General features: G+C 40.8%; 2 protein-coding genes across 2 annotated transcripts; both read left to right on the top strand.

Moving 5' to 3' along the window:
* Positions 1-29,621: 29,621 nt before the first annotated feature.
* LOC133385088 (cilia- and flagella-associated protein 47-like) lies at positions 29,622-130,118 on the top strand. Its single transcript, XM_061627396.1, has 9 exons — positions 29,622-29,696; positions 50,404-50,496; positions 66,151-66,310; positions 76,119-76,216; positions 85,515-85,667; positions 103,124-103,295; positions 105,261-105,422; positions 126,600-126,768; positions 129,816-130,118. Exons 2-9 carry the CDS (start codon positions 50,418-50,420, stop codon positions 130,011-130,013), a joined length of 1,191 nt encoding a protein of 396 aa, XP_061483380.1. The 5' UTR covers positions 29,622-29,696; positions 50,404-50,417; the 3' UTR covers positions 130,014-130,118.
* On the top strand, positions 121,190-121,761 carry LOC133385861 (ADP-ribose glycohydrolase OARD1-like). Its single transcript, XM_061629447.1, has one exon. It carries the CDS (start codon positions 121,292-121,294, stop codon positions 121,742-121,744), a length of 453 nt encoding a protein of 150 aa, XP_061485431.1. The 5' UTR covers positions 121,190-121,291; the 3' UTR covers positions 121,745-121,761.
* Positions 130,119-144,179: the final 14,061 nt, after the last annotated feature.

Below are 144,179 nucleotides of genomic sequence, written 5' to 3'. Positions count from 1 at the left end.
TTGTACATCCTTTTTGGTGACAGGTTGGCCCCAGTCCAATATGCAGCTTACTTTCCCTGGGTCCATCTCCACGCCTTCCGCTGAGATTCGATATCCAAGGAAGTCTAGAGACTTGAGGTCAAATCCACATTTCTCTAATTTAGCATACAGGTGATTTTCTCTCAGTCTCTTCAACACCGTCTTCACATGCTGGTCGTGGTCTTCTTGGTTCTTTGAGAACACCAGGATATCATCTAAGTAACAGATTACATACGTGTCCAACAAGTCTCTAAACACGTCGTTCATGAATTTTTGAAAAATTCCTGGACTTCCACAAAGCCCAAACGGCATGACCAGGTATTCATACTGTCCGTAAGCGGTCAAGAATCCTGTTTTCCATTCATCTCCCTCCTTCATTCTGATCAGATTGTACGCTCCTCTCAAATCCAACTTCGTGAAGATTTTTGCAGAGCGCAGTCAGTCCAGCAACTCTGAGATCAGGGGCAGCGGGTAGCTGTTGGGGATGGTGATCTGGTTCAATGCGCGATAGTCGTTACAGGGTCTGAGTTCCCCCCCCTTCTTTTTCACAAACAATAGTGGCGCTCCAGCAGGGGATTGTGAGGGGCGTATGAATCCTCGCCTCAGGTTTTTATCCAGGAATTCCTTCAGGGCCTCCCTCTCATTCTCTGTGAGAGAGTAGATTCTCCCTGATGGGATGCTGGCTCCTGGCACTAGATCAATCGCACAGTCGTAAGGGCGGTGGGGGGGTAAAGTCTCTGCCTCTTTTTCATCAAACACATCTTTGAATTCTTCATACTTTGGCGGCAGGGTCACTTGCTCGATCTCTTGCACTGCCCCCGCTAAGGTGTTCTTGATTCCTTCAGGTTGACAGTTCTCCTGGCAATACTGTGAGGTGAACCACACCACCGCCTCCTTCCAACTTATTTTGGGTTCATGCTTTGCTAGCTAGGGCATTCCCAGAATCACCTCAAAGTTCGAGAGATCTGACACGTATAGCGAAATGAACTCTTTGTGCCCAGGGATTTGAAGTTTCACTTCCTCCGTGGCTTGTGTCACCCCTCCTGACTTCAGGGGTCTCCCATCGATAGTCTCCACAGCTAGGGGAGCGTCCAGTTTCCACCGGGAAATTCCATGACGCTTGACTAACTTTGCATCAATAAAATTTGTGGAGGCTCCACTGTCAATTAAGGCAGTGGAATTAAACACCACTCCTCTGGAAGTTGTAATCCGAATAGGCAAGACCAACACCCCCTTTGAGGGAGGTTGGATCGTTGGGGGGCCTTTATACAACGCTGCCCCCAGTCCACCGGCCTGCACGTGGACTGGGTGTTCTAGTTTCCCGACGGCTCGGCTTTCCCCCCTTTCAGTCCACAGTCTCTGGCCACATGGCCCGGCTTTGAACAATAAAAGCATAAACGTTCTCGACGTCGTCTTTCCTTTTCTTCTTCTGACAATCTTGGCCTAGCCCCTCCCTGTCCCTCAGTTGCATTACCTGCCATCCCTGCAGAGGGAAGGGTCTTGCTGCGGGATGCCGAGGCTGAGTATCTCGGGACCTCCTGCTTCCTTTCCAGGCGCCCTCCTTCCATCCGGTGATCTATCTGTAGCCATAGCCGGATGAGCCCTGGTAGGTCAGTGGGGGGGAGGTCCTGGCCAACTCATCCAGGATTTCAGCATTTAATCCACTCCGGTACATAAACATCAGGGCGGCGTCATTGTAACCAGTTTCCTGGGACAGAATTTTAAAAGCGTTAGTGTACTCGGAAACAGTCCCTTTAGCTTGCTTCAGAGCGCCTAGTTGCTGCGCTACTGTTTCAGCTCTTTGCAGGTCTTGGAACATCTCCGTCATCTCCTGTATAAATCCTCTGTACCTTCTTAAGACAGTATCCTTTCTCACGAGATATGGAGTCACCCATTTTGCAGCTTCTCCCTCCAGGAGGCTAATCACGAAGGCGACTTTAGCCCCATCGTCTGGAAATTCCGTGTGCCTGACATGCAGATATAACTCAAATTGAGCCACGAAAGTTGCCAACTGATCACTTTGTCCCGCGTATTTTGAGGGCAATCCAATGGGAACCTTTACTACGGCAGCTGGAGGGGCTGTTTGCATCTGGTCTATCGTGGCCTTCAAGGTTTGATTATCCGTCTTCAGCGCCTTGACTGCTGCTAGCAGGGCTTGAACATCCATCTGCAAATCAGCTACCTTAGTCCTCAAGAGTTTCACTTCTTCCGTCTCAGAAGTGGGGTTCATCCCCCCCGCTGCTCCCTTTGACATCTTGTCCCAGTCAAGTGAAGAGAGCGTTGAGGGTGATTTAGGTGGCTCTGTCAAGCTGTCAGGCCCAGGATGTGACTCAGGAACCAGACCAGCGGTTGTAGTTAATTCGTGTTTTATTAGGGTAATGTCCAAACAAAGACTGCGTTTTCTCATGAAGCAATACAGGGATACAGGTCCTGCGGCATTGGGAGAAAGTTGACAGAGCAAGGGACTTCTTCCCGCCTGTTCTTTAAGAAGGGGCCAAACGGGCGCGCAATCTTTCACTCCTCCTTAACTGCCCCTCAGGTACTGCCCACCTTCCCCCCTTCTCTCCTGTCTTTTCAGCTGTCTGCGTGTGCGCGGTGAGGGGGGAAGCATCACCCCCTCCTCTTCTGAAGTTTCCGATTCCAGGATGGGGGATAGGGGAGGGGCTGATGGTAAACTGCCTCCCCGCTTTTCTGCTGTGAGCAGCCCTCCCTCTTCCCCCTCTTGCTCTGAGCCTGAAAGAGGGGGAGGCGTGAGAATGTCCAGGGAGGGCTCAGGCTCCCCGTTTCTAAGCGACCTTATCACTGGCAGTTCCTCTGTTTCGTCTTCGCTCCAAAGGGGGGAAGTTCCTCCCCCTTCCCTCTGCCATCCATCCGAATACTCTTCTCCCAACTCTCCGGGATCCAGCTCCCCGGGATTGGGACCCCAGCTCTGCCTTCCGACAGCGACAGAGTTCCACGGTTCACAAACATCTATCCTCCCTACCTTCCAATTTGCTGTGTTGTTCACACATGTTTGCGTTTATTAGTATCGCTGTTTCCTTGTGGCCCCGCCCCCCAATATAAATGTTAATTCCCTCTGGAACATCACTAATCAAGAAGGGGAGGGGTTTCTGTCAATTTCATGCTAAGCCAGGAGACAGTGGGTGGTGCAACTGACACCAAATTACTTTTTTTCTGTTGGCAGTTTCATTTCCACTAGACAAAGCCCTTTTTTGTGAAGAAGGAATGAAACGTTTATAGTGTGCAGTGTGTATATTTTTGTGTTTGTGTGTGTGTGCACGCACACAACCTCTTTGTGAATGCGATGGCTGCATCCCAGGTGCAATGTGTTAGATGAGGGGGTCGGGTCGACCCCCCCTCTCCTTCCCCTCCAGAAAACCATGCAGGGCCATCCTGGCACATCCCTTGCCAAGTCCTGCTCTCTGGCCAGCAGGACTGCCGCTGCCACTGCCACCACCTCGAAGGGAAGGGGAGGGGAGGAGGGTTGCTTGCCCACCCACGCCCCAAGCACCAGCCCTAAATACCTGCCTGGTCTCTCCTCCACAAACTGGTGCTGTGCGAAGTGGCTCCTCCTCCTCCCCCCCCACAGAGAGAGGCACAGGGGCAGTGTAGCACCCTTTCTCTTCCCTCGCTGCCCCCACCCGGCTCGTAAAGTAAAATAGTGAGTAAACAGAGTGCATAGCTGGTTTAAATGACTGAGGGAAGGAACTTGCTGGGGGGAAAGTGGGGGGAAAGGAAGGCTAGAGCGACCGGAAGTTTGTTTGTCAGCAGCAGGAAACAAAATGACACCCATAGGCAGTGCAAGGGGCGGTGTAAGGGAGGATCTAAAAAACAGCGAAGAAAAGCTAATGCATGGCAGGTGCAGATTTTCAAAGCAAATTCAGGTTTTTAGCACATTGATTTAATCCGGATTTAATGGCAATAGCAGCTGAATGCACTCGCGTTGGCAAAAACGTCATGTAAACTGTCCAAATTTAAAGGATCTGCAAAAAGCACCAGATCCACAATATACCGGCATCTGATCAGGCCCTCAGTAATGCTTTCCCAATCCTGTTTAAAAACACACACACATTTAGAAGGCAGTAAATGTGTGGGAAACTCACATTAGAAGGCACAACAAAAGGTTTTAGTCCTATGCTTGCTCTCATGAGTAAGCCTCACAGAATACAGCGGAGGGTTACTTACTTCTGAATAAAATGGAGAGGATTGTGTTAGTAACCAGCAGTGCTTGGAAAGTTCATTTTAAAAAGGAACAAAATAGTTCAGGCTTATTCCCTGGTATGCAGAAAGAATCTCCCTGACTTGGAGCAGTGTATTCAAGTATGATGGATAATAGTCATTGGCTAAAGATTTCCAGAGTTTCTTTTAAAAAAATAAAAGCAATCCTGGAAACTGTAAGCTGCTATTGCTCAGAGAAACAGATATGGCAGGTGGGAAAAACAAGAAGCCAAAGAGTTAGAAAAAAGGAGGCTTTCACACCATATGATCAGTTCTAAATACTGTAGCAGGAAGTTCCCCAAGTTCTTCCAGGATTCCACTTGTTGCAAGGACTCAGACATTCATGCAGGTGGTCTCTAAGTTTCTTGGTTTTTACAAAAGCAGGGATTTGCTCAACAAAATATTCCTTCTTTTGATCAACCATATCTACACAGGTCCTGCCTCCTTACTGAAAGTGAAATTGGGGCTGGAAATGTGCAACAATCCCATACATGCCCTGCTAACTGGATTGCCAGGATATCTGTATTTTCAGCTATCCTCCTGCTCTCTTCTATACCCTTGTACCCCATTGTGAAAGACAGTTCTGGGCTCAGAAAGAAAATAAACATCTGGCCCTCTTAAAAGTACAGCTAAGCTTTTTGTTTTAATTAAAATAATTATAAATTCTTGCTGTTATCGCTAATGGGAGTCAATTATCTTGCATAAGCCCATATCAAATAATTCAGATACTTTAAATAAATAAAAATAAGTTTTAAATGTCCAGTCCAGCCCAGTCCATTCTTGGGACAGTTTACCTCAATGAATCTTCTGTCTCTCCCACCCTGCTGAGGGGATAGCTGCCCTCCCTAAGCCACTCCTACTAGAATTTATTATTATTACCCCTGGAGACAGAGGTGGGGCAGTAGCAATTATTGTGATTGGCTGTGCTATCCAAAGATGATTGGCCGGAACAAAAGATGGACAGAAACAGGTCCAGAGTGTATCTAAATGTGAGGTACAGTATTGAATGTGAAAGTAAGGAAAAGAGAAAGGACTGGGCCAGAGCTTGGAAAAGTGTCTTTTTTAAACTACAACTCCCATCAGCCCCAGCCAGCATGGCCACTGGATGGGGCTGATGGGAGTTGTAGTTCAAACAAGTAACTTTTCCAAGGTCTGGACTGGGCTATAGGTTTGGGGTTTTAGGGTGGGCAGTGCCCTACCTCCCCTTAGTGAGGGGCCTCCACTGTGTAGCTAGATCTATCCATCTTGTATTAATGCATCTCCCTCCCCTGAACAGAGCACAAGGGAAGCCACAACAAGGACAAAGTACAAAATTATATCAATTAAAATAAATACAAAGCTAAAATATTTATAAAGTAACAGTCATTAATAACAGTTCACGCATTGCTGTTCAGAGCGAACATTACCAAATCAGACTGAATAGGACTGTATAAACAGAAACTTCTTTAGTTGGCTTCTAAATCCAAACAACGAAGTGCACAGATACAACTCCAGGAGTATATTGTTCCAGAATTGAGAGCTTGCTATGGAAAAGGCCCATCTTCAAGTCTTTTCACAATGAATCCTTGTAAAAAGGGAAATTTGCAACTGGGTGGTAATTATCCAGTACCTCTGAGCCCAGGGATTAGTAACTTTGTCCCAGATTGGTACAGTGTTCTTGTTTCTGGGTGGCACTTAACCAGTCCAATGCGCAAAACATCTCTGGTGGTGGAAAAATAAGTATTTGCCGCCATCATCTTCCCATGGTAGCCACAATTATGCACTCTGTGTTTGGTCATGTTCACTATGGGAGTTGTGCTACCTGTGCTCCAACTGTCATCTGGCTTGTTTCATAGCTCAGGAAAACTAGGGAGCATTTTGAGCTCCACCAGAACAGAGAGTGCCCTCAGGAGCAATCACATCTACAGCCCTTCTCAACTCACCATTCCGTAGCAATATCATGGCTTCAGTGGGAGCACCTGCCTTGCCAACTGGACATTTCCTAAAAGCAGTCAGGAATTCTTCAGATTCTGTAAGTCTCTGGGGGTCGACCATCTTAATGGGCCTCCATTATTTCAAGGGGAGGGATTTGTAACAAGTCGTCCAAATCTCACCAGGAAGTGATCCGTCCATGATAACCAGGTGACAGTCTCGTGCACATACTCCAATAATGGGAGCACTCCCAATTCACCCTATGGTGAAAAGTAGATGAAGGATATGATTCAATACATGTGTTAAGTTGCATATATGATTATTAGTCTTGAAAAAAAGAGCTACATTTATTATTAATTGTTAGCTATCAATTTTTTAAAAATTGAACAGTCATCAGTGACATTGTAATACTTTACACTGTTCAACATTTTAAAATTGTTGTATGAATTCTATTCATTGCCTATTTCTGGTATTTAAATATTGATATAGCTATAGCTTGAGGAGAATGAATTCAGTGGTTAAGTGAATATTTTGTCTGCTTAAGGTCCCAGTCGATTCAAGTTGATTAGTTAAAATATTTCAGATAGCAGGTGTAGGAAATAAAGATGCAAGAAAGCCACTGCTAGTGGGGTTAAAAGTATTGTTCAATGACCGATGTAAAGACATCTCTTTATATTCTTATATTACTTTTCAAATACACAAAATCTTAGCAGATTAGTCAGTAGTACCAGAATCAATCCAATACTTAATTATTTAATAACATGGCTTTTTGTGCTTGTTACAGATGGGTTCGTCAGTATATCCCTCTGGTTAATCCTACATATGAAATTCTGGAACTGCGATCTTTGAACAGCAATCCAGCCCATTTTTCTATGACGATAGACCCCAGAACTCCTGTAAGTTCTGTAGAAGAACAAAATGATTGTATCATCATATGAGAGAGTGCCATGCAGTAATGTAACTATTGCGGAAAATGTATTGTAGTGGCCTTTTATATTAAAGGCAAGAAAACTGTATAATCCAATTCAACAGAGCGTATTCAGATTGAATTCTGAAGGTTTTTTAAACAATAAATAGCAGCCTAGACAGAATGTGATAATCTGATGTTGAGCGAGCATGCACTAGGCAGTTATTTTGAATAGTCAAGGCAGAAGCCCGAGAACAGCACAAACATTGGCAAGAAGCAAAGATATCTCAGTGGAGCAATCTTACCCATAGGACTGTGTAACTGATACTTGGTACTTCACACATGTTTATTATCGGCTTTGGATCTTCTGACATTCAGGAGATCACCTGTTTTTGTTCTGTTTTTCATTGACAACAATAATATGTTTTAAAAAACAGCAGGATTCTACAGCTTTCTTAAAAATGTAATATAGTACAAAATGTACAATAAAGTATTGGAGCAGAGAGAAGAATGAATTCCAGGGATGCTAGAAATGAAAAGGCTTTCATCACAGTGAATCATAATGAGAATAATCTAGGTGTTGCCTCTTTATGGAAAGATGTTTTTACTTTTGGAAACCAAGAACAATCCCCCCCCAAAGCGCTCAAGGTTATATTTAAAGGAAAGATGCCCACATAGTGGATTTCCTGAATAAAGAAAACTGCAATCATGACAGTAGAATAGATTTTGTCACTGAAAGTCTTATCTGTTTGTAAGTCACAATTTCATGAATTGAACAGTATTTTGGGTCTCTTGTTGCCATAGCAATGGGATCCAACCTGCTTAAAAGATAATAAGACTAGTATGAATCCAACAGCCTTTAAAAAACAATTGGATTAAAAACCTTTCACACTAAATATAGATGATTTTTTTTTATGTTTGGTTCTACAATATTGTACCATGAATAATGATGACATATAAACATCTGATAATGAATTGGACAAGCTGAATGGAGGGAAACAATCTTTTATTGTCCTCAGCAGTTTGTGATTCAAGCAGTTTGTGAAGTCAAAATTCATTATCATTAACTCTAATCCATCTCTAGGTTAATGATCTGACCATAATACGAATGAACCTGTTAGAGCTCTTCCAGAATCTTTCTACAGTAAATAATATAATGAATCAAGATTATAGACTTGGGCTACTTGCACAAATACTGGTTTGTGAAATGATTAGGAACAGAAAGCAGCCAGCTTTTGCTTATTTTATAATTAGATGGTTAAAATACTTTAGACTGAAAATACTGAATATAATAAATGAACACTCTGTCTTCTTTTCTCAGCTTGTGTGATTGGAAAATATTAAGTACTTTAAGGAAAAATTAGGAGTCTTTATTTTCATTTTTCAAAAGTGACAACATTTTTTTTAAAGAGAGGCAAAAGACTGGGGAACTCTGCAATTCAAAACATAGGTTTGGATCCAGAGTTATAAGCAGCACTCCCCATCTTCGCTCTCAGGATGTGCAACTGCACTCTCAGGATACTCTCACTAAAAGAAGCAGGGAGAGGCAAGTTTTGCCAATTCCTACTTTCCCCTGCAGTTCCTTTTGTCCTCTGAAAAGTTGCTCTGGAGGGCTGGGGAATCCCCACAACAGTGTGGGAGGTGGCACAGGGGGCTGCGGGAGGAAGGGCCAACTCGGTTACAATCACCTCCCCTTCTTCCTCCAGCCCTCCACTGGATCTCAGTTTCTTTTGTGAACAGGCTGAATCCTTCTGTTTGTGGAAGGGACACTCTGGATCCAACCTATTGTATTAAGAGCAGAACTAAACACTATGGAAAATGCTGCCAAAAGTATCTCAGCATCTACTTCTGTCTAAAACATCTGGTGAAACTCACTACGCAATATGTCATTCTTTGGATTTCTCTATTCCTGATGGTGGAAGCCAATGACACCCAGAACAGATTTGTTGTGACAATTTCTTGCAGTAAAACCAACAGAGTCTTGTGGCATTGTAAAGACTTATTGTGGCACAATCTTTAATGGACTAGAGCAGTGGTTCCCAAACTGTGGTCCGTATGCTTCATTCAGGTGGTCTGCAGTGTGTCTATAAAAATCCAATTAAAAATAATACAGCATCTTGCACAGCACATTACAGCAGATAGAAAAAAATCATTAAGTGGATCACCAAGATCCTCAGCAATTTTCAAGTGGTCTGTGGGGAAAAAAGTTGGGGAACCACTGACTCGACACCACTTCATCAGATGCATCTGATCTTACATTTAATGCAATGAGCTCTAGTTGGCAAGTTTATACAACAGTAAAATATTTAATATTAAGTGCCACTGAGTCAGACCATTGGTCCATCTAGCTTGGTATTGCCTACACAGACTGGCAGTGGCTCTCCAGGGTTTCAGACAGGGACTATTTGCTTTATGCTATTAGATCAAATATCCAATGAACAGGGTGTTGAGATGGAGAACTGAATCCCTTCTAGAAATAATCTACCGTGTAGATTCTATATATATTAGGTTCCAGGGTTGAAAGATTTGGACCATGCAGCTGTCTTTGTTAATTATCAGACAATTTGTTTGGGCATTAGTAGTTCTGCTCATTGTCAGACAAAACAAATGATATGCAACAACATTTACTGCCTACAAAGATAGAAACTATACAGTGATTGAAGAATTTCATGGCCTTTCCATGAATGTCTTACTGAAGTTCAGTCAATGAGAAGTAACTTTTGTATATCATTCTCATCATTATATTGTGCTGATTCTTAAAATGCAAGGTCCTTTGCAAATGCATCCAAGTATCTGAAAGGTACAACAAGCTAATTATGTACTTTTATCAGAAAAAATCTATGAAATACCTTTGTAGCATGCAAGCTAGATGTTCACTCTCTGAAGCAAAAGAAGTTCAATTTGCCTATTAAGCTGCTTGCTTTTTCTTAGCTTATATTTAGCAGATTTCTATTATTGTTGTAATGTTAGGATAATATTAAGAAAAAAAATCACATTTTTCAAAATTCAAGACAAAGACCATTCTGTCTATTATTGGGTATTTTACTATTCTATTCCATCAAACTGAACAAATATGCTGGAGTGGACATTTTCTGATTCAGTATGTTTAATGTATAATATATTAAACACTTCATTATAAAATAAGCACAAGCTGGATGTGTTCTGTTACTTATAATTTCACAAATCAGTATTTGCATTCATAGCCCTATGATCTTGATTCATTATATTATTAGCTTACTGCAGATAGATTTTTGAGCTCTAACGGGTTCATACATATTACGGTCAGATCATTAGCAGAGAAATTGATTAAACTTAATGATAATGAATTTTGACTCCTACAGCCTGCATACAAACTGTCCAGGCAGTTTAATATAACCTTCCTGCTTTCAGCTTTTCTAATTCATTACCAGATGCTTAAATGCCACCACTATTCATGGCACATTATCTGTAAAGGCACATTAAAAATAAATTACCTAAATTTACTTCGTGAAAGTGTTCAATCCCAAATGCATTAGTCTTCAGTGCTGGGCATGTGAATTTCAAACTCTACCACTTCTGCCTCTTTCTTAAAGAACTGTGGTTTTGAGCATTTTCAGTAACCAGCCAGCTTTTTTGCTTCAAGAGAACCTTCAAAGTACAGAGGATCTCAATTACTAATTGCAAATGTATGATACCCATCCCTTTATCATTTCTTACAGTTGTGTGTTTGAGGTCCAGTAACAGGTATGCTTCATAGGGCTGCTTTTTAGAAAATATGTTGTTTTAATCAAGTACTGACCTATCACCTTTTGAGTTTCAACTCCTGAATATTTTCTTTCAAAGCTCTTGATATTGCATAGAAGAACATCATTTTAGAGGGACACTTTCTATTCCACAGAAATCAGCCTTTGGGTTTGTATAGTTAACTTTAGCAAAATATCTCAGGAGGTGGATTGAGGCTGCGGAGTTTCTAGGAGTTATATACCTTTTAGCATAAAATCTTAGTTTGCTGGGGTTTGTCATGTCCAAGTTGATCAAGAAACACAGACTGTCATTTAATTGTATATGCCAGTTTAATCTTTGTGTCGTTTTGTGGTTGTGTATTTTTTTCCTTTTGACTGTAACCTGCCCTGAGCTCACTGTCTGAAGGGCAGCATATAAGTCTCCTAAATAAATAAATAAGAAACAGAATGAGGGGGAAAGGGGTGGGGACGGAGTTGATGCATCACAGTGTAAGAAGCCAAGTCCTTAGCAGGAGCCTGAGGGATGCCAGAAATAGATCAGTCAGTACATCACCACCAAGTCCTGGCCAAAAGAGGAAACTGCAGAGTAACACACCTACTGGCAAAGAATCTTCTTGAATAATAAGGTGGAATAGCTTATGTGGTAAGGTCTTAATTCTATCAAAGCTTTGATTTCAGCTTGCTCTCTGGCTTGAATAATAGGGGGACTTTGAGAGTGCTGTCATCCCTGCCATTACCCAGTTGCATTACGTTCCTTCTTTCCTTCTCCACCTCCCACTCACAAAAAAAATAATAAAAAAAATTCTGATAGTTCCCTTGTTGCTTACCTTCCAAGTTTCTTATAGAGTGGTGATTTATTGATGAGAAACATTACTGGATAAAAATGTCCAAAATAAAGCATGCTGCAGAGCTGTGAAACATGTTCTGTGGAATTCTTTATTACTGTAATTTGTTTGCGGCTGTTCTGCCTCTGATCTTGACTTCTTTAATATTAAAAATCTCATTAAAGAAAGCCTGGATTTCAATTTTTCCCTTCAGTTTTAGTGGAAACTAAGAGATTTACAGGATAAGTACAATAATTATGAAATAAAATGCTTAAAAGTGGTGTTCTATGGTACCCTATCTCTATATTATGATGATTCATATAGACTGTAATCCTGTACAGAGTTTCCTGGGAATGTCCCACTGTAAACAGTGGGACTTACTCAGTGCCGGATTTAGACTTGGTGAGGCCCTAAGCCATATAAAGCTTGGAGGCCCTTTGTTAAAACATTACACCATATAGATAGATAGATAGATAGATAGATAGATAGATAGATAGATAGATAGATAGATAGATAGATAGATAGATAGATAGATAGATTCAGTACACATAAAATTTTAAAAGCCCCCCAAAAAAATTCTGAAATTTTTTGAGGCCCCTGCGGAATGTGAGGCCCTAAGCTGTAGCTTGTTTAGTTTATGCCTAAATCCGGCACTGGACTTACTTCTGAACAATAAATACCAATAGAATTGTGTTGTTGGATTTCTCTATATTAACTCTAACGTGTTGTTTTATTTGCCTTATGTAATAAAGAATTTGTCCAGATAATTCATTAAAAACAAATTTATTAATAGAATATATATATATTGTAAACCACACTACAATTTGATAATGAAGGATGCTATATAAATATTTTAAACAAACAAACCTGAAATTCTAGACATTTTGTCTTTATACAGTGCTTTTTACCATGTATTATAGATTCTTAAACAAATATTGGTGTGTTATGTTTCTTTTCAAGTTTCATTAATATTAGTATTTTAAAATTAATCTATTTTATTCAGCCACAGTACTTGAGAAAATAGCTCCCTAAAAACACAGCATACAAAGTCCCATGTCCTAGTGGAGGCCCAGTTCTAGAATATTTCTCACATAACCGACAAATTGCCAGTGCCAGTTGGAATTCTGAGTATTGAAAAAGTAAAGGTAGTAAAACAGAATTAGCCAGTGGTGGTTGGTGGCCTCCAAAATTGGTGGAACTGCTATGAGGTCCCAGAGGACTGGTTTTCCACGGAGGTGTGGAAATGCTATGAGGTCAGGGAGGTCTGGTTTTCTTCCCATCCTCTTGCACTAAAAGATTCTGTGGACGCTTAACATTGTAGTTTTAAAAATAGAACCTAAAAAAACTTGAGAAGTGCCTTACTTTGGTTTAGAAGGGGTTAGCAATGGGCTCTGTTTCTGCAATAATCAGATTTTTCATTGGATTAATTATTATTTTTGATAGTCTCTATTGTTGCGGCAAGAATTTTGAAGTAGCAACTCTTTGCACCTGGTTTCCGATTCATTCCTCTTTATTTGTTTTTTTAAAAAAATTGCTTTGAAATATCCATAGTGTGAGTGATACTTTTATCAATATACTTTCTATGTGAGCTTTCAAATGTTTATTCCCTTTCACTGATGTCAATGAAGTGTTGATTGTAACTGACTGACAGACAGCAGCAGGAGGGAATAAGGTGTTGATTGTAAGCAGTAGGGGGGAATGAGGTGTTGATTATAAGCAGCAGAAGGGAAAACACTGGCTTGATTATCTGCCTTAATCTTTCTGCTCTGCAGTGCACTTGAAAAGGAATGTAAACAGGCAATCATTACAGAGTTCAGAATAAAGATCGATACCAGTGGAGACTTGTGAATAAATAGGGATTATAATATTCATAATTCTCTGCAATGTGTGTGTGTGTGTGTGTGTGTGTGTATGTGTGTGTGTGTGTGTGTGTCAGAGGAGATCAGAAAAATCAAAAGATATTAGAGGAAAAAGGAATTGGATTGTTAACTACCACCAGGGGGCCACACTTAAAAATGCAATGTAAAAAAGGAGAGGATTCCATCCCTAGAAGGGGTCCACAAAAGACAATAAAATTATCGCTAAAAGAAAATGAAATGAAATTTATATATGTATAAATACAATGGTTACAGCATTGGAATAGGATCTGGAAGATCCCCACTCAGCCATGAACAACACTCTTTTAAACACTCTTCTGCCTGCCTACACACACACAGATAACACTGGTGGCCACTCTTTCAAACTACATTTGGTTAGATGCAAAACATCAATCCCTCACCTACACACACAGAGAGTGATCCATGTGGATCCTGCTTTTCCCTCCTTTTCCTCTCCCTCTCCCTCCAACAGCCAGCAAAAGGTTCATCAAGACCAAAGAATACCCCACCCTGTGCCACTCTGGTTTATTCCCTTGCTCCCCGTGCAGCAACATACACCCACCCACCTACTTTGCACAATGGAATACCGAACTGAACTCACACAAAAATTGTGCTGCTGGTTTCAAAGGCTGGCTGCAGGGAAAGAAATGTGCTTCCTGCTGCTTTAGCTTGCTGCTTGCAAAAGCAAATAAATAGCAACACAAACTCAGAGAGGAGCCAGTGCAGATTGCAAATGCATGCATCTGATTGGCTCAGACTGAAATGCATTGGGGAGGCTCTTCATAGTCCTACCCTAATCCTATGGAAGTTCCATAGGAAATAAAATCAAAATGGAGGTCATGGAGCAGGTATGTTTTGGAGGGGGGATGTGTTGGGACTTTGTCCTGTTACTTTTTCTGCAGCCAGCCCCCTCCAATCTGCCACCCCTCCCACTCACTCACACGCACACACACCAGGGTGAAGGAGGAGGTAGGAGGGGAGAGTGCTCCCCAGCCAAACCATTCAGCAGAGGCTTCTGCAAAGCTTCTCTGAAAAGGTGGAGGAGGAAGAGGAGGTACAACACTGTGGGGCAAGAGCCAGGCTGCTGGCAAAAGCCGGCAAAAAAGCTGCTTAATTTGAGGGGGGGCAGAATTAAGCAGATATTTGCCCATCCCAGCCTACAGCCTGTCTCTTGGCCCGCAGTGTGGCTCTTCCTTTTCACTGGGTTAGCACTAGGGTTGCCAGGTCAGAAGCATCCCAAAACCTGAGATTTTAGGGGCGGGCCCGAGTGATGTCATTAAGCATGATACATTAAGCATCAATCACAGTTGCTTGGAGCATACAATTAAAAAAAATATCTGACTGGAAATTAAGCTAGACATCTTAGCTAAAAGATGGAGCCTGGGTGGGGAACATTTAATCTAGCCTACTTGCTTTCGGCAAGAAGGGTTTAAGTGCCTTCAGGCCAGGCCAGTCACCAGAAGGTCACTTTAGGAAGAAAGGAGCCTAGTGTTGTGGAGATGTTAGATCAGAGCATTCGGGAGTAAAGATGGATGCCCCTGAAAGCTGCAATTCTAAACACACGTACCTAAGGGACTAAGCCCCCATAGAACTCAACAGGACTTACTTCTGAGTAGATATAGTTTGGATTGTGCTGTTGGTAAAGCTTGACTAGGGATCCTCTGCAAAGACATCCATATCCAAGCAGGGTTGGCAATCCCCTGCCTGGAATGCCCTGCCCTTATCTTTTAATGTGGCTGCTCCAAACTTCTTTACAGATTTGACCCTTCACTTCAGAAAGAGGTCTGAGAAATGAGTAAGAGAAAGAAGATTCTCTACCCTTTCTGTCTGCATAGATGCCCTCATCCTTCCCCTGCGCCCAGTAGAAGCTCTGGGCCAGGTGGGACACAGTGGCATCTCATAGAGGACACCCTCCCCTTTCATGGGGTGTATGGTTTGTCCTGGCCCAGAGCAGATTTTGAGGTGGGCACCTCCAATTACTTATTTTTCCTGTATGTCTTTTTCTGCTTTGATTTTGTATAGATGCCCTCTTCTGTACCCTCCACCCAGCAGAAGCTCTGGGCCAGGCGGGACGCAGTGGCATCTTGTAGAGGACACCCTCCCCTTTCCTGGGGTATATGATTTGTGCTGCCCCAGAGCAGATTTCAGGGTGGGTACCCCCAGTTACTTATTTTTTTCTGTATGTTTTGGTCTGCTTTGATTTTGCATAGATGCCCTCCTCCATGCCCTGCACCCAGCAGAAGCTCTGGGCCAGGTGGGACGCAGTGGCATCTCATAGAGGACACCCTCCCCTTTCCTGTGGTATATGATTTGTCCTGTCCCACAGCAGATTTTGGGGTGGGCACCCCCAGTTACTTATTTTTTTCTACGTGTTTTGTCCATTTTTATTTTGCATAGATGCACTTCTCTGTGCCCTGCGCCCAGCAGAAGCTCTGGGCCAGGTGGGACGCGGTGGCATCTTGTAGAGGACACCCTCCCCTTTCCTGGGGTATATGATTTGCCCTGTCCTAGAGCAGAGTTTGGGGTGGGCACCCCCAGTTACTTATTTTTTATGATTTTATGACATCATTATGTATGTATGATAATATCAGAAGCCTGATATTTTGATTGCATAAATGTATTGTTATTCTTGATGGGGAGAGTCCCCCGATCACAGTGATATATCATACAGGGTACCCCAACATATATTTTGGGGTTCAGAGACATGTTAAGTTTGGTTTGAAGTTGCTGTAGTTGTCAACTCTTCTTTTTTAGTGTTTTGAACTTTCAAGCAAATAAGGAACTGGGTACTAGGAACCAACTTCAGCGTCGTATCAGTTAAATAGATTAAACAGTCACAGGGGGAGCGGCTGACGTTTTGGTGTATATCTCGGGAACCAGACCACCTAGAAACTTAATATTTTTTTAAATTGAAGCTGGGAGTCTGGAGATTAAGGGGTGCTAGCCGGAGAGCCCCCCAAAAACCGGAGACTCCAGCTGAAAACCGGAGATCTGGTAACTCTAGTTAGCACTCCTGGAGAGGATATTGTTGCAGCCTCTGTTGTATGGGTGTGCCCATAGCAGAGGGGGGAGGTGGCAGATCTGTAGTGGTGCAGCTTGAGTGTGTGTGTTATGTGAGGGAGGGGGCGTGAAGGGACTCTGCATTTGAGAGAAGTTTACATGGGAGAACAGTGGCAAGGAGGGAAAGAATTTACACAGGGGGAGGGTAGAAGGCAGTTGCAACCCCAGGAATGACTCTTTTGACTTCAGATCACCCAGCTTAGGAAGGAATTGGATGTTGTGCTTGCTTCTTGGGTTTTTTCCCCTTCCCAGAGGTGATGGATCAGTTCAGGTTTCAGAAGAGGAGGAGGGGCACATTAGTTGCAAATAGGGTTACCAGGTTCCTGGCCTGAGACTGATCCTGTATCTTTAGGACAAGAGAAAGTCAGCCAAGTGCAGGTGTTCTTGCAACAGTGTAATGGGAAAAACCACAAGGTGGAATTCTCTCTTCCCCCTGCACAACTTTTAAAGATACAGAAGACCTCTTGGAGGCCGGGCCTGGCAACCCTAGTTGCAAAGCATTCTAAAGGGATGAAGAATTATTCCCTTTCTCTTTCTTAAAAAAAGAGGCTTTAGAAGTTTGTGAGATCTTCTTCCCTTTCCCCTCCCATGCATCTGAAAGTATTCCTTTTTTTATTAATTTTTATTCAAATTTTTAAAGACAAAAAACAAAACAAAACAAAAATTATTAAACAATAAAATAAAATGTTGACTTCCAATTTATCGCAGATCAGCTATAAGTCTACAATATATAACAATCCTGTCTCCTAAATTATGTTATAAAATCACTTTCCTCCAGTAGCTATCTTAACTCATCAAATCTCATAAACATTACTTTATTCTTCCCACAAAAAGTCAAAGAGAGATTTCAATTCCTTGAAAGATATATCTTTCAATTTTTCTCCAGATAAACATGTCGACCAATCCATCTCATTCAAATCCACTAGGTCCAATAATTTCAATAGCCATTTTTCCATTATCAATATTAATTCCATCTTCCATCTTCAATAATCCTGTTGTCCAATAATTTCAGTAACCATTCTTCCATTATCGATAATCCTATTAAGTCCAATAATTTCAATAGCCATTCTTCCATTATCAGTATCCCATAATAATCCTGTTATCATAGCCACAGTCCAAATAAACATATAGATTAATCCATCTCTTCAAACCAGTTTGATCCAATGATTTCAATAGCCATTCTTCCAATATCAATATTGATTCCGTCTTCCATCTTCAATAGTCTTGTTCAGTCCAGTATTTTCAGTATCCATTCTTCCATTACCAGTATCCCATATTAATCTTGCTGTCATAGCCATAGTCATATAATAAAAGTCTGATGGGAATCTCCCTCATCACAAATCTTTTCTTGCCATCAATTCTGAATATGTTGCTGAGATATTGTTGTAAAGTCACATCTCTACTCTTCTTTTTTACAAAATGCACTGGCTCATCTCTTAAGAATTTTTCCATTGTCCCATATCTGTAGCCAATTCCATAGATTTTTTCTATGTCAAACTCCATCACATCATTCCAGTCCAAAAAATTATCCAAGACATTGATAACTTTATCTCTGTTATCTTCATTAATTTCTTCAGAGACAACGTTAAGTTCCAAGCAGTAAGCTTTGTTTCTTGTATCCATAGACTCCAGATCTTTTTCCAATTCTACATTTGTTCCAGTCTCCAGAGCCTCTCTCACAGAATCCACTATTTCTTTAAACTCCTGCGTCATTTTGCTAAATTCATTTTTCATCTTCTCTCTACCCTGTCTCAGGGTTTGTTTCGTTATCTCAATCTCATCCATTATTTTCTGAAACATGATTTCTTCCATGGTCTCAGCCCTTTTCCTGATTGCCATTCTTAGAACCACAAAAACAAAAGTTATTTCAGTCACAATTGGGTTAATATTCCAGGCTCGATGAAGTCACAATGTAGACAGTACAGCCTGCCTTATCTCTTATGTTCAGGAATACAAAACAAATTTAGTTCCCAGCTTCAAAAGAGTTAGTGGCGTCGTGAACAAGTAGATTTGTCAAAATGAAATAGACCAAAAAGAAAATAATCCCAAACATATAATGCTCCAAAGTTCATAAATCAAATTTATTTATTTTTTTTCCCTCCTCGAAATAAAAATCCCTCTTCCGTTTATATCTTTAAAATGCACTTCCAGGCCAGCTTTTTGCAATAAAAACTAAGATAGGCTTTTTCAATTTCTTTCCTCCTTAGTTTCGTGAATAAAGGAGAAAATTTTTAACTCACCCAGATCTTTATAGCTGATTCAGTGACAAATCTCTTTTTGCAGCAACGATTTAAACCAAATGAAAAAAAATATATAGAAAGAAGGGTGCTTGCTTGTTTAAGTCTGTTCTTCTTTAAAGAAAAGATAAACGTGTCGTTTATTCAGCTAGAGCGTGAGCGTGATGGACGTCCTCCGGCATTACTGGCTGAACCTTCTCTGATAAATTAATGAGATCCAGTCCTCCCAAACAAAAACAGGCTTTTATGGTTAATCTCTATGTTTCTCCCTTCCCGAGAGAAAATCTTCATCAGTCAAAAAGAATGTTCTGACTGATTTACGCTGAAAAAACTTCTTCTGAGATGAGAGCTTGTCTCGAAAAGCAGGCACGAGCGAAGTCACCCTTCCCGGAAGTCGCATCTGAAAGTATTCCCGACACAAAGCATTATAATTTGCAAACGCAGAAGGAAAATGAGTGCTTCTTGCCTTGGTTTGTTAGGCTGCTATCCAGTACACACTTACCTGGGAGTAAATTCCATTGAATCCAATGGATCTTACTTCTGAGTAGACATGTATTGGATTGCAGCCTTAATCTGCTTCCTTTGGGGAGTGGCTGCTGCTGCCGCCGTGGGAGGAGCAAACGAGGAAGCAATTTTGTCAGCTAGGAAGGCAACAATACCAACATGTTAAAGCTAACTTGGTTTATTTGGAAGTAAGTTTCATTGATCACAGTGGGGCTTCTGAATAAACATACAAATGATTGGGTTGCATGATACTATAGCAGATTTATCTTGATAAAAATAGGTTGTTAATTTCTTTCTTTGGCTGGATTGTATGACAAGATTAGAGATAAGAAGGATAGTTAAAGAATGATAGTTAAATAATTCATATTTGTTAAGATCATTTCATTATTCTAGGTACATAACCTTGGAGTGGAGAAGGCATGGAAGGATCTTTCAACAAATGAGCTTCTAAAACCACAATATGCTTTTATAAAAAAATCCTTGATGCAAATAGGCTTTAAATGGGGAAGGGCTGTAGCTCAGTGGCAGAGCATCTGCTTTCCATGCAGAAGATCCCAGGTTGAATTCCTGGCATCTCCAGATAGGGCTGGAAAAGACTCTTGCCTGAAACCTTGGATTGCTGCTGCCAGTCAGTGTAGACAGTACTAAGCAAGATGGACTCAGTATAAGGTAGTTTCCTGTCTTCCTATCTTATCTTCTGTGAAGTTTGAAAAATCTAAAGGTATTGCCTATTTGCCTAAATACTGCTTGTATCTGTTTGTTTGCTTAAAAGCTTAAGGCTCACATTTGAAATAAGCATGGTCAGTGGACTGTGACCCACTGTATAACATATGCTTGCAAAAGTAAGGATTAACCGTTTGACCTTAGGAAAGAGTAACTATACTATTGATTAAGCAGAGCATAATAAATGATGGGTGTAAAATTAACCAGCTTGTTTTGTAAAGGGTATCAAAATCCCTGTTTTGGGGGGCTCGGGGCTCTCTCATGCCTCACCCCTTGTGTGAAGTGTATGGTTTGCCTTTACTGCAGTAAATAAATAAGGAGCCTTGAACTCGATTTTACCCGCATGTGTGTTATTATTCTCCACCTGGGAGAACTTGTAGCATTTTTGCTACATCTTCCTAGACTTGCTTAACTTCTTTCTTTAATATACTGAGAAAGAGTTGTTTCCAAAAAAATAAAAATAAAAGTTACCTGTAGTAGTATCATCTGACAAAGGCCGGCCGGACTATGAAGTCTGTGACCCAAAAAGCCTATCAGCCATGCAGGGTGGTTTGTCAGAGATTTGATAAAACTCTTATTTGCTGCATATATGAAATTACAGAAATGCAGATTGTGAAGTACTTGCAGGCCACAGTGCTTGGCTGGTGAGTGCTGTTTCAGGCGCGGGGGGGAGAGATGATTATCTTGTGCAGGGCCAGTTCTAAAGGGCAGCCAGGCAGGGCATGGGCCCGAGGGCCCCGCAGGTACAGCAGCCCCTGAGGGGCCCTCTGCTCCCCTTCCGCGATCCGCAGCAGGAGCTGTGGATCACAGGACAGGAGGAGCTTTCTCTACTGTTTTTTGCGGCTGCGTGCACTGCGCGTGCAGGGTTGCCATCAATAAAGATGGCGGCTGAGGTTTCCGTAAGGGACTGAAGCCTCTGCCGTCATCTTGGTTGATGGCAGCAATGCGCGCGCTGCATGCCATCAACCAAGATGGCGGCAGAGGCTTCAGTCCCTTACGGAAACCTCAGCCACCATCTTTATTGATGGCAACCATGCGCAAACAGCAGAGAAAGGTAGGTGAAGCGGGGGGATGGCGGGTGGCTTGGAAGCTCCTGTCTTGCGATCCGCAGCGCGGCTCGTGCCACAGATCATGGAAGGGGAGCGGAGGGGCCCAGGGCAGGCTGATGCCCAAGGGCCCCGGCATTCCTGGAGCCGGCCCTGATCTTGTGTTAGGCCAATGGGTAATTTTGGGACTACAAGAGTATGCAAGGTGGTTGGTTAATCTATGTGTGCTGGTGAATCAAATGGGAAGGGATCCATCCATGAGGACTGAGATGAGAGGGTGAAGCTTCCATACAACAGCATGGGGTTTTTTTTTCTTTATTGCTGTAGCTTTCCAAGTCAATTATGCAGGCCCCAATAGTGTCAGTGGTATAACCTTAGAAGGGGTGGCAGTGGGAGATGTGGCAGGATTCACAAAGGGACCCTGCACATCTCAATTTGCCACTACAATATTGTTCTGGAGGTGCTGAGGGGACCGCTGTCCTCCCTAAGCCACTGCTGCTAGAATTGTACCCCGGAGACAGGGTGGGGCCACAGTAATGATTGTAATTGGCTTTGCTATCCAGAGATGATTAGCCAGAACAGAAGATGGACAGAAACAAGTCCAGAGTGTCTCTACATGTGAGGTACTGTTGAATATGAATGTAAGGAACAGAGAAGAGACTGGGCTGTAGGTTTGGAGGTTTAGGATGATTAGAGTGGGCAGTGCCCCACCTGCCCTTAATAATGGAATTGGCTCTACACCTTTTAATACTGGCTGACACCATGGACTCTTTATTAATACCATTACATTTAGCGTGTTTAAATGGTGCTCTAAAGATTCATTTTCAGTGTCTGTTCCTGTTCTGCAGTTCCTAGCAAGTACTTGAATGGAATGTTTTTTCAATGCCAGCCATTGCAATAATGCAGTGATTTGAAGTGTGTTAGGCTGAAAGGGTGTTTTTAAAACCATTGTCAGTGACTGTCTACATTGTTTGCTATTGTCTTCTAATATGCAATTAATGTCTGGAAAGATTAACCACAAGTATAGTGGCAATTTCAGAAGTGCAGGGTCCCTTCATGTTAGTCACAGCCACGCCCCCTCACAGCCACAGCCACTTCTAAGAGTATACAACCGTCTAAGATTGTAGAATCTAGTCAGGCTAGAAAACTGCTTTCTGCTTCTCATATCACTGTCATCATTTGACTGTCCTTTCTCACTGACAGAGAAATTGCTTGAATTACTGAATTCAGTATCTAGACATTTGTCTCCTGCTACCAAACTGCTTGATGATGTGGATGGGATGCAATCATTAGAATTCACTGTCTCTTCTGCTATTACAGAATTCTCACTCTGCACTTTTTGTCTTGGCTCTTTGAAGTAGGAACTAATAAAGGCTCGCTTGTAATTGACTCTCATTGGGGCCTGCATAACTGACTCAGGAAGCCCTACAGCACTACAGAAAAACACATAGGCTTCCTCCCTCCCACTCTCTTTCTCTGGGGGCTTTTTTTGCTGTTGGGTTAAGACAAAAAAAGCCTGTTTTTCCTAAATGAAGGAATTCACACACTCCAAGCAAGCTAGGCATTCATTTTGCATAGGAATTTGTAAGCTTTTGAACTTTGCCACCTTCTAGCAATCTCACTATGTCACCTCCTCCTCCTTCCACACACACCTTGATTGTTAGAAAAAGAGGGGGTTTAGCACATTCAGGCAGTTTTTTTGTTATCCTTATGCTGTAAGGTAAAGAACTTCCTTTGCTGAGTTCTCTTCTTGGCTGCCATGCTAAGACTCAGAGTAACTGCATTTGGGCAGAACTTATGAGTTGCGGCCCAGGGGTGAAATAAGACACAGACACAATATGCATTGGGTTAAATAACGGGCCACTTTATTAACCAAATCCATATCAGAATAATGAACCTGCAGAGGGGAACATAAGTGCGGGATTATCTTGGTGAGTCAGGCAAAGCCTGCTTGCAGCTATTGGGGCGATTCAACCCCTGCCAGGCAAGGGGGTGCCAATCTGCCAACCTTCTGCCTTGACCACACCCATGTGGTGTGTAGGAAGGCCAACAGGCATCACCGCCTTCCCCCGGTGCCCTGAAACTCCGAGTGGATGAGACCTGTTGGCCCCAAAGGCAACCCGTATCCTGCCCTCGGGCCGTACAACCCTGAGCTGCAGGCCTCCAGAATCGCCTATCACCTCCAAAGGTGCCTAAAGGTGTCACCTAGCTGCCCTTCACCCTTAACCTTTCTGCACTTCCTTGCCATAAAGCGACCAATTAAAATATTAAGTCAAACAGCCAAATCAACCTAATAAACACAGAACAACACCCATGCTAACCCTGAGCACCCTCACCGCTAACCACAGTGTGGAATAGGCAAAAGAAACCCGCCGGCTAAAGGCGCAGGCAAGCCAAAAATTCCTAGTCGGTCCCGAAGCGACCAAAGTAATCACACTGCAGCAGAGGGAAGGTAGGGTGGATGCCAAATAAAGAAGAGGGAGAGGAGGAGCCGGCACGAGCTTAAATAGGCCCGTCCACTCATCCTCTGAGGCACGCCTTGATGACGTCATGCCAGTTCAGGCGCGCCTGCCCTCTTCGTTGATGGCTGCTGGGCTTCACTCCAGGCCGCAAATCTCGCCCCGCGGCCCGGTAAGTAAACTGAGCGCGGAGCAGGGTTTTTAGGAGGAAACCTAAGCATGGAAATTCCTGATCCTAACCTCTGGTGTTGGCTGCACCACACATACATCCTTAGGCAAATTCACTTGTATTTCACCTTACCATGCAACACACACCAATATAACATCAAAAACTGGAACACCATCACACACACACACACACACACTTTTTCTCTCTTTTCCTCTTCCTCCCTTACTCCTGGCTTTAGGCTGGAACAACACCAAACATCTTCCTCCCTCCCCCCTTTTTTGCTGCTGGGTTGAGAATGAGATCCTTGCTAATGCCTTCTCCCACAACAACAGATCTCCTTACAAGCCAATCAGCATGAAAGCTCCTTTCACTCTGATTGGCTCTAATCAGCAGAAAAAGACAAGTAGCCAACATATTCTTCTTTCATGTTGATTGGCTTGTAGCATACTGGAGACATAGGAAACTGCTGGGACCTGGTTCCCAAAAAAGTAAGCAGTCTAAGACCCCCCCCCCCCAGAACCTGGACAATTTTACCTCTCTAGCTAATGTTCTGCTGAGTTTGGAACTTGGCTGCTGATGTGATATTTTTAAAAAATTCCTCCAGGTAGAGCCAGAATGGGGTGGTGAGGGGCGGTAGCGCTATGCCTGGGCAGGCAAGAGACAGACTCAAGAATAGAGTCAGGTGGAACTTGGTTAGTTATCACGGGCAGAATATGTCTGATTAGGGGCAAAGCTAGGATATATGTTAATAAGTCAAAATCAGAGCCTGATTCAGTCAAAGGATGAAGACAATAGCAGCAGCAGCAGTAGTAATTAAAAATATTTGTCAGGCTCATTCCTAAGTTTACTGACTTTTTAAAAAATAAAAGCAGCCATGTTGGTCTTGGAGAAAACAAACTCCAAAATCTGCAGTTGGACAATGCCTTTGTTGGGAACAACCAAAATGTCACAAAATAGTGTGCATGTTTTGAGCTCTTCATAAGTCTTCATTGGGTATGAAGTTCCACAGAACAGGAGATGGGAAAGCAAACAAAACAAAAATGTGCTGGATCTTGAAGCCTGCATTTAGATGTGGTCTGAAAATGGAGATTGCAAACTGAATTACACACACACCATACATTTAAAACACATTCCCTCCTCCCAAGAAGCTTGGGAACAGTAGTTTGTTAAGGGTGCTGAGAATTGTGGGTCTGTGAGGGTTAAACTACAGTTCCTGGGATTCTTTGGAGATGTGTGCTTTAAATGTTTCTTTTAGGAGCTTGTAGGTTTCAAGTTACACACCTAAGATTTTGGGAAGGAGACACAATGGTGATCCTCATTTTTGAAAATACAATGCCTGGCTGTTATTAGGGATGGGCAAATCTGTCAGTTTTGGTGTCTGTCAGTTTCTCATTTTTCCAGTTTTAAGACCAGTTCACCCATTTTCTACATCAGTTTGTGATATATTTTTTAAAGTCTACAGAAATATCTGTATGCATTTTTGTGCACATTTATCTGAACATACACATTTTTGTATGCAATTGTGCCTAATGCCACATTTTAAAAGCTAGTTTCCCTAGCATAAAGGATTTTGGTATGTTATTCTCCACTATTATATATATTTTTCTGCACACTTTCCCCTAAAACACACTTTCTTGAGTGCATGGTTTGGCTGAAGAAGTGCATTGCAAAATTTGGAGAAGTGTGAATTTCAAAGAATAGCTTCTGTTCAGTTTGTGTATTGGTTTGGGAAATGTGAATTAAGTAAGTTCATATTAAAATTCAAAGTAAACAAATTTCTGTCCTATCCCTAGCTGTTACTTAGATCTGTCTCATGTCTTAAGCAAAACACACTGCTTTTATGGTTAGGGAGAGAGCAGATGTGAAGAGAATAGAATCATAGAATAGTAGAGTTGGAAGTGGTCTATAAGGCCATCAAATCCAACCCCCTGCTCAATGCAGAAATCTAACTTAAAGCAGGATTTAAGTTAAATCCAACAGGTGGCTTTCCAGCTGCCTCTTGAATGCCTCCAGTGGTGGAGAGCCCACCACCCCCCTAGGTAATTGGTTCCATTGTTGTACTGCTAATACAGTTAGGAAGTTCCTGCTGTTCAACCAAAATCTGTCTTCCTGTAATTTGAGTCCATTATTTTGTGTCCTGCACTCTGGGATGATTGAGAAGAGATCTGGCCCTCCGCTGTGTGGCAACCTTTCAAGCATTTGAAAAGTGCTATCATATTTCCCCTTAGTCTTCTGTTCTTCTCATGTCTGGTTCTTTCAGTCTCTTCTCATAGTGCTTTGTTTCCAGTCCTCATCAATCATCCTCATTGCCCTCCTCTGAACTTGTTCCAGTTTCTCTGAATCAAAGAGACATGGCTGTCTTTTTATTAGCAAAACTGAAGATTAATTTTTGATGCTGTATTAGAATATCAATCAGAAGTTGCAGCAATATTACGTAGGTGTTTCAGACAGATTTGCTGATGAAATTTGGCACTGTGTTGCAAGTGTACTGAGTAATACACTTTGATTTGGATATTGGTTCCTTGCTTAGAAGCTTCAAACAGTTTTATCTTATCACCATATAATTGGCCCCTTTGCCTATCCCTATGCAGTTGTGAATTAAACCCTGGAGTAAGTAATTTGGAGTAAGTAAATCACAGCATGGTAGTTTCTTTGAGCCCATATGAATGTGTATAACTCTAGACAGAAAACAGAGACAACAGCACATAAACATACTGCACATTGCCCTTTAAAAATTGGTTTCTGGCTTGTTAATTGTGCAGCAATGTAAGGCTTCAAAACATCTCTGTGATGGTGGTGGTGGTAGGAGAAAGATATAGTGGCAGTGTATGACCTGAAAAACTGAAGCCCAGTTTCTTTCATCTATACTTTAAAAACTGCCTCCACTTCTTTCTTTGTGGCTAGTAACACAATGTTTTTCGCTTTTGGGGAATATGCATGCTGTGACTGCCACTAAGCACTGTTTACTGCAGTACACTTTATCAGTCTTAGCAGATCCTGCATGCTGAGAGTGGAGAAGGCATACAGTGGAACACATTAATTATGTAAACATCAACAGTGTCGATACAAGGCAGAAGAAAAGAACTGGCTCTAAAATAAAATTGATTTTTTTTTTTTGCTTTTCCCTTCTCCCCCTCCCCAATGTTTGTGCAGTTGATTGTTGCTCCTCATTCAACAACAGAAGTACCAGTTCAATTTTTTCCTTCTGCCCTAGGAAGAGCAAACCACAATGCAAAAATCACTTTCATATGCTCACAGGTATGGAGGCTCAATTAGATCTGATTAATGAAATGTTATCTAAAATAATAAATAAATAAAATAAATAAATCTAACATTGCAGCATATTCTGATATGGTCCAATGGCAGGCAATGTAAAGCTAGTGGACTGTATCTCACCTGCCAAAGCTTTTACAGTATTTTGAATAAGGTCCCCTGTCTTTCTCCCCGAATGACTAGCCTAGGGATCAGAAACAACATGGGGCTGCACAGGCTGAAGGAAAGTGGTAGTGGGCCTGATAAAAGCTCATGAGCCTTGTGTTTTTTAAAATCTTGTTCAGAAATCTATTGAAATGTTGATACTGGATCCTTCATACATAGATTATTGTCCAACGTTATGTATGCTATAAATATTTTTTATTGAGATATTTGGGGATTAGCTGAGGTTACTAGCTTTTATTGCTTGGTTAATATTCAGGAAGGTATGCCACTGTTCTTTTGAAAAGCTTTGACTTTTTAAAGTACATAGAATTCCCATATGTTAATATGTTTATTACAAAAATGTGCTTGAAAAGAATATATCTAATTTCATTTAAAGGTTTCTAAAAATATTAGCATTTTCCCCTTCTGTATTGTGTTGAATTTTGCAAGGTAAATGAAGATGATTCATCTTCTTAACCAACTATCTCTAAAAAATTCAGTTGGAGGCAAGAGACAGAAGCTAATATTATGACACATGCTCTAATGATAGCATGTAAGGTGCTTGAGTGAAATGTTTGGTTTCTAAAATATATACCTTGTTGGGATGTCTGATTCCCTAACCTAATAGGTAAAAACCTTAAGCTAAGTAGTAGCTACATTGTACGATTCCTTATAATGTCGCAAAACCAGTATTTTTTCCTGCAAGTATATACAGCCTAATCCACAACCAAATTAAGCCAAATTGCTGGATCCACAGCCCAATCCTATACTTCAGTCTTAGGCTGCAGTCTTATGCATACTTACCTGGAAATAAGCCCCACTAAACTCAATGGGACTGCTGAGTACACATGTACAGGATTGCACTGTTAGTATGTTTTAATACCATTGATTTCATTTTAGAATCACCTAATCATCTGAAAATCAAAGGACATGTTTTTAGATTGCTTTGCAAAGTGTGCTCTATATATTCTTCTCCTTAAACATGGAGGGAAAATGGCAAGAAAAACTAAGTGCTAGCATTTTGGGTATATATGGTGTATACTCAAGGATAGGTTAAGAAGATAAAGTGTTGTTATTCTGTCTGAAACCATGATAGCTCATAAAACATTGATCAATAAATTAAAAGTTTTGTTCTTCATTAAATGCCAAAACAATAAAAAAGCAAATAAGTCACAGAAACCTTTCAAATACAAATCGAGGCCTGACACTCAATTTTTGTCAATGTGCCTCTCCTGTCAAATAGTGGAAAGTCTCCATGTTTTCTCAGCCAAACCTTTAATCAATATCTCATTCTTTTACTTGCTGTTTCCAGTCATCTCAGCCTTTTCAATGTTTTGCTTTAACTTTTGTGACTTTCTTTGCTCTTTTCATCCCTAAATTATCTGAAACTTTTGAATTATAAACTGAATTTCTTAAGACAAAAACTATTGCATGATGGTAATACATTAAATATACATCAATACTAGGTTTCCACTATCCCAGTGCCAAGATTATTTGACAAAGGCCTTCAGAGGACTTTTCCACTGTACATATAAGAATTGTGCCAAAATTTTATCCTTAAAAATTGACATTGATTTTCTTCCCTTGATTTCACTGATTAAATGCTTCTGAACTGACACTTTAAGCCGTCTCATAGCTGAGTAGCTGACTAATCTAAAATCAACTAATGACAGCACTTATAGGGCAAGCCTTAACTGTTTCTGATTGTGCCTCATTGCTAAATTGAGAGAAACCTCTACAGGTTATGATTTGCTTAGTTTGTTTCTGGTCTGGAGCTGTGCAAAGAATACTCTGCAATAAGAATTTGAACTCTGGCTGTAATCACTTCATTCTTGTTTTTGATCACTGAAATTAACTTTGTTGGGACAGCACAACCGAAATGCCAGATTGAATATAACAGCTAAGATGTTAACATACTTCTATCACCTAGTTCTCCTGGTAAACCAGCAACATCCCTACGTAATGAAATGAAACTAATAATACTAAGTAAGGTTAGAGTTGAACAGGATCTATTATTAGATTCTGTCAAGTATTCTTTGCTTATATTCTTTTCAGCATCTTCTGTTTAATGTATTGCTAAGAATAATGGGTTGTCTGAAATTCACCTCAAAACTGTTAAGCAGAGCTAGTCAGTGAATTGGCTGAAACAGTCTCTGCCTAATGCTTGATTAATTAACATATTTCCAGTTAAGGGTAGCAGACAAGAGATATTTTTTTAAAAAAACAAGGAATCCAAATAAATTGTATCAGAATTAGTTTGTTATCTATTTAGTGCTGTGAGACAAAGTTCCTCCTTGCATTGATGTCCGAGTTTGTATTGCTGCTCCCTTGTGTGTGTTCCAAAGCCCCTTGACCAGGGCCATCAAGCTTAAAATTTACAGGAATACAAAAAAAGAACAACAAAGTAGTTTCAAATTAAAATGTGAACACTTTTATTCTTTTTGCAGCTTGAGGAATGGGTATTTTTCTTGTCTGGTGTTGGTCTGATTCCTCAGCCAATGGAACCAGCTAGTGTGAGTTCTTGCCTTGGTCACCATTCTTCTATCATCATAAGCTTCAAGAACCCTACATTTGAAGACATAGTGTTAGATGTCTTTTTAACAGGTATAGTAATTTCCTTTTATCATTATGTAATATATGTTGAATGATATCCCTGTTGTTCTGGTGAATTCAGTAGTGAAAAATGTTACATGGGTTTTGACTTCACTTAAACAATAGGGGGTTAAACATTTAGCATATATGTTTGCATGGAAATGTTTGCCAGCCACAAGCAAAGAAGTGTATTTTATTCTTAGCCAGAGAAAGATTTATCTGTATTTACAGTTGGTGAACTAAATTCTCCCTGGGAGGATATTATCACTGGAGCTTACATCTGGTCTTTAGTTGGTAACTTGAAGGATATCAGGAAGGATTTACCCTGCACTACCCAGCTCTAGCCAAAGCTGGGAACTATAAGAAGAGCAAACATACCATGCTGCTTTGGTTGATAGGCCAGAGCTGGTCAGCTAGTACACCATGAAGGTTTCCAGATCAGGTTTGGTTTTCCTTTAAGTAGGATTGCTTCTGGTTATGGACCACTGTTGCCTTTCTTCATCCTTCTTATGTGGCCGTGTCTGGCAACATGTTGGTCCTTATTGGGAGAAATGGTTGAAACAACCATTGCATGTTCAGCTGTTTGTACAAATCCGTGGCACCAATGACAGTTACCCCAACACTAAACCATTCCCATGTGCGGTGATCCTGATAACAATACACACACACACACACCTGGTGTTTTAATTTAAAAACAGACACATACAACATCATTGCTAACCTTGTCATTAATGTCACATGTAGTAATGGTTAGAGTCCCATAGGCTCTCTGCTGCCTGAAAGGCCATATAGGTTATAAGGCGTTCACTGGAGTAAGTGAAGCTCCAGCTCTGTTCTTAGGTCTGACACCACTCTGGTAACACAGAAATCCCCAAATTATGCGGGAAGTCTATGTGACTATTTCCCATTCCTTTGTGATTGCAAAACTCCTTTTTAACTGGAATAGCATTGGAAGGGCCATAATTCAGTGACTCACATGCCACTGGGGTACTGTAATGGACCCAGAGGTTATGCTGGCACTATTACTGTCCATGTACATATATTAAAAGTGATAACTGTTTAACTGTGGTTTGTGTGTGTGTGTGTGTGTATTGCATCCTCCAATTGGCTTAAGTAACTTTCCAAATGGACCCTTTAAAAGTAAGTTGTAGCTAACCCCATAAAGGAATACCATAGGCTAACCTTCCTTAATGGCTGGTTCTTGTCCTGTAATGGAAAGATCTCAACCCTTCAGCTTCAGATGTGTATGTCAGTTTAACAGTTTGTGCATAAATAGTGTATGAATTTGAGCTGAAAATTATCTCTGTTAATATAGTTTTATAAACAATTCAGCAGTAAAATTTCTATGCAGACTAGTGGATAGGGATGGCACAAATGCACACATTTAATATGCTTAATTAAAATGCAACATCAGCTTTTTATTTTGTGTCAGCATCTGCACAATATTTCTGTCTCTTTCTCCAAAGAGGCTGTGAATTCATTCAGCGTTATCTGAAGTTGTGTATAAGGAGATTGTCTTTATACCTCGCCTCAGAAAAAACAAGAGTAATTTCAAATTATGAAGATATTTATGAAGATAGAGAGCTCTTGCATTCCTTGGGACAGCCACCCTAGCCTATCAGGAATAGGCTCTGCAAAGAAGATTTATTTATTTATTTAGATTATTTATTGCCTGATCTTCAGCTGAAGCTCTCAGAGTGGCTTACAAAGATAAAAGCAATAAATACCTGCAATAAAGCACAGCTTCTGACCAAACAAAATTCTACTGCAAAGCACCCATAGACAGATTAAAAACTCTAGACAAAAACAAAGGGTTTCATCTAGTGCCAAAAAGGAAACAAAGACAACCCTAGGCAAGCCTCCTTGAGGAGAGATTCTACCAGCAGGGTATTACCACTGGAAAATGTCCTGGTACCTGCCTCACTTCAAGCAGTGGTGAGACTTTAAATTTTGGACTTAAAAGCAATCAAATAAGAGATTATTTTTATAATATTGTATTAATGAACTTTTGGATAAAATGGCTTTAAGTCAATCATATATTGACAATTGGGGCTCTCCTGTGTACTCTTGGGAGTAAGATGAAAAAAGAATATTAAAAGAAATAACTTACAGACTGCCAGGATTTCTCCTCTTTCATTCCTTCCTTCTGAACATCACATAATTCCAGCTAATGTGTTGGATCCCAAGAAGCATGGCTGGAACCAGGTCACCCATTAGTGCTATTGCATGATTTGGTGTCCAAGCAATAAAGGAAGATGTCAGTTACCAAAGTACCTGGAGCTGCATCACAGTATACAAAGGGATTGTGCACCTGTCTGTACATAGGATGCATGCAGTTTTACATTGAAAAGCAAACCCTAATGATTGGCATGCAAACAGTTCCTTTTGGAAAGCTAGGTTTGGTTTGCAGTGCTTTGCAATGAAGAGTAGGATGAACCCCAGCCATAGAATGACCTTGAATTGTAAAGGGAAACAACATGCACTGTAGCTTGCTTTGTGTTCGAAGGTTGAGGATTTAAACACTTAAAGCTATGAAATTCAGAGGAATGATCTTGTACAAATAATTGTGCAAGGACTTGTGCAAACATAAGCACATCTCTAGATTTCAGTTCCCTTCTCTTGTGTAATACTCACCTATTAAGTTGCAGATAGGCCTTCCAAGCATAGAACAGGCTTTCTGTTTGTGGAAGGGCACCTTTGGACCCAAAGCATAGAGTGATATGATCTTATGGATGGCATAAGAGAAAATGAAAGATCCATGGGTGATATTGGGTCAACTGAAGCTTCTGTCTTCCACCCCACCCACCATAGCCTTGTGCTGGCACAATGTGGTAACTCACTGGCAGGTCCAACTGATCATTCCAAGAAAAAAAAAAGGAAAGGATTTTCTGGAGTAAAGTGTGTTGTAATTTGCTAGATTTTAGTCTTTGTGTTGACCCAGGATGCTTTTAAAATAAGATGTGGAGAAGTGTAACACACATGGTTAGGAAATTTTCAGTAGCTTTATGCGGCACACACATTGACGACCACATATTGGAAAGATGTGTTACTATTACACCATTTCATTCTGCTCCATTTAGAATACTGCATGTTTTGTACTGCTTTATCATTCAAGTCAGTATCTCTTCTGATGTGCACAGCAGCAAAACTATTATAAGAAGCAAACAGAGTCTAAGCACTATGCCAAATGGCATATTTAGAAGTACTACAATATTGGGCTGTTATTTGTAATGCCCTTTCGTAAAACAATTTCCACAGAAATGATACAAGAAGCAAGAGTCTCTCCAATATAATCCCTGCAGAAATCATGTACATAGCTCAACACAATTGAGAAGCTACTTTAAATGGACAATTTTTTCTCAATGTTTTTTTAAATGTACAGACATTACTCTGCTCAATAACACTCTGACTAGTTTTTTAGTATTTGTGTGGCATATTTTGCATCACGCTACAGGTACTATAGTGTTGTAGAGGATGCTAACCATTGTTAAAAAAAATAGCTGTAAGCCTTGTATTTTAAAAAGGTTTAAAAATAGCTTTTCTACTTAGCCTGTGCATTAGATAATGTCAGTCCTACTTCCTACTCATAAGTAAGCTCCACTGAGTTCAGGGGCTTACTCCTAGGTAAGGTATGTATAGGACTGAAGCCTCTCACTCAGAAATATTGCCTTTTATGTAAGCTCTCTTTCAGTTATTTACCCATCTCCCCGATTTTGTGGCTGGGGGAATGCAGTAATTATCAAACTATTGCCTTAATATCCCATGCAAGTAAAGTAATCCTCAAGATTCTACAACAAAGGCTCTTACCATATATGGAACGAGAAAAGCCAGACATCCAAGCTGGATTTAGAAAGGGAAGAGGCACCAGAGATCACATTGCAAACATACGTTGGATAATGGAATGGACCAAGGAATTTCAGAAGGAAATCATCCTGTGCTTTATAGATTACAGCAAAGCCTTTGATTGTATAGATCATTAAAAACTATGGAATGCTTTAAAAGAAATAGGGGTGCCACAGCATCTGATTGTCCTGATGCGCAATCTATACTCTGGACAAGAGGCTACTGTAAGGACAGAATATGGAGAAACTGATTGGTTTCCCATCGGAAAGGGTGTGAGACGGGTGTATTTTATCACCCTACCTGTTTAATCTATACGCAGAACATATCATATGGAAAGCAAGATTGGACCAAGATGAAGGAGCTGTGAAAATTGAAGGGAGAAATATCAATAATTTAAGATATGCAGACAATACCATATTCTTAGCAGAAACCAGTAATGATTTGAAACAAACGATGATGAAAGTTAAAGAGGAAAGCACAAAAGCAGGACTACAGCTGAACGTCAAAAAGACTAAAGTAATGACAACAAAAGATTTATGCAACTTTACAGTTGACAATGGGGGCATTGAACTTGTCAAGGATTATCAATATCTTGGCACAGTCATTAACCAAAGTGGAGACAATAGTCAAGAAATCAGAAGAAGGCTGGGAATGGGGAGGGCAGCTATGAGAGAACTAGAAAAGGTCCTCAAATGCAAAGATGTATCACTGAACACTGAAGTCAGGATCATTTAGACCATGGTATTCCCTATCTCTATGTATGGATGTGAAAGTTGGACAGTGAAAAAAGCGGATAAGAGAAATATCAACTCATTTGAGATGTGATGTTGGAGGAGAGCTTTGCACTTACCATGGACCGCAAAAAAGACAAATAATTGGGTGCTAGAACAAATTAAATCAGAACTATCACTAGAAGCTAAAATGATGAAACTGAGGTTATCATGCTTTGGACACATCATGAGAAGACATGATTCACTAGAAAAGACAATAACACTGGGAAAAATAGAAGGGAGTAGAAAAAGAGGCCAAACAAGAAATGGCTTGATTCCATAAAGGAAGCCACAGACCTGGACTTATAAGATCTGAACAGGGTGGTTCACGACTGCTTTTGGAGGTTGCTGATTCATAGGGTCTCCGTAAGTCGTAATCAACTTGAAGGCACATAACAACAACAATTCCCTAGGCTCCCATTTCCAGTCTCCAACACATACATACATTGCTGCTGTGGGAGATTTCCAGAGGAGGAGGTTATGGAACAGGATGTAGAATGCAGTAAAATCTATCATTTGATGAGAGAGCTCTGGAATCCCGGGACCAAGTTTCTCGCGCAGGGGAAATTCCTTCTGTACCCACTTCTAGAGTAAGGAGTTTAACTTCAGGGCCTATTGTATACAGGAAGCAAGGCCTCAGTGTGTGGTATGTGTGTGAGACATCAAAAGGGTGTTTCCCTTTTGGGTGTCATGGGTGTCATCTTTTTTGGAGTAACCATGAGGTAAAGGACACAAGTTTATGGTCAAAATAGAAGGGGTTAGGCATTTTTTGTGTTGCCTCCTGTGTGAGATGCAGGAGAACTTTAGACATGTTTAGCCTTTTTTAAGTACTTTGGTATTTTAGTGACTTGTTACCTATTCCTTGAGTTCCTTTGTGTGAGAGGCAGGAGAGTTTAAGAAAAAGTTTCATGATCACCTGGGTAGGATACTGCTAGTGATTACTTTAAGTACCTAGTAGTATGTCCATGAGTTTGGAGATTATCAGATCCTATTTTCGATTAGCGCAGATAGTGTGAAGATTCATTGTTTCTCCTTTTGTAGTGTAAGCCCTATGCATTTTATGCATATGTTTATGAATCTCTTTGAATTCTGAACTCCACATTTGATATCCCATCACCTGCATATTATGAAATTTGTAGTTTTAAAGTTATTGATTGAACATTTAAGATCATATTGATGTCATCTGGACTTTATCTGTGCCTCCTGGTTATTTTTATTATTCATGTGGGCACTGAGAATGAGAGAGCAGAATAGGGCACCCTGATGTTGTCTGAGGATGTAGGCATGGTGGTTAGAAGCATTCAGCCAACCACTTATATGCCTGACCCTTGCTCATCTTTGCTATTAATATCAGTCCAGAGGAGATTGGCCAGCTGGATCCAAGAGGTGGTGAGTGCTTCTTTGCAAGAGGAAATGGTGCCAGCCACCTTGAAGGAGGCAGTTGTGCATCCACTCCTCAAAAAAGCCCTCTTTGGTCTTTGGGGGGTTGTAATAACCATTACTCTTTTTGGGGCAAGGTGCTTTAACTCCAGATGCTCTTGGATGAAGTGGGTTAGCAAGATGTGTTGCAGTCCAGGCTCAAGCTCCACTTTGGCACTGAGACAGCCTTGGTTGCCCTAATGGATAACTTATGTTGGGAGAGAGATGGTAGAGTGCAACCCTGTCCATTCTCTTTGATCTCTCAGGGGATTTTGTTACCTTGAACCATAGTATCTTGCTAGACTAGCTCTGTGAGATGAGTGGGGGGTACAATGAGACAGTAGTTCTGCTGCTACCTGCAGGTTAGGTTTCAGAAGTAGCATTGTGGGATTTCTGGTCCACTCTGTGGCATTGATGATTTGAGGTCCTGCAAGGTTACTTCTTGTCACCCATTCTTGTTAACATCTTTATGAGGCAACTGGGTGAAGTTGTCATAGTGTTGGAGTGAATTGTCATCAGTATGCAGGTGGCACCTGGCTCTATTTCTCTTATCTGAGTCACATAAGCTGTACAGGTGCTGAATGGAGGCTTGGATTTGGTCAAGAGTCCAATAACGTGAAGAGTCCAATAACATGAAGTTGAATCATGGCAAGATGGAGGTGTTGTGGGTAGGTGATTCTCATGTTTGAGTATTAGGTGAACAACTTGTTCTGGATAGAGTTGCGCTTTCCTTAAAAGACCAGTGAATGGCTGCTCTTCTCGATCCAGCATTGTCACTACAGACTCAGGCAAAGTAAAACTTACTAGTGGTGTTGAGCCTCCGCTTCCCCACGAGGGCCAGGGAGGGGGGAGGCACGAGTTCCAGATTTCCCAGCTGTCAGAGGGCACGGAAGACCAAGGAATTGTTGAGTCTGAGCAAGACCTTGGGAGGGGAGGGGAGTTTGACTCCGGGCCAGTTCCCACGGATGGCGCAGCCTCAGAAGCGGAGAGCGCGCCACCCCCGACAGGTTGGAGGAGCCGATGGAAGATGTTCCAGAGGGGGCGGTGACTCCCCCTTTGCCAAGCAGTTCCCGGGATGCCTCGAGCGCGTCGCCGCCCCCTGACCTCAAGCCGGTTGCTAAGGAGATGGTTCTTTCGGACGAGCCATTGGAGGCACACACCCCGTCACCCCGCTCTCGATGCCGCGAGAAGCAGACAGGACAGAGGTAGGATTGCGGAGGAGCCAGAGATTACGATCTAAAACTTTCCCTACTTAAGACTGTCGTGCTCTGGATTAAGTTGCTGGGTCAACTTTCTTCACGCGTTGCAGAGCATCTCTAGAGTGCAGTTAGGGACTTCTAGTGAGCTAGCTTAGAGATTTCTATGAAGTGTACTGCTTTTGATGTATCCATTACTTTAATAAAACAAGATTTGATTGTACCTGCATCTCAGCCTCATGAATCCCGCTCTGAACAGGACAACAGGCTTAGTGCAAACTCTTGGTCCAGTATGTTAATCAATGCCATTGCTCTCCCAGAAGCCAAACACCCCCAACTAAAACCTGAATACATACTATAATAATGATAATAGAACCACAGCATTATTGATCTGTAACTTAAACATTTTTTCTCCATCTGAGTGAGGCTGGGCTAACAACCAGATGACTTAAATATCTATGTGTACAATCCTGTGCATAGTTATGTAGATGTAAGCTCCACTGGACATAATAGAAATTACTTCTGAGCAAGCACAGTGGGGAGGAGAGCCTCACTGGGAGTCCAGAGTTGGTAGGTTCAAATAATAACATAAGAACATAAGAAGAGCCTGCTGGATCAGGCCAGTGGCCCATCTAGTCCAGCATCCTGTTCACACAGTGGCCAACCAGGTGCCTGGGGGAAGGCCGCAAGCAGGACCCGAGTGCAAGAACACTCTCCCCTCCTGAGGTTTCCGGCAACTGGTTTTCAGAAGCATGCTGCCTCTGACTAGGGTGGCAGAGCACAGCCATCATAGCTAGTAGCCATTGATAGCCCTGTCCTCCATGAATTTGTCTAATCTTCTTTTAAAGCCATCTCCTGGGAAGGGCCAGCTAAAGATCACTCCCACAGTGAGTGGCTCAGGGGTTACGTGCCCTGCCACCTGTGCAGCCGTGGGCAAGCTGCATAGTCCCAAGGAGTCCTGTTGCTCCCCAGCTGGCAGTTGCGGACAAGGAAGGGGCTGGCTTTTGCAGCTGTGGCAAGCTGAGCAGGCCCTAGCCAGCTGGGGAGGACTAGCCTCAGAGGGAGGCAATGGTAAACCCCCTCTGAATACCGCTTACCATGAAAACCCTATTCATAGGGTAGCCATAAGTCAGGATTGACTTGAAGGCAGCCCATTTCCATTTCAAGCATGTATAGGATAAGGCTGCACATAACATTTTTGTACTACATACAGGAACACCTGTATGGATTTCATTTGTTACTGAATGAAGCAATAAAACTGTTAAAGCCAAGCCACATTATTCTGGCTTCTGATTCTTAAAGCTTTTGAATTCCATGGAAAATACTAAACTCCAATGAAATAGCTTTGCTATCCGCAGCTGAAAACAAAGCAACATATGTGGGTCTTTAAATGAATCTATTTCATGAAGGAGGAATAGATTTTGAAGTCTAAAACATTTCAACCAATTCTTTAGAATTAATTTCAGTATTTAATATTTGTGTTTCTATATTGGGCTTGCCACAAGCTGCAGATGGTGCTTATGAGGTTGGTAAGAGGTCAGAATATAGCTACATGGAGAGTTGATGAGAAGTGACAAGTCATCAGGAAAATTAAATTGATTGTGAGTGTACAAAATTTGTTCCAGGACCTGTAGCAGACTGGCAATAGGAAAAATGGAAGATTAGGGTGAGGATTGTACATGTGGGACCTGCAACAAAAGGTTGCAGTGCATCCTCACTTTTTTGTAGGTGTGCTCCTATTCAGAGATTTTACCAGTCAGCTATAAGGAACTCGAGCAGAGCATTCTATGCCTTTCTCCATTTTGCTGTTGTTTTTTTTTTGAACTTTCACAGTCGATATTCCATGGCTTCTGAGCATGCTCAGCCCTCAGTGGGCTGTTTTTTTTTGTATCCCCCCATTTTTTTTGTACTTATGCAAGCTTTGGGATTTCCTGAACATGCTGATTCCTCCTTCTTGTCACATTTTACCTTCAGTTCAGTCACCACTCACCACCCGAGTTTGCTATTAAAATCACAGAGTTGGAGGGAGTCTTACAGGCTGTTTAGTCCAACTCTCTGCTTTATGCAGGAAACCCAGAAGAGTATCTCTAACAGATGTCTTTCCAGCCTCTGCTTAAAGATCTCAGGCAAGGAGAGCCCACCACCTATCTAGGTAGTTGGCTCCATCTACTGTTAAGAAATTTCTCCTAATAGTTCTCCTAATATTTGCTGCCCTGGGCTCCTTTTTGCAGGAAAAGTGGGGCAGGGTATTGCCAACATGTCACCCCCACTGCTGAAAGAGTTGCACTGGCTACCTATTAGCTACCAGACTAAGTTCAAGGTTCTAGTTTTGGTGTACAAAGCTCTTTAAAGCTTGGGACCAGGATACTTGAAAGACCATCTTATCCTTTATATATCCAGTCAATCACTGCACTCTGCAGGTGAGGGCTTCCTGCAGATACCACGTTATCAGGAGGTCCATCCCGCACAACATAGGGAACGGACCTTTAGTGTTGTGGCACCTACCTTTGGAATTCCCTCCCATTAAATATTAGACAGGCGCCATCTCTGTTATCTTTTCTGGGCATACTGAAGACCTTCCTCTTTCAACAAGCCTTTTAAGTAGCGACCTTATCCCAGTCTATGTTGTGTTGGAATTGCTTTTTAATATGTTTTAAAACCTTTTTTTAATAAAAATATGATTTTAAAGCTTTTAAATGTTTTTAAAAATGTTTCGAGTTAATTTTTTTTAGATATGTTTTGTTTTAATATATTTTAAAGTCTGTTTTTATGATGTTTTAAAGTGTTTTAGTGCCTTTGTTTGCCGCCCTGGGCTCCTACTAAGAGGAAGGGTGGGATATAAATCTAATAAATAAATAAATGATTTAAATGTAATAATTAATAAATAAAATTCATCCACAGTATACCTTCCTGTAGTTTAAGCCTGTCAGATCAAACCCTTCTGTCTGTGTCAGCAAAACTAAATCTTTGCCCTCTTCTATATGACACACCTTTAGATATGTGATATCATTGCCCCACCCCCAAATTGTCTTCATTCGAAACATAACTAGATAATAGGATGTGCCATTGAGAGAGTCAGGCTTCAAAAACTCTTTAAACATGGTCTAGAGAATGGATGAGGAACATTTTTTTGCAAAATTCCCTCTTGCGCAACTCTCTGAAGGCTGAATGCCAGCAGTGGTGAAGCCAAAACAAGAATGGGTGTGGAAACCACCCCCTCTCACAAACATACACTTATATTGCATACACATCACACGCATACAGCACAGAGAGAGAGAGAGTGCACAGCATGCATATGCACAGGGGGTATTCACTTTCTTGTTTTCAACTCTAACAGAGATATGGGAGCTAATTTTAACAGGAGTTAACCTTTCTCTTCCCAGTTAGGACTCCTTAATGCCCCCCTGCACTGCAATTAGGCTTGGAAAAGACTCCTGTTGGCACCACATTTAGGCAGTTTCCAAGCCTAATTAAAGTGTAGGTTCATTTTCAATAGAGGGGCTGCAGTGTATAAGGAGGATTAACAGTTCCTGAGCTACACCCCTGAGCTACAGATCCCCGTGCTGCAATTAGGTTTGGAAAAAACACCTACCCCCCCAAGCCTAAAATTTGTGAGAGGCAAGGTGAAGAGAGGACATGGGCTGGATCCGTCCCATGGACTGCTGGTAGGGATGAAAGGATCTGTCAATTTAGTTCTCTCATCTTATTGTTCCAATCTGAAATTGAGTTCTACACATTTCTGCAGCAATTTGTGATTTTTTTTTTTAAAAAAATCCTCATGAAAATACTTCAGCATTTTAGTGTGAATTTCTTTTCATAAAAACATTTTCATATGCATTTGTGCAAGCAATTTCTCCTCGTACAATGCATTTTGTATGCTGTTTCCACTGATTTATTTATTTATTTATTCGTGTATATTTGTATACCACCATTTCATTGTAATTGTTTTAATTGTTTTTAAAAAAATTAATTGTGTTTTAAATTGTTTTTTAAAGATGTGTTTTAAATTTGTATATTTGTTTTTAAAGTTTTTAGTTACTGTAAACCGCCCAGAGAGCTTCAGCTATGGGGTGGCAAATAAATAAATAAATAAATTAAAGTCAAAGTGGTTTACAACATTGCCGCCCTGGATTCCTGCCGGGATGAAGGGCGGGGTATAAAACAAACAACAACAACAATAACATTTTTTTGGGGGGGGGAATACCATACAGCAAAAACCATAAAAATACATTCAAACAAAGGTTAACTATTGTAAAAAGACGTCTACTTAATTGCCTGCATAAGCCTGGTAGAACAGAAAGGTTTTCAGCAGGCATTTAAAGGTTGAAACAGAAGGCAACTGCTGAATCTCTCTTGGCAGAGCATTCCAGAAAACTGGGCCAGTGACACTAAAGGCTCAATTTCATGTTGATGTTAAATGAGCCTCACCAACTCGTGATTACCAAAGCCGCTCCTGCCGATGATCTCAGTGATTGAGCTGGGCTATAAGGGTTCAGGCAGTCCCTAAGATACCCTGGAACTAAGTTGTTCAAGGTTTTGTAAATTAATAGAAGGACTGTGAACCTGGCTCAGTATATAATGATATATTCAATTTTTTGCACACTGTCCCTAATATATGCATTTTTGTAAACCTGGTTTCACTGGATGATTGAACAACAAAATTTGTCTTACTAGGTTTGAAGGATAGCTGTATTTCACTACTTATACTGTTTCAGAGAGAGATTTGAGAGATTTGCCTTTAAATATGGACTGAATCAAATTTTTCCTCCATCCCTAGCTACTGGTTCCTGGCCTCTCATAGGGTGGAAGGGTGGCAAACACCAAGAAAATTTGAGAGAGTCACAGTAAGAAGAGGAAGCAAACAGGAACATAGGAAGCCGCCTTATACTGAATCAGACCATTGGTCCATCTAACTCAATATTGCCTACACTGATTGGCAGCGGCACTCTAGGGTTTCAGACAGGGATCTCTCTCAGTCTGCCTGGATATGCCAGAGATTGAACCTGGGACCTTCTGTATGCAAAACAGATGCTTTAACGACTGAGCCACAGTCCTTCCCCCAAGTAGATCCATGAGACAAAGGGTTTTCTATTTATAAAATGATTCACAAATAACCACCCGAATCTTTGGCTGCAGGGTTTAGTGAACATTATTTTGCAGAAAGAATATTCAGTGTTGTATATATTTTGTTCCAATTTAGACTTGTTCTGAATGCATTAGTTGCAAAGAGTGAGTGGACTGATTAAAGTTGGCTACTTTGAAGCAAATTTAGATTGACCCTGAGTAGGCTTGAGCCTTTACCTCTAGATTTGTTTTTCTACAACTAACGGAATTGTTCTGTTTCTTTGGGAATGGATTTTTTCTTTTTTAAAAAAGTGTTAAATGCATGTACAAAATCTTTTATCATTCAAGAATCCACTATTCTGTCTGTAAGACAAGCGTGTTGGAGTCAAAGGGATATTGGAATGGCAAAACGATAATGGACCAGAATTGGAGGAATACACTCATCCCTCAAAATTTTCTTCATTACACATATCTATCCATGCCAACATCTGACCTCCAATAGCTAAAGTTACCAGGACCTAGATTCTACCCACTGCAACGCTTCCCAAATAGCTCTATAATTGTGCAGTGCAAATAAAATTTAGAAATTGTAAATTCATTCATATAGAAATATTTGAACATGTTTATCTGCATAAATCTAAATTTACCTTTTGGTAACAACTCACTGGGGAAGAATGCACTAAAAAACTGTAACTGGAATTTATGCTAATGTACTGAACTAAAAGATTAATGTCTCTGCAATTACTAATCAGTTGAGGGTAGTAACTGTTCCAACTTTGGGGTCTGACTTTATGAGCTTGTGTAAGCATCTTAAGCTTTAAATAGATCTCTGTAGCAGTATTTGAGATTACATTTAACTGGGTTTGTTCTCTGTCACAGTACAATAGCTGTCTCATCCTTTGAATTACTAAAACTAACAGTGTTTACAAAACAGAATAGTACCTAGTGTAGCTTAGTCACCCCATTTCCATGGTGAAATTGGCATTTTGCCTAAATGTCAGTTTGGACTTTTTTCTCCCTGTTTTTAAGCTTCTATGGGCACCCTTTAAATATAGATGAAGTATTTAGCAGAACTAAATGCTGGATTCTTAGAAAATGAATTCAAACATCTTGTGTTGTAGGCCCCTCCAGTCAGGTAGTATTAGAACTTTCAAAGACCATTTAATTCGCTATAATTAAAGAGCAGATTATTTTTGCATTTAGTTGAAATTGATCACTAGAACATTTATTTTGAGCATAGCTGTAATTCTGATTTTAGCCAAAACATTTATTTTGAGCATAGCTGTAATTCTGATTTTAACAGTTGTTATTTTTTTTATTTGCACAATATATGCAAGCCCATTGTTATAACATAAAGCAGCATGGTCCTTGTCTTAGGCAGCAATCTTATTGACAGTTACCAAGGAGTAAGCCCACTGAAAAGAACAATAATTGCAAAAGCTAAATCTTGCACAGAAGGAACATTTTTAGGCAACATTTGCAAACTGTCAATCCCATGAATAAATAGTCAGAAGGAATCACTTCCATTACTTTCTCTAACAAATTATCTGGATAACGTATTCCAAAATAGGTCATTCATTTAGGAGTATGTTTTAGTCTTCCACTGCATTGTAATTTAAGAGAAAAACAATTGAGAGAAATTAGGTTTCTTCTTCTTTGCAGTGTCGGCAAAATACACAAGGACTAATGTGGTGTGAGTTAGGTCACTCAGGTTCTCAGTTCCAGTAGAGTTGGAGAAAACATATATTCAGCTCTTACCAGTGTTGTTCTGTATAACAATCTGCTAGACAGTTTGACAGTGCAGCTATAACATCATTTGATTCTTGACAGCCTATTTTTCCACTCTCACTGTAATTTTTTTCACATGTGCCATTCACCATATCCAGTATAACACTGTTGAAATTGGTTTTCCATTATAGTCTTTCTGGCAATCACTGTAAATGTCAACTCAACTAATTAGGTACCTATCTGTTGCTGCTGTGATCACCTTCACAATCCCAAGTTTGAGATGAGTTGTAGTAAAGGCCAGTATCGTACGTTTTCAAAAAAGAGTGACTTGAATTAATGGATGGCATGATGGTTAAATTGTCATCTTAAATCCTGCAAACCACATTTGTGTATCAGTTATAAATCTTTGTAACTATAGGATGTTAGAAGGGAAGGGTGAGTTGGTTCTTGGCATAATTTAGCCTTGGAAATAAGCCCACAAAAGTTACTAGCCTGCTAAGAGGCTTGTAGCATGTATTCCTATGCTGGCCACTGAAAAGGAGAAGCCTGAAAGTGCAGGCTTCTAAAACCATTAGCAACCTTGCCTTCTATTAAGCAGATTGGAGGGGGAGAATTGCATTCTTCCAGTGCTAGCCCACTGCATTTCCATGATGGTCATGGAGGAAATGTCTTTCCTTTCTTGCAGCTGGCAAAGAAACTAAGCAGGATCCGTCCCTCCACCATTATCCCATTTACTTGCCTGCATGGAATTCCTACTCACCTATAGCTACCAGGCAAGGTGTTAAATGCAAGGATTGACATACTTGCCCTGTTTCCCACTTACTCTTCCAAATGATAGCTGGCTTGACCTATTGCCATAGCTTTTTCTTTTCTCTTCTTTTCATTATGACCATCCTAATGAAAAACATATCTTTTTATTTATTTATTTATTACATTTATATACCGCCCCATAGCTGAAGCGCTCTGGGCAGTTTACAGCAATTAAAAACATTAAAAACAAATATACAAATTCAAAAACACAATTTTTGCATATTTTATGGGAATAGAAGGTATTAAAATTAGTGATGTTGCTGAAGATCATTATTCCTTGGCTTGGAATATAAACTTCAGCAACTTACAGTGTTTGCCTTCAGTTCAAAGGCAAGCATTATGGCACCTCAACTCATCTCTACCTTGGATTCTAAAGTAAGCCAGAGAAGTCTTAACTCACTTATCTAGCCGCTTTAACGTCTACACTAGTGAGGTATGTCTCTTTTTCCCACGCTGTGTGTCTGTAATACGCCATCGCCGCATTACAGGTCCTGGGAGTCGTGCTTGTCTCAATCCTGCTTTCAAATTTTTAAGCAGGACTGCTTGCCTATGCAAGCACCCTATGTGAATTGCTCACAGCAACGTTACTCATAATTGTCCCAATCTGAATTGAGCTTCAGGGAGGTCACCAAACTTTTTTTCCTTACTTTTTATTTCCCTTGTCATGATAGTTGTAGTCAGCTGGGTCTCTCATCTGGGTACACAGGGCTGCTCCTGTTCCAGCCTCTTCTGTTGACTGATCTGTAACAACATGCAGACGAGTGCTTGCTTGTTGGGGCCAGAGTGCGTTTAGTTGGGCTGAGTGTTGGAGCTGGGATGTGGTACTGGGTGCATGAGGCTGTGTCAAGGATGGAGCCATGGCAGGTCATTGAGGGTGTTTACGCTGCCCTCCATATATGTAAGAACATAAGAACATAAGAAGAGCCTGCTGGATCAGGCCAGTGGCCCATCTAGTCCAGCATCCTGTTCTCACAGTGGCCAACCAGGTGCCCGGGGGAAGCCCGCAAGCAGGACCCGAGTGCAAGAACACTCTCCCCTCCGATTGTAATTGACATTGTCTCTGTAATTCCCCAGAGAGGGCTATCCTCCTTTCCAGGAGTGAACTAGTGGGTGTGCTCCACACCGGCTGTACCGTGGGAGTGTTTGGAGGTGTTCCTTGTTGTTTGGAGGGCTGCTGATGGGCTTCTGTTTGGGAGTGAAACTTGAGATAGACGTATTAGTGATAGCATTGTTTTTTCTATATGCTGGGAGGCGAATTTTGGTCAAAGAGCAGCATTTTTGCCAAGTGCCCAATGTTTGTGCTCAGTGGTCCTAATAGTGCAAAATTACCTTCCAGCATTGTACCACAAAGCCCCCTTCTCATGCTCAAATTCCCCACATGAGTGTGTATAACACAGGCCTGGGCCGTGAGAGGCATCATGTGATTTGTAGCTGGCACATGCAGGGTTTATATCCTGTTGGTATTGTGTATTGGTTGGCAAGTTCAGAGAACACTTTGTGCCAGTGTGGGTATGGCCCACAAATGGGGTGATGGTGCAGTATTCCCAGAGCTGTCCTGGCTCATTGCTTCCTATGGGGTGTGTCCCTATAGGATCCAGCTGCTTGCGAGGACATAGCTAGGTAATTCCATGAAAATGTCGACCTACAGGGTGATTATTCATTTCCATATATAGTTAACATGTTCTATATCAATTTAAATATAATTTTCCAAAGTCTTATCTGGCAACAATTTTTCAAAGTGGCATTTTACACGTGAGTAAAACAACCAGAATTGTGGCTTGCAAGATGACTCAGAATTTCTCTGGTCCCCCCCCCAGTCTTCAGTTATAGACCTCTCCAAGGAAATAGACAATAGGTTAATGACCCTTTATTGTAATGATAGTTTTGCTTTCTCATATGGTAAACTGAGAATAAATTTCATGTTGGGAACAAAATCAGATGAGCTTAGGACAATAAAACCTATGTTGGTTGAGTGTGTTACATTGGTCACAGAAACATACTTTTTTTCCTCCTCGGCAAATGAAAAGAAAAATGGATACTTTTTAACTTTATTCTCTTCTTTGAGTTTGTAAGCATTAAGAAAATGTGATGAGATGTTAACTGAAATGTGTTTTACATGCAACAGTTCTTGTGACCAACATAACACCACAATGTGCAACTTGCATAGCATAAATGTGTTGTCATGTGTGTCATTTAAATCCCTTTTTAGGACTGTCATAATTATTTCTCTGATAATTTTGTAATTATTAGGCATATTATTTGTACCATACTGTCAATATAGGGCACCTTACAGAGTTTTAACAAAAAGAGACAGGTCCCTGCCCTCAAGAAGCTTACAATCTAAAAGACAAGTCAGACAAAGGCAGGGAGGACATACATTATTGCTTTTATTTATTTATTATTTTATTTATATCCCACCCTTCCTTCCAGCAAGGGCTCTTTTTTAGCTTCTTTTTTAGAAGAAAGATAATATAATTATATATTAATATAATTAGTAATTAGATAATCTTTTAGGTTCATTATTAGTAAGCTTCAACCTTACAAAAATATAGAACTAATATTTCTCTGCTAGACCCCCACCCACTTTCTTGAAGCAGCTTCCTTTCTGATTGGCTCTCCCTAGCTGTCAGCTCTTCACTGAGACAGCAGTGTCGGTGGGGGTGCAGGCAGGGCTGGAGATTCCTTGGTAATTGCCAGGCCGTAAGTCCTCAGCTGGCAGCTTGGCTATAAATCTGCCAGGCTAGCAAGGAGGAAGCAAGATAAGGGCAGAGGCCGTTCGAAGCTTACGTGCTGAGCCAGAAATCCAGAAGAGACGTCAGTGAAGGTCCGGGTCTAGTTTCCGAGAGATCAGTCCAAGTCAAGGTTCAAGGGATAGGAAGACACACAGTGGTCACGCCTGACGTTGTAGTCAGCAACAAGCTGAAGCCAAGGTTTGACTTTTAAGGAGCAGGTTTGTCAGCAGGTGTGAGCCCTCAGCGTTTTGGCCTTAAGTGGACAGGCCTGCCCCTCTTCTGGCTGACCTTCTGTTGTCTACGTTCTGCAGGTGAGGGGGGAGTCTCCTGTTCACTGCCTGCGTCTGGCTGAAGGGCTTCAGCTGTGTCTGGGGAGCTCTGCAGTTGAGGGGGAGAAGGAGCTGGGTTCTCAGGAGTTTCCTCCGTTTCTCCTTCTGGGCCTGCTGCTGTTACTCCCGAGTCATCCTTGTCTGATGAGTCCTCTGATGGGGCCATGACACTAGCTATGTTGAATCGATGGGGTCAGGGGATGCCAGCTTTTCTGGACCAGAGGACACATTTCAAATTTTGAGAGAGTGCTGGAGGCACCAGTCACAAAATGGCTGTCATAGGGGTGTGGCATAACACAAAATTACAGAGTAGTAATGTTTAAGGTTTCCCCATAAATATAATTCCATACTAGAAAAGGCTTGATATGTTGAATTTCTGCCTGCTATGCAGCTGTTAAAGGCATAAGAACCCTGTCAACCCTAATTTTGGTAAAGTTTTCACCTATTGGGGGAGGGGGATTCTTCAATATTCACCCACCCTTATTGTGAAATAGTATTTGCAGAAAACGATTTCTAGGCACTACCTGATCTCAGATGAGGAAAGATGCATCCAAGGTGCTAGGGAAAAAGGAAGAGCAAACTATGGAGATCCCAAGGACTAAAAATAAAAAAGACAAATGCAGGACAGGTGCACTAAAAGGGAAGGCAAAACAGCAGCTATTCTGAACCCCAGGGATTCCTATTCTCTAGTGTCCAAACAACTGACTTCTCAGTCACAGCTCTGACTTCACTTATTGGTTAATGCAGATAGGCAGGAGCAGCCAGGCTGGCTCACTTCACATAAATCACTTAGAAGAGTACTTGCACATTTTGCTCCATAACTTTCTTTTTAGGATGGCTAGAGACTTTTTATAAAAAAAATTAAAGCTCAGATTCTGGGCTAACTGCTGGGCATGTCACTGAATGCCTTCACTGGATCCCTGGCACCTACAGGCAATGGGTTGGCAACCCCCAGAAGATGTCAACTAGAGATACAAAAATTCACCTTAGCAGCTGAAGTCCCTTGCCTTGTATCAGAGAATACTGCAACCCTGTAGAAGGTTGAAGGCAAACACAAATTAATGCTTCATATAATTTAAAATAAACACCACAAATACAGGGAATAATGCCCTTGTGGGAAATGTGATTATCCTGAAAGAAAGTGCAGAAGCAGAAACATCCATTGAGGTACTGGTGTCAATTGGTAACATTATTATTGTTGAGTTTGAGACAGGGAAACTGACAATAACATTTACTAGCGAAAATTTGTTGTGAAAATTTCTTTGATGATCATTAATATTAAATTATCTTCTTAAAAAAGAGGATTTCTATGACATTTGCCTTCCCTAGAAATTATGATAAATGTTGGTTTGAAAAGAAACAAATAATTAGGGTGTTGCCACAGCCAAGTGTGAATTCCCATGGGTTTTACACCTTCCAACATGGACCTCGTGAATGCACAGTAAAGTGACATTTGCACAGGGCTTTGCTTTGGAGACATTATTTGTGGAAGTCTGTAATCGAATTGTCACATGTTATGTTGGTCATGTTACGTTGGACATAAGTCATTTTCCAGAAAACCTTTTTTCCATAGTTTCCAATAAACATCACCATAAGTTTGATACTTGCTCATGAAACGTTAGCTGTTTGTGTATGTTGCTACCAATGGAATTCATTTTTTTATACTTTTAGAGAACACAGTTGTCTAAGTTACATATAAATACTTCAGGTTGCAAAAACCGTTACATTGGTCACATCTTTTAAAACACAATAAAAAGGAAATATGTAAACTACATGTGGCACACTTCATGATTTACTTTTGAAGGGAAGATCAATCCAGTTAACAAAGAAATAGTTTAATGTTTATTGGAGTTCAAATAATATTAGCTAAAACACAAAATATTATGTAAAGAAGCTTACAAATGTCACATTGGTCACTATGGAATAACCCGACTGTGGAATGACCTGTGGTATCTGGGCATCCTCCCCCTGCCCCTTTTTTGACTGTTATGCAGGGTGAATCTATGGTGGGCCTGACGTCCGCCCAGGAAGCTATTCATGAATGGGCAGATTGACTTCTGCCAGTGAGATAGTTCCGCTAATGGGAAGTATTTCTGCTGGAGGGCCTCCTGGTTACTCTATATTCTAATCTTCTCTACCCAGCAGATTCAGGGTTTGGATTGCACAGTCATAATTTATCAGAACGTGTATAACTTTGTATTTGCTGATCATCATATCAAAATAATGCTGTGCATTTCCTCACTGCTGGTATTGTATTTTTGTAATGTCTTGTGTGAGATTGAGGTTTTGTTTTATTTTATTGGTCATCTTGCCATGTCAAGACAGTCATAATCACATTAAATTCAAAGTCCACTTGATTTAAAATATCTGGAGGGTTACATCACTTGTCTCCAGAAATTTCTATGAAGAATAGAGCAAGAAATCATAAAATGTTGAGGTGCTGGGAATAACTCTTTATTAATTTGATTAAAATTTCATTGTGGAACATAATTTGCTATATATTCTTAGTTAGCAAACATTTTTGCTCACCCCTTTTTAAAAACTTTGTTTTTGGGGGGGGGGATGGGGAAGATAATCTGTATATTATTCCAAAGAATTTTAATAGGATTCCATGAGTAGCCAAAGTCATTTATGGCATGTATAGGAGAACTTTTAAATTGCAGAGTCCTTAAAAAACTGTCATCTCCTATTTCAAAGTATACTTTGAAGAGCATTCAGTTCTTACATTAGAACAGCCTTTGATCACATTTCAGCCTCTAGTGCATTCCTTTCCTTGAATGTGGCACTGAAGCATAGGATAACTTTCTTTTTTTTTCTTTTTTCATTAGGTCAGGAGCATGTCATGCGTAATCCCAGTGCATCTGTATTCCACCATTCCAATAAGGACTCCATTTTCTGGCTTTCACTCAAACAAAAACAAGGTACAGAGTTATATGTTTTATGTACATTTCTGCAAGGTGCTCCGTATAATTGAAAAAATATACAGTATTCATTTATGTATTTCAATTGTCAATGAGTGAGACAATAAAAAGATAACATATAGTAGTGGAACTCCTGTTTGTTTAACAGGGGTTAGGAGCTGTCCTTAAATTAGAGGAAGTGTGGCTTGCCCAGGAAATGTTAAGAGGGAAACATCCTCCTATTATCGGTAAGGATTTAACAAGCCAACTGTAAACTGTAAAGACAAACAAGTCCCAAGAGCAGCAGACTTGTATTATACAGCCATGAGAGTGGCTGTATACTATAGCGAGCATGGATTTTTCACATTCCGCAATGTTAAATTGAAAATACCCCCGCATGCCATTCTGATGCTTCCCATAAGCTCATTTCAAAACAAAACCTTACAAAATGTATAGTCCTGAAGTCAGAAATGCTTGCTTAATAACCCTCTAAGTTTTCATGGCAATACACAAAACAGTCAGAGAGAGTTCAAAGTGTAAAAAGAGAGAGAGAAAAGTCAGACCCCTTTTGGCCTTTTTTTCTGTCAGAGTTCTCATAATCTCTTGAAATTGATTAAAAATCAGACATGTTCACACAGTACCTGTAATCCTATTACTGCCTTTGCCCCATACTCTTACCTTCGTCTTCTGCAGCTTAAAAGTTAAGAAAATGTCTGGCTGATTTTTAATTAATTTAAGAAATTAAGCATTGTAGTCGATGATAAGCCCAGGCTTGCTCAGTAAGAACCAAATGTCAGTGTTCTAAAAGCCAGACTCACACCTGCTGGGCTTGGCTAATCAGGCCACACCCACACCAGACTTTGATTTCACTTTAGACAGTCATGGCTTGCCCCAAAGAATCCTGGGAAGTGTAGTTTGTGAAGGATATTGAGAGGAGACTCCTATTCCCCTGACAGAGCTCCAGTGGCCAGAGTGGTTTAACAGTCAGTCACTCTGATTGAAGGTCTGTGAGAGGAACAGGACATCTCCTAGCAACTCTCAGCACCCTTCACTAACAACACTTCCCAGGATTCTTTGGGAGAAGCCATGACTCTCTAAAGTGAAATAAAGGTCTGGTGTGGATGTGGCCAGGGACAGCTTTGGTTTAAATTTGGGTGGGAGGCTACATGTGCCTGCTATAGAATAAAAAGGTGGGAGGAAAGCTGAAAAACAATGATGCTGTTCACAATGCTTTCCTTTTGGAAAGGAAAGGGGCTTCCCCTCTGCCCAGTGCCCACCCACCCAATTTCCTCCCCTCCCTCCCTCTTCCCCTTCCCTGCCCCTCCCCCAGGTCAGTTTCAGCTATCCTAAGCATGATTGCACAGGAGTAAATTGCACTGAACTCAATAAGCAAACACTCCCCTCCCCTCCCCTCCTCCCTCCCATCACCTCCCTTTTCCCCCTTTCCTCCTCTTCCTTCACCCCTCCCCTTCCAATCTCCTCCTCCCCCCTCCTCCTCCTTCTGCTCCCCTCTCCCCTCCCTTCCTTCTTCCCTTTCCTCTCCCCTCCCCCTCCTGCATGGTCAGTTTTACCTATTCTAACCATGATTGCATGGGAGTAAATCCCATTTAACTCAATAAGCATGCAAATGATCAGACCTGCCCTTCCCTTCCTTCCTTTCTCCTTTCCCTTCCTCCTCTCTTCTTCCTGTCCCCTCTTCCTCCTCCCCTGCCCACTCTAGCCCTCCGTCCCGCTTCTCCTCTCCCTCCATGGTCACTTTTACCTATCCTAAGCATGACTGCACAGATGTAAATCCCACTGAACTCAATAAATATGCAAACTTGCCCTCCCCCCTCCTCCTACTGCCTGCTCCCATCCCTCTCCTTCCCTCTGCTCTTCCTCCCATCCCCCTCCTTCCCTCTGCCCTTCCTCCCCTGCCTCCTCCTCCCCTACCTCTCTCTTTCCTCTTCCTCCCCTCCCCATCCCCTGTGGTCAGGTGTTGGATAGTTACCCTGTTCTGGACGGGGTTACACTCCCCCTAAAAGAGCGGGTTCGTAGTCTGGGAGTTTTGTTAGATCCTTCCCTGTCACTTGAGACTCAAGTGGCCTCGGTGGCACGGAATGCGTTCTACCAACTTCGGTTGGTAGCCCAGCTACGTCCCTACCTGAGCAGAGAGGATCTTACATCAGTAGTACATGCTCTGGTAACCTCGCGATTAGACTACTGCAATGCGCTCTACGTTGGGCTGCCTTTGAAGACCGTTCGGAAGCTACAGCTGGTCCAAAATGCGGCGGCCAGATTAATAACGAGGACCAAGCGGTCGGAACACATAACACCTGTTCTGGCTTGCTTGCATTGGCTGCCAATATGCTTCCGGGCCAGATTCAAAGTGTTGGTTTTGACGTATAAAGCCCTATACGGCATGGGACCACAATACCTGTCGGAACGCCTCTCCCGATACGAACCTGCCCGTACACTGCGCTCTACATCGAAGGCCCTCCTCCGAGTCCTGACTCATAGAGAGGCTCGGAGGGTGGTGACGAGATCTAGGGCCTTCTCAGTGGTGGCCCCCGAACTCTGGAACAGTCTCCCTGATGAGGTGCATATGGCGCCGACACTGTTGTCTTTTCGGCGCCAGCTTAAGACCTACCTCTTCTCTTTGGCGTTTTTAACTTAAATTTTATCCAGGAAATTATTATGAAATTTTGATCTTTGTATTTATATGTTTTGTAGTATTATCATGTAATTTTTATGAGATGTATTTGTATTTTTTGTTGTTCACTGCCCAGAGAGCTTTTGCTAGTCGGGCAGTCTAGAAATCCAATAAATAAATAAATAAATAAATAAAAAATTATTACTTATTGAACTCAATAAGCGTGTAAATGATAAATCTATTCTCAGCAAACTTGCACTGGATCCCATTTCTTACCTCCTGGATTAAAAAGCAGAGAAATTCACTAACAGGCAAAAAGAACCCACCTATAGCCAACAGATATTTCTATCAAACTTTAAAACGCAGGGAAATAGTGCAGCTATAGTGAATGCACCAGGGGAGCAGGAAACCTGACCTCTGCTCTGAGATATTGTACTGCCCTACACATTTGTCAAAATGCAAACACAATTTGGGTTGGTCTTTCACAGTCCAATCCACTTGCTGTGTAGCTTGGAAGAATTTGGTAACGTGCCTCTGAGCATATGGTGAGTGGTGGCAGCCCAAATAACAGACGCAAGACATGTGTTCTTTTGATCTTGGTTTAGGAGGGAGGAAGCAACAATATTAACATAGTTAATATAGTTCAGATAGTTACTTTAAATAAGTGTGATTTACTTCGCAATTTTAGTGAAGTTTTCTATAGTAAATCATTTTCTTTTGCTTCTGTTTCTGTGAATATATGAAGTACAGCAACACTTTCCAACACTAAAAAACCCTCCAAAAACAATTTTGGAATAATGACACTGACTATTCTGCAGAATAGTTTCCAGTGGACCTGAGGAGTGTCTCAGTTTGCACAAGATAAAAGAGTGGAAGATGAAATACATTCTAGGAAAATTCCAGGCGTGCTCTATGTTTTTAATTGACCATGCCCACCTTTCCTTAAGTGGAGTGGTTTAAGTGTAGCAGGCTGAACACATGTATGTTGGGCAAGCCAACTTTGTTTTTTCCAACAGCTATATTCTTTGCTTAAGTAGCAACATATTGTAATCAGTCTAAGCGCAGTTTCAGATTCAATTGTTAATGCACCCAAAATAGAAATAGAGCATAGGCTTTGAAATTCATAAAAATAAATTTGACACAGATTTCTAGGATGAATAATGAGAGAATTAAAATTGTCTAGGTTAGATTCTCTGTAGAAACGGTAGTAAGACAGGAAAGAAGCAAAGTAAGAAGAACACCAACAAACATACAAAAATGTCATTCTCCATTTTTGGAGATGGCAGGTGTTACAACCACTCACCATATTTATTTATTTATTTGAAATATTTCTATCCCGCCCTTCTACCCTACAATAGGGCGCTCAGGGCGGCTACAATAAAATCGCACACATATATAATAAAATACACAATAAAAACACAAAACATTACACTAAATTAAAATGCATAAAAGTGTTTTTAAATTTGTATATTTGTATATTTGTTTTTAATGTTTTTAATTGTTGTAAAATGCCCAGAGAGCTTCGGCTATGGGGCAGTATACAAATGTAATAAATAATAATAATAATAATAAAATGCATTATTCACATACATACATAAAATGCATTATACATACACATACAAACATGTATATATGTGCATACGCATAAGAAAGTGAGAATAAAAGAACTTAAAAGATAAAAATAAAAGATAAAAAACTAAAACAGTGTCAGGCTGACCCGTCAGTCCCAACCAAAGGCTCTCTGGAACAAAATAGTTTTTACAAGTTTCTGGAAAAGCGTCAGGGAGGGAGCAAAGCAGGCTTCTTGGGGCAGGGAATTCCAAAGTCTGGGAGCCACAATTGAAAAAGCTCTCTCCCTCATGCCTGTCAATCCAACTTCTTTCATTCCAGGCACGCAGAGGAGACCAGAGATAGATTATCTTAAATCCAAGATGGGAACATATGGATGTAAGCAGTCCCTTAAGTGCACTGGTCCGAGGCCATTTAGGGCTTTAAAGGTCAAAACCAGCACTTTGAATTGGGCTCGGAAACAAATTGGGAGCCAGTGGAGTCGATAAAGCACAGGGGTGATATGCTCCCTGTGCTGTGCTCCAGTTAACATTCTGGCTGCTGGATTTTGGACCAACTGTAGTTTCCGAATCATTTTCAAAGGCAGTCTCACGTAGAGTGCGTTACAGTAATCAAGCCTCAATGTCACCAATGCACGTGTCACCGTGGCCAAGTCCGCTGCTTCCAGGAACGGACGCAGCTGGTAGACTATTTTGAGATGGCCAAAAGCACCCCTGGCTGCCGCAGCCACCTAATATTCCATCAGCAGGGCAGGATCCAGAAGAACTCCCAGACTGTGGACCTGCTCTTTCAAGGGGAGTGCAAACCCATCCAGAACAGGTTGCAACCCTATTCCTGGGTTGCACCCATATGCTCAGAGACACATGTTACCAATTTCTTCCAAGGAAGTGGATTGGACTGTGAAAGACCAACCCAAATTGTGTTCGTAGTTTTACAAATTTGTAGGGCAGTACAATATCTCAGAGAGGAGGTCAGGTCTTCTGTTTCCCTGGTGCATTCACTATAGCTGCCCAATTTCCCTGCTTTTTAAAGTTTGTTAGAAATATCTGTGGGCTATAGGTACGTTCTTAAACCGCAAGGTTTTTTTGGCTGTTAGTGAATACTACTTTAAACACTGCTGTTCACTTTATGTTCTAGCTTCAGTTAATCCAAGAACATAATTCTGTCATCTCTGTCTCAATCCATTGTATTAGAACAGATTTACGTTTGTTTCCGAATTCAGTCTTAGATGAATATGCATTCATGTTTCAGTTAACACATCCTACATGTGTAAAGTATATCTGTGGCCCTAGTGTGGCAAGAAGCATGGCACTCCCCTCTCCTGAGCCACTGAGATCTGTTTTGATTGCCTGTGTTCACTGGCACCCATAGGTGACATTATATACGAATGATGGCCAATGAATGTGGAAGATTTACATTTATTTTCCCAACCCTTATGCCCAAATATGCAGCAACTGAAACAGTCTTCTGGCAGTTAAGGCTGCCAGAGTACAGATGCAAGATAGGAGGCTAGTGCATAGGTGCAATGAGAGGAGGTGCTCATTTGGGTTTGGCTGGCAATCAGCTGCAGGCTTAACCCATCCTAACAAAACCTACCAAATAGATCATTAGTCAGCAAGCATTGATTGCTGAAAGTTGATGCCAAAAGTCCCCATGAACTTTGTGACTTCCTTTTCTTTGGAGAAGGTGGCCCAGGGAAAAAATTGTACTGCTTTTTGCCCAGGAAATCCCATCCTGAAAAGGCAAGCATTGCTAGTAGAGGTGCAGCACCTGCTGAGTATATCTTCCAGCTGCCCCTAAACCTCAAGCTTGAAATATCCAGAGGAAGCCCACTGTACTGTTTTGTGAGCCCCACTGCTTTGATTATATTGTTTATCTTCTCCATAACTCTTATACATAATCTAGTAATACCATAACTCTAGTTCTTGACAAATGGAGTCATTTAAATTGTTCACAGTAGCGAAAGATTAATTTAATTAAAATGAATATATCTATCCTACTTCACCACTATAATTCTCTTCTTTTTTATATTCTATCATATTCCCCAGGATTAACTGTTCTAAACATTATCATAGTAGAGATAATAAATCATTCAGGTCACATACACAAACCTATCCCTTGCCATTATAAAAGGGAATTTAGATTTCCCAATTTACTATGCTGAATAGTAGTATTTGAATTAGGTAGAACTTGTGCTCTTGAACCTGTCTGAGTTAATTCAGAAGAAATATTCTTATTACTCCTCTATGACAGTTTGTATTTAGCTATTAGCTCAGTTTTTGAAATGTATCCTTTCCACCTGTAGTAACTGATACAAATAGAATATATGACTTAAGGTTGTAAGTACAATAAAATATTGCATGATTTTGATGTACTTTGATAACTAAACATATGGTGTTTTATTCCAATTCATTTTTTATATTTGATTGTTGTGTATTTTATTATAATATGCCCTGGGATCTACAGACATAGGGTAGAATATCAGTTTTTAAAATTAGACAGGATTGATGCTTTGATTTGCTACTGGTTCAGTATTTTTTTTTTAAAAAAGGAATGCAATTTTTAAAACCTTGAAAGGAAGTTGAATGTGACAAATGTTGTTATATGTAGTAATAATGGCCGTGTTTCAAATGCACAGATGCTAAGTATAATCAAAACACAGTCATTGTAACTTTATGCTTCTGAATTATTGTATAGAAGATTAGCTTAGTTTAGATTTAATATTTATACATGGCTCTTCTATTACAGAAATACTCAAAACAAGTTACAATAAAGAACAAAAATACAATATAAAACAATATAAAATACTGAATACAATATAAATATAAAGTTCAATTTTGAATACAATAATAACAATAATACATAAAATGCAATAATACAATAGCAGCAAGAAAAATTAAGTTACAGATGATGTTCCTCTTGCTATCTTTAGTGGAACAGAGGATCCAAGACTACATTCCAGATCCCCCATAATAGCTCCCCAAAATGCTATTCTCTTCCCAGTATCCACCCAAAGGAAGCTATCCAAGGCAATATCCCTGCACATCTGTGGTCTTCCTTGGGCAGATCTGGACATTCCTTGGTTATCAAGCTGTGTCACTTCCATCTCACTCTCCAGCTGCTCACCCTTGGCTGAGAGCCACAGGTCAAGAGCCCTTTTGCTCTCACCCTTCAGCTTGTGCCAAAGATGTGCACACCCTGGTCAGGCTTCAGCTTAAATACTGTACCTGGGGAGGCAAAATCACACAACCAGCCTTCAGTCAAGGACCCAGCTGCACCTCTTTCCTTCCAAACACACACCGGCCCAACCCTCTAGCAGTTCTTGTCAAGCTCTAGCTTAAATATTATACCTGGGGAGACAAAACAACAGAAGCTATCAGTTTTTAATTAAATATCTTATGGAAAACAAAGTATTACCCAATACCCTTAGGAAAATGAGGAGCAAAACTTAGGCTGTGAACACACTGGGTGCCAGATCAAAAAGGCAAATTCCATGCTAGCGATAATTAGGAAAGGTATTGAAAATAAAACAGCCAATATCAATAATGCCATTGTATAAATCTATGGTGCGGCCGCATTTGGAATACTGTGTACAGTTCTGGTCGCCTCATCTCAAAAAGGATATTATAGAGTTGGAAAAGGTTCAGAAGAGGGCAACCAGAATGATCAAGGGGATGGAGCGACTCCCTTACGAGGAAAGGTTGCAGCATTTGGGGCTTTTTAGTTTAGAGAAAAGGCGGGTCAGAGGAGACATGATAGAAGTGTATAAAATTATGCATGGCATTGAGAAAGTGGATAGAGAAAAGTTCTTCTCCCTCTCTCATAATACTAGAACTCGTGGACATTCAAAGGCATTGAGGTCAAAGGGACTTAACAAGCAAGTCTGTATAAGATTGCAGCCATTGAGGTGTTCTGGAAATGTACAGTAGCGGCCACTCAGTTCTCTGAGCTATTGATTCATGATTTTATCATTTTTGGAATTAACTTCTGTATGGCAGTGATGTTCTTTGGAATGAAAATACATTGAGGGGATCACTGAGCTTTTTATAGTTAGGAAGTACGACTTTGAGTGCTTCCAGGAAGTCGTACTGCGACATACCAGCCATTACAATAAACATTGCTTTTCCAAAACCAGTTGGACGTGTTGATCATCCCCTACTTCATAATGTCTAGCATAACTTACTTGTATCTTGCTGTTACAGTATTTTGCATTGCTCTGCCACCACCAGTCAGTGTGGAGTGTTGGCAGGGAAATGCAGAATGCTGTAATGTCAGGATGTGAATAAGATGAACAAAATGTTACAATGGGGGAAGGAAGAAGTAGGCACATGGCTGCCATTTACATCAGTAGTCACATGTTTATCATAACATCTAGTTTGGCCCTGTCGCTCTTAGTGTCCTCTTTTGGAACCTCTTCTCTTGCCATTTTTGATTTAACAGTTTATTTGAATTTGAATGAGTGATGTACAGCATCCAGCAATTTTATGAACATTTTACGCTAAACCATGCATATCGACAAAATATTGGTCTACTGGAGTTGACAAAATTATTAATCATTTTATTCATGTAATATATTGGTTTGTAATACTTTATTGATATAAAGAACTCTAAATATATAGAATAATTGGGTGCAAAGTTCTAAACATAATGCCTTAGCACAGAGAGAGAGAGTTTATATCTTTCTCTAGCAAAAATCTTGATGTTACTTACTTTCAAAATATTGGTGGATAACAAATTGTCTCAGAGTTAACTTACTAAAAATGTAATTTTCTGTATGATTATTCCTAGAGCTATACTTTGGGGCAATATATTCTTTAAATGCCTCAGTCCTAAACTTATTATCCTCTATACAACTTAATGTGACTCCAACACAACTTAGTTCTAACAAAAGGTGCACAGAATCATGGCATTAATCTGGTATATGACAGCGTTAGCTGTATGTGCCCTTTTATTGTAAATTAAATGAATATTTCCCAGAATATATCACTGTTGTTTTTGGTTTAGCAGCAGGTATAAGGGCTGCTTTTTTAAGCAGGCATCTTTTCAAAACTGAATAAATAGCATTATTCACTAATAGGCAAAAAACCTTGCTGTGTAAGAACATACCTATAGCCCACAGATATTTCTATCAAACTTTTAAAAGCAGGGAAATTGGGCAGCTATAGTGAATGCACCAGGGGAGCAGGATACCTGAACTCCTCTCTGAGATATTGTACTGCCCTACAAATTTGTCAAAATACAAACACAATTTGGGTTGGTCTTTCACAGTCCAATCCACTTGCTGTGTAGCTTGGAAGAATTTGGTAACATGTGCCTCTCAGCATATGGTGAGTGGTGGCAACACTTGCCATCTCCAAAGATAGAGAATTGTATTTTTGTATGTTTGTTGGTGTTCTTCTTACTTTGCGTCTTTCCTGTGTTATTAATGTTTCTACAGAGAATCTAAACTAGAAAATTTTATTTCCCTCATTATTCATCCTAGAAATCTGTGTCAAATTTATTTTTATTAATTTCAAAGCCATTTTATTGGTCGATGTCATGACGGTGAAGACAGCCTTTTGTTTTTCAAATTGGAGGTTATGTTCTATTTCTATTTTGGGTGCATTAACAGTTGAATCTGAAACTGCAGTTTGATGAAAAATCAGACTGATTACAATATGTTGCTACTTCAGCAATGACTCTAGCTGTTGGAAAAAAGAGGATGCGTTTTCAGCCTCCTATGTTTAAACTACTTTATTTAAGGCAAGGTGGGTACGGCCAATTAAAAACATAGAACACACTTAGAATTTTGCTAGAATATATTTCACCTCCCACTGTTTTATCTTGTGCAAATTGAGACACTCCTGAGGTCCACTGGAGACTATTTTGCAGAAGTCAGTGCCATTATTTGTTGTAAACAGCCCAGAGAGCTTCAGCTACGGGGCGGTATACAAATGTAATAAATAAATAATTCCACAATTATATTTGGAGTTTTTTTTAGTGTAAATTTTGCAAAGTGTTGCTGTACTTCACATCTTCACAGAAACAGAAACAAAAGAAAATGATTTCTTATAGGAAACTTCACTAAAATTGCAAAGGAAATTAGACATATTTAAAGTGACCATCTGAACTATATCAACTGTCTTCATAATGTTGCTTCCTCCCTGCTAAAACAAGATCAGCACAGCGCATGTCTTCTTTCTATTCTTTGGGCTGGTTGCAGATGTTGCCACCACTCAGCATATGCTGAGAGGCACATGTTACCAAATTCTTCCAAGCTACACAGCAAGTGGATTGGACTGTGAAAGACCAACCCAAATTGTGTTTGCATTTTGACCAATTTGTAGGGCAGTCCAATATCTCAGCAAGGAGGTCAGGTCTCCTGCACCCCTGGTGCATTCACTATAGCTACCCAATTTCCCTGCTTTTTAAAGTTTGATAGACATATCTCTTGGCTATAGGTACGTTCTTAAACAGCAAGTTTTTTTTCCTATTAGTGAATTTCCCTGCTTTTTAATCCAGGAGGTAGGAAATGGGATCTTGTGCAAGTTTGCTGAGAGTGGATCGATCATTTGCATGTTTATTGAGGTTAGTGGGATTTACTCCCCTGCAATCATGCTTAGGATAGGTGAAACTGACCACAGGGGATGGGGAGGGGAGGAGGAGGAGGGGAGGGGAAGAAGTGCAGAGGGGAGGACTGGGATGGGAGCAGGCAGGAGGGGGAGGGGAGGAGAAGGACAGGTTTGTTCATTTGCATGTTTATTGAATTCAGTGCGATTTACTCCCGTGCAATCATGCTTAGGATAGGTAAAAGTGACCGGAGGGAGGGAGGGCTGGAGTGGGCAGGGGAGGAGAAAGAAGGAAGAGGGGAGGGGAGGAGGAAGGGAGAGGAGAGGGGAAGGAGGGGGAAAGCAGGTCTGATCATTTGCATGCTTATTGAGTTCAATGGGATTTACTCCTATACAATGATGGTTAGGATAGGAAAAACTGACCATGGGAGGGAGGGGAGGGGGAAGGAGCATATTGGAGGGGACAAAGGAAGGGGGAGGGCAGGTTTGATCATTTGCATGCTTATAGAGTTCAATGGCATTTACTTCCCTGCAATCATGCTTAAGATAGGTAAAACTGACCATGGGGATGAGGAAAGGGAGGAGGAAGAGGAAGGGGAAGGAGGGGATTGGAAGGGGATGGGGATGGGTAGGGAGGGGCAAAGGAAGGGGAAGGAAGGGGCAACAGGGGGGTAGGAGGAAGGAGAAGGGAAGGTGAGTTTGATCATTTGCATACTTTTTGAGTTCAATGGGATTTATTTCTGTGCAATCATATTTGAAAATGGAAATGGACTGCCTTCAAGTCAATCCCGACTTACGTTGACCCTATGAATAGGGTTTTCATGGTAAACGGTATTCAGATGTAGTTTTACCATTGCCTTCTTCTGAGGCTCGGAGGCAGTGACTGGCCCAAGGTCACCCAGTGTGCTTCATGGCTGTGTGGGGATTTGAACCCTGGTCTCCCAGGTCGTAGTCCAACACTGACCCAGGGGAGGGGCAGGGAGGGGAGGGGAGGAGATTGGGATGGTGAGCACTGGGCAGAAGGGAAGCCCCTTTACTTTCCAAAAGGAAAACATTGTGAATAGTATCATTGCTTTTCGTCCTTTCCCCCACCTTTTTGTTCTACAGGAGGCACATGTAGCCTCCCACCCAAATTTAAATAAATCTGTCCCTGGCCACATCCACACCAGGCCTTTATTTCACTTTGGACAGTCATGGCTTCTCTCAAAGAATCCTGGGAAGTGTAGTTAGTGAAGGGTGCTGAGAGTTGCTAGGAGACACCCAGTTCCCCTCACAGACTTCAATCAGAGTGGCTTACTGTTAAACCAGTCTGGTCACTGGAGCTCTGTCAGTGGAATAGGAGTCTCCTCTCAGTACCCTTCACAAACTACACTTCCCAGGATTCTATGAGGGAAGCCATGACTGTCTTAAATGAAATCAAAGTCTGGAGTGGGTGTGGCCCCTTGATTAGCCAAGCCCAGCAGCTGTGAGGCTTTTAGAACACTGACAGTTGGTTCTTACTGAGCATGCCCGACGTTATAATTGGGTTCCAGCCAAAATTTCTTAAATTAATTAGAAATCAGCCAGGCATTTTCTTAACTTTTAAACTGCAGAAGATGAAGGTCAGAGTATGGGGCAACATCAGTATTAGGATTACAGGTACTCTGTGAACATGGCTGCTTTTTAATGAATTTCAACAGATTATGAGAATTCTCAGAGAAAAAAGTCCAAATGGGCTCTGGAGGTTTTTTCTCTCTTTTTACACTTTGAACTGTCTATTCTCTCTGAATGTTTTGTGTATCGTCATGAAAATTGAGAGGGTTGTTAAGCAAGCGTTTCTGAGTTCAGGACTACAGGTCTTTTAAGGTTCTGTTTTGAAATGAGCTTATGGGAAGTATCAGAATGGCATGTGGGGGTATTTTCAATTTAACATTCTGGAATGTGAAAAATCCCCGCTGGCTATTGTATACAGCCACTCTTGTGGTTGTATAACCACTCTTGTGGCTGTATAATTACATATTTCATTACTGAAATCAGTTTTCAATCCATTTCTTCTCATCTAAACAGCAACTGTTTAGTTTGTATTTCTTTAATACCACAAGAACAGCTTTTAAATTCAAGCTTTTAATCAATTAAATCCTACAAAGCTTCTGTTGGAAGTACACAGATTTCAATAAAATGTAAGCCTCATGAAATGGCAATCAGCACTTGTAAAAATATTATCTCTGGTAAATATTCTTTCTTGGTTTATGACAGTCATATTATCAAATAGATAAAAAAGTTTATTGTGTTTCTTTGAGTGTTCTCATAGTCCCACTTGTGGGGTTGTGTTTGAGGTCATTGCAGGTGAGAACATGAGTGAGTCGGCAGCATACTTTTAATGCTTGAACTGCTACTTCTTCATGCTCCCAACACAGCATAAGCTGGACAAATTTTATAAGGGAAGTGTAGGATACATACCATAGTAGTTCCTTCTGGCTGCCTTTTCAAGTTGCATAGATGCAACTCCCCAGTTACATACATTGTCTGGAAATTTGTAGTAGAAAGGTTATTTGTTTCAGGTTTGCTCTACAGCATTAGGCAAACAGCAGCTTGGAGACCTCCTTGCCAGCCATTCATGCAAACCAGGTGGTCATCTGCTTTTAGAGATTTTGATCTCCATCCACTTCAGATCTTTTGTTTATTTGAAGAAGCAGAAAAATAGTATTTGATATTGTTGGGGAAATGGTTATATTTCAAGTGCCTATGTGCACATATCTAAAGTAGGATCTTCCTGAAATAGTACTTCCTAAAAGAGTTGAATGGGAGAAAATCCTAAAGTATTGAAGTAGTTCCATATGCTTCAGTTACTGCCATTGCAGAGGAATGCAAACATTTGTAGGATTCCATATCATCTAAGAACACATATTAAGCATGTTTCCCACCTATTACTTCATACTCCTTAGATTAGATGCCTAAAAATATTAATCCGAATAATCTAAAGTCTACTCTAGGGGGGAGAGGAATTCAGCAAAGCAAATTCAGGTGTGGGCTCGGCTGATTCTCCCCATGCTGGCCAATGTGAGAACTGAATTAGGTGTTTTCTACAGAATTTGCACATTGCTGGATTCTATCAAGATGTGGATTCACTTATGAAATAGCCAAGGCCTGCCTTTCTCTGTTCACATCCATTTCAAAATATCCACTCTCCATCTAGCCCTATTTGCTTCCCCAAACAGGCAGTTTCCCCACCTGCCTATTTGCACAGCTACCTCACACTGCTGTGAACATTGCTTAAATGTAGCAATGGCTACTAGGAGTGACAGTACTTGATGACATGTCATCAGGCAGCCATGGTTTTTTTTCTGTACAATTCCCCTTAAGAGCATAGGCACAACCTCAAGACCTGTTGCTACCATGGGGACTTGCTGCTACTACATTTGTTTCAATGCATGCAGTGGCAAGGGGCCCACGTGTTCTCTGTCTGTCTGTCGGTGGCTGTAATTACTTTTCTAAAACTACCAAGAGAAGACAGAGAGGCAACTCAGATAATCTCATAAGCAAAAGCATTCAGGCCTCAAATCACCTTGTTTTTATTTAACTTTACAAAAAAGTCATTACAGTTTTTAAGGATTAGATTTGTGTGAAGCTCACCTAAAAACAAAAAATCTGCACGTAACCAGATAGGCTTTCCATGTGGAACTGAAACTTTTTTTCATGGGTACATCCCTAGTATCCTCACATCAGTAGTGTAACACAGGCAGTGGTAATATCTATCAAATGAAGGAGCTGTAATATCTGGAAATATTCTGATGTTAAACTATTCTTGTATTCATGCATTTACTTGGAATGTGCAAGGTGCCCTCCCCTACTTTAGGATATTCCACCTGCAACCCACACTGTTCAGAGAGACCTCTCAACCACCCAGAGAGGCTTTTTAGGGGTGCAGCAAGAGGATACTTTGAGAGAAGGACCCAGTAAAATCTACAAGCTTCCTTCTGCTCACATTCTTAGGTTTCAAAGCACTGGCATGTTTTTCAACAGTTGGTGTTCATATAAGATACGTGTTTGGTCCTCCAGATGTTGCTGAACTACGACGTCAATCAGCCCTGGACACTGGCCATGTTTGCTAAGGCTGATGGGAGTTGTAGTTCAACAACATCTGGACAGCCAAAGGTTCCCCACTACTGCTGTAAAATAATGCAAGCTACTGTTGTAACATCATGAGGTTGTGCTGTGGTAACTTCATAACTCACAAAACAATATCTAAGAGATGCTCTATGCATCTCTGTACTCTGGTTCTAGAGGGAAAACACTGCTGGCTTTCTGTTTTCACAGAAGCATGGAACTACTAATTATATAATCCATTTGATTTCCATATTGACCATTTGGTGTTGTCCATGTGTACAGATGCACTGAAAACCACTAATAAACTATGTAAAGAAAATTGTATCTTGATGCCTTGCACCTGAAACATTTACATATATTTTTACTTTTGTAATGTAACACTTGCATTTCTGATGCCATCTGTTTTGCATATTTAGGAGGTCACAGAGGTAATTTGTTACAGAATGAAAATGGTTAGATAAGTTTGCCACAACTCTGTCTAGCTGTCACTATTTCAACTTTTAGAAGCTAGACACGGCTCTGTAAATTGTGAAAAACACCATATTACAATACTCCAATTAAAATATACCAATTTAAATGTACTTCCTTATATACAAAAAACAGGGCTTCTCAGACATTCTATCCCCAGAGCTGAAGAATGTTGAAAATTACTGAACCCATCAGTTACAAAATGTTAGCCAAGTGAACAAGGCCCATAGTTTGAGAAGTGCTATACCAAGTGTGTTTTCCATGAAACTGACATTAAATGTATATGAGAGAAGTAAATGTGTGGCTTGATAATGACTAGTTGACAAACCAGAAATTTCACAATAAGTGTTCAATTAACTTCCTGTTTTTTAGGAATAATTTTGCCTCCAAAAGGCAAGTTGGATATTCCAGTATTGTTTGCACCTCAATGCATGAAACTGTATGAAGTTGTGTTGGTTATTAAAGTTGAGAAGATGGATGGTGGAAAGTGGTCTTATGATGAGGACTTTGAATTAAGCAAAGCACCAATGAGGTAAATATTTTAGTTGTTGAGCTTGTCATTTTAGAAGAGTTTTTAAATTATAATATTTATATACTACTATAAATGTTGCCATTGTTAGATCTTACTGGGTATAGAACGCTTTTGGATTTTTCAAATTTTGCAAACCTACAGAAGTTCTGTATGGCTATACATAAGACTGATATTATTCAGTTTGCAGACGTGTGGTGCTGGTAGCTTGTTCTATTGCAACTATCATAGTATTCTCTCTGCCCTTGGAAAAAGTGGTGGTGGTGGGGAGAAGCCAGAGCTTGGAAGTAACTAGTTACAAGTAACAAATTACTTGTAATTCATTACTTTTTTGAGTAACGAGTGGGTAATTCCTTTACATTTCGACCGTAATAGAACTAGGAGTAATTTTACTACTTTTGTGGAGTAATTGTAACGTTTCCAGAATTACTTTTGGGCATTACTTGGGGGGGGAGCAGGGGAAGTCTTCTGCTCCTCTGATTTGTGGATGAAAATCATGTGCCTCAAACTGGGCTTCTGTGCAGCGTCGCTCTTTCCTCATGCTCTGTGGATGGGCAGGAGGCGACGAGGGAAGAGGCGGAGAGTGAGATGGGGTGGAGTGGAGAAAACAATTATTTTAAAAAATGGATAGTGGTGGTGAAGAATGGAGTGGAGGGAAAAAGAATCTGGAGGTCAAGAACATGGATAAAGGAGGAGAAGGAGGCAGCAGCAGAATGGAGATAAAGAACTGTGGAGGTGAAAGATGACGTGTGTGTGTGTGTGTGAGAGGGAGGGAGGGAGGGAGGGAGGGAATACTGTGTTTGCGCTTGGCACACAAAGTGGCCTCCACTACCCTTTCTGGCTACTGTGCTGCATTTGCAGTATTTTAATTTTTTGCATCTCAGGGGAAAATGTTTGCTTGAGTGGGTGTCCCTTAGTTGGTGGCAGGGCAGGGTCTGGGAGGTGGTTAAGTGAGAGAAATTATGCTGGCTGGCTGAGTGGGGGGGTTGCACTTGGTTTGACATGCAAAGATCTGAGTAGTGGCCTCAGCCTCCCTCCCCACCACCCTTACCAGCGGAGAGACCACCATTGCTATCTTATGAATAAAAATAATTATTCTACTACCTCTGTATGTGTTTGTTTATTTTTAATGTTGTTTTAGGCTACTTAGATGTGCAGCAGCCAAGGCCAGCACCTTGTAGGCTTTTTTTAAAAAGTATCTGAAATGTAATTGTAGTGATTACTTTGGAGGAAAAGTAAAGTAATCAGTTACTTTCAGAGCAATTGTAATTGTAACAGTAATTACTACTTTTTTGGTCCATGTAACTGTAACTGTAATTTATTACTTTTTAAAAGTAATCTTCCAAGCTCTGGGAGAAGCCATACAATTCTGCTATGTTTGCCAGGTATCCTCTCTGCCTGCCTTAGGAAATTCAATCCTCTGAAGCGTAAGCACATAGGCAACCATCCTGCAGAAAGACAAATGGTATTGGCTATCCTCAATAATGTAAACCTTCTCTGAATTTTTGTTTTATAAGAACCTTTTCTCCATTATTCAAAATACAAAATACAAATCATAACAATGATGCACCTTGGATGATCTCTGAAATTGAAGTGGTTGGCTCAGGAATATTGACATGATTGCTCCCAGATGCTCTGCCTTAAAACAAAGAGACAGGCTGGCTCCATAGTTTTCTGAGTTGCTGAGGACAATTAAAAGATTGTGATGACAGCTGCAGTGCAAGTGATGGACAAGCAGAGTTGAATCCAACCAAATGCATGTTGGACCTCATGTTAGGACTTACTCTGTGGCAGTGATGAAAACGACATTATAATTGAATCTGTGCAGTGTGATCCATCAGAGATTTTCTGACTAGTGAAAGGAGTTGGTGGAACTCTCCGTGGCACCCTGTCACTGGTTTGCTAACACTTCAAGAATAAAGCCATTGTATACAATTCTGACTTGGACACCACAGTTACAATAGTATTGGTGCAAGATGTAGCTATGGCTCTGTCTGGTCAGGCTGGTATGGATACCTTTCAGCTTGTTCGCTCTGAGGCTATAGACATGATAATTAGAAAGAATGAGATCAGCTATATGTGCACCCAGCCTGTGTCTGTCTTGACTGATTAGAGGTACCAAGATAGTCTGGTGTCATGGGGGTGGTCATTGTCTGTCTTAGAGAGGGTCTGATTCCTGTGCTAATAAGAGAGGTTATAATGGTCCTGCTCTGCAATGTGTTAAGGCTCATCTGGGAATGTAGGACAAGATGAGATTCAGGTGCAAGATGAGGCAGTACAGTGCTCTGGAAAACACAGGGTTTTGAGTTCTGCTACAGCAAGGAGCAAACTGAGCCCATATATAGTAATAGCAGTAAGTACAGCCTGATTGTTAATACTACCTGCAAGATGCTGCTTGACTTAAAGTGGTCCAGCTCTCTCCAGTAATCTACTGTGCTGGAGTGGGGGAGGCTGAAGTCTTCCAGGGTCTTGTACAGTGGAGCCTTTAGAGTTAGAGGATGGCAGTGCCATATTATCTGGCTAGTGTATGTGTGTGCATGTACTTGCCCTACAGGTTCATCTGGTAGCAGCACCTCTAGGGCTGGCCCTACATGTCCTTCCCCTTCAAGAAGCGGGCCAGAAGCTTTGTTGAACTTTGTTGTGGTGACCTTTACCTGTTGTTTTAGTTTTATTGCTGTTTTGATGTTGTGATACTTATATATTATGACTTTGTACATCGCTCAGAGTGGCTCGGTTTCCAGCCAGATGGGCGATAAATAAATCACAGAAATAAATAAAGATACAGAGTCCTTGCTTCCATCACCTGATGAAGAGCAATCTGACTCCTGGTCTCTGACAATATTAGGATCCTCGCTTTAAAAAATTACTCTTCATTCTGGTGATTTGAATAGCTATTGCTCTATGTCAAACCTGCCTTATTTGAGTAGGATGTTTCAGCATGCTGTGGCAACTCAGCTCCAGGCACTGCTGGAAGAAACCATTTTTAATATCTATTCCAGTCTAATGTTAGATGTGATTTTTCAAACTGTAACTGCCTCGGTTACCCTAGCTAGTGGATAGCATGCACTAGGAAATGCTGTTGAGTGTTTCCCAAACTTTTTTATTTTTTTGTTGCTGGACTACAACTCCCATCAGCCCCAGCCAGCATGGCCAATGGTCAGGAATTATGGGAACTGTAGTCCAGCAACAAAAAAATAAAAACAGTTTGGGAAACACTGCTCTAGAACTTCTCAGCGCATGTGATTTCAATGAGCATGGCGTTCTTCTGGGATGCTGTGGTGGGAAAGGGCTGTGAGGCCCCATTTTGCGGTGACTGAAGTCATTCCTTGAGGGGCTGCTGGGAATCTGCTATTCCACTGTCGTGGAAAATTTACAATGGGTTCTGTTTTGTGGGAGACTCAATAAAGAAGCCAAAGCCTGATTTAAGGTGGTTTATTAAGCAAAGTGCTTCGCTGGAGCAGAGCACACACCCTAACTGCTGCTCAACAGTTAGCCCCAGCCTTTTATTACCCTACATACTACATAGCCTTAGCAACAGAAGGAGCAGACCAATCAATCAATGCCATCCCCTCAGACCATAAGAGTGAATCATTCACTTTTTCTGTTAAACAGTTCAAAATAAAACTTTTTAAACGTTCTCTGTCCTTCAAAATGCCCAAGATTCCAGCAGCTGGGGTGAATGTGTGCTTCAGGCCTTGCTCTAATGGTGCCATAGGCCACTTCACTCCCCCATTTGAGACTTCCAAAAGTCCTACCTCAATTTGCATCATTCGGTATACCTCTTGCTCCGTTTCTTCTTTTCTACACTCCAGTTCCAGATACATCTGTTTCACTTCTGAGGGTGTCAGTGCTTCTGTAGTCTTTTTAACACATTGGCTAATGCAACATAACAGCAGTTGAATCATAACATATGATACTACCAGTATTATAAGGCTAATAACCAGATATTTTAACAGGGTTTTGAGCAGATCCCCCAACCAACCACCCAAAAATGGGAACCATCCCCACCAATCTATTTTTGTTGCTTCTTTGACTTTAGCAAAACCATTTACAGGCTCCTTAACATCATTGACATTTTCAGCAATTTGCCCTGACTTGTAAATATAAAAACAGCAAGATTGGTTTATGACAGCACACGCTCTGCCTTGTTGAGTGAGGAGCATGTCAAGTGCCATCCGATTTTGAATAACCACCTGAGATAAAGAAGAAACCTCTTGCTGAAGATTGAGAATGGCATTCAGGGTCCCATTAAACCCTTTCTCCATTTCAGCGGGAATATTGACAATGGTTTTCTCCAACTCAGAAACTCCAAGCCAAGGGAACAGAGTTCTCATGAAATAATGGAATCCAGTGTTTTGGGTGGCCAACAGATTAATACCTCGTCAGATGCGATGCACAAACCTTCCGAGATTGGTCACCTGGAAAGAGGTCAGGTTTCATAACACCTGGAACCCTGGAGTTACATAGGATAAGGCACAAGTTCCAGCCCAGTGTGCAGGCAGTGTCTTGTGGGCTGAATTGCCACAAAGAAAATATAGAGCAGGGATGCGATGGAGGGAGAGGGACAAGCGATTCCCATAAAAGAAAGACCAAGTGTAGTTAGGTTTCTGGTATTTTCTTTCTAGCGTTTTACCATGAGCAAAATACCAGGAACAGGTACGGTTAAAATGAAGCCAGGACTTTATCTGATTAATCCACTGGGTGTTATTGTATCTGCAAAAAAGAACTTCAATGTTTGATGCAAGAGGGTGAAATAATAATAATAATAATAATAATAATAAAAGGTAAAGGTGTCCCCACACTTGTAGTGCGAGTCGTTTCCGACTCTTAGGGTGACATCTTGCAACGTTTACTAGGCAGACCGTATATATGGGGTGGGATTTACCCCCCAGCATATGCCGGGTACTCATTTTACCGACCATGGATGGATGGAAGGCTGAGTGGACCTCGACCCCTTTTACCGGAGATTCGACTTCCTCTTTCCATTGGAATCGAACTCTGGCCGTGAGCAGAGATTTCGGCTGCGTTACTGCCACTTACCATTCTGCGCCACGGAGGATCTTCTCTGTGCCAAGGATCCGCCCTTCTTCCCAGCAGGAGCCCAGGGCAGCAAAAAAAACCCCCACTACAAACATTAAAACATCATAAAAACAAACTTTAAAACACAGTAAAACAAAACATCTTCAAAAATATTGCTTAAAAAAGCTATGAAAACATCTTCTAAGATTAAAAACATTTTAAAAAAGAACGTTTAAAAACATATTAAGAAGCAATTCCAACATAGATGCAGACTGGGATAGGTCTCAGCTTAAAAGGCTTGTTGAAAGAGGAAAGTCTTCAATAGAAAAGACACATGGGGGAGTGAAGTGGCCTATGGCACCATTAGAGCAAGGCCTGAAGCACACATTCACCCCAGCTGCTGGAATCTTGGGCATTTTGAAGGAGAGAGAACGTTTAAAAAGTTTTATTTTGAACTGTTTAACAGAAAAAGTGAATGAAAAGATAACAGACATGGCGCCTGCCTAATATTTAAGGGAAGAGGATTCCACAGGGTAGGTGCCGCCACATTAAAGGTCCGTTTCCTATGTTGTGCAGAACGGACCTCCTGATAAAATAGTATCTGCAGAAGGCCCTCACCTGCAGAGCACAGTGATCGACTGGGTATATAAGGGATAAGACGGTCTTTCAGGTATCCTGCTCCCAAGCTGTATAGGGCTTTGTACACCAAAACTAGAACCTTGAACTTGGCCCGGTAGCAAATGGGCAGCCAGTGCAATTCTTTCAGCAGCGGAGTGACATGTTGGCAATACCTTGCCCCACTGAGCAGTCTCGCCATCACATTTTGCCCCAGCTGCAACTTCTGGATCAACGGCAAGGGCAGCCTCACACAGAGCACGTTACAGTTATCCAGCCTGGAGGTTACCAGTGCGTGGACAACAGTTGTCAGGCTATCCCGGTCCAGAAACAGCAGCAGCTGTCTTACCAGCTGAAGCTGGTAAAAGACACTCCTAGCCACTGAGGTCAGTGTCAGCCACTGTTGATGCGAACAGCTAAGTGTCCTTTCGACCCTTGCCCTTCTTGGCTTGTTAAAGCTTGATGAGGAGGTTTGACTGTGTGGATCCAGGATGTGGTCAATGCATCATTGCAGAAGGGAGTGGTTCCAGCCACCTTGAAAGAGATGGTGATCCGACCACTCCTGAAAAAGCCCACCGTGGACCCATTGGTTTGTGACAACTACCGATCGGTCGCAAATACCCCTTTTTTAGGGAAGGTGATTGAGAGGGTTGTGGTGCAGCAATTGCAGGTACTCTTGGATGAAACAGATTATCTTGACCTATCCCAGTCTGGGTTCAGGCCTAGTTATGGGACTGAATTGTCCTTGGTCACCCTGATGGATGACCATTATCAGGAGAAGGACAGGGGGAGTGCAACCCTGTTATTCTTACTTGATCTCTTGGTGGCTTTTGATACCATTGGCCATGGTATTCTTCTGAGCTGACTTGGTCACATGGGTATTGGAGGCACTCTTTTACAGTAGTTCCAATCCTATTTCTGGGGTCATTTTCAGAGAATAGCATTGGGTGATTGTTTTTTGGCTCTCTGGCAGTTGTGCTGAGGGGTGCCGCAGGGTACCATCTTGTCCTCCATGCTGTATAACATCTATATGAAGCCCTTGGGAGCAGTCATCAGGAGATTTGAGGCGAGGTGTCAGCACTATGCTGACGATACCCAGCTCTATTTCTCTGTAACCTGAATCAGAAGAGGCCATGCAAGCCCTGGACCGCTGTCTGGACTTGGTGATGGGCTGGATGAGAACCAATAAACTGAGTCCGAATCTTAGCAAGATGGAGATGCTGTGTTGGTGATTCCTGACTTCAGATAATTGGTCAGTTGCCTGCTTTGGATGGGGTTGGACTCCCTCTGAAGGAGCAGGTCCGTAGTCTGGGGGTGCTCCTTGATTCATCTTTGTCGCTAGAGGTGCAAGTAATCTCAGTGGCTAGGAGTGTCTTTTACCAGCTTCGGCTGGTAAGACAGCCGTGGCCATTTCTGGACCGGTATAGTCTGACCACTGTTGTCCATGCACTGGTAACCTCCAGGCTGGGCTCTGTGTGGGGCTACCCTTGAGGTTGGTCCGGAAGCTGCAGCTGGTGCAAAATGCAGCGGCGAGACTGCTCACTGGGGCAGGGTATCACCAATATATCACCCTGCTGCTGAAAGAATTGCACTGGCTACCTATTAGCTACCGGACTAAGTTCAAAGTTCTAGTTTTGGTTTACAAAGCCGTATACAGCTTGGGACCAGGATACTTGAAAGACCGTCTTTCCTCTTATATACCCAGTTGATCACTGTGCTCTGCAGGTGAGGGCCTCCTGAAGATACCATCTTATCAGGAGGTCCATTCCACATAACATAGGAAATGGACATTTAGTGTAGTGGTACCTACCCTTTGGAATTCCCTCCTCTTAAATATTAGACAGGCACCATCTCTGTTATCTTTTTGGCAGCTACTGAAGACCTTCTTTCAACAAGCCTTTTAGTAGATAAGTAGAGACCTTATCCCAGTCTGTGTATGTGTTGTAATTGGTTTTTAATGTTTGTAAAACATTTTCTTTTTAAAAAAAGATGTTTTAAAGCTTTTTAAAATGTTTTTAAAGATGTTTTGTTTTAATATATTTTAAAGTCTGTTTAATGATATTTTAAAGTGTTTTTAGTACTTTTGTTTGCCACCCTGGGCTCCTACTGGGAGGAAGGGTGGGATATAAATCAAATAATAATAAATAATAAGTAACAAAAAAAGCAGTCTGGAAAGATTTTCTTGTTGTGACCGTCAATTTGAAGGCCAAATTCTGTATTGCACTATATATGGGCCTTCTCTTTTGCCTGGCTTGGAAGCTGCAGCTAGTGTAAAATGCAGCTGCTAGGGTGCTTAGTGGACCATCCAGCTTTACACATATTTCACCTGTGATGAAAAATCTGTACTAGCTGCCTATTAGCTATTAAGCCAAGTTCAAGGTTTTGTTGTTGACATTTACAAGCCCTAAACAACTTGGGATCAGGATACCTAGAAGACTGCATCCCCTGGTACAGAGCAAGCAGACTTTTACTCTCTTCCAATGTGAGCCTGCTGGTCACGATTGTCACTTAGTGACAACACAAAAGCAGGCCTTCTCAGAAATAGCACCTACCTTCTGGAATGCGCTTCCTCTGGTAATTCATGAGGCAGAGACAGTAGTGACCTTCATACACCTCATTAAAATGTATGTTTGCCCAGTCTTTCCTGGATTTTGATTCTTCATTTATGTGTGTGTATACTGCTCATTTTTATTTGTGATATATAGTGTTGTTTTGTATTTATCTAGATGTTGGGAATTTTTGTTGTATTTTTATTGTTTTTATGTAAACTGCTTAGACTTTTATTATATTAAGCAGTATAACATTTTATAAATAAATAAGTCCAGTATTGTTTTTAAAAACTCCCCACAAGTGCATTATAATCTATGCATGCAAGATAAATGGGGAAAAAATGCAGGAGTTCTTTCACCCAGAGATGTAGGAGCAAGCAGGCATTTCAAAGCACTTTACTCCCAAGAATGGGTGCAAATATGGGTAAATTAACATCTCTGTCCTACTAACCCAACAGTTAAGAGTCTCAGGATATACAATGCATGCATCCCTTTCATCATCCACTGTTGAATCCCAGATTTATGTAGGAATCCCCACATTGTGATTAGCCCAAGTTTTGCCGCATATCCTCACTGCCTTTTCTCCCACACCCTACAACTGAACAAATACATGAAAGACTGAAATTTCAGAGGCTCTAACTAGGTTATGAACCTACTCATACTCAATTAGAAGTATTCCGCAATCAGCTGAGCATCAGGGGAAAAGGAGGCAGGGCTGCAGATAGTTTAACTTTATCTACAGGCCCGCCTCCTTTTCCTGCTGATCATCTGAGCTTCCCCACTGCTCAGTTGGCTGGCAATAGGGGATGCTACAGATTGCATAAAATAGGGCAGAGCTGCATGTGGAGTGTGGGTTGCTCCTGTGCCTCAAGATAATTGTTGGAGGCACTGTTCTGTGTTCCATCACTGTTAGAGATCATGTAGCAGGCAGAATTGGGAGATTCTTTGATGGGCATGAAACATGGAGCCTTCTTTTTTTATCATGGCACAAAATTACAGAATGCTGTCCTGGGTTAGATCCATCAGCTTCCTTCTTTTTCTGCATTTAGGTGGGTCCTTAACATGCACATGTTTAGGCAGATTCCTGATTGTTAGTTGTACTGCACTGTTTAATCACTATACTTTGCACTATGAATTTTGTAGTCCATATTTTGAATTAATTGTAATATCACTTGTGATGCTTTACAATTCAGAACTGTTAGCTGCTTTGAATATAGTTATCTATAGAAAAGCAGAATAAATAATCGAGGATAGGATGATAGCAAAACCAACTACAACTTTAGAATATTTTCGAGTCTCAATTCCAGTTGAAAATAATGATTTCTATGATGATTAGCTTCAAACATTATTCATTTTATTATCTTTTGTGTTCCTTAATGACAAGGGTCATTTAATAACAAGTCTATTTTATTGACTTCTTTACTTATAGTTCTCTCTATAGTGGGTGTTGTTTTTTTAAAAAACCTTTTATTGAGCATATTACTGATTCAAAAAAAATGCAGCACCTTCTGGAAGCCAATCCCACTAAAGGAATTTTGGAAATGTTAGTTAATTTTATTGCAAATGTCACTTGTATCCGTTTTCTACAGCAATTATATTCACATGTATATATTATTTACATTCTTCAGCAGCACTGTAATAACTGAGAATGAAATCATCCGGGGACTCCGTTGGATTTATCCAATTCATGGAATCCCTGAAGCACCATCATATAAATCGGCACCAGGTATGTATGAGCAATAAAGTGCAAACTTGTCGTATAAAAATGGAAAGACCATTCTTCCCCTGGTCCTTATTCTGGCAGTTAATAGATGGAGCAATGGTTCCTAACATTTAGATGATTAAATAAATTACCTGGTCTCCCTAAATTTCTCTCTGACCTCTAAACACCTCTGGTATTAGCATTAATGAGTTTTTTGTGCTATTAAAATAGATTTTCAATAGACTTGTGGGGGAGACTACTGCTGTCAGAGCTACAGCAAGGTAAGGGGGGGTTGAAGGTATGCCGGATGGGTTGGTAGAAGGGAGCAGATGATTTAGGGCACAATCCAGCTGCTGTTTATGCTGGGCTGAGGGGAGTTGGATATGGTGGGCCTCTGGCTGAGCCGACACAAGCCTCTCATTGCAGCTGAGCTGCAGCTGAGCCAGGACCTGGCCAGCTTAGCTGAAGGTCTGCTGGAGAAGCCTGGTCTGGCATAAGGGGAGTCTGTGGAATCCAGTGGAAGGCCTGCAAAAGGGGCATTCTGTGTGTGTGAGTGTGTGTGAGTGTGTGTGAGTGTGTGTGAGTGAGAGAGAGTGAGAGAGAGTGAGAGAGAGTGAGAGAGAGTGAGAGAGAGTGAGAGAGAGTGAGAGAGAGTGAGAGAGAGTGAGAGAGAGTGAGAGAGAGTGAGAGAGAGTGAGAGAGAGAGAGTGGGGGGGACAGACAGACAGACGGAAGGAACATCTAGGTTCTGCTAGGTTCTGTTTGCCTCCCTCCCACGACCCTCCATCTTGGCAGCCAGTATGCCCGGAAAAGGGGTGGCAGAAGAAAACATGTATTCTGTTTCCTTGCACTACCCGTTGCTGGTGCAGCCGGCATCCTCCCCTCCAAGAGGCCTCTGAGCAGCAGTTGGATGTGGTGGCCCCTTGCACCAACTCTGTCTCTGATGGCTTCGCTTCCGCTGGCCTCCCATAAATTGGATTTATTTATTTATTTTATTTATTTTATTCGATTTATATACCGCCCACAGCCCGAAGGCTCTCAGGGCGGTAATTTGGATTAACATTGAATCTTGAGAAGAATTTGCAGATTGAAATACTTGCCTCAGATTTAAGAGATAATTTAAACTGGCAAAGCCAATGAATGTGAACTTTGTTGACATCTCTAATACTTTTTATAGATGACATTCTTATATACTATGGATTCTGATGGATTCTAAATTAATATAAAATATTTCATCTACAATTACATAGAATGTTTTTGTGATGAATTAAGACCATTTGCCTAACTTTTCTTAGAGCAAACTATTGCTATTTTTACACTCCCCTCTTTTTTTATGTGGCTCTTTGTGTAAATTCTTTTGAATGTTGCTGGAACCTGCACACAAGAAGATGTCAAAAGACTTATTTGTGACTTGCATCCCAATTAAAACTTGTTAAGAAGACTTTATTGATTTATGCTTATTTATTAACTGAATGTTTATAGTTTGTCTGATAAACTCACAAGACACCTAAAGCAATTAAAATATAATGTGAAACACGGATTTTAAAACGGAGAGATCAGAACATAAAACATGTTATTTAAAAGGCCTGGATTGAGCAAAAGGTTAGTCACCTGGTGCCAAAAAGACAACAAGGATGGTGCTGGATAGACCTCTTTGGGAAGATTGTTTCATAATAGGGTTCTGCTACCAAAAAGCCACTGTCCCTGGTTGTTACTTATCTCACTTAAAATTTATACAGAAGAGCATAAGGAGAGGCTGCTGGACCAGGCCAGTGGCCCATCTAGTCCAGCATCCTGTTCTCACAGCTCACAGTAGCCAACCAGATGCATATGGAAAGACCACAAGTGGGACCTGAGTGCAAGAGCACCCTCACCTCCTGCAGTTTCCAGCAACTGATATTCAGAAGCATACTGCCTCCGACTATAGAGGTAGAACATATCCATCAGGGTTAGTAGCCATTGATAGCCTTATCCTCCAAGAATATGTCTAATCCTTTTTTAAAGTCATCTAACTTGGTGACCACAATTATAGATTTAATTAGTTCTTTGTTCGGGTGCCTATTAAGAACATTGGGAACCAATTTATAAGCTAATAACGTTCATAAAAACACACCACGTGAGCTGATAAGGACACTTCATAAGAACATAAGAAGAGCCTGCTGGATCAGGCCAGTGGCCCATCTAGTCCAGCATCCTGTTCTCACAATGGCCAACCAGGTGCCTGGGGGAAGCCCGCAAGCAGGACCCGAGTGCAAGAACACTCTCCCCTCCTGAGGCTTCCGGCAACTGGTTTTCAGAAGCATGCTGCCTCTGACTAGGGTGGCAGAGCACAGCCATCACAGCTAGTAGCCATTGATAGCCCTGTCCTCCATGAATTTGTCTAATCTTCTTTTAAAGCCATCCAAGCTGGTGGCCATTACTGCATCTTGTGGGAGTAAATTCCATAGTTTAACTATGCGCTGAGTAAAGAAGTACTTCCTTTTGTCTGTCCTGAATCTTCCAACATTCAGCTTCTTTGAATGTCCACGAGTTCTAGTATTATGAGAGAGGGAGAAAAACTTTTCTCTATCCACTTTCTCAATGCCATGCATAATTTTATACACTTCTATCATGTCTCCTCTGACCCGCCTTTTCTCTAAACTAAAAAGCCCCAAATGCTGCAACCTTTCCTCGTAAGGGAGTCGCTCCATCCCCTTGATCATTCTGGTTGCCCTCTTCTGAACCTTTTCCAACTCTATAATATCCTTTTTGAGATGAGGCGACCAGAACTGTACACAGTATTCCAAATGTGGCCGCACCATAGATTTATACAACGGCATTATGATATCGGCTGTTTTATTTTCAATACCTTTCCTAATTATCGCTAGCATGGAATTTGCCTTTTTCACAGCTGCCGCACACTGGGTCGACATTTTCATCGTGCTGTCCACTACAACCCCGACGTCTCTCTCCTGGTCGGTCACCGGCAGTTCAGACCCATGAGCGTATATGTGAAATTAAGATTTTTTGCCCCAATATGCATAATTTTACACTTGTTTATATTGAATTGCATTTGCCATTTTTCTGCCCATTCACTCAGTTTGGAGAGGTCTTTTTGGAGCTCTTCGCAATCCCTTTTTGTTTTAACAACCCTGAACAATTTAGTGTCATCAGCAAACTTGGCCACTTCACTGCTCACTCCTAATTCTAGGTCATTAATGAACAAGTTGAAAAGTACAGGTCCCAATACCGATCCTTGAGGGACTCCACTTTCTACAGCCCTCCATTGGGAGAACTGTCTGTTTATTCCTACTCTCTGCTTTCTGCTTCTTAACCAATTCCTTATCCACAAGAGGACCTCTCCTCTTATTCCATGACTGCTAAGCTTCCTCAGAAGCCTTTGGTGAGGTACCTTGTCAAACGCTTTTTCAAAGTCTAAGTACACTATGTCTACTGGATCACCTCTATCTATATGCTTGTTGACACACTCAAAGAATTCTAATAGGTTACTGAGACAGGACTTTCCCTTGCAGAAGCCATGCTGGCTCTGCTTCAGCAAGGCTTGTTTTTCTATGTGCTTAGTTAATCTAGCTTTAATAATACTTTCTACCAGTTTTCCAGGGACAGAAGTTAAGCTAACTGGCCTGTAATTTCCAGGATCCCCTCTGGATCCCTTTTTGAAGATTGGCGTTACATTTGCCACTTTCCAGTCCTCAGGCACGGAGGAGGACCCGAGGGACAAGTTACATATTTTAGTTAGCAGATCAGCAATTTCACCTTTGAGTTCTTTGAGAACTCTCGGGTGGATGCCATCCGGGCCCGGTGATTTGTCAGTTTTTATATTGTCCATTAAGCTTAGAACTTCCTCTCTCGTTACCACTATTTGTCTCAGTTCCTCAGAATCCCTTCCTGCAAATGTTAGTTCAGGTTCAGGGATCTGCCCTATATCTTCCACTGTGAAGACAGATGCAAAGAATTCATTTAGCTTCTCTGCAATCTCCTTATCGTTCTTTAGTACACCTTTGACTCCCTTATCATCCAAGGGTCCAATCGTCTCCCTAGATGGTCTCCTGCTTTGAATGTATTTATAGAATTTTTTGTTGTTGGTTTTTATGTTCTTAGCAATGTGCTCCTCAAATTCTTTTTTAGCATCCCTTATTGTCTTCTTGCATTTCTTTTGCCAGAGTTTGTGTTCTTTTTTATTTTCTTCATTCGGACAAGACTTCCATTTTTTGAAGGAAGACTTTTTGCCTCTAAGAGCTTCCTTGACTTTGCTCGTTAACCATGCTGGCATCTTCTTGGCCCTGGCGGTACCTTTTCTGATCTGCGGTATGCACTCCAGTTGAGCTTCTAATATAGTGTTTTTAAACAACTTCCAAGCATTTTCGAGTGATGTGACCCTCTGGACTTTGTTTTTCAGCTTTCTTTTTACCAATCCCCTCATTTTTGTGAAGTTTCCTCTTTTGAAGTCAAATGTGACCGTGTTGGATTTTCTTGGCAATTGGCCAGTTACATGTATGTTTAATTTAATAGCACTGTGGTCACTGCTCCCAATCGGTTCAACAACACTTACATCTCGCACCAGGTCCCGGTCCCCACTGAGGATTAAGTCCAGGGTTGCTGTCCCTCTGGTCGGTTCCATGACCAACTGGTCTAGGGAATAGTCATTTAGAATATCTAGAAACTTTGCTTCTTTGTCATGACTGGAACACATATGCGGCCAGTCTATGTCCGGGTAGTTGAAGTCACCCATTACTACCACATTTCCTAGTTTGGAAGCTTCCTCAATTTCATATCTCATCTCAAGGTCTCCCTGAGCATTTTGATCAGGGGGACGATAGATTGTTCCCAATATTAAGTCCCTCCTGGGGCATGGTATCACCACCCACAACGATTCTGTGGAGGAGTCTGCCTCTTTTGGGGTTTCCAGCTTGCTGGATTCAATGCCTTCTTTCACGTATAGAGCAACTCCGCCACCAATACGTCCTTCCCTGTCCTTCCGATATAGTTTATATCCAGGGATAACCGTATCCCACTGGTTTTCTCCATTCCACCAGGTCTCCGTTATGCTCACTATATCAATGCTCTCCTCTAAGACCAAGCACTCCAGTTCTCCCATCTTGGTTCGCAGGCTCCTAGCATTAGCGTACAGGCACTTGTAAGCAGTGTCTCTCTTCAAGTGTCTTTGGCACTCGTGGTTAGGCCTGTGGTAATTTTGCTGTTCTGAATTTATATCCTGTGCCCCTGCTCTCACAATGCCTACTTCTAGGCCTACCCCTTTTAAAATTTCATCATTTCTTTGGTTTTTATCCCAGGGGGGAGGTTTATTCCGAACCGGACCTTTCTCAGCTCCTGTCGGGTTTTCCCCCTCAGTCAGTTTAAAAGCTGCTCTGCCACCTTTTTAATTTTAAGTGCCAGCAGTCTGGTTCCATTCTGGTTCAAGTGGAGCCCGTCCCTTTTGTACAGGCCCGGCTTGTCCCAAAATGTTCCCCAGTGCCTAACAAATCCGAACTCTTCCACCCGACACCATCGTCTCATCCACGCATTGAGACTGCGAAGCTGGGCCTGTCTGGCTGGTCCTGCGCGTGGAACCGGTAGCATTTCAGAGAAAGCCACCTTGGAGGTCCTGGCTTTCAGCATCCTACCTAGCAACCTAAATTTTGCTTCCAGGACCTCACGGCTGCATTTCCCCATGTCATTGGTGCCAACGTGCACCACGACCACTGACTCCTCCCCAGCACTGTCTACCAAACTATCTAAACGATGGGCGATATCCGCAACCTTCGCACCAGGCAGGCAAAACACCTTGCGGTCTACACGCCCATCACACACCCCACTGTCTATGTTCCTAATGATCGAATCACCCACTACAAGGATCCCTCCACCCCCTGGAGATATATCCTCGGCACGAGAGGATAGCTGCTCATCCCCCAAGGAATGGGTCCCTTCTAAGGGATCATTTCCCTCTTCCTCAGCTGGATGCTCTCCTTCCCCGAGACCATCGTTCTCCATGATAGCAGGAGAGCTATCATTGTTGGAGTGGGACACAGCTATAACGTCCCTGAAGGCCTTCTCCACACACCTCTCTGCCTCTCTCAGCTTTTCCAGGTCCGCCACCTTGGCCTCAAGGAAATGAAGTCGTTCCCGGAGAGCCAGGAGCTCATTGCACTGAGAGCACACCCACGAGTTCTGTCCAACAGGCAGATAGTCGTACATGCTGCAGGCGGTGCAAAACACTGGAAAGCCCCCACACCCCTGCTGGCTTCTTACCTGCATAGTTTTGTTTAAGGTTTATTATGTCAGTGGGTTGGAGACTGCGGTTTAGTTGAGGTCAGGGAACAGACGGGCAGAGTGGGGGGCCCTGTCCTCTTTGCCCTGCTGCCGAACTCGCTCTGCTGCTTAACTCGCCTTGATGCTTCATCAGCTGGGGCTCCTTCTAGCTCGTGGAGCAGGCTCCCTCGCTAGGGTGCTCTGACTTTATATGTGTGGCTGGTTCCTCTCAGCTACTGCTGCCAGCCAATGATGTGTTACTTGAGGCTGATGACTATCAGCTGGGGCTTAACACTTTAGTATTCTCTCAGGCTTCCTTCCTTTGAAGGCAGGAAGGCAGGCTTCCTTCCTGAGCGAGGGGCGGGGCTGTTTAAGCTTTTGGCTGCTTTTAATCTCAGCAAGGGGCTGCGCCTTCCAGGCAAGTCTTTTGTGTTTGTTGTTTTCCCACCTAGAACAGCTTGACCTTTCTTTAACCTAGGCAAACAGAGCTTGTGGTTGTGTTTCAGGAAGGCTGAAGCTGCCCTTTTTAGCAAGGACTGAGCTGACTCTCTCCCTGTATGTATTGGTGGAGTTTCCTTTTCCCCCTTCTCTCTGACTGGAATTTAGCCTTGTTTACAGTGTCCCCTGAAGCTTTCCTGCTAGGGTAGTGTTGAAAACTAGCTTTCTATACGCTTCCTTCTCCTAGGATCTGTCTCCTAAGATATAGGTTCTTTCAGGATTTGGCTCCTAGCTCAGGGTGACCTTGGGCTGCCCTTATTAGTTATTGCTCTGAGCTGTTTTACTTCAATTAAATAATGGAATAAATGGGAGCTACTTACCCTCTTTTCGCTCTGCTGCTTAACTCGCCTTGACGCTTTGTCAGCTGGGGCTTCCTCTAGCTCGTGGAGCAGGCACACTTCAAAATGTGCTAGTCAGTTATGTACAAATGCTTTCATCAACGAATGAAAACAATTGTCTGTCTTGGTGGTCTTGGTGTTTGAAGGTAATTGAGAAATTTATTGTGCACTGAAATTATTGAACTTAACGGAATAGACATTATTTGTACTGTCATTGTTCTAATTTGTTAAGGACCTTTAACTTGAAGAAAAATGCCATTGTAATCTTAATTACAGATTTCATCCCATTAATTTGCAATTTAATCCATTAAGGTTGGAATGCTGAATATTACCATCAAATCTTTTCTTTCGTTCTTTCTTTGCACAACATGGCACCCTCATAAAGTACTATATTGACAGATATGCATATCGGTATTCTTACTTTAAATTAGTTGTATAGTGCATGGAAGGAAGCTAATGCAAGAATCTTTTCCTGCCTGGGCACATTCACATGGAGGTTTTGAAAGAGTAAAGATAGGCAATGAATATATATGCCATGCTACCCCACAATATACATGCATTCCAGTCCTGATATTCACTAGTCCCATGCCTGCCCTCCAGACTTTATACCTGGGGCCATTGCATGGTACTGTGGACATCACAGTGCCCCCAGAAACCCCCTTTAAGCCTGCTAAAGCCCTCTGCCCCTCTCATTTTTAAATTATTTTTGAATGGCTTTTAGGTTGGAGTTACAGGAATTTCTGGAGGATACAGACTGTTTGAATCTGTTTCAATCTGCATTCAGGTGCAGTTTGGGGACTGAATAACCCTTGGTCACCCTGATGGATGATTTGCATCGACAGCAGGACAGTGGGGATGCTTCACTCCTCCTGTTTCATGGTCCTGTTTTGACCATGGTATTCTCCTGGACTGACTCTGTGGGATGGGTATTGGGGGGGCTGTTTGATAGTGGTTCTGTTCCTACTTGCAAGACCATGTTCAGCAAATAGCATTGGAAGACTGTGTGTCGGCCCCACAATTTATAGTGTGCCAGATTGTTGCCAGTGCTGTTTAAAATCTATATGAAACCATTGAGATTGGTCATTAGGAGTTTTAGGACAAAGTGTGATACACAGTTCAGTTTCTCGATAACATCTGAGTTAGGAGAAGCTGAATATGGTCTGGAACATTGTCTAGATGCAGTTGTGGAATGGATGAGAGCCAGTAAACTGAGCTTGAACCCTAGGAAGATGGATCATTGTGGGTGGGTAGCTCCCATGTCCGGGAGATTGGCCATTTGTCTGTTCTGCATAGCGTTCTCCCTCTGAAAGAACAGGTTCATAGTTTGGGTATGCTTCTGGATCCATCTTTGTCACTTGAGGCTCAGATAGTCTTAGTGGCTAGGAGTACCTTTTACCAACTATAGCTAGTGTGCCAACTGTGACCATTTTGGGCCACAGTTATTCATTCATTCGTCACCTCAAGACTTGATTATTGCAATGCACTGTATGTGTGGCTATTCTTGTGCCTGGTCCAGAAGCTCCAGTTGGTGCAAAATGCAGCAGCTAGACTGTTGATGGGGACAGACGGTATCACCAGCACGTAACACCAATGCTTAAAAGCTTACACTAGGTGCCCATATATTACTGGATCAGGTTCAAGATTCTTGTATTAATTTACAAGGCCCTTAACAACATGATTCCAGGATATCATAAGGACTGCCCGATCCCTTATCCCTTAAATGCCCAATCACTGAGATTTTTGGTGGAATCACTGTTAGTGGTCCCCCATGGTTCAGATGCATGGCTTGTAACTACCAGAAGCTGTGCATTCAGTATTGTGGACCCAATCCTGTGGAACTCCCTCCCAACTGAGATTAGAGAGGCCCTCTCCGTGCTGAACCTCAGGTGCCTGACAAAGACTTTCCTATTTAAGCAGGCATTGTAAGGTAGTTTTACGTTTCTAGGACAAATGTTAATCATTATTTTTCTTTTTTTAAAAAAAAATTAAGTACATTTAACTAAGTAGAAATTCTGAATATTAACCAATATACAAATACCTCAGATAAATATAATAAATAAACTGGAGGGATAATGCAAAGCTGTGCCACCACAACTAAAAAGGACCCATATGTCATGCTCATTCACCAAACAACTTGTGATTGTAACTGAAGCTTTTGATATCTTTGGGACATGTGACTTCTGCAACGTGTAATCAGATATATTGTGCTCTTAATATGAGCTTTTATTTTTTTCTAGCTGTTGTATGCTGCCGAGCCCGCAGTAGACTGGAGGAAAGAGTAGAAGTGCTGTTAACTGGTGTGGTTCCTGCAACATCGGGTCCACAAACACTCACAGACTCTATAACTATAACTCCTTCCAAAAGCAAGTCAGTCACTATTAATGATGAAGGTAAGAGAAGATGATCACAGAAATTATTTATCCTAAATGAATTAGCAGTCCTACAGCTGCCTCAAATCTAAATATAATTAAAATCATTTGTCGAATTTTTGCTGGGCTAGAGTACACTGGCAGAAAAGAATGTGCCTCATAGGACAAAGACAAGTCAATCAGCACAATACATGGGAAGGCAACATGAATACATGGATGCTAGCCAGTTTGATGAAGGGACCATTTAATTTATGCTTAGACCTTGATCCTGAAATAAAAGCCATCTACTAAACTTTATAAAAAAGAAACTGTGTACAGTCTATCCCAGGTGTGGGGAATCTTTACCTGTCCAGATGTTGCTGGACTACAACTCTTATCATCCCTGGCCATTGGCTTGCTGGGGCTGATGGGAGTTGTTTTTCAGCAACATCTGGAGGGCCACAGGTTCCCCACACCTGGTCTATCCTTTTTGTTAACCCATGCTATGCATGGCCACCTCTCATATGTCAAGGGGATAGACACAAACCAAGTTCGTATGAGGAGGAACCTTAAGAGCTCAGGTAGTCTTTGTGACAAATGTGTTCTGCACAGTACAGTGTCCATTCAGGTACAATATGCTCCCAATTTGAGTTACATAATCCTTTTGTCTTTAGAACTGTAAATATTGTCATGTGAGTTTATATGTTGTTGGTTTCCTGTCAAAGATTGTGGTTACCTTTATAATAATAGGGTAACACATGCTTGGTATTTAGAAATGTGTCGTAGGAGTCATTTAAACATAATTTTGTCTAATCCCCTAAATACCATGATATTTAAATAGAATTCAATAAAGTGCTTTCACCACATCTCAGCAACAACAGTTTAAAACTCCCCAATTGCTGATATGTGTGTCCTATATGAGGAGATACTATATCATTATTATTAACACTAGATACTTGCACATACTGAAGGCAGTGATTGAAATAACAGAACTCTTCAGGCAAGTAATGATGTAAAAAAAAATTGACGCAAAAATAGTAGACTCAGTGACATTTTTCTGACTTCTGCCAGTAACATTATAATGTCATTATTCCTAGGTGAATGTGGTAGATTGTGATGCCTGTCAGGAAACTAGATTTAATGGTGCTTTTAGTGTTCTTCAGGCAACTAGTAAAACATACGTACAAAGCTCCAAGATGCAGCGCACGCACACACACTGAAAATTGTGCATCAGTGTGTGTGTAGTAAACAATTTTATATCTAAAGATTAATGATGATAATTACAGGAAGTTCACTTTTAAAAAGCTGCAACATAGGATTTGAATTATTTAGATGGAAACAAATTCTTAAGTTATGAAAATAAAGGCTTAGGTAGGATTGATCATATAGGATTTGTTTTAAAAAATGCTACAGCATTGGCTATTCCAATATTCAAAACTCACAATATTTCCATCTATTTCACACTACTTGGTGTCACAGTAATAATAATATTTAGCATTTCTCAAGTACCAAGAGCAACTAGATGTGTGGTATATACAACAAAAAAGTAAAATGGCTCCTTACTTACAAATTAAAGCAAATGTGACACCATCAGGTAAGGAGCAGGAGGATGAGGGAAATGTAAAATAGTGAATACTGTTTAGAGATGGTCCGAAAGCTGTAAAGAATTTGTAATGAAAGGAGAGAGGCAGTGCTGCAGCCCTCAGGCCACATCACAAGTACATTAAAGAAGAGATGCAGTTCTTGGACCACGTCATAAGTACTTTTTAAAACAAGCAGATTTTTCTGGATTTCTCCTAAGAAAAAAATCTGCACAGAAACAGAATGGATAGTCCCATTCCATGTGAAACTGGGATGAACCAGAATTTCATACATCCCTACTTCTAAGTAGAAATATATAGGACTTCTATAAATGGAGAGGAGGTGGCTGACAATTATTGGAATTTCTCATATGTGCTAAAAAGAATGAAGCTTTGGGATGAACATTTGACACACTAGAGAACGACATTCCCCAATGAATTCAGATCCTTTATATAGTTGCCAGTTTCCAAAGTGGAGAAGCGATATGCGCTGTTGTGTATAATCTGATTTTAATAAGCAACAAGTCTGATATAGGTATACCCCTGGGAGAGAGGCATGACATAATTCTTAGTGTGCTAGGATAATTTCAAGTTAGCCAAACTATCTCTAATGGGTCTTAATTGAGTTTCAGCACACAATTTACAGGGCTTGAAGATGAGAGATTTATATTTGCTCCATAAAAATCTTTGCTTGTTTGAAGGGTAAGTATTCTATAACAAAAAACACTAGTAATGGTATAACATGTTAACTGTTTATAATGAACTAAATGTACAGTATACTTTAGCCCAATATTATATCAGTCATGCTGTATGCTTGGGCTAGTACACTCATATGTTTTGGATATTTAAAGAAAAGGTACAATCTACAAACTTTGCAACTCTGATGCGATACCTGCCAGAGCATGTGTCTGACTCTCAGAAAGCACCTCTCATCAGGAGGTCTGTTCTACACAACATAGAAAGTGGACCTTTGGTGTTGTGGCACCTGACTTTTGGAATTCTCTCCCCTTGAATATTAGAAAGGTGCAATCTCTGTTGTCTTTCCAGTGCCTACTGAATATTATATCAGTCATGCTGTATGCTTGGGCTAGTACACTCATATGTTTTGGATATTTAAAGAAAAGGTACAATCTACAAACTTTGCAACTCTGATGCGATACCTGCCAGAGCATGTGTCTGACTCTCAGAAAGCACCTCTCATCAGGAGGTCTGTTCTACACAACATAGAAAGTGGACCTTTGGTGTTGTGGCACCTGACTTTTGGAATTCTCTCCCCTTGAATATTAGAAAGGTGCAATCTCTGTTGTCTTTCCAGTGCCTACTGAATACCTTGATTCCATTCTGCATCTGTACTGGAATTGCTTTTAAGATATTTTTAAAAGATTTTTTTATCACTTGTTGTTTGCTGCCCTGGGCTGCTTTTGGGAGGAAAATATAAATTTAATAAATAAAGAAATAATCCTGCTGTTGTGTCTCAGGATCAGTTAAAAAGAAATCAAGATCCCCTCTCACCCTATAATTACACAGTCTTCTGTGACGCAAGTTGAGGTTCAGGATCCTTACAAGTATCAGCATTGGCATAGTACTGATACAATAACCCAGTAGTATTTTCAGTTTATGGAATGATTCCAGAACAAAACCCAAACAAGTCATTAACTGTGTTGTGTGGTTGTGTAGGATGGGTATGGTTGCATGGTGGGTGCATTGTTGCATGTTTTGTGTGTGACTGTATGGTGTGTGATGCTTCTGGAGTGTGTTTGCATATTGTGTGGATAGTTGTGTGATATGTTTGTGGTTGCATGATGTGTAGGAGGTTGGGGTCTGTGTGTGTGATTGCATAGAGGTGTGGCGTGGGTGTGGTTAGGTGCATGATTAGATGTTTTCTGGTTGTAAGTCTGTGTGGTTGTGTGATGTCCCTAATAGTTTCTGAAGTTTTCAGATGTGCCCATTTGTCTATCCACTGCACCACATGGTAAACTAAAATGCTGCAAAGAGGTCATTATTCCTCCCTCCCTGATCACAGACTAGCTTCCAAAGTTGCCACCATAGTTATATATAGCATTTAAATAACTTTTCAAGTTTAATATTTTAGTTTGGCAGGAAGGGTAAAAGAGTACATTTCAGCTATTGCTGTGGTACCATGCACCAATGTCTGTGAAGTAGTCTAAACTTTTTTTCCGTATTCCATTCGCTTGTCTTAGGCTGCACGTAAGGTATCATCTTTGCCTCTCTTCACTTTCATTTGCAATAATTCTTTATCCCTTTCAATATGATCTCTTACAAAAGGCCCATTCACTTGTTTACATTTTTTTTCAAGATAAACCAGTCATCCTTACGATTATTTTGTGTTGTTTTATGGTAGCTTGTTTTCTTGTATTTGTATATGGTGTTGTGCACTGCCTTGATATTTTATATGAGTGGGTGTTATATAATTTTTAAAAAACTAAATAAACTAAATTATATAAATATAAATAAATAAGACAAAAATGCCAAACTGGAAATTAGCCTTCAAATGAATTTGTAGTAGTTAAAGAGAGGTTGCCTTTTTCTTTATCGTGCACTTCTAAATTTTTGTCTTAGTTTGAAATTCAAACGTGAATGCAAATGACAAACTAAATAAAAAATAAACCCAGAATATTTTAGGAAATATATATATATGTATATATTACATATATATATATATATATATATTACATGTTTATAAATGAAAGCTGCACCATATCTGCAGTTCTGATACTCGGTGACAGGAAGATGATTTGAAGCTTTGCAGATGGGGCTAATAATTACATTTTAAGATAAGCAGCTGGCTAAGAGTTTTATAGAAACACCACAGGCATTGAATGAAATTGCTGTACTGCAGTATATTCATATTTAAGCTATTTTTGAAAAACAAACAGTGGGATGTCAATCTGGCAAAAGCAGTTACTCCTATAATTTTATTGAAAGCAAGTAACAATAAGCATGAATTGTATTGACTGTGTTGGTAGAGCATTTGCCACAAAAAAAGTACAGCTGAGCAAAGATTTATTTAGTCCCTTTGCCAGCCTCCACCATTGGACCTCATAATCATTTATTAGTTAAGCCTGTCAAATTGTCATCTCCTAGTATATTGACAAGACACAAATCAAGAAGACATTCAGAGAAAGAAGAATGAGCACAATATTTGACATATACATCCATTTTCCAGATGGTTTTGCTTTTTTAAAACGATTTTTCTTCAAATGTTGGAGTGTAAAGCATATGGAATTAGTTATAAATTTGAAAATACAGTTCAGTCTACCCTAATGCTCAGGACCTATAGCAAAATTCATTATTATTTGAGGAACAAATTACTGAATTATGCGTTTCAGCAAACTTCCACTGTGGCAGATAAAGTATATACTGGAATAGAAACGTGACCTTTCTATATCACAAAACTCTACTTTAAAAAGAGGTGTGAGTTGAATGCTTAAAATATGTGGGCTTACCTAAATTAAGTGCATTAAAACAGGAGGAAGTATGAGAATCTACAGTAAAATCACGTGCATATTAAAAATGGACACTTTAAATTAATTATGCAGGAAAATATTGTAAAAGATGGTAAATTGTTCATTTTATAAAATCAATTTGTCAGACCTGTAGATCTTTTTACATTGCTGACGGACTTCAGAATACTTTAGAATCAATTTGAAAAAGACAAAACTTTGTCAACCTTTCTAAAACCACTGAGGCTATATTCCCGCAGCTGCTAAAAGGCCAAATGAGGGGCTTTAGAAAATGGTATAAATGCCACAAGTGCCATAAATCCATGAGTGGAACAAAGCCTTTGCCCATCCACCCCAGGATGCCTACAACACATTTCACTGGCACAGATGTTCCACCAGTGGTTTCTGCTGGCAATAGGGGCAAAACAGGGTGTTTCAGGGGCAGTCCCCTTGATCCCTCAACACTCCACTGAAACTACTATTCCAACCCCAGGAGGGAAATAAATTCTGCCTCACCTTCTGCCCTGGCCACAGTGAGCTGGCATGGCTGAGGATGTGATGGAGGCTCCTTCACAAAATCTCTCTCCCCGCCACTGATAGGATTACTCTGCCTTTTAGATATCCTCAGCAAATTGCCTCCCCCGCCCACCCCCACCAAAATAACCAGTATTCCTGAGGACTATTTATTGTTAAAGATTGTAAAACAGATGCAGCAAAGGGAGCTTTTAATTCTTGTTTGTGAATTGCTTGTGGGAAATGATCATTTTTAACCATTCTTACTTTCACCCTCTTACAAATTATATCTTTTCATGCAAAACATGTTTTTGTTTTACAATATTTTTACCATTGTGACATGCCATAATGTGTTTGTTTACACAGGTATGCCGTTTGCGTGGCAAGGTTAGATCAAGCTGTTTTAACATACGTTGATTATGCTGTCTATATTAGCATATCAGCTTGATATGAACTCACATTGGAACATCACGTCAAGTCATGATATTACATTGGTGTAAATGAAAAAAGTATTTGCTGGTCCAAGAAATCATAGTATTGTGTCTTTAATATATTAAGGAACCATGGTAGTTAATGCTGCTAATGTTAGCGTTTATTTATAATGCTTTATAATATAAATATTTATATTAATAAATTTATAATTTACTTATTTATATTATAAGCATTATATTCTTTCTTCACCATATGTTTTCCTGCTTCTTGCTTCCCAATTTTGACAGTTGTTATGAAGTGTACAGTTTGCACATAAGCCTGTAGTTCTCACTTGCAACCCTGATTGACACCCCCTTTGGGGGATCTTTTTAGATTGGGACCTGAATGCACTCCAGAAGTTTACACAAAATCAATAGGCTAAGTTTAAAAGAGTTTAAAACCTATGGAAGAGTTAGAACAAATCATATGCTAAAAGCATTCTAGCATATTCTAAAACTTGGATGCCATAAAATTTAGCAGGGAAAGTGGGGATGGAGAATGTTGGACGAATGAAGGGCAGGGGAAGATTTGGCTGAAGGGGTGAAGATGTTACTTTATTTATTTATTTATTTATTAGATTTATTAGTCGCCCATCTGGCTGGTTGTCCAGCCACTCTGGGCGACGTACAGAATAAAAACATACAAATACATTAAAACATTAAAATCTCAAACAGTAGTAATAAAACCTAACATGACCCCACCTTGCTTTAGCAAGGGAAGGAAAGATTGCCAGAGGAGGAACAGAGTTTAGGTAGTCATTTTGTGGAGCTTTGGAAAAGTCTCAATGCAGAAAACACAATAAAGGAAGCCACTAGAAGACTTTTGAGGCAATGGCAGAGAGTGGATTTAACTAGCAAAGGGGAAGTAAGGGAACAGGTCTCTCCAAGAAACAAGGATCTGATTGGGCTTGAAAACAGAAGTCAGAGGAAGAGAATGAGGCTTTGACCAGCTGATGGGCTTGCCGGGGGTATGTGGGTTGTTACCTGTCCTTATTTCTGTAGGAAAGCAGCAGCTTGATTTGTTGGAGTTCAGGGATCCTTTCTAGCAACATAAAGGGATGGAGAAGGGGAGGGGGAGGGGGAGAAGGGTAGAAGAAGGTGGGATGGGGGGTTACGTAGGAGAGTTTCTGTGTAGAAAGATGAGGTCTCTTTGTTATCATAAAGATTTGTGACAACGTTTTTAAGGGAAAAAGTCTGTGGAATGCTCTCCTTGGGGAGTTCTACCAGGCACCAACTTTGACATTGTTTCAGCACCAGGCAGACTTTCTTGTTTTCCTGAGCATTTGGACCAAACCAGTGATTGACTCTAATTATTCTGATTGTGTTTTTAATATGTTTATGTTGTTGTTTCTACTGAATCACTATTTTATTCTTGTAAATATTTGGGACATTCTGTTGTGGGAAGTGATTCAATAAACTATCTACATATGTCTGCTTGGGGGAAAACACCACCTTTTATGCTAAAAAAACAAAAGACTATAAATCCTACCTTTCTGGCAGTGATCAGGAAGAACCAGGTGAGCAATCCTTCCTGTCAAGAAGAATTTTTACTAGATGTTTGAGAAATGGCTTCTAAACATGCATATTTATTCTACTTTCTCAGTGAGTAGGGGAAAAGGGATTGACATATCTTTTGGGCTTTTCTGGACAGAGCCCCAGGCAATTGGAAACTTACTGGTTTCCATTGTGGGTAGGGAGGAAGGAGTGACATGTTAGGTGATCATAGAATCATAGAGTAGTAGAGTTGGAAGGGACCCATAAGGCCATCGAGTCCAACCCTCTGCTTGATGCTTAACACTTCCAGAAGGAGTCTGACGCTCTTTTGTTTATTTTAAATTTACAAATGATAAAAGGGAAGATGATAGAGATTTATAGTGGAGACAGTAATCAATGGATTTACCAGGAGGTGCTGCAACTCAGCTTGTTTGAAACAAGCTCTGCCTGGTTTCCTTTATGGAGGCTCTCTCCAGGGCAGGGCAGAATAGAGCTTCCTTCTCAAGTGGAGGCACCACAGCAAAAGCTGGATTTTAGGGGTACTTCATAACATAGTTTTGAGGTATCTACAGATAGTGCCTTTGATGCTTTAGCAGATGCATGGCACATCAGCAATTTGGCTTCAATGAAACTGCATATCTAATGATATCCAGCTTGCCATGAATACGCAATGCTTGTTCAGGAGCATAAAAGGCCTTTTAATGTCTGTGGCATTCACATTGTAACTAGGGTCTTTCCAACTTCCAAGGAATTCTTAGCATGAATTCTGCAGTAGAATTGGAGGCTTTTAGGCCCTGGTGCACACCAGTGCCTAGGGTCATCTCTCAGACTGAATTAATTAAACAGATTGTTCTGAATTAGTTGCCAATTGGACTTCAGTAGGTTTGTCAATCTCTTAAAACCTCATATTCAAAGCTATTGAAACAAGCTCTAGCAACTTTAACAAAGATCTTGACAGCACCTCTTTCTTCCAAACCAGTTCTATCCAAATAAAGAAGTGACGATGAGCACATTTAACACGTTTGTTCAATCCAATCATATAATATGCTATCATCATATAATTGAGTCAGCCAGAGCAAGAGCAAGAATCGTTCTAAAAAAGTAGCAAAACTATTCAACTGTTTTTATTTCTATATAAGTACTCAGCTAGTATTCCAACTTCATTTCTTCTAAGCCCTTTTCAGATTGCTCACCACATTTTGTTTTCCAAAGCTGTAAGATGTCCATGAATCACTCTTACATGTATGAATTAACACCAAAGTAACCAGTCTAAGCATTATTTTAGATCCAAAGGTGAGCTTCTTCTAACAGAAGGAGTCCCTCCTTTCGTGCAAGGATCCAGCCCTTAGCTAGAGCTCTGCATTTATTATCACTGTTGAGGAGATGGGTGTGTTCCTCCTCATGAGAATATGATTCAGTAAGAATGATATATTGTCTGAAGAAAGCAGTAGCATGACAACAAAGTCTTAAGTTGCCCTTGCAAACCATCAAAATCTGTCTTGGTGAGTCAGATATGGCATAAGTATAGTCATAAATTATTCCCATCATTTCTCTAAAGACAAGCCCTGAACATGAAACTCTTGATTAATATCCAGCTCATTACGTCGAAAAATGAGCTCTATACCTCATGGCTGGTTACGTGCGCTGAAGGACACTTGCCTCTCATTCTCCTATTCATGTGATATTATTTTAACTCACTTTATGTGATTCTCTGAAAAGTTTTCTAACAGTAACAGATCATACACTTTTCATATTTTATACTTCTGTTACCATGTCCTCTAGCATATCGGCTTCACCGAAGTTGTTTATCAAGCATTCCTATTACTATACCTTTTGAACAATAATAGCACACAATACACATTCAGCAAGAAGCAGCCAGAGTAAGCTATCATTTCCTCACATTAACATGCAGCTATGACCTATTCTCAGAAACAGCAAGTGGAGGTGGTAAACCTGTGTCTCAGTGATATCACTTAATTTATTAAGAGCATTTTAACCCATTCTTCACCCAAAATGCTTCTTAATTAGATCTAGTTTTCTATATCCATGGATTTGCATGGATTTGCATGGAAGAACTTATATGAGTTCACTCCTGTATCTCTGTTACAGTCTCAACATAATCTTACCACTACATCTGCTCTGTTTGAGAACCAGGCCTATGTATGTCTGTACACACGTACCAGATGGCTACATGCATCAGTATTCCCCATTGATAGGACTTGGCTCTCACATAGCTAAATTCCAGTTCTTACATATAGGAAATTGGTTGTGGGATTCAGTGGTCCAGCAACTTGCAGATCTGTGTGAGCCTGACACAGATATGCAAGATGCTGGCCTCACCTCCAACAGCAATGCAAAGATCTTTCTGGCCTTGACCAGGAAGATCCTATCTGCAACAGATGGCATCAGGGCTAAATGAGTGGCCACATAACCAGCCTGGAAGCTGGATTCTTGCTTCACACACTATTTTGTAACATTGTGTTTTAAAGTCCCCAATATTTTCTAGGTTATTTTTCCATTTTCATCAAACCTGAGACCTTTTTAGGAGCATCTGGAACTTTCATCATTTGTTTTTGTCACAAAAATGTAGATAATTTGTATGGTGATGATACATAGCTGTTTTTCTTCTTTTCTGCTTCTAACCATTGTTAATGTATTTAGGCAGCATGTGTGTCAGGGAGCTGTCTAGATACTAAAACTAAAATATTAACATATTCACAGAGGGGTTTCTATAACATGATGATGTGGTCGTCTTTAGAGTTTGCAGATCTCTCTGAAAATCTAATTACATTTTTCTGTTTTGAACAGCCCTAAATTAGATTTGCAGTGGAGATTCACAACCAGCTATGGGACCGGCAAAGAGAAATTGTTTTATATACTTTCAGTTGATAGTTATAAAACTCCTTTTTTCCTCAGGTGCTGTAAAATACTTTCAGAGTGCTTAACAGAGACATTGTACGGTTCATAAAACAGAAAGCCCTCAGCAAAAACAAATAAAAATGTATTATTAGTGAAAGACAGCAGGTGCCATATATATATGGAAGAAGCAAAGCTAATGGAGTCCTTTTAGAAATGCATTGACAGAATATACTACACAATTTAGCTCTGCTTTCTTAATATCTGAACGGTGTAAACTATACAATAATCATTTGCTATGCAGTATCCAGTTATTTGATTGCTGAAGGAAACATCTGCTCAGCAGTAGCAATTTTGTCTCTTCGGAGGTTTCAAATGATGTCATCTTTCCTCTCCCCCACTAAGTTCATTTTTATGTTAGAGTCTTTGTGTGGTGACATTTTGTGCTGAGGAATAATCATGAGCCTTTAGTTATGTCCTACTATGAATACACCACTTTAGTATCACAATTAGCAACAGATCAGCTTGACAAAAGCAGGAATTGGGTTTTTATACATTAATGGCATTGTATGCATATCCTGAGAAAAAGAGACCATAATTCAAAGCATGATTTAAATCAGTAGATCCTAATTGTTTTAACCCATGTACTTGCCCACAGAATTGTCTTTGTTAATGAGCTATAATTTTCAGTACATATACTGTGTGGTCCATCGTTCCTTAGTGTCATATTAGCCATAGTACAATAGTGAACTACCTACTAGTCATAAGAAAAGGGTTGGATCCAAATATGCTCCTGCACAAATGGAAAGGCTCCTTTTGTTCATATAGGGAACCATGATCCAATGGCAGCTTGCCATAGGAGGAAAAGGACTGGCAGCAATTTTGCCAGTTCCTCATTCCCTTTGCAGCCTTGAGTACCAGTTCCCATACTGTTCCATAGAGTCCCTCCTGCTTTTCAGGAGTCACAGAGAGCTGCAGGGGGGAGAAATTGGTTAGATTTGCCACCTTACCCCCTTTCTTCAGGGCTAGCCAACCTCTGTTAAGCAAAAGCCAGGACCCAACCCAATGTGTTACACTATTCTGGAAACTACCATTAACAGCTATTCAAACTGGGGGGGGGGAACCACAAGGTAACATTTCAGCTCACTTCAATATATAAACCTATGGTGCCTAAGAGCACGTTTGCTCCACTTGAGGTACTTTTATCCATTCCCCACTGTACCCTCAAATATACATGGGTAACTTTTAAAATTAGTTATTATTCAGAATCTCAGGTTTTCAGTCTGTAACTATAGATAGTACGGAGAGCTGAAAGGTTCTAAGACACCTAAGTCTTCACAGTGCTGCAGGCTGCCTTTCCATAGATCAGATATGGAGCTGCTCTGCTGGGTATGAAGCCCTGACCCTTAATGAGAATATATATTGTTTATATTATAGCATTAGCACATGATTAATAGTTGCTGTCTTATCACCTTGTATAAAGGGTATTCAGTGACCAGATTCTGAGGAAACAATTCATATGCAAGGGATACACATGCCCACTTTACTTTCTGAGAGCAAAGGATGATAGTGAGGCAACAAAATGAAATCATAAAATGAGATACTTATTTGTCCCAATAAGCTGTGTCCCACTCCAGCGATGATAGCTCTCCTGCTATCATGGAGAACGATGGTCTCGGGGAAGGAGAGCATCCAGCTGAGGAAGAGGGAAATGATCCCTTAGAAGGGACCCATTCCTTGGGGGATGAGCAGCTATCCTCTCGTGCCGAGGATATATCTCCAGGGGGTGGAGGGATCCTTGTAGTGGGTGATTCGATCATTAGGAACATAGACAGTGGGGTGTGTGATGGGCGTGTAGACCGCAAGGTGTTTTGCCTGCCTGGTGCGAAGGTTGCGGATATCGCCCGTCGTTTAGATAGTTTGGTAGACAGTGCTGGGGAGGAGTCAGTGGTCGTGGTGCACGTTGGCACTAACAACATGGGGAAATGCAGCCGTGAGGTCCTGGAAGCAAAATTTAGGTTGCTAGGTAGGATGCTGAAAGCCAGGACCTCCAAGGTGGCTTTCTCTGAAATGCTTCCGGTTCCACGCGCAGGACCAGCCAGACAGGCCCAGCTTTGCAGTCTCAATGCGTGGATGAGACGATGGTGTTGGGTGGAAGGGTTTAGATTTGTTAGGCACTGGGGAACATTTTGGGACAAGCCGGGCCTGTACAAAAGGGACAGGCTCCACTTGAACCAGAATGGAACCAGACTGCTGGCACTTAAAATTAAAAAGGTAGCAGAGCAGCTTTTAAACTGACTGAGGGGGGAAACCCGACAGGAGCTGAGAAAGGTCCGGTTCGGAATAAACCTCCCCCCTGGGATAAAAACCAAAGAAATGATGAAATTTTAAAAGGGGTAGGCCTAGAAGTAGGCATTGTGAGAGCAGGGGCACAGGATATAAATTCAGAACAGCAAAATTACCACAGGCCAAACCACAAGTGCCAAAGACACTTGAAGAGAGACACTGCTTACAAGTGCCTGTACGCTAATGCTAGGAGCCTCCGAACCAAGATGGGAGAACTGGAGTGCTTGGTCTTAGAGGAGAGCATTGATATAGTGAGCATAACGGAGACCTGGTGGAATGGAGAAAACCAGTGGGATACGGTTATCCCTGGATATAAACTATATCGGAAGGACAGGGAAGGACGTATTGGTGGCAGAGTCGCTCTATACGTGAAAGAAGGCATTGAATCCAGCAAGCTGGAAACCCCAAAAGAGGCAGACTCCTCCACAGAATCATTGTGGGTGGTGATACCATGCCCCAGGAGGGACTTAATACTGGGAACGATCTATCGTCCCCCTGATCAAAATGCTCAGGGAGACCTTGAGATGAGATATGAAATTGAGGAAGCATCCAAACTAGGAAATGTGGTAGTAATGGGTGACTTCAACTACCCGGACATAGACTGGCCGCATATGTGTTCCAGTCATGACAAAGAAGCAAAGTTTCTAGATATTCTAAATGACTATTCCCTAGACCAGTTGGTCATGGAACCGACCAGAGGGACGGCAACCCTGGACTTAATCCTCAGTGGGGACCAGGACCTGGTGCGAGATGTAAGTGTTGTTGAACCGATTGGGAGCAGTGACCACAGTGCTATTAAATTAAACATACATGTAACTGGCCAATTGCCAAGAAAATCCAACACGGTCACATTTGACTTCAAAAGAGGAAACTTCACAAAAATGAGGGGATTGGTAAAAAGAAAGCTGAAAAACAAAGTCCAGAGGGTCACATCACTTGAAAATGCTTGGAAGTTGAAATTATTGAACCTAACAGATTTTGATGAGATGGATTAATCAAAATGTTTATTTGGACTATGGTTATGACAATAAGATTATTATAATTATTAACGAGATGGATTAATTGACGTTTATTTGGAGAAAAATTGATAGATATATTTCTTAAAGAATTGAAACCTCTCTTTGACTTTTTGTGGAAAGAATAAAGTAATGTTTATGAGATTTGATGATTAATTAAGATAACTACTGGAGGAAAGTGATTTTATAATATGATTTAAGAGACAGGAGTGTTATATATTGTAGACCTATAACTGATTTGATCTGTGACAAATGGGAAGTCAATATTTTATTTATTTTTTTTGTTTAATTATTTTTGTTTTGTTTTGTTTTTTGTCTTTGAATGTTTTATGATTTTGTTTTGTATGTTTTATGAAAATTTGAATAAAAATTATTGTAAAAAAAGAAAGAAAATGCTTGGAAGTTGTTTAAAAACACTATATTAGAAACTCAACTGGAGTGCATACCGCAGATCAGAAAAGGTACCGCCAGGGCCAAGAAGATGCCAGCATGGTTAACGAGCAAAGTCAAGGAAGCTCTTAGAGGCAAAAAGTCTTCCTTCAGAAAATGGAAGTCTTGTCCGAATGAAGAAAATAAAAAAGAACACAAACTCTGGCAAAAGAAATGCAAGAAGACAATAAGGGATGCTAAAAAAGAATTTGAGGAGCACATTGCTAAGAACATAAAAACCAACAACAAAAAATTCTATAAATACATTCAAAGCAGGAGACCATCTAGGGAGGCGATTGGACCCTTGGATGATAAGGGAGTCAAAGGTGTACTAAAGAACGATAAGGAGATTGCAGAGAAGCTAAATGAATTCTTTGCATCTGTCTTCACAGTGGAAGATATAGGGCAGATCCCTGAACCTGAACTAACATTTGCAGGAAGGGATTCTGAGGAACTGAGACAAATAGTGGTAACGAGAGAGGAAGTTCTAAGCTTAATGGACAATATAAAAACTGACAAATCACCGGGCCCGGATGGCATCCACCCGAGAGTTCTCAAAGAACTCAAATGTGAAATTGCTGATCTGCTAACTAAAATATGTAACTTGTCCCTCGGGTCCTCCTCCGTGCCTGAGGACTGGAAAGTGGCAAATGTAACGCCAATCTTCAAAAAGGGATCCAGAGGGGATCCCGGAAATTACAGGCCAGTTAGCTTACCTTCTGTCCCTGGAAAACTGGTAGAAAGTATGATTAAAGCTAGATTAACTAAGCACATAGAAGAACAAGCCTTGCTGAAGCAGAGCCAGCATGGCTTCTGCAAGGGAAAGTCCTGTCTCAGTAACCTATTAGAATTCTTTGAGAGTGTCAACAAGCATATAGATAGAGGTGATCCAGTGGACATAGTGTACTTAGACTTTCAAAAAGCGTTTGACAAGGTACCTCACCAAAGACTTCTGAGGAAGCTTAGCAGTCATGGAATAAGAGGAGAGGTCCTCTTGTGGATAAGGAATTGGTTAAGAAGCAGAAAGCAGAGAGCAGGAATAAACGGACAGTTCTCCCAATGGAGAGCTGTAGAAAGTGGAGTCCCTCAAGGATCGGTATTGGGACCTGTACTTTTCAACTTGTTCATTAATGACCTAGAATTAGGAGTGAGCAGTGAAGTGGCCAAGTTTGCTGACGACACTAAATTGTTCAGGGTTGTTAAAACAAAAAGGGATTGTGAAGAGTTCCAAAAAGATCTCTCCAAACTGAGTGAATGGGCGGAAAAATGGCAAATGCAATTCAAGATAAACAAGTGTAAAATTATGCATATTGGAGCAAAAAATCTTAATTTCACATATACGCTCATGGGGTCTGAACTGGCGGTGACCGACCAGGAGAGAGACCTCGGGGTTGTAGTGGACAGCACGATGAAAATGTCGACCCAGTGTGAAAAAGGCAAATTCCATGCTAGCGATAATTAGGAAAGGTATTGAAAATAAAACAGCCGATATCATAATGCCGTTGTATAAATCTATGGTGTGGCCGCATTTGGAATACTGTGTACAGTTCTGGTCGCCTTATCTCAAAAAGGATATTATAGAGTTGGAAAAGGTTCAGAAGAGGGCAACCAGAATGATCAAGGGGATGGAGCGACTCCCTTACAGGAAAGGTTGCAGCATTTGGGGCTTTTTAGTTTAGAGAAAAGGCGGGTCAGAGGAGACATGATAGAAGTGTATAAAATTATGCATGCCATTGAGAAAGTGGATAGAGAAAAGTTCATCTCCCTCTCTCATAATACTAGAACTCGTGGACATTCAAAGAAGCTGAATGTTGGAAGATTCAGGACAGACAAAAGGAAGTACTTCTTTACTCAGCGCATAGTTAAACTATGGAATTTGCTCCCACAAGATGCAGTAATGGCCACCAGCTTGGATGGCTTTAAAAGAAGATTAGACCAATTCATGGAGGACAGGGCTATCAATGGCTACTAGCCGTGATGGCTGTGCTCTGCCACCCTAGTCAGAGGCAGCATGCTTCTGAAAACCAGTTGCCGGAAGCCTCAGGAGGGGAGAGTGTTCTTGCACTCGGGTCCTGCTTGCGGGCTTCCCCCAGGCACCTGGTTGGCCACTGTGAGAACAGGATGCTGGACTAGATGGGCCACTGGCCTGATCCAGCAGGCTCTTCTTATGTTCTTATGTTCTTATGTCTGTTTATTCAAAACATTAATATTTATTATATTTCTAAAACACCCTTCATCTATCAGGATCCCAGGATAGTATATACTGGACATTAAAACAACAATAAAAACTACAATTCAAATAATATGCCTGTACAATTAAAACAAACAATATTGTTACAGCAGATGATACAGACTTCAATTTGAGCCGGTTTTGACTAATTGATTTCAGTTTCAAATTCTGTTTTCCCCAAAAGGCCTGAGTGAAATGGTAAAACCTTCAAGCACTGCTGAAAGCCCAGTAGGAAGGGCACCTCCTTGTCTGCCCCTCCAAGGGAAGGAAGTTCCATAGACAAGTGCTGCTGCAGAGTCCTTATCCCACATCACCACACAATGAACTACAACTACAACTAGAAACGCCTCCAGTGTAGACCTCAGGCCTGGGCAGGCCTAGAGAAACACTCCTTCAAGTATACAGTTTGCTGCCCCTCTTACACTTGAGACATATACCCACCACTGTTGGATGCAGCATGCCTCTGAATACTGGTTTCTGTGAATCACAGATGGGCAGGATGCTGTTGTGCTCAGTTCTGCTTGCAGACTTCCCAAGGGCATCTAGTTGACCACTGTGAGAATAGGATGTTTGAGTAGATTCCTGTATAGAGTGGGGAGTTGGACTCGATGGCCTTACAGGCCCCTTCCAACTCGTTGCATACCTACTGTGTGAAGTTGATATGGTCCTTAGTGGTGACCCAAAATACTTCTGTAACTTCAATAGTTTAAGAATTAATTTTCAGTTTGAAGGATTTCTTAAAAACTTGTATGAGATAAAGGCTGTAATCCTATATGCATTTACCTTGGAGCCAGTCCTATTAAATCCTGTGAGAATTATTTTTGAGTAGACATGTATAGGATTGCACTGTAAGGTTATAATGCTACCAACACTACTAGGGAATAAGCCCCATCAGATAAAGTGTCTTTTTACCTTCGGAGTAAGCATGCATAGGACTACCCTGCAAGACTGACTTGTGTTTCACCACTGTTTGGGGGAATGGCCATTCTTTTTACTGATCATTCATTCATTCTAGTATCACAGTCTCCTCTCAAATTGCAAGCCCGATAAAAAAACCAAATGGATTTATACTATGTGCACAATGCTGTAATCTTTTGTAGGAATCCCTACAACTGATGAATTTGCATATGAAATTGAGTTTGAATCTGAAAGAATGACATCTCAGCTGAAGTCTGCAGTAGCTATCAACTTGGTGAAGAAACTTCGGGATCTGAAAACTGGAATTCTGACCTTGATCTTCAGTATAATATTTGCACCCAGCAAACCAATAAGGTACATATGTATATAAGATACATGTTTTGGAGTGTTTTAGTGCTTTTGTTTGCCGCCCTGGCCTCCTACTGGGAGGAAAGGCAGGATTTAAATTATAAATAATAATGTGTGATGCAAAGTTGTAACGCGAGCCCTTCCTTCTTTTCCATGATTTCTTGTATTTTTCCTTAAAAAAACACAAAAAAACCCCTGATATCCTTAAACTTCTTTGGGCGTGCTTTATATTTACAGCTAAGTATGGCATGTATGTCATATATCACTAAAACTGCTCTTTCCTATGTCCTTGGGATGTAGTGTGAAATCTCTTATGGAGTGGATACTGGGGGCAGGGGCTGTAAAAGCTGTAAGGAGTACAGGCTACCACTGTTCCTGGAAATTCAAAATACTTTTTCAGGTGTTTTCCCTCCATGCAACTGTAGAGAGGGAATGTGGAATTTGCTGTCCTAACTTCCACATCCTACACCTTCCACATGTTGAGGAGGGGCAGGTCTGTAAAGAGAAGCCTGCTATATGCACATAGGCTCTTCCCATGAGTTGGAATCCTGAGCATGTACAGTGTTGCTTGCTCTGTTCTAATGGTGCTTCTGATTTGCTCAGAAAATCTCAGATGATCCTGTAAAGCCAGATCTATGCACAAAGATACAGGAAAATAAGCTTGCACAAGCATCTTGAAAAGTGATATACAATGTAGCTTCAGGGTTTTTTTCCTTGTAGTAATAGATGGACACACACACACAAAACCTATAGGCCTTAGTAAAATGGTCCTATTTCCCCCACCCTGCCTGCCATCATACTTGGACACTGGCTTTGGAACCTTTTAAAAAACCTCTGCTCTCATAATTTCTGAAGTAGTGTTTCCAGTCCAATTTACTGTGATACAAGAATCTGAATTTGTATATGTGGTCCAAAAAACTTCTCATGTTCATATCATGCAGAAAAACAATTCTATGCACGCTGGAACTGTGGCATCTATTTAAGTGACCAGGGAAGTCTGCTTACGCAAGAGTGCCACATGGTCTGGAGTTACATGTGGAGCTCTGCATTAAGAGCAAGGAGTAAACAAATGCTATTCCTTCATCCAAATTTCACTACTGTTTTTCTTTTGAAATACCAGTGGATATGTATTGGGTAGTTCTTCAAAGAAGAAATGTCCTGAAAATACTTTATTTCTCATTATGTGAAAAAAGACATCTCATCCCACATCATTGTGAGAGAGGGAAGACTGTCTGCAGAACAGTGAAGAAAATAAATTTAGTAGATCTTGGATAAAGTTTGTCTGAGACTTGGACCTAGAATATGTAGATTCAGATTCTACTTCATTGAGTAACTCATTGGATGGTCTTGGGCAGCTCATTGTCACTATTCTCAGTTCCACAGTATCTTTCATTGTTGTCAAGATGAACTGTATCTGAAGAACACTTTAAATAAATAAAGCAGTTCAGGGTGGAGAGAAGAATAATTCTTTGTAGCTATAGCTTCCTTGGAATAAAATTCCATCTCCATTGAAGTCTGTTGGAGTTACCATTGACTTTAATGACAGAGTTTTACATTTCTTTGGAAACTGGAACTTAAATTACATCTCAATTACCTGGCTGTCATACTGTTGTCATACTGTAAACAGTTCTCCTTTCAGCAATGTGATAAATGAAGGTGTCACCTTGTGGAAATCAAGACTGCTACTGAAATGTAAGTGTAAGGTGAATTAGATGCACCAATTGGTTTAGTTCTTCAGTCTTTACAGTAGCACATAGGGAAAACAACGTGATATTTAGCTGACAGCCCTTGCCAAAGTAAGAATGAATATACTATCCTGCCTAAAAATAATATCTACAATCCAATTTACGACTAGCTGTGTAATGCATTACAATTCTACAGGAATATAGGCTCACCTTGGACATTGATTTATTTGGCATATGTTTCGTTATGCCTTCCATTATAATGAAAATTTTAAACTTAATTTTCAAGGAATCCAGCAACATTGGTGGTACAGTGTGTCACAGGAGGCATTTGGAAGTTTCCAATACTGTTTGTTGCCACTGAACCAGAAGTGGATGATGTCATCAATATTGAAGCAGCTGGCTTAAACAAGGAATCTGTAGTTAAATTTAAGCTTACAAGCCAAACAAGGTAAGAATATCCAAAAGGGGAAAGCCTGCAGCTCTTTTCTGAGGATGAAACAATATTCAGTGGGAGTCTCAGCTTATTTAAGAGTGGAAAGGAGTATGCAACTAGTCAATAAGAAAGATTATCTGACATCCCCCCCCCAAAATACCCCAATGTGCAGATAGATCAGGACATGTGTGGAAATAATATATTATTAAGACTACAGTGCCTAAGCAGGTTAACAGTTATAGAGGCTGTGGGACCATAGAAAAAAATTGAATCCCATACACAAACACAATAAAAGAAATTGCTGCAGGTGAACGTCTTTCCTGGATTATTGTGGACTTATACAGCCATGAGAGTGCCTGTATACTGTAGTCAGCATGGATTTCCCGCATTCTGCAATGTAATTTAAAAAAAAACTTTCCCCCCTTAAAATATATGTTTTTAACCCTTTCTATTTAAAATGTTTTTAAAGCTTTTTTAAAGAATGTTTTTAAAGTTGTTTTGTTTTAATGTATTTTAAGGTCTGTTTTTTATGATGTTTTTACTGCTTTTGTTTGCCACCCTGGGCTCCCGCTGAGAGGAACGGGGGGTATAAATTAAATAATAAATGAAATAAAATAAATTGAAAATCACCCCCATACCATTCTGAAGTTTCCTGTAAGCTCATTTCAAAACAACCTTACAAAACATATAGTCCTGAACTCAGAAACGCTTGCTTAAAAACCCTCTCAATTTTCATCATGATACACAAAACAATCAGAGAGAATAGAGAGTTCAAAGTGTAAAAAGAGAGAAAAAACCAGACCCCTTTTGGACTTTTTTCTGTCAGAGTTCTCATAATCTGTTGAAATTAATTAAAAATCAGCCATGTTCACAGAGCACTTGTAATCCTATTACTGACCTTGCCCCATACTCTGACCTTCATCTTCTGCAGTTTAAAAGTTTAAAAAATGTCTGGCTGATTTTTAATTAATTTAAGAAATGTAGCATTGGAGTCCATGATAAGCCCAGGCATGCTCAGTAAAAACCAACTGTTCTAACTGTTCGTGCGAGGGCTCTTACACTCTGGCCCCCACGATACTATGGAAACATCTGAGACCCGCTGCAACAAAATTGCTGGACACTTTCAAGATAAGATCGCATGTATCCGCAGGGACCTTGACTCTGATGTTGTGACAGATGAATCCATTGAAGTGTCCGGAGCACGGCCTTGTCCTTGGTAGCCTCAAGGAGGCAGTAGTGAGACCTCTTTTAAAGAAACCCTCCTTGGACCCAGATAATCTGAATAACTATAGACTGGTGGCGAATGTCCCTTTTTTGGGCAAGGTTTTGGAGCGGGTGGTTGCCAGCCAACTCCAGGCGCTCTTGGATGAAACCGATTATCTAGATCCATTTCAATCCGGTTTCAGGCCCGGTTTTGGCACCGAAACAGCCTTGGTCGCCCTGTATGATGACCTTTGTCGGGAGAGGGACAGGGGGAGTGTGACTCTGTTGATTCTCCTTGATCTCTCAGCGGCGTTTGATACCATCGACCATGGTATCCTTCTGGGGAGACTCGCGGAGTTGGGTGTCGGGGGCACTGCTTGGCAGTGGTTCCGCTCCTACTTCGCGGATCGTCACCAGAAGGTAGTGCTTGGGGAACATCACTCGACACCATGGACTCTCCATTGTGGAGTCCCCCAGGGATCGGTCTTGTCCCCCATGCTTTTCAACATCTACATGAAGCCGCTGGGTGCGGTCATCAGGAGTTTTGGAGTGCGTTGCCATCAGTACGCTGATGACACGCAGCTCTATTTCTCCTTTTCATCTTCCTCAGGTGAGTCTGTTGATGTGCTGAACCGTTGCCTGACCGCGATAATGGACTGGATGAGAGCTAATAAACTGAGACTCAATCCAGACAAGACCGAGACATTGTTGGTGAACGCCTTCCCTGCTCAGATGGTGGATGCTTACCCTGTTCTGGATGGGGTTACACTCCCCCTGAAAGAACAGGTACGTAGTTTGGGGGTTCTTCTCGACTCTTCCTTGTCTCTCGAGGCCCAAGTGGCCTCGGTGGCACGGAATGCGTTTTACCATCTTCGTCTGGTAGCCCAACTACGCCCCTATCTGGACAGGGACGACCTCGCCTCCGTTGTCCACGCTCTGGTAACTTCAAGATTGGATTACTGTAATGCGCTCTACGTAGGGCTGCCCTTGAAGACAGTTCAGAAGCTTCAGCTGGTGCAGAACGCAGCTGCCAGATTATTGACGAGGACCAGTCGGTCTTCGCATATAACACCTGTCCTGGCGCATCTGCACTGGCTTCCTATTTGCTTCCGGGCGAGATTCAAGGTGCTGGTTTTGACCTATAAAGCCTTACACGGCGTGGGACCTCAATACCTTGTGGAACGCCTCTCTCGCTATGAACCTGCCCGTTCAGAATCTAAGGCCCTCCTCCGGGTACCAACCCATCGGGAAGCCCGGAGGGTGGTTACGAGATCTAGGGCCTTTTCTGTGGTGGCCCCTGAGTTGTGGAACAGCCTCCCCGAAGAGGTACGCCTGGCGCCTACACTTCCATCTTTTCGGTGCCAGGTAAAGACCTTTTTATGCTCCCAGGCATTTTAATCTTCTTAACTTTTTAAATCTTTTAATCTGTATTTTAATTTTTATAGTATTTATTTTGTTTTTGCTGTGCTTTTCGTTGTTTGTTTGTATATGTTTTTATATTTTTATTATGATATATTGTATTTTATTTTGTTTGTTCACCGCCCTGAGAGCTATTTCGCTAAGGGCGGTATATAAATTGAATAATAAATAAAAATAAAAATAAAATAAAAGCCAGACTCACACCTGCTTGGCTTGGCTAATCAGGGGGCCACACTCACAGCACACCTTCATTTCACTTTAGACAGTCATGGCTTCCCCCAAAGAATCATGGGAAGTGTAGTTTGTGAAGGGTGCTGAGAGGAGACACCTATTCCCCTGACAGAGCTCCAGTGGCCAGAGTGGTCTAACAGTCAGCTGCTCTGATTGAAGCTCTGTGAAGGGAACAGGACATCTCCTAGCAACTCTCAGCACCCTTCACTAACTATACTTCCCAGGATTCTTTGGGATAAGCCATCACTGTCCAAAGTGGAATAAAGGTCTGGTGTGGATGTGACCAGTGACAGCTTTGGTTTAAATTTGGGTGGGAGACTACATGTGCCTGCTGTAAAATAAAAAGGTGGGGGAAATGCTGAAAAAAAATTATACTGTTCACAATCTTTTCCTTTTGGAAAGGAAAGGAGCTTCCCCTCTGCCCAGTGCCACCTACCCAATCTGCTCCTGCCCCCTTCCTCCCTCCTCCTCCCCTTCCTGCCCTCCTCCCCGCCCCTCCCCCAGGTCAGTTTCACTTATCCTACTCATGATTGCAGGGAAGTAAATCCCATTGAACTCAAAAAGCATGCAAATAATCAAACCTGCCCTCCCCTCTTCCCCATCCCCTCCCTCTTCCTCCTCCCCTCCCCTCCTTCACCTCCTCCTCCTTCTTCTCTCCTCTCTCCTCCCTTCCTCTTTCTCTCTCTCCCCTCCCCCTCCTCCTCCCTCATGGTCAGTCTTACCTATCCTAAGCATGATTGCAGGGGAGTAAATCCCACTGAACTTAATAAGCGTGCACATGATCAAACCTCACCTCCTGCCTGCTCTCATCTACCTCCTCCCCTCTGCCCTTCCTCCCCTCCCTCCTCCTCCCCTATGCCTGCCTTTCCTCTTCCTCCCCTTCCCATCCCCTGTGGTCAATTTCATCTATCCTAACCATGATTGCAGGGAAGTAAATCCCACTGAACTCAATAAGCATGCAAATGATCAAACCACTCTCAGCAAACTTGCACAAGATCCCATTTCTTACCTCCCCGATTAAAAAGCGGAGAAATTCACTAATAGGCACATATTACTGAATTCTTCCAAGCTACACAGGAGGTGGATTGGACTGTGAAAGACCAACCCAAATTGTGTTTGCATTTTGACAAATTTGTAGGGCAGTACAATATCTCAGGGAGGAGGTCAGGTCTCCTGCTTCCCTGTTGTAGTCACTTTAGCTGCCCAATTTCTTTGTTTTTTAAAGTTTGATAGAAATATCTGTTGGCTATAAGTCCGTTCTTAAACCACAAGGTTTTTTGGCCCGTTACTGAATATAGCTATCATAATCAGATTATTATCATTCAGGGGTTACCATGCTGAACACAATAGGAATATAGTTCAAAGGTGTTTGGTATTAAATAACAACAACAATAATACAACAATTATTCCTGGGGCATTTGGAATTGTGCTTTTTGGAGTATTTGTTTCCTGCATCAAGTTTCAGGTGCTGCCCTACCACTGCCCTCTCTCAACCAAAGCAACAAAACGCAATTATGAAACAAAATGCACTAAACAAAAATCTGATGATTGAAAATGTAATAATGTAAAATGTAAAAGTTAGGTAATAATATCTTCTATCAGGAAGCAAACCAAGGCAAATTATTGAGAGGAAATTAAGGACTGTCTCTTTCTCCACCCCCTCCATTTTGTCTTAATGTGTGTATGTTGTATTAACTAGCAAATAATGGAAACAAAAGTGAAATTTGGTCATTTATCAAAGGCCCAGGATCAGTCTGTTCTTATGACATTTCCAGCTTGTATCCTAGGATGTTAAAAATTAGTGGTAAATTAAAATAAAATTAAAATATATAGAAGTGCAGAGTCATATTGTTGGAACAGCTGGGGAGGATAGTATATAGATAGGAGACCATTGGAAGCTGTGCTCTGGAGAGACTGTGTTCCAAAGGAAGAGTGGGATTTAATTCATTAAATAGAAAGTAATGGACTTTGTAACTTAATACATTTGTGATAAGAATTTTGGGGAAGTTCTCCTGAGGTAGGCTCAGATGAGGCTTTTAGGGCCTCATAAAAGCCTTTCTCAAAGGCGTGGTAAGGTTTTTATGTTTCCATATTCTTCTGCCACTTGGACTGAAACTTAAGCAGAATAATGCCCTGGCTGTCAAATGTTTTCACAGGCTAGGTAAAAGCTTTGTCAGCCAGGGATCATGGGAATTTTGCAGCCTGAAACCAAAGTCTCCACAAGCTTCTTAAAATAGGTCACTCCATTATGAGCCCCTGAAATCACAAGGATGATTTTAAATACAGGGGCACAATTTTGGATGGGGTGGATCTGTAGCAGTAGATCCCCCCCATTTTGCCCTGCAGTATATTTGCTCTGTCCTCATAGAAACTAATGAAATCAAAAGCCTCAGAAAAATTACCATTTCTGGAGCCTTTTTCCCCTGCCACCATAAGAACTAATGGTTCCACTAGTTTTATGGATAGGGGTGCAACAGGATTTCCTGGGCCTGGTAACTATATGTGGATTGGGTCCCCTGAATTCTTTGCCCCACAATCTATTGGCAAGAACTGTTACTTATGTACATATATTAACCCAGCCTCACTGGGTTGTTGTGGAGATAAAAAGGCCTTGAGCTGCTGGAAGGAATAGGAAAGCAACCCTCCACTTCTTTAACTGCAACATTCCATAATCCTGACATTTTACAGCAAAATACCAAAAACAAAAAAGTTTGCCAACCCTAATAAACAAAATTACACTGAGCATATGCAGTTTTAAAGCTCATGAAACAACAATGGGAGCACACAGGAGGAAAATATTTTAAAGAGCCCCCCTCACTCCTCAGAACTCTGCCAACTTTCTGTTCCTTTTTTTTTGTAATAATTTTTTTATTATTATTCAGATTTTCATAAAACAAACACAAACAAAATCAAACAACAAAAACAATACAACAAAAATAAAAAGAAGAACTTGACTTCCGATTTGTTACAGATCAGCTATAAGTATATAATATATATCAAACCTGTCCCCTAAAACATACGAAATTCACTTTTTTCCATAGTCTATCTTAATTAATCGTCAAATCCCATTATCATCATTTCATTTTTTTCTTTCAACAAAAAGTCCAAAAGAGGCTTCCATTCCTTAAGAAATGTATCTGTCGTTTTTTCTCTGAGAAGGCATGTCAATTTGTCCATCTCTACTAAGTCCATTAATTTCAATAGCCATTCTTCCGTTGTTGGTGTTGATTCCATTTTCCACTTTTGTGCATATAATAATCTTGCTGCCGTAATCATATATAATATTATTCTTCCATATTTCTTTTCCTTTTGTTTATCCATAAAACCCAATAAAAAAAATTCTGGCTTTGACTGAATATTTATCTTTAAGATTTTTTGCATCATCCTACCTATCTGTGCCCAAAATAATTTTGCCTGTTTACACAACCACCACATATGATAAAAAGATCCTTCTTGTTGTTTACATTTCCAACATACATTAGAAACATTACTATACATTTTTGACAACTTTTCTTGAGTCATGAACCAACGATACATCATTTTATAAAAATTTTCTTTAAGATTATAGCATAATGTAAATTTCAAACCTTTTTTCCACATATTTTCCCATTGATCAATTTGTATATTATAACCAAAATTTTTTGCCCACTTGACCATACATTCTTTTACTTGTTCTTCTTCCATGTCCATTTTCAATAAAAATTTATACATTTTTGCAATTATACATTCATCATTTGTACACAAACCTATTTCAAAATCAGATTTATTTATTTCAAACCCATACATTTTCTTATCCAATTTGTATCTTTCTAACAATTGTAAATAGGCAAACCATTGAGAACTATATCCTTCCTTTATTAGTTGTTCTCTCTCTTTCATTATATATTCTCCATGCACATTTTCTAATAGTTCTTGGTAAGTTAACCATTTCTCTTTTCCAGCCATTTCTCTTCTATAAAATGCTTCTTGACTTGAAACACATAGTGGTATTTTCGAAAAAAACCTTGTTTTGTATTTATTCCATATTTTCAACAAAGGACGTCTTATAAAATGATTATTAAAATCCACATTAACTTTTACTTTATCATACCATAGATATCCATGCCATCCCCACTTCAGGTTGTGGCCCTCCAAATCCAATAATCTTTTGTTCCTCAATACAATCCATTCCTTTATCCAGACTAAGCAACAAGCAGCAAAATAAAGTCTCAGATTTGGTAATCCCAGTCCTCTTTCTTTGGCATCTTGTAATAGTTTAAATTTAACTCTTGTTTTTTTCCCCTGCCAAACAAATTTAGAAATATCTTTTTGCCATTGTTTAAAAGGTAAATCAGAGGATATGACAGGTATTGTTTGAAATAGAAACATCATTCTCGGCAATACATTCATTTTTATTACAGATATTCTACCCATTAATGACAACTGTAATTTATCCCATTTTAACAAATCTTTCTTAATCTCTGTCCATAATTTTTCATAATTATTATGAAACAACTTTGAATTTTTATTTGTCATAATAATACCTAAATATTTCACCTTTTCTTCTATTTTAAAATCTGTCTTCTCCATTAACTCTTTTTGATCCCTTAAAGATAAATTCTTCACCAACATCTTTGTTTTTTGGTTATTGATCTTAAATCCTGCTAATGGTCCAAATTCTTTTAATTTATCCATCAATACTTTAATTCCTTTCAAGGGATTTTCTAATACAATTATCAAGTCGTCAGCGGATGCTCTCAGTTTATATTCCTCTTTTTTTATCTTTATTCCCGAAATCCTTTTGTCTTGCCTTATGTCTCTAAGCAGCACTTCTAGAACCAAAATAAATAAAAGAGGGGACAGTGGACATCCCTGTCTTGTACCCTTTTGTATTTCACATGAGTCCGTTAAATCCCCATTGACAATTATCTGTGCCTTCTGTGATGTATAAATCGATCTGATCCATTTTATAAAATTATCTCCAAAATCCATTTGCTCTAGAACCTTAAACATAAATTTCCAATTCAAATTATCAAATGCTTTCTCAGCATCCAAGAAAATCAAAGCTGCTTGTATGTCATTTCGTTGTTCTAGATATTCCAACACATTCAAAACATTCCTGACGTTATCACGTAGTTGTCTTTTAGGTAAAAAACCCGCTTGATCTTCCTGAATAAATTGTTGCAATATTATTTTCATTCTTTCTGCCAAAATCATTGTAAAAATTTTGTAATCATTATTCAATAAAGATATTGGCCGATAATTTTTTGTTTTAGTTAGGTCCTGCTCCTCTTTCGGTATTAATGTTATATTAGCATTTTTCCAACTATCCGGTATCTTTCCCTCTTGCAAAATTGAATTCATTGTACATTGTAAAGGTAACAAGAGTTCCTCCTCCAAACATTTATAATACGCTGCCGATAATCCATCTGGTCCTGGTGCCTTTCCTAGTTTAATTTTACTTATTGCATCAGATATTTCTCTTAACGTAATAGGACCATTAATAGCTTGTCTCTGGAAATCTGTGATTTTAGGCAAATTCTGCTTAGATATATACTCTTCTATTTTTTCAAAAGGAATTTCCTGACATTTGTACAACATTGAATAATATTGATGAAAAGCTTTTTGGATTTTTACATTGTCTGTCAACATCTCTTCTCCTTCTTGTATCTTTAAAATGAGATTTTTTTGTCGTTCTTTTCTTAATTTATATGCCAACCATTTCCCCGGTTTATTTGCAAATTCAAAAGTCCTTTGTTTAGCAAAATTTAATTTCCTTTCAATTTCTCTAATTGTCAACATTGACACTTGTTTCTGTAACATTTTAATTTGATTTATAATGAAAACTTTAGTTGGATTCTTTTTCAATTCTTCCTCTTTCTGTTTTATTTCTTCCAAAATTAATTGCATTTTCTGTTGTTTCTTCTTTTTTAGTTCAGAATTACATTTAATAAAATATCCCCTCATAAATGCTTTACTTGTATCCCAAACAATATTTTCATCTGTTCCTTTGTATAAACTGTGTTCAAAAAACTCTTTTAATTTCTTCTTACATTCTTGCACTACTTTATCATTCTGTAATAAAGATTCATTTAGTCTCCATCTAAATCCAAGATTTTTTTTTTTTAAAGTCAATATCACAGGGTTATGATCCGAAAAAGTTTTTGGTAATACATCCATCTTGGAAATGTCTTTCACTAAATTTTTAGACATCCAAATCATATGAATCCTCGAAAATGTTTTATGTCTTTCTGAAAAGTAAGTAAATTCCTTTGCATTGTCATTTATATATCTCCAAGCATCCACCAATTCTAAATTTTCCATCAATTCAAAGCAGATCTTCGGCAGTTTGCCCTGTGTCTCTTTAATATTTTTCTCAGAAAGTCTATCCATTTTTGGTGAAATTACCCCATTCCAATCACCCATGACACACCAATGATCATATGCAAACTCTGATAATTTTTCCATGAGTCCTGTATAAAACCTTGTTTTATCTTCATTAGGGGCATAAATGCCCACTATCAAAATTTTTGTACCCTGTATGGTGATTTCAACTCCCACAAATCTGCCACTATCATCCAATAATATCAATTTAGGAGACAACTGTGAGTTAATATAAAGAACACCACCATTTTTTTTTAGATCCTGCCGAAATAAATTCTTCACCCAAATTTTTACAGATCAAATATTTAGAATCTTTCTTCTTAATATGAGTTTCTTGTAAACAAATTATATCCAATTTTAATTTTTTCAAATAATGAAATACTTTCTTTCTCTTCTGCGACGTATTAGCTCCATTTATATTCCAAGTTAGAAATTTGTAATCCATTTTTAGGCATGTGTTTTAGAAAAGTCTGTACCTGTTGCTCCCTTTAATTCATCATCATCTTTTTCTTTCTCTACCTGTTTCTGTTGACTTTGTTTCCCAGGAATTATATCCATGTCTTTGAATTTGTCTTCTTCCATGTGTTTTGAGGCTTTTCTCAAGAAATCCCTTGCTTTTTGAACAGTATTCAGTCGATACTTCTGTTGTCTAAATGTAAAAATCACTCCCTCTGGAACATCCCATCTAAATTGAATTTTACATTGTTTGAGTTTTTCTGTGAAGAAAGCATATTCTTTTCTCTTACGTAGAAGTCTAATAGGAATTTCCTTCATCACCAGTATTTCTTTACCGTCAATTTTGAAGACATTGTTAAAATGATGTTGCAAAACCATATCTCTGGTCCTCTTTTTTAGAAAATAAACAAGCACATCTCTTGGGATTTTTTTCATTGTTGCGTATCTGGAATTAATTCTATAAACTTTATCTATTTCAAATTCTATCCGGTCTTCATCCCAATCCAAGGATTTTACCAAGGCATTAACAATTTTCTCTCTAATATCTTCACCTGTTTCCTCAGGAATTGCTCGGAATCTCAAGCAATGTTCTTTATCTCTGAGTTCCATAACGGCAATATAGTCCAAATTTTTTTCCAATTCCACATTTAAAATGTCTGTTCTATTCTCCAAGGTTTGCACCTTGTCTTTAACATTTTTTACGTCCTGTGTTAGTTGCCCAATTGTATCTTTAATCTGATCCACTTCTGTTTTGATATGATCTTTCAAATCTTTAAAATCCTTTTTCATATTACGAAATTCATCTTTAAAAACTTGTCTGTCCTGTTTCATCTCTTGTTTCATCTCTTGTTTAAAATCATTAATCCCCTCCATGATTTTCTGGAACATGTCTATCCCTTCTTGTGTATCAATTGAACCTCTTCGCTCTAAAACTTTATCTGCTTTCCTGGTTGTCATTCTTGAAAAAAAAAAACCCTTTTCTATTATTAGTCAATGTTCCCAAACTTAGAGGCAAGCTGTTTCTTTTTTTCCTCCAACAATAAAAGAGTTAATATTCCAGGCCTGTTAATATGATCTAACCAGCACGGTTCTTATCTCCAGCATGTTCAGGAATGTAAAACAAATCCAGTTCTCAGCATCCAACAGCTAGTAACATACACGAACAGCAGATTCGTTAAAAAAAATAATAATCCAAGAAAAAAGGAATAAAAAAATAATCTCAGATATATTTCCTTCAAATAATCAAATCATCTTATCTAATAAATTGCCTCTTATCCGTTTTAATCTTTGTAATTCCAAATTTAAGCCAGCTTTTTGTCATAAAAAATAAAACAAGTTCTTTTAATTGCTCCCTTCTTCCTTAACTTTATATGAAAGAAAAAAAGTGTGACTCACCCAGATTTCTGAATTGCTGATTCATAAACAAGTCTCTTTTACGGTAGCAATTTAAGTCAAATGATAAGATTTAGACAGAAGGAGTCTCGCTCGTTAAAAACGTTTTTTGAAAGAAAAAAAAAGTCTCACTTATTTTCAGCACAGCTTGTTGGAAGTCCGGACTCCGTCTTCTGCTGCTAGATATGCCTTCTTATCTCAGGGGATTCCTGATCAAATCCAGCCATCTACAGCTCAATGAAGTTTCATGGATAATCTCTTCAGTTCCCCTTTATCTTGGAGAACATTTACGCCAGTCAAAGATTCCTCTTGACCGGCTTTTAACTGAAAAAAGCTTCCTCTGGGGCAGAGCTCCCTCAGAGACAACCACCAGCCAGCACTCCTTCCGGGAAGTCTCCCAACTTTCTGTTCCTCTGCTGATGAGTCAGTGTTGCTGCTTCTGTTGCTTTTCCTACTTGCAGCGGGCTGCAGAAAACCCATGTAGATGGTGAGGAGGAGCCAGTACTCCACACTCTGCCAGAGCTAGGGATAGGGTTTGCTTACTGGATCTGATCTGCTGGCAATCCATTGGATTGGAATGCTGTTACATCCTGTCTATGTTAGTTTCCACTATCGTCTTTTATTCTCTTCAATCTGAGTGTGTGTGAAAGAGATCGCAAGATCAGCAAATAGTTTAAATAGGAGTTTAAAGGTTAATGCCATAGATATCTTCTAGGCTTCCCCCTTTTAATCTCTATAATATTAATCCTCTAAATTGCTTTTAGAACATTTAGCATTTACAGGGTTTTGGAGCATTTTAGCATTTAGAGCATTAATACAACAGAGATTCGTCTTAAAATAAATAATAATAATAGTACATTTATTTTTGTTGTCCGTCTCTCATCTGGAACGCGGGTCCCAAGGTGGATTACAAAGATTTAAAATTGCAAAGCATACATGAAAACCATACAGAAATATAAAATACAAAACATACAGGGCATGACTAATGAAGGGAAGGTGAGCAGACAGATACCTAGATCCCAAACCATTGAGAGCTTTAAAGGTCAAAACCAGCACCCTGAATTGTACTCAGAAGCAAACTGGGAGCCAATGTAGCTCTTTTAGCACATGTGTAATGTGCTCAAAGAGGTTCTTTCTAGTTACCATCCTAACAGCTGCATTTTGAACGAGCTGAAGCTTCCGAGTAGTCTTCAAATGGAGCCCCACATAGAGTGCATTACAGTAATAGGGCTGCAGCTGGCACAACCTCTGAAGCTGAGCGAAAGCCCCCCTGGCTACCACCGCTACCTGATCTTCTAGCAGCAAGGCCAGATCCAGCAGGACTCCCAGACTGCAGACTTGCTCCTTCATGGGTAGTGCAACCCCAACCAGAGTGGGCCTACAGCCCCATTTCCTATTAGCATTTCTACTCACCAACAATACCTCTGTCTTGTCTGGATTTAATTTCAGCTTGTTCACCCACATTCAGCCCATTACAGCCTGGAGCCCCTGATGCAGCACCTGCACTGCATCCTTGGGATCTGATGTGACCACTCTGTAGAGCTGGATATCATCAGCATGCTGGTGGCAGCCCAGCCAACTTTTGTTGCTACTGCTTGGGCTCCAGACCTTTCTTAACTGAATTGTTATATCTAGCTGTCTATCTATCTAGCTGTCTATCTATCTATCTTCCGTCCGTCTGTCCGTCTATCTATCTGAGTTTAAAAGGGAAGCCTAGAAATGTGGGGGAGACTCTCTAGGCTTTTGTTTTAAACTCTGTAGCCTTGGTTCCTTAACTGAACTGGTTCAAAAAAAGGAGTTTAAATTGGAAGCCTAGAAATATGAGGGAGCCTCTCAAGCTTTCATTGAAAACTCTGTAGGCTTGGGTCATTCCCTGGAGTTAATTCCAGTGTTGGAAAAAGCTGCTGAAGTTTGGAGCAAAGCATTTAACTCCACAGGGATAGGAATTAGGCAGAATATTTTAAAATTCAGTGGAATTCAGGTCCATCTCTAGCCACAACCTCACTCTGATACAGTAACCCCATCCTGGGTGGGGTGCATGACTTGTGGATGGTGCAGCAAGGAGAAGTACACAGACCAGCACATGCAGACATCATGTATTTGCACCACTGCTGTGCAGCCCTTTTTGCTTCCTCCTGCTGGGGGGCTCCTGGTTGGCTGAATAGTTCCTTCTAAGGGAGCATAAGGGGCCCATATTGGTGCTCCTCTGCCCCATTCCTCGTGCTCCTCTCCTTGCCAGTGACTGAAGCACTGCAAAATAGCTTCCTTTTGGATCCATTTGCCAGCAACCCAGACAGGCAGCAGCAGCTGCTCCTCAGTGGTGATGAGCCCCTTCCAACATCAGGCCCAGTGTAGCTGTACCACCTGTACCCGTCTCTCAGTGGCCCTGCCTATGGGGGTAGGGAAAAAAACTGGGGATGAAATCAGAATGAAAGGAACAAAGGTCACACACCCCAAGAATGACCCATGAGGAGGGCTTCCACCTCACACCAAAATTTCACTCCAGCACTATCTTTTTTGCACCCCCACTGAAGGCAATGAGGCTGAGGAAAAGGACAGAGTGATTTTGCTCAGCCCATGGATTGAACTGAAGTTCTTCTGATTTTTCTTTTTTGGAAGAACTCAAGTAATTTGTGTTGCTTTGGGAAGGTTGCCTATCTCTAAATTGTGGGAACAGGGAAGCTTTCATAATTTTAAAATTGAACTTTCATTGCCTGTTCAGTTAAGTGTTTGGAAGAGAGAAATGTGTGTGAGAGAGAAATGGAATCTTAACATCCTCACTTTCCAAGGATGTCCTTGGCCATTATTGATTTTCTAAAAAGAGCCCACTTCTTGCATCTGTGTATCTGAGATGGACAGTTGTTATAGCTATCTCCTGGCTGTCAGTGGAGAGGATTTTTGAAAACATGGCAGTGCTTTCTGTCACAATGGTGAAGCTATCAGGTTCAATAGAATAGGCTGTTTTAGAGCACATAAGTTGAAGCAATTGCATTGGCGATGTGTAATCTGCTGGTAGGTGTTTGATAATAGTGAAGAGATCTAATGTTCCCAGAAAAGGTATAATAAAATCTGAATCATTATAGTTATATACAGTAGAAAGAGGACTCCTGATGCAAGCTTGATACAACCTATTCATGTCAGAGAAACCATAGAACCTTTATTACTTGGAAATTATCTCTCCCCCTTTCCCTGTTCTTTCTGTTCTCCAGCGAAGATTGTAATTTGTTATGCTGTCAATTCCTTTCACACACCCCTCCCCGCTTCTTTCTTCATATTTTTCTTCACCCTTTTCTGAGTAATAGGAAAACCTGCTTTTGGTAGACATAAGAAAAGAATTCTGGCCTTGTTGACCTTTTACCTGAAGTTGATGGGAGTAAGGGAGAACAAAAAGGGATTTGATTCCCTCCCTGTGTTTATGGGCAGTGATTTCATTATGAAAATTGCATATACAGAGAGGTGCCCCTGGGAGAGTAGGCTGCAAAATTTCAGAAGTATGTGGGCAGGGGCTAGGGAGTTAAGATGAATGGGGGGAAATGGTTCAGGCTTATGTTCTGCTCAGTTGGCACTAAAAGTCACACAAGTGCAAAATTTATTTGAAAGGAGTGGGTGTGTGGGCACGTGGCACAAAGGCAGGACTGGAACAGCCGGTATTTTCCAAGAAAGCACCACTAGTAGAACTAGCAAAGACCATAGAACAGACAAGAACCAGGTAACCAGAAAGATAACCCCCAAAGACGCAAAGCCCTTCACAGAATTGTTGTGGATAGTGATACGGGGCCCCAAGAGTAATTTAGTACTTGGAATGTTCGATTGTCCCCCTAACCAAAATGCTGAGGGAGATCTTGAGGTGAAAAATGAAATTGAAGAAGCATCCAAACTAGGAAATGTTGTAGTATTTAGTGACTTCAACTACCCTGCCATAGACTGGCTACATATGTGTTCCAGTAATGACAAAAGGGTAAAATGTCTAGATACCCTAAATGACTGTGCCCTAGAATAGTTAGTCACCCAACCACAGGGACGGCAACCCTGGGCTTAATCTTAAGTGGCACCCAGGACCTGGTGCAAGATGTAAATGTTGCTGAACCAATTGGGATCAATGAATATAGTGTTACTAAATTAAAAATATATGTAAATGGCCAATTGCCAAGAAAATCCAACACGATCACATTTGACTTCAAAAAAGTAAATTTCCCCACTATGAGATAATTGGTAAAAAGAAAGTTAAAAGGCAAAGTTCAGAGGGTAAATCGCTCAAAATGCTTGGGAATTGTTTAAAACAAAATATTAGAAGCTCAACTGGAGTGTATACTGCAGATCAAGAAAGGTACCACTGTGGCCAAGAGGATGCCGACATGGTTAACGAGCAGAGTCAAAAAAGCTATTAGAGGCAAGAAGACTTCCTTCAAAAAATGGAAATCTTGTCTGAATGAGGAGTATAAAAAGGAACACAAACTCTGACAAAAGAAATGGAAGTAGACAATAAGAGATGCTAAAGGAATTTAAGGAGCACATTGCTAAAAACATACATGCCAACAAAACAATTATTTAAATTCATTCAAAGCAGGAAACCATCTAGGGAGGCGGTTGGACCCTTGGATGACAAGGGAGTCAAAGGTGTGTTAAAGCAGGATAAGGAGATTACAGAGAAGCTAAATGAATGAATGAATAGTCGTGTGCACTAGTTAGACTCTTCATTCCCTTCCCCTCCTTCTACTTTTAATTATTTGCTCTACGCATGTGCAGGGCAGGATGCATTTCTGTGTCTTTTTTCCTTGTTCTTATATCTGAAGAAATCCTGAAAAGTCCTCCATACTATCATGGCTAGCGCCCGGTCGGCAAAAGAAGAAAGAATCAGGTACATACAGGGAGACCTTTTTACATGTCCTGGAACAGACTCCTTGGCTCATTGTATCAGTGAGGATTGTCATATGAGTGCTGGCATAGCTGCCATTTTTAAGAAGAAGTTTGGTGGTGTTCAGGAGCTCTTGAACCAGAAAAAGAAGACTGGGGATGTGGCTGTTCTGAAGAGAGAGAATCGATATGTGTACTATCTGATTACAAAGAACAAATACTTTCATAAGCCTACCTATGACAATCTACGGAAGAGCTTGGAAGCGATGAAAATCCATTGCCTTAATAATGCTGTAACTTGTATTTCTATGCCGAAGATTGGGTGTGGACTTGACCGCCTGAATTGGAGTAAAGTTTCAACAATGCTTGATGAAGTATTTGAGGATACAGATGTTAGCATTACAGTTTATACCCTTTAATTTATTATCCTTTTGTATTCTGTGTTTGTAACTGATTTGTGAAAAGATGGTGATATGATTTTGTTCTATTTCCCTTTCTCTTTCAGACATTTCTCACCATTACTAATATCCAATCATAGACAGTGTTTTGTAGAAATTTATAGTTAAAGCTTTTAATTTTTAATCTCTAATTTTTAGGATTTTGATTATGTCTATATGGAATGTACTTGTGTTTGGTTGTAAGTCGCCCAGAGTGGCAGATTAACCTCTGCCAGATGGGCGTCTAACAAATCTCATAAATAAATAAATAAATAAATAAATAAATAAATTCTTGGCATCTATCTTCACAGTGGAGTACAAAGGGCAAATCCCTGTGCCTGAACTAACTTTTGCAGGAAGGGAGTCTGGGGAACTGAGACAAATAGTGGTAACGAGAGAGGAAGTTCTAGGCTTAATGGACAATATAAAAACTGACAAATCACCGGGCCCGGATGGCATCCACCCGAGAGTTCTCAAAGAACTCAAATGTGAAATTGCTGATCTGCTAACTAAAATATGTAACTTGTCCCTCGGGTCCTCCTCCGTGCCTGAGGACTGGAAAGTGGCAAATGTAACGCCAATCTTCAAAAAGGGATCCAGAGGGGATCCCGGAAATTACAGGCCAGTTAGCTTAACTTCTGTCCCTGGAAAATAGTGGTGATGAGAGCTGAAATTCTAGGCTTAATAGTCAAACTAAAACTGACAAATTGCCAGGTCCAGATGGCACCCACCCAAGAGTTCTCAAAGCACTCAAATATGAGATCACTAATATTCTAACAAACATAAATAACCTGTCCCTTAGATCTGCCTCCATACCTGAGAACTGGAAAGTGGTCAATGTAACACCAATCTTTAAAAAGGAATCTGGGGGAATCCCAGAAATTACAGGATGGTTAGTTTAATGACTGCCCTGGGTAAACTAGTAGAAAGTATTGTTAGAGATAAAATATCCAAGCATATAGAAGAGTTAACCTTGCTGAAGCAGAACCAGCCTGTCTTCTGCAAGGATAAGTCCTGTCTCACTAATCTATTAGAGTTCTTTGAGAGTGTCAACAAGCATATAGATGTAGGTGATCTGGTTGACACAGTGTACTTGGACTTTCAAAAAGCTTTTGACAAGGTACCTCAAAGACTCCCGAGTAAATTTAGTAATCATGGAATAAGAGAAGAGGTACTTGTGTGGATCAGTAATTGGTTAAGTAGCAAGAAGCAGAGGGTATGAATAAATGGACAGTTCTCCCAAGGGAGGGCTATAGAAAGTGGAGTCCCCCAAGGATCGGTATTTGGGCCTTTGCTTTTTAACTTGTTCATAAATGACCTGGAATTAGGGGTGAACAGTGAGGTGGCCATGTTTGCTGATAATACTAAATTGTTCAGGGTTGTTAAAAAAAAGGGGTATTACAAAGAGCTCCAACAAGACCCCTCCAAACAGAGTGAATGGGTGGTAAAATGGCAAATGCAATTTAGTGTAAACAAGTGTAAAGGTATGCATATTGGAGCAAAAAATCTTAATTTCACATATACTCATGGGGTCTGAACTGGCAGTGACTGACCAGAAACGAGACCTTGGAGTCATAGTGGATAGTTTGTTGAAGATGTTAGTTGAGTGCACAGCAGCTGAGAAAAAGTGACATGATAGAAGTGTATAAAATTATGCATGGCATGGAGAAAGTGATTAGAGAAAAGTTTTTCTCCCTCTCTTATAATGCTGGAACTTGTGGTCATCCAATGAAGATTCAGGACAGACAAAAGAAAGTATTTCTTCATACAAGTTAAACTAAGGAATTCTCTCCTACAAGAGGCAGCGATGGCCACTAACTTGGATGGCTTTGAAAGAGGATTCGACAAAAGGATGGAGAAAAAGGCTGTCAATGGCTACTGGCCATGATGGCTGTGCTTTGCATCCATAGGCAGAGGGAGTCTGTTTCCAAATACCAATTGCTGAAAACCGCAGGAGGGGAAAGTGCTCTTTACACTCAGGTCTTGCTTGCGGGTTTCCCATGGGCAACTGGTTGGCCACTGTGAGAAGAGGATGCTGGACTAGATGGGCCATTGGCCTGATCCATTAGGCTCTTCTTATGTTCTTAATATATTTGATATCAGTCCCTGGCTGCATTAACAGTGTAAATAAAACACACACGCACACACACACATTTATTTCATTCAAGGGTTTGCAGATTTCTCTCCAAAAGTGCAGTGGGGTCATCCATTGAGCTGAAATATCATTTTGTGTCTAAATGTCATGCCCCAGAGTGATTGATTAAAGTGAAGTTTCTCTTGGACAGGTACATAATGCAATCAATGATGATAAATGATGGACCCTTTATATTCCTCTAGATATGTCATCATTTTCTTGAAAAGTACCTATCAACTACCTTGTGCTTGTCATATTAAACTTTACCACTGTAAATTATCTCATGATAACAAGACTACCTTGAAATGTGCATTTTGAACAATATCTAATTGCTGGCTTTTAAAAGCCCCACTTATCTTTAATAACTTTTGCTTCTAGAAAAGGCAGTCATAGAATTGAAAAATGTTTCTCTGAGAAGTTAAACCGCTTTGCATAATGTACTTAACTTTTCATTACTGTGGACCTATGTGGATTCACATGATCTGTTCAGGTGTTCTACTTATCTGTTTAATCAACATGCAAGGGGAAGGGAGTGAACAGACACACTAACTCCTCCCTCATTGGCCTCCATGGGTTAGATGGATAACTTTGGCAGTAGGGAACCTTTTCTACTTGTGTAAGATCCCCACACCGTGTACAATTCTGTTTTTTTGGGGGGATTCTAAATCGCATGGGGAGCCTACACTAGTAGAGAAGACTCTCTTCTGAAGTTATTCTTCCAACTTGTGGAGAGGGCGGCACTGGAGAGGCAGAGTTTGTGTGCTCATCTTCATGCTCTCCCTTCACACGTTGATTAAACACAGAACCCTTGAGGAGAGCCTTACTGTCACTGAGACCTATATTTTGGGTTAAAGATTCCTAGGCATTGCATTGTATATAAAAGAACTGTGTATTATAGAAAAATACAGTAATCAATCGCTTTGAGACACCAAGTGATCCAGTTTACCTTCCTGAAATGTTCTATGAGGACGAATTAATTTGAACAGGGTGTAATCTAACAAACTTGACAACATTTCCACTGATGTGTAAAGACATTAGGGGGCGTAAAATAATAATTGGGCATTATTATTGTTATTGTTTGAAGATAAATATTTTGTAATTATAAGTTGCTTCAGGTGCCAAGATTACTTCAATTGTAATGATTGCACCACTACAAAATAACCATTGGCTCAGTGCTTTTAAAAGTATGTAGGTCATTTGAAATGTGGTGTTGGAGGAGAGCTTTGCGCATACCATGGACTGCGAAAAAGACAAATAATTGGGTGTTAGAACAAATTAAACCAGAACTATCACTAGAAGCTGAAATGATGAAACTGAGTTTATCATACTTTGAACACATAATGAGAAGACATGATTAATTAGAAAAGATAATAATGCTGGGAAAAACAGAAGACAGTAGAAAAAGAGGAAGGCCAAACAAGAGATGGATTGATTCCATAAAGGAAACCACAGACCTGAACTTACAAGATCTAAACAGGGTGGTTCATGACAGATGCTCTTGGAGGTCGCTGATTCATAGGATCGCCATAAGTCGTAGTCGACTTGGCGGCACATAATAACAAAGGTGTTTCAGATGAGGTCTACCTTCAACTGTGTGCTAATAGTGCCATGAAATAGTGGGATTGCTGGCACTTCAAATTCTGTAAACAGAAACTATCAACAGGGTAATAATCCTCACATTCGTGTTACAGAGACTAGCATATGGTTCTTAATACAGTAAGTCTGGCTGGCACTAGCAGGATCTGAAAGCAGGGACAACAGCTACCTTTCCTAGCATGCACTCTTTTAGGGTTTGCTCAGTACTTTTATTTATTCTCCAAAGACAAGTTGGACATATTTTCCTCTGGTAAGTTATGCGGAATGATTACTTGGAAATCTAGCATCCATAATTGGAAAACTACCACTGGATGTCCCCTTAGGCTCATGATGCGTTAGAATGGTAATTTGGGCTATGTAGGCCTTCATTTCATTTATGCTTTTGAACAGCCTGTACTGCTGGAATTGCATTGGTTCTGTCCATAATTCCTCTGGTATCTGCAAGAGAGGTGGTGAACGGGAAATTGCAGTGTCGAGTTTCTACATCTGATTCGATGCACAACTCTGTTCTGTCCTACAGGAATGTTGTCAGCAACATTTGTTTCATGGAATGCAAGTTTCTGAACTCTTATTGACAGTCTTTGTATAGATTGAATAAACTTTCTAGTAGTTTTTTTTAAAATTGGAACTTACTAGGCTAATATTTTTCCTAAGCAATTGTTTTAGATTTTGAAACTGGCGTTACTGTGGTAATTTTGTGTGTGTGATTTCCTGCCGCCTTCACTTACTTTGGAAGACTCCCTTCCAGACTCCTTGAAAGACATCTGGCAGATTTAATGAAACACATCTGCCTCCTGCTGCCCAAGCAAGGAGACAACCACTAGTTACATTAGTGCCTGCAGTGAGGAGGATAATGCCAGTTGTTTGTTTTTTAAAAATTATTCTTATTGGCCATGCCTCTTACAATTCTGCAAGCATTTCAAAAAGTCCATCCAGTAGGCTGGCTAAGCAAACCAATGTACTAACTAAACTGAGTAACAGGATGTACAGCTATATGGTATCATTAATGTTTAATTACTACGGTCCTGTGGCAGGATACCAATTATTTAGGACTACCATTGCATGGTGATAAATATTGTATGATATATTTTCTCTGCCCTTCACTAGGTACCCGGAGCCTTACACGGCATACTTCTTAACAGGCAGCGATCCAGAATTTGTTGTATCGCCTCAAGCTGGGGAACTTCTTCCACTTGACACAGCAGGTACCTGCATAACTGTTGGATTCAAGCCCAATATGTACAGCAAGAAACATAAAGCAACATTAGTAATACAGGTGAGCCCTAACAATGGGATTCTTGATAGGGGACTTTACTGGAGTAAGCTCATGGATTTAAGGATTTTCTTCCTAAAAATAAATGCTACAAAACATTATCTCTATTGCTAGATTTTCCTTCTAGTGAAATAGATCAGCTTCACTGTAAAGAAAGTACCTGAAAAAGAATTTATGTTCTTGATTGCATCAGTCTTTCCTGCTATCCTAGACATTTTTTCCAAGTTTATTCCCTGGTGCATCTGAAGAGGAATGTTTCAAATCATGGTAGGGAAGAGTTGCCTTTTTTTCTTCTTGATTTTGGGTCTATGTTTCTGAGTTACTCTTCTCAAGTTTCTCTTCTCAGGTCTCTTGAGCTTAGGGTGTGTCAGCTAAGCTTCTTTTAGTGATGCTGGATCCACCCCTTTAAGTGATGGTGATCATGTTGCTTTAGGTTCACTTGTGTTGCCCTGTTTTGTTGTTGCTACCAGAAGAAACTTATGACATGAAATGTTTGGGAAGTATTACCTAAACAGATCTTCCTAGAGTTAGGGGGAAATGCTGGCAATTCAGGTCGTGAGTCAGTTAAAGCATTTCCTACTGAGTAGAATTAGGGGATGTTGGTAGCTGGGGACATAAAGAAAGTGGCACCTTTAACTGTGGACTAGGAGAAGAAGAAAAGAATTCTGAACTTGGAGATGTTCTGTTGGACAGGAATTCAAATTTGGATATGTTTCTAATGTTACTTTTTCAGTCTTGCTATAATGATTCTCTTTCATTTTATTTTCATGTGATATGAGAGCCCCAATGAGGAGAATGTGGCATCTTTCTTTAGTGAAGCTCCCTTTCATTGATGTACCTGTTTTTTAAAATATAGAACACTGTTCTTCAACCTTGGGTCCCTAGTGTTGTTGGACCTCAACTCCCATCATCCCCAGACAGCATGGTCAATGGTCAGGGATGGTGGGAGTTGTAGTCCATCAACATCTGGGGACCTAAGGTTGAAGAACACTGATCTAGAATAATGTTGCTTAATTGAATCAGTCAATATGTACCCAGAACCTTTCCTCATTCCACGAATCTATCCAGGTCTCAGCACATGAAGATACCAGACAATTGGAGCATTTGAATGAGTCACATTACACACGTTTTCAGCACACCAACTGTACTATGTATTATTTTAGATAACCATACATTTTGGTTGGTAAATTGGTTTAGACCTTGAATTTAACTCTAAATCGTTAGCCTCTTAGTGATATCCTAGCCCAGGATTCCAGAAAAATCCCAGAACTATGACCTGGGCTACTCTAGAAGGGTTGCATGTAGATTATCTATGGAGTGGACCCTTGGCGATTATTCTGCACGTATTAATAGTTACTGTCCAGGACCATTTGAGCTGATACTCCTTATTTATTACAGAATAATAAGGGGAAGGGAGTGATAGGCATGTAGCCTTTTAGAGACAGATGTTCTATTATTAGTTATTCAGGTAGGGTGTGTGTGCTGGGCTTCCCCAGCCTCACTGATCCTGATGCTGCCCTACCTCATCTCCCCCAATGAATGTAGCACTGCTGCAAGGGGGGCACCACTGCCACTCCACCCCGACCCCCATGCACTGCTGCTGTAATACACTATAATACAGCCACAGACTGTTCTATTTCTATTAGGATAAATAAATGAAAATAGCTAAAGACTATTCTCCTAGGCCCCCACCCACCCATTCCAATATGACATAGCTCTTTTAAAATATGAGTTTCTACCCTGATTATGCTTGTAATATTGTGATAACTTTGTTCATAGAACTTGATTGATTATTATCTTTTGTGGGTTTTTTGCCAACTTCTTAAATACATAAACCTGACCCTCATAGTTTTATAGGATTGTGTGTAGTAGATGAGAATGATACCATTTATCTATGTTTGGATTTCTCCCAGGAGAAGTAGTTAATAGCAGAAAATGATTTGCCTCTGGTTTTTAAGGAGTATTGTTGATGGCAACACAGTCAGTTCATCAGTTTTCTCTAAGGTTTCATAAACTGTTCCAGTTTAAAGTTGAAGGCTTAGGCTCATTATGAAACTAAGAATTTGACATTTGGCTATCTGCAAAAATGGCAGTTCCTTCAAAAGTTGCTCGGTGAGGACATGTGGGCGGGGCAGGAAGCACAGCACCACTCTCTCCTTCACACAATTGTGTAATCACATCAGGAAAGAACACTTGAAAGGGGCTAGTGCCTGCTTTGATGTAATCAATGGGGCTGCACCAGTAACCTCACTGTAGAGTTCTTTAGGAGCATTGCCATCGTTATTATTACAATTCATGTACTGCTATCCTACCTTCCCTTTAAACTGAAACTGGATGTTTGAAACAAGTTGTAGGAGAGAGATTTGAGGTACTTGAGTATCCTACTCCCTCCTTGTTTGAACATCCAAATCCATAATGGATTAGCATGGGAGCCTTATTCAAATCTCTGAAGAGCAGTGCGATGCCAGTGGGAGGGGCACTGCTTTTTCTCTGCAGCAACAAAGCTCTTGCTATAGGATTTCATAGAACCATGTCACACTCCCTGCAGGTACAGAATTTACAGTGTAGAATTCTGAGCTGCTTTTGCCACCAGTATTATGAGATGATGCACTTGACCCAAACAAACAAAGATACTAAAAGCTGATGCTGTTTATTTCAAGCATCCCCTTTAATCCCTGGGGTACAAATAAAGCCAGAAGCCCATTTATTATTTCTGCTTGCTCCCTGCTGTGAAATAATTCCCTCAGAAACTGCATCTCAAACTGTTGAGCATTAACAAGAGTTTTGATTACCTAGGGCGCTCGACAATAAGCATATTTTTAAGACACTGCTCTTAGTTCATAAAATTAAATGTTCTGCCTTGTTCATTATTATATGGTAATTTTTTTTCACCATGGTGTAGTTCTGGTAATGTGGCTTTTCAAGGCACCCCCTATGTAGGAAACAATAAATGACTTAATTACACATGTTGTGGCAAATAGCTGTTGTGTGCTTCACTGTAATAGACTATGAACTCAATTTCTACTGAAATTTCTCATCTGTGTTTTCAGACCGCAGCAATGCAATGGATGTATGAGATCAATGGCCTGCCACCACAAACTATGCCACCAACTTCATCAGCAAAAGTTGATTGCAGAAATGCCTATGTGAGATCAGCAACAGTGCAACAACGCAATTTTGTACGTGAAAATATGAAGCTGTTATCCACTGGTGTGTCTTCCACTATCAAAGGAGCACCACTCACTTAAGGGCAAAATAAACCATAATGACCCTATTTTAGTAAAAAAAAAGTATTTTTAGAACAAGTATATTTACTCAAAACTAAATAGTATATAGACATATATCTATCCTGAATATTAAAACAATAAATGTTGCAACATTCTAGTGAGCAACTGAATGTAGAGTTTGTTTTATCTACTTGGGAGAATGTGGTAGAAAATTTACCTGGGTTTCTTTGATCAAGGGATAATGGCATATGAGCACAAAAACACTGCAAGATCTGCAATGCCCTAACATTGGCATAACACTGCACATTTTCAAAAGATAGCTATAAAGATAGAAAAACTAGTGTGAAGTATAGGTTTCCGTTTCAATCTACAATCTGTATTTCCAAAGCTAAAGCAGGTGCTTAGGAAGGCGTTGCATCAAAGTCATTTCATTAACAAATCAATGTGTTACACTGAATAGTAATACAATTTTGTTAATACCAGCACAGTACTGGTGGTTTTAAAAGATACTTTTTGTTGCTTCTTATTTACAATCTTTTTTGGCTTTCTGTAAACTAAGAAATACAAATTTTTAAAAAGTTGTTTCAAGCATTGCAAATAGCAAAGGTGCTTGGCAATGCCTGCCCTGCAGGATGCATTTATAATGTTGACAATGTGGAACTAGTGGAAGCTACTGATTTACTGTCTCTGCTGTGTCAGCTTCATTGGCAAGAGTTCAGTGAAATTATATCAGTAGCACAAGAACTGTAGAACTCTGGCTAAGGCATACTTGGCAGAGAAATGGGGGAACATGCTGTAAGACACACTTAAAATCATTCAGTCATGAAGACCCCTGGGATCTGGGTCAGCTCCTAACATACATTAGAGCATTCCACAAGTGGAACTTTCCTACAGTAAGATTAAATGAATGGGCATTATGTGGGTGCAGTGATGTGTGGATTATGTCTCTACCTAGCAATATTAATAACATGTATCACCAAAGCTGTGATCTGAAACTTCAGGATATGTTGACATTGGGGTTTTGTCTGGGACTTCATTGCATTCAGTCACTACACGTGATCCACACAGGAAGCAAGGCAATAACTGTGCTGAGCCCTGGTAGTCCAGGGAGAATTGTTAGGGTACGTGCAGGTTCTCTTTCATGTTTGGCTTCCCACATTTCACACTTAGCACTAAAAGAGCAAGTTCTCAAGATGACATGCAATCACAGTATGTCATATTTCACTCCATGGAGCAATCTGGATTGTGCTCAGATATAACAGAAACCTTGCAGGCAATGAAGAACCTTTTTCTTTCTTCTGACCATACAATCTTAGCCAGTTAGAACATTGTTAAAAAGTTGAGAAAATAAAACTGAGATTACGTATGGTCAGTTTTTCAAGTATTGTATTGTCAGGATAGGATTGTGCCAGGGATGTTTGGCCATTTAATTTAGGCCATGCCCTTTCTGCTGTACCCAGATACTCTAGTATATGCCTATAAGATCTTTGCCAATTTCATCTGTATTGGAATTGTTTTTAGATGTTTTGTGTCTTTGCTGCCCTGGGCTCCTTTGGGAGGAAGGGAGGGATGTATATTTACACCATCATCATCATCATCATCATGTTCTATTCCTTCTCCAAGGGCAGATTAATTCCACACAGACATCCTTAGGAACTTTCAGCTCTGCCCTTACATGTTCAGCCTCCTCTCTTGCTGGACAACCCTTCAAGACTTGCACCTCCTCTTCTGGTGCAGTCATGGGGCTATCCTGAGCCTCAGCCTGGATCCTGCCATAATTAACACTTGAGAACCTACCCTGCACATTCCTATCCATATCTCTGCCCTTGACCTCTATTTTAGGGGAAGAAGGGATTATTATGGTGTGTAGTCTTTCAGATCATCCAGTATAGACTGGAAGAAAAGGTAATGCTAGGCTATCTTGAGTTGAATAATAAAAACCTCATTAAAAGAAATCTATAAATGCTATTTTACCTGCAGGTAAACAGTACATTTTAACTACAAATCTGAGTGAATAATTTTTGTTAAAAACTAACAATATGAGAATTGAATGTGGTTGCTTGTGTGAAATGAGCAAGAAAAACAGTAAAAATCAAAATATTTCATTAGGGTCTTTTAACAGGTAAAACTAACAGAATAAAAAAGATAAACACCCTAGCTGTGCCTTGGTATTTATCTTCCTGCTAGATATTTAATAATTGTCTTTCTCCCTGCAGTGACTTCTTGTTCTAAAATGAATGACTGAACAGTGTTTTAGTGCTGACACAGATCACAGTTTGTTGCTAATAGAATGTTAACTGCTTTTTAAATAACTCTGAATAAATCTGCTGATCCATAAAAGATTCATCAGAAAAGAATTCAATTCATCTCTTGGCTCTGTTGCCTGCACTGACATTAAAGATATTCTTCCATGGTTTACGTCACTCTAGACACTGTAATGCCACTACTAGTGCCCGGTTTGTAACAGGACAGTTTAACAGGAGGACTGTGACACATTAATAACATAATGCAAACTAGAGATGATATCTTAAAGAAGGTGAGGTTTGGAAAAGCGGAGATTTACTCCCCCCAAACATTTTCTCCGCTGCTAGATATGCAGAGTCTTTGGCAAGCTGAAAATGAATACAGAGAGAAAATATAAAACTGTCCAAAGAAAAAGCTATCCTGTAGAGGGGTTTGCCTTTTTGAAAAGGAGTTGAAATTAATCTAAGGAGAGATCAAAATTACACAGCAAATGTTACTGGTAGTATCTTATCAATTTAAAACATATACCGCCCTTTATACAGTTTAGGATTTCAGAGCAGGGTGCAATCAATTACATCACTGTACAAACACAATAACTTGTCATAAGTGATGTCACAAGTTGCATTCAACCAGATAGTTGTGATAGTTGCACAATCATCTTATACATTCTGGCAATAGTAATGCAGGTTAAGATGGGCAGGGACACCAGCTGGAATGTCCCCCTGACAACTTTGCTCACCCTTGAACTGCAACTGATTAAATCCATTCCAAGAGTGTGGAGAAGTCAGTGTGAGGAAGGTGCCCCTTTGCATTCAGCTGTAACCCTTTGACTTTACATTCACCACTATAGACTATAGTCCCTCTTACATGGGCCGTTTTAGTCTATGGTCCATCCCAAGTGATATCCCCTTCTCAGCTCAGTTGGCTCTCCTGGGTACCTTCTCATGCTTTCCCTAGTGCAGATATTTGTTACGTAAATTTGCAGAAATGAACAGAGATCATCAATGCCTGAAATGCATATGTGCCAGTGTGTATATATACCTAAGTAGCAGGCTTTTACCCTGCATTGGGATCACTGAGACTTAAGACTTAGTAAAATAACAAAAGCTACTTTATTTATAGAAATATAATAGATAGGAAAGGCATAGCTAGTTCTAACTAAGTTGGAGGCGCAAAGCCCAAACTTTGGAGTTGCCCTCATGACTCAGGAGGGAGAGCAAAGACAAAGATGTCTCCTCTCTCTCGGACAGTTGAAGAAGAGAAGAAGGAAGGGCGGAAGGAGGAGGGGCAGATAAGAACATAAGAAGAGCCTGCTGGATCAGGCCAGTGGCCCATCTAGTCCAGCATCCTGTTCTCACAGTGGCCAACCAGGTGCCTGGGGGAAGCCCGCAAGCAGGACCCGAGTGCAAGAACACTCTCTCCTCCTGAGGCTTCCGGCAACTGGTTTTCAGAAACATACTGCCTCTGACTAGGGTGGCAGAGCACAGCCATCACGGCTAGTAGCCATTGATAGCCCTGTCCTCCATGAATTGGTCTAATCTTCTTTTAAAGCCATCCAAGCTGGTGGCCATTACTGCATCTTGTGGGAGTAAATTCCATAGTTTAACTATGCGCTGAGTAAAGAAGTACTTCCTTTTGTCTGTCCTGAATCTTCCAACATTCAGCTTCTTTGAATGTCCACGAGTTCTAGTATTATGAGAGAGGGAGAAAAACTTTTCTCTATCCACTTTCTCAATGGCATGCATAATTTTATACACTTCTATCATGTCTCCTCTGACCCATCTTTTCTCTAAACTAAAAAGCCCCAAATGCTGCAACCTTTCCTCGTAAGGGAGTCGCTCCATCCCCTTGATCATTCTGGTTGCCCTCTTCTGAACCTTTTCCAACTCTATCATATCCTTTTTGAGATGAGGTGACCAGAACTGTACACAGTATTCCAAATGTGGCCGCACCATAGATTTATACAACGGCATTATATCGGCTGTTTTATTTTCAATACCTTTCCTAATTATCGCTAGCATGGAATTTGCCTTTTTCACAGCTGCCGCACACTGGGTCGACATTTTCATCGTGCTGTCCACTACAACCCCGAGGTCTCTCTCCTGGTCGGTCACCGCCAGTTCAGACCCCATGAGCGTATATGTGAAATTAAGATTTTTTGCTCCAATATGCATAATTTTACACTTGTTTATATTGAATTGCATTTGCCATTTTTCCACCCATTCACTCAGTTTGGAGAGGTCTTTTTGGAGCTCTTCGCAATCCCTTTTTGTTTTAACAACCCTGAACAATTTAGTGTCGTCAGCAAACTTGGCCACTTCACTGCTCGCTCCTAATTCTAGGTCATTAATGAACAAGTTGAAAAGTACAGGTCCCAATACCGATCCTTGAGGGACTCCACTTTCTACAGCTCTCCATTGGGAGAACTGTCCGTTTATTCCTGCTCTCTGCTTTCTGCTTCTTAACCAATTCCTTATCCACAAGAGGACCTCTCCTCTTATTCCATGACTGCTAAGCTTCCTCAGAAGTCTTTGGTGAGGTACCTTGTCAAACGCTTTTTGAAAGTCTAAGTACACTATGTCCACTGGATCACCTCTATCTATATGCTTGTTGACACACTCAAAGAATTCTAATAGGTTACTGAGACAGGACTTTCCCTTGCAGAAGCCATGCTGGCTCTGCTTCAGCAAGGCTTGTTCTTCTATGTGCTTAGTTAATCTAGCTTTAATTATACTTTCTACCAGTTTTCCAGGGACAGAAGTTAAGCTAACTGGCCTGCAATTTCCGGGATCCCCTCTGGATCCCTTTTTGAAGATTGGCGTTACATTTGCCACTTTCCAGTCCTCAGGCACAGAGGAGGACCCGAGGGACAAGTTACATATTTTAGTTAGCAGATCAGCAGTTTCTCATTTGAGTTCTTGGAGAACTCTCGGGTGGATGCCATCTGGGCCCGGCGATTTGTCAGTTTTTATAAGCTTCCCTAAGCATATCAGTCTGCGACAGAAGGAAGTCAGTCAGAGCATCACAGGTAAAAGTAGTCAAGCCTAGCCATCTGAAGGACCCTAACTCTATCTCCCTTCTGGAACATAAAAGAACAAAACAGGAGTTGCTCTTGCCCCACTTCCAATACCCCTTCTCAACAAGTGTTTGGTTCAGCCCATGAGGTTCATCTTGTCTTACAGCTTGCAATGTCTGACTTTGCCCAACACCTTCATGAGAGCGTCTGCAGTCATGTCTTCTGTTGGACAATACTCCATCTTGAATAGTCCTCTGTGGTAGGTATCTCTAATGAAATGGTTCCTCACGTCTATATGCTTGGTTCATGAACTCACCCCTTCTGACTCCATGAGTCTGATGCATCCTTGGTTGTCCTCATGCATCACAACAGGCCCAGGAATAGAGAAGCCTAAATCTTTGAACAGTTCAGGTAGCCTTTGCATATCACACTAGTTTAGAATCTCAGGTAGCTACTAGCTTCAGTTTCATGGTTGTAGTGCCCTTTAGATATCTTGCCACTCTCTTTATTGCTTCCCAGTCCTTCTTGGTTGGCAAGCTGGTTTTTCAGCACAGGTATCCCACTGCTACCACCACATCTGGCCTGGTAGCAGTACTGATATACAGACATTTTCTGATGGCTTGTCTTGTATTTCTCAACATTTCCTTTAGCATCTGGCTTTTTCTTGAATTTTCTCTTGTAGCCTACAGCTTTCCTTTCTTGAGGAAGCTTTGTCAGTGTCCAAATTTTATTTTTGTGTATTGCTTCCAGCTCTTCCTTGGTTGCCTGCCTCCACCTCTCAGCTTCAGCTTTGGGTAAGGCTTCAGTCTCTTTCCAGGTCTCTGGCTCTGGAAGTTCATCTCTCACAAGGTAAGCAAATCTCTCTGCTGGTACACCTCTGTTGGCGCGTTCAGAGCATCTCAATGCTGGCACTTCAGCTGCCCCTTCTGGCTCTGTTGCCTGTTCTGACTCAGATTCCTCACCTTCCTCTGCAGGTGTATTCTGTGGTAGAAGAATAACTCACCTTCCATTTTGCTGTCATCTGTTTGGTGTGGCCCCCCTTCTGGTTGGTGTGCACACTTTCCTTCATCAAAGTGGACAGCTCTGTATACTCCAACTTTGCCAGTTTTGGGATCTATTACTCGATATCCTGTGTTGAAGAATATCCAATGAATAATTACTTCCTTGGCAGTGTTGTCAAATTTTGACCTCTTTTGTTTTGGGCCTTGTACAAAGGCCTTGCACTCAAATACACAAAGGTGAGACATGCTTGGGTCCTGTTATAGCAGGTGAATCAAGCGAGGTATCCAGAGCACAGCCTTGTCCTGATTTCTTGGATGAGTTTCAGTTGGTACAGCTTGAGGACGTTGATAAGGTGCTTGGACAGGTTTGTGGAACCACTTCTGTGCTGGAGCCTTGCCCTTCTTGGCTAATAAAAGCTAGCAGGGATGGAACAGCCGGCTGGGCCAGGGAAGTGATTAATGCTTCTCTGTGAGAGGGGGTGGTCCCTGGCTGCCTGAAAGAGGCGGTAGTGAGACCACTCCTGAAGAGACCCTCCCTGGACCCAGAAAATCTTAATAACTATAGTCTGGTAGCAAATGTTCCATTCCTGGGCAAGGTCCTTGAACGAGTGGTTGCGGGCTAGCTCCAGACACTCTTGGATGAGACCGATTATCTGGATCCATTTCAGTCGGGTTTCAAGCCTGGCTTTGGCACAGAAACAGCCTTGGTCGCCCTGTATGATGACCTTTGTCAGTAGAGAGACAGGGGGAGTGTAACTCTGTTGATTCTTCTTGATCTCTCACCGGCTTTCGATACCATCGACCATGGTATCCTTCTGGGAAGACTGGCTGAGTTGGGAGTTGGAGGTACTGCATGGCGGTGGTTCCGCTCCTACTTGGTGGGTCGGCTCCAGAAGGTGGTGCTTGGGGAACATTGCTTAGCACCCTGGATTCTCTAGTATAGGGTTCCACAGGGGTCAGTTCTGTCCCCCATGCTGTTCAACATTGACATGAAACTGTTGGGTTTGGTCATCCAGAGCTTTGGAGTGTGTTGACATCAGTATGCTGATGACACGCAGCTCTATTTCTCCTTTTCATCTTCTTCAGGTGAGGCTGTCAATGTGCTGAACCGGTGCCTGGCTGCGACAATGGACTGGATGAGGGCTAATAAACTGAGGCTCAATCCAGACAAGACTGAGATGCTGCTAGTGGGTGGTTCTTCTGACCGGATGGTGGATGTCCAATCTGGCCTGGATGGGGTTACACTCCCCCTGAAGGAGCAGGTTTGTAGCTTGGGGGTTCTCCTAGAACCATCTCTGTCACTTGAGGCTCAGGTAGCTTCGGTGGCACGGAGTGCCTTCTACCAACTTTGGTTGGTGGCCCAGCTGTGCCCCTATCTGGACAGGGATAACCTGGCTTCAGTTGTCCATGCTCTGGTAACCTCCAACTTAGATTACTGCAATGCACTCTACGTGGGGCTGCCTTTGAAGACAGTTCAGAAACTGCAGCTTGTGCAAAATGCAGTGGCCAGATTGGTAACAGGGACCAGACAGTCTGAACATATAAAACCGATTCTGGCCCGCTTGCATCGGCTGCCTGTATGTTTCCGAGCTCGATTCAAGGTGCTAGTTTTAACCTATAAAGCCTTACATGGCTTGGGACCACAATACCTGATGGAACGCCTCTCCCAATACGAACCCACCCATACACTACGCTCAACATCTAAGGCCCTCCTTCGGGTGCCTAGTCCAAGGGAAGCTCGGAGGGTGGCAACAAGGGAGAGGGCCTTCTCAGTGGTGGCCCTCAAATTATGGAATGATCTCCCTGATGAATTGCGCCTGGTGCAATCACTGTTATCTTTTGGGCACCAGGTCAAGACTTTCCTCTTCTCCCAGGCATTTTAGCATGTGCTTTTTAAATTGTTTTTAAAAATTTTAATTGTGTTTTGAATTTTTTTAAAAGATGTGTTTTAAATTTGTATATTTGTTTTTAATGTTTTTAGTTACTGTAAACCGCCCAGAGAGCTTCGGCTATGGGGCGGTATACAAATAAATAAAATAAATAAATAAATATCATGCCATAGTTCAAATGGTATTTTGTTGGTTGCAGATGCAGGAATTCAGTTCTGAAGGTAACTGCATCTTCCAACAAGGAATGAATCATCTGTCCAAGAGTCCTGTTCATGTGTTCTGTGACCCTGTTCTGTTCTGGACTGTAAACAACTGTAGTCTAGTGCTCTATGCCTTCCTCATGGAGAAAGTCTTGCATAGCCCTGGACACATATTCTCCTCCATTGTCAGATCTTATGATCTGTGGCTTTCTGCCAAATTTGTTGGATGCAATTCTGACCTAGTCCTTCAATTTTTGAAGTACTTGACTTTTCTCTTTCAGTAAATACATTGTAGTATACCTTGAGTAGTCATCTATAAAAGTCAGCATGTATAAATTTCCATCCTGAGATGGCACTTCCATTGGCCCACAAAGTTCAGTGTGAATTAATTCTAGAGGCCTTTTGGTTTTCCTTTCACATTTCTTAGGAAAGTTTTGTTTCACATTTTCTGTCTTTATACAGCACTCACATCTTACTGGACATTTTCATTGTCCCATTTTAATGCCTCTTGCCAAATTCTCTTTCTCTAGAGCAGTAACTCTGGCAAAGCTGGCATGTCCCATTCTTCTATGCCAAATATGCAAACATCCAGAATTGCAGGTTTCCTTGACCATATTTGCATGCATAGTTTCAAGATATCGTAAATGCAAAAGTCCATCTTTCAGTTTTGCAGTGCAACATACTTCTTCATCTAGAATGTGGCAAAATTCTCCACTCATATAAAGTTCTCCTCCCACTTCCATTATTCTAGTAGCACTTATTAAGTAGTCTTTAAAATCTGGAACATATAGGCAGTTTTTAAGTTCAAGTAGTCTTTCACCTTCTGGCGTTTTGCAAAGCAGTTGCACTGTGCCTATTCCTTGAGAATGGAACGTGTCCCCAGAGGCTGTTAAAACATTCTGTGTATGGTTTTTAAAATGTTTAAACAAACTTTTATCTCAATGCAACATACTTCTTCTTCATCTAGAATGTGGCAAAATTCTCCACTCATATAAAGTTCTCCTCCCACTTCCAGCATGGCCAATAAAGAGGGATGTTGGGGACTGAAGGTGAATAGCATCTGGTGTTCCATAGGTGTTCCATTCCTGCCCTAAATCTTATTCCAAGTATACTGATTGTTAATTTGTGTAAAAAAAAAGGGCTTTTTATAGGACCTGCTCTCACTCCTCATGAAGTTTGGAATGAGCCAATAGCAAGGCAGCCCCAAATAGCCTCTCCCTGTCTGCATAGATGTAACAGTTACAGGCTGCATACACACCATACCTCAAAGGCTCCCCACAAAGAATCCTGAGAACTGTCATTTGTTACGGGTGCTGGGATCTGTGGCTCTGTAAAGTGCAGTTCCCAGGATTCTTTTGGGAAGCCAAGTGTTTTAAAGGGGTGGTGACTATGCCGCCTCAGCTTGGTGGTAGGGGGCACCCCCAAGTTAAATTTAAAGAATGTGAACAATGGTGATTTGTGTACAAGCTATAGAATCCTCTATCCCCAGACACTGAATGGAGAGGCTGCAGGTGGATCATGTCCACAGTCTTTTTCTACTTTGTGCAACAAAGTAGATAATTGTCAAGGTTATGGAGGATTAATCAAGCGAGAAGGAAATGCTGGCAGGTACTAAGAACACTAAGGTCAGACACAGACATCTGCTGGGATGTCAGCAATATAAAGAGATCTCTGTCTCTGATAGCAAAGGATAAGACAGAAATTACAGAGGAACTGAAAGGAGAGACTGAAATCACAGTGGAAAAGTTAACTGCCTGGTTAAACAAAACACACACACAAAAAGATGCTTATCTCAAAGTAGCAGCTGACATATATGGCAATACAGATGGTTTAAGTGCAAAATGAACTCAGCTAGAATACTGAAGGATGGAAGAGATGTTGGAAGGGAACTAGACAGAGTGCCAGGACCACTTGCAAAATACTGTAACTGGAATCTGAATGAGGGTTTTGAATGAAGAAAACAGGAATAGCTTTAGGCAAAATCACTAAGAAGATGCACATATGTATGTGCACATATACACATATGCACACTAAAGCATATACTGTAAGACAAATTCCACAATTAATCCAGGAAGAACTCCTCCTGTTCAATATTTGTTGAGTGACAACTTAGGGATGGAGGAGAAATTTGATTCCGTTCACTTTTACAGGCAAACCTACCTAACTCACACTTTCTGGAATAGTATGTGAATCTAAACACAGCCCTCCCTTCAAACTCACACTTCTCTGAATTTCCTAATGAGATTCTCCAGCCAAGTTAAGTGTCCAAACTGCATATACTACAATGTGCTTAAAAATGCATGAAAGTGCAGTATGTTAGGGAAAATCAGTTTGCAAAAATGGGTATATTAGGAGAAAATTGCACTAAAATGCTAATGAATTTTCCTGAGGACATTTAAAGAAGAAATTCATAAACATATGAAAATGTGGAGCACTGAACTTAAGACTGGAAAAATGAGAAACAGGGCCAACATTGTTATCCTGCTTTTCCGCAAAGGAGCTCAGAGCAGCATATATGACTTCCTCACCCTCTTTCATCCCCACAACAACCATTTGAAGTAGGTTAGGCTGAGAGAGAGCGAGAGAGAGAGCAGCTAGATATTGGGAAGTTGTGGACTGCAATCTACATTGCAATTCTTCAGTAAGTTTTGTGGCCAAGAGAGGAATTGACTATACCTCACAGGCACTTGGCAGATTACAATACAAAATCTCCTGATACTTGTCCTGGTAGTTTAATTTCCTTTCCCCCACCACCACCAAGGTTCACACAGGTGTAATAAGCAACTCATTCCCTGGATTGGAGGTTCTCTAGATGCTCCTTATTTATGGTGAACCACATCAGCACCATACTTTAAATGCAGGAAAAGGAAGGAACAGTATGAATTTTCTTTTGGCTTTTCAAACTTTTGAGGCAAAATTGGGTACAGTATGTGGATGAGTGCAAGGAAAACAAGTCAAGGTCAGTCAGAAGGTGCAAGAAAACTGTTTTTTTCTGTGAGATGTACAAGACAAAACTTAGCAAGTAAATAGCTGGAAGTCTATTAAAATCCAAAATTACCAATGGAGCAAAACAAGAAGACACAAATTTTAAAGTTAGCAAGTCTGAATAAGGATTTTTCTTACATGAGTTTTGTTTTTGTTTTCAAACTAAGAGTCTTCCCCAAGCTGGTGCCCTTTAGATTGGGAAAGGTGATATATACAATGCCAAGAATCACACCAAAAATAATGACAAAAACAGAGAAAAACACAGAAGATACTCATATCAACAACATACAAATTGTGCGAACAATTTCTCTTACACCCTGTAGTACATCCTGATTCTGCCAGTAATTTTTTTAAAAAATCTTAAATATCACCAAAAGAGTAAGATTTTCTTTTCCTGCCTTGGGTGATGACTGCAAAGGGTATAGGGTGCAACAGAGGCTCTGTGTACATCCTTTGGATGGAGCTTCATAACCTTAATGGGTACTAATGAGTATGGTCTTTCTTTTATTACATCTATATCCCACCATTCCTCCAAGGAGCTCCTGGTGGCATACATGCCTCTTCACCCTATTTAATCCTGACAACTTCCCTGTGAAGTAGGTTAGACTAAGAGACAGTTACTGGCCCATGATCACCCAGCGACCTTCATGGCTGAGTGAGAATCTGAACCTAGTCTCCCAGGTCCTAGTTTGACACTCAAACCACTACACTATGCCTGTACTTAATGGGCACCAATGAGCTGCTGAGCTATTTTCCAGCGCTTCCTATGTGATGCTTTCCCTATCTGGGTCCCGGAATGCCAATGAGCAGGCATGCCATGAGGCTTACTTGCATTAGGAACTGTATAGGGATTAGGGCAAGGCATAATGGTGTATTATGGGAATAGAAGGCACCCAGGGTAAGCTTGCCGCTTTTTTGCCCTGTGTGACTTAATGAAGCTGAACGTTGGAAGATTCAGGGCAGAGAAAAGAAAGGGCTTCTTCACACAGTACATAGTAGAACGATGGCATTTGCTCCTACAAGAGGTAGTGATGGCCACCAACTTGCATAACTTTAGAAGAGAATTTGAGCAGGGGTTCCCAAACTGTGCGCTGTGGACCCCTGTGGCCCGTGAGCTTCATTCAGCTGGTCTGTGGTATGTCGGCATTAAGCATTCATATTTATTTTGCATGGCATTTTTGTTGCTTCTTTTATTTCTTGGAATGCAAATTATTCTATGGAATGCAAATTGTAATATAATAAAATGCAATAGAATAAAGAAGCAATAAACTACAGTAGGGCCCCGCTTTACGGCGTTCCGCTTTAAGGTGTTCTGCTGATGCGGCAGCTTTCGTTTTTAATTTAAAAGCTATTTTTTTCTCTTTTGTGACGTTTTGTGACATTTTGCACTGTTTTTGCGTCATTTTTGCGCAACGCAGCCCATTAAAGTCAATGGAGTTCCGCCATATAAGCGGGGCCCTACTGTACCATTAAAATCATATAGCATCTAGCACAGCACATTACAGTTGCTACAACAGGCAGAAAAAAAATTAAGTTGTCCGCCAAGACCACCAGCAATTTTCAAGTGGTCTGTGGGACAGACATCTACATGATAGTGCTGGGAGAAGACATCCAGAGTTTTGGGTTACATAGTGACACCAGTATAAGGATAACACGCAACCCTCCCTCATGTCTCGGACCATTAATCCTAGGGAGACCATAGAACTCCTGAACTGATATCTGAAAGTAGTTTTGCGGGTGAACAAATGAAAGCTTAATTCAGACAAGATGGAAGTACTATGGGCAGCAGAGCTTGGAAAAGATACTTTTTTGAACTACAACTCCCATCAGCCCCAGCCAGCATGGCCACTGGACTGGGCTGATGGGAGTTGTAGTTCAAAAAACTACAACTGGGCTGCTGCAGGGATAAGACTGTGCTGGGACCATCAAGGAGCAAGCATTTCCACCTGCCTTGCCCCACCCCTCTGCCTGGGCCTTATCAGGAGGAGCTGCAGGCTGAGTCGTGCTGCTGCAGGGATGGGACTGTGCTGGGACCATCAAGGGGCAAGCATTTCCACCTGCCTTGCCCCACCCCTCTGCCTGGGCCTTATCAGGAGGAGCTGCAGGCTGAGTCGTGCTGCTGCAGGGATGAGACTGTGCTGGGACCATCAAGGGGCTAGCATTTCTATCTGTCTTGCCCCACCCCTCTGCCTGGGCCTTATCAGGAGGAGCTGCAGGCTGAGTCATGCTGCTGCAGGGATGAGACTGTGCTGGGACCATCAAGGGGCAAGCATTTCCACCTGCCTTGCCCCCCACCCCTGCTCTTAGTGACATTTGTTTGGGGACTGTCCTTTACCAGGAAGATGAATGTTTTTGGTTTGCTGTTCCTGTTTTTTTTAGCTTTTCTGTTATTGTTAGTTTTTATTGTTAGTCTCTTAATGTTTTGATGTTTGCATGTTCTGCTTTGTACGTCGCTTAGAGTGGCTGACAATTCAGCCAGATAAGCGACTAATAAGTCGAATAAATAAATAAATAAGTAACTTTTCCAAGCTCTGGGCAGGAGGCCCATTTGTTCTGGATAGAGAGCCTCAGCTGGTTTCAGATATCAGAGCTTGGAAAAGTTACTTTTTTGAACTACAACTCCCATCAGCCCAATCCAGTGGCCATGCTGGCTGGGGCTGATAAGAGCTGTAGTTTAAAAAAGTAACTTTTCCAAGCTCTGAGATAGGTTTATACTTCCTCTGAAAGGCCATGTTTGACAGCTTTGGGTCTGGAAGCACATGTGGTGGTAGTGACCAAGAAGCCCTTTCAGCACCTTAGGCTGACTTGCCAGCTGTGACCCTATCTGGATGTGGCAGATCTTGCCTCTGTTG

Source organism: Rhineura floridana, chromosome 5 (genome assembly GCF_030035675.1).
Source record: "Rhineura floridana isolate rRhiFlo1 chromosome 5, rRhiFlo1.hap2, whole genome shotgun sequence".
In the NCBI taxonomy this organism is placed as follows: Eukaryota; Metazoa; Chordata; class Lepidosauria; order Squamata; family Rhineuridae; genus Rhineura; species Rhineura floridana.
This window is presented reverse-complemented; position numbering and strand designations above follow the sequence as displayed.

Excerpts from the sequence above, each read along its gene's own strand:
- LOC133385861 (XM_061629447.1), top strand. The coding sequence starts at position 121,292 with ATGGCTAGCGCCCGGTCGGCAAAAGAAGAAAGAATCAGGTACATACAG.
- LOC133385088 (XM_061627396.1), top strand. The coding sequence starts at position 50,418 with ATGCGTAATCCCAGTGCATCTGTATTCCACCATTCCAATAAGGACTCC. Across the intron at positions 66,311-76,118 it reads TTAAGCAAAGCACCAATGAG|CAGCACTGTAATAACTGAGA; the intron begins GTAAATATTTTA and ends TACATTCTTCAG. Across the intron at positions 105,423-126,599 it reads AAGCTTACAAGCCAAACAAG|GTACCCGGAGCCTTACACGG; the intron begins GTAAGAATATCC and ends GCCCTTCACTAG.